We start from the raw sequence: 144,179 nt of genomic DNA, 5'->3' as shown, positions 1-144,179 counted from the left end.
TAAGGGAAACAAGCAATCAGAGATGGGCCCTACATGATAGGTTTTTCAAACCAATTAATGGAATTTATCTACTATAATTTTTCAAACCATTGATCAAATAATTAGGGACATCCAACAAGAGTGAGTTGGGACGGACATATAATCAAAGGTGCGGCCCACACAATGGACTGTCTTGATCAATATGTAGACGTTCTTTATTATAATAAATATGGACCATCAATTTTCCTAATCATTGTGCGGATGGCTAGGATTATCTTATTAAAGTGTGACCTTTAAGAGGGATGGCAATCAAAGATTGACCCACATGATGGATGGCCCAGATCAATGACTAGACTCAGGATAATCTAATCAAAGTACTTTGTGTGGAGATAAAAAAACAAAAGGTGGGCCCTCATGATGAATGGTCCAATCATTATAATGATCATGAACCAACCATTTTCATAGCCATTGATCAAATGGATAAGGTAATCCAATCAATGTGAAATTTAAAAGTGACATGCTGTGAAATGTGGACCCTACATGATGAATAGTCTAGATCATTGATTAGACATTTACCATAATCAATACTAGGTATCTTCTGACCATTCATCTCATGGTTATATAATCCATTTAAAGTCATTTTTTATGAATGACATGCAATCAAATGTGGGCCCTGGATGATGAATGAACTAAATCGCTAATTGGTCCATTTTCCATTAAAACAAATATGCATCATCCATTTTGTATCCATTCATCAAGTGGGATAGGAAGATGGACGGTCTATATTAATGATTAAATACAATACAATATAATAAATATTAACCGTGTATTTTCAATACATTGATTGAATGGTTAAGAACATCCTCTCTGTAGTGTTTTTTTTTTTTTTTTTTTGGAGTGTGAACCAAAAGAGGTGGGTTCCACATGATGGATGGCCTAAATCAACAGATGTAGCTTTTCCAGTATAATCAATATCCACCACTTGTTTTCATAGTCTTGATTGGAACCATGGTCGGTCAAGATCATTTAATCAAAATAACTTGAGAGGGATGAGCAATCAAAGGTGGGCTTACATGGCAGTTTAAAACATTGGCCAAATCTTTTCTATTATAATAATTATTAACCATCCATTTCTATCAATCTATTGGATGGTTGGAATCATCAAATCAATTATAGAATGTGCTTCCAACCATTAGTAGCCTGGTATTCTCGACCATCAATATGATTGAATGTTCTAAGCATTCAAGAAAAATAGACATTCTGAATTGTTATAAAAGACCAAATCATTTATTTGAATTGTCTATCCGTTGGCCCCACATTTGATTGCATTTTCCTCGTAAGTGATAAATTGCATATTTTTATTTAAACATTTCAAACGTTCACAATACCTAAAATTTGATAATTTTTTATTTAAAGTAAGCTAGCAAAATAGTTAATTTAACATTAAAAAGATAAAATTTTATCAATTTGAAAAGATGGTATGCTTCAATTATACAAAATTGTATCGAAAGGTAACTCAGCTATGTCCAGTAAGAACAAAACATATTATTTAATTTTTTTTCAATGACATTGAGGTATCATTCAATGGCATTGAGGTCTCATTCGATGGCATCGAGGGTCGACCATTCGATGGCATCGACAAAGCCGTCATCTGCCCATTTTTTAACCATTAGAACTTGAACTTTTTATAAAGGGCATTTAGTTATTGGACATTAGGATGGGTTTTTGGTGACCTTAGAAGGTCCCTTTGTGGTGAATAGTTAAATCAAAGGATCGAACCTCATCTTTGAGTTTAATTGATAAAACCTAAGGATTTAAACCTCATTTACGGGCTTAATTATAAATTTTAGAATTTCAGCCTCTACAGTAGGCATATAAGAAAATCTGAGGATTCTAGCCTCACATTGTGCTTATTAGTAAATTTGAGAATTAAACCTCACTTGTCTTGGTAATTTAAACTTTAAAGTTGCTAAATTTTAAATATCACATGTTTTTAGCTTAAACTATCATTGGTCATTCTCATTCTTATTGGTATATCTTTTGAATGATCATATTAGCATACTCTATGTTTATAATAATTATCTACACCCTTTAACCCCCGTTAACATGAGCCTCATAATTGGTAAATATATGACTCATGAAGTTGTTTCATATATATTTTTATTGGTATATTTATGGGAACTAACTCCTTGTCAAATATTGACAAAATGGGGAAAAAAGATTAAGTCTCACTAAAACAATGACTCCTGTCTTACAGGGTTTATTTGTTATTACAAGGATTGATGAGATAGGGGTAGCAATACAAATGTTACATGTCTTAGTATATCAAGTTGTAAATCATTTATATTTGACATATTGTAACGCCTTGAAATTCAGGGGTCGAGCATAACTCAGCTCCTGAGTTTCAAAACATCACTTATGCAACATATATAATGATGGATGTATGTTGTCTGTATTAGTACGTAAAACATGAAGTAGATTAAGCCAAAACTGCAAACATAATCCAAGGACAGGTGAAATATGTAAGCGAAAGACTGAAGAAATATACATATATATATAGATAAGTCCCTAAGATATGTATGCTCTGTCAGGTCATAATTGCAAGTGTTTGTTTCAAAATATAAGTATTAAAATGAAGTAAGCCACTGCAACAATAACCCTGAATCCCCGTAGCTCAGGACACGACTCACATGAACCCGCCTGAGAACTGTATAAAGGAGAACGCCTCCTCATCATCCTCATACTCCTGCTCTGCCACGAGGGTCGCATCATCATCTGCATCTAAGACAGAGTCTGGTTGGTGTTTAAACACCGTCCCAGAATGTGGAAGTAAGTGATCAACTCAGTGGAACTATACAGTAAAAGTTAACATGTTATCAATTCAATCGAGCAAGAATGATAAAGCAATATAATCAAACATGTTCTAATTACTCTTATTAATGCAAGGATGTATGTATAAATGATGCATTCCCTCGCCTACACTCCCTCAGCGTCTTCATCTTACGATACGCATGACAACCTCCTGCAGTGCTCCACAACGCCAAGGCACATGCAATGCGGTGCATGAACATGATTACCAAGTTGTTATTAGTCTTTTTTATACAGCAGGATTGGGAAGCTAAGGTACCTTCCCTATATCAATTCCCACATAGTGATCCATTCTAGGGTCGTCAGTCCTAGACAATCTCATATGATATTATGGTTCTAGGTCACTATAGAGGGCTCGTCACCAATCAATGCATGCCTAATCCTACCTTAGTTGCTACATAAGGCTTATCGCCTCAATACAGTATCAAGGTATGCTCGAGGTCACTACAAAGGGCTCGTCACCAATCAATGTAGGCCGACAGCACGAATATAGTGTCTCATACCACCATAATCAGCTCACGAGTCTGGATTGCTCACTGGTCACTATGGGGAGGCGCGTCACCCTAGCATAGGCCGACAACTCGAACACGGTGTCCCATACCACCATGCCCGGCTCATGAGTCTTAGCGGATCAAGGTACCATAGTTAACCGGATTGCACTGGTAAGTTTGGTACCCTAGATTCAAATAGTAGCGTACATACATGGTGAACATCCACCGGGCCAATCGCGTTATTTGACGAGCTCGACTAGCACGAGCCCATGTTGAGTTGAACGATATGAAGTGCGCAAACACTCCGTGTGGCCAAACCACCGCCGAAAACCCTAATACGACTCGAGTTCGTCAAACACGTCCTACGTGATGAATAAATCTCAACCACGATCTCAATGCTGGTTACCGACTGCCTGGACCATAACATGGCCCCATACACATTCAACCATAATAGCAAATATGTTATAAGATGCAAGATAACGAGAATCCATATACATGCATTTCATAAGTAAAGTGGTAAAATTAACAACTTACATGGAGGAAATCATACGCACAGTCAACATGGATAATTAGACTAAGCAATTCATGGAGGAAATAGTACACATAAGTAAGGTAATTGGGATTTCATATCTCAACTGCCTCATAATTTACACCTTGCTAAATAAGAACTCATTCAGACATTTTCACAAATACTTAGACTACACTTGGCAACATACATCACATATGTCGGCCATAGTACATATTAGGGCAAATCCTTTTGACAAGGAGTTGTCGCATAAATAACAATCATAATCCTATGACAATTAATCATGGCAATCACAACGCTAAATTTCAAATGCATACAAACATTTCAACAAACACATGATTCACACTACTTACAACATAGACTATCGATATACATAAAACGAAACAGATATCGCATCTGGCATGTGAAATGGCACCAATGTCAGTAATAAATCATTAACTGACATTGAAAGCTTTGAAAACCATTAACTATACGAATATAGTCCGCACCTTAAACCAGAAAGTGCGCAACAGATCTAATTTAGACGATAAGTCTTCGTCAACGGCGACTAGATAACCTAAGGCATGAAGTAGATTAGTTACATCAACACTTAGACTATTCTAAGCTCCAAAACAGGTTAGGGTTTGATTGACTTATCCAAAAATGAGATTAGATTCACCGAAATAACGACTCAAATACGATGGATTAGGTACACAGAGTAACTGGAAAGAATTCCAAGATGATTCACCAACTTCTCTCTCACTTTCTCTCTCTTTTCCTCTCTCTCTCTCTCTTAGCTAGGGTTTGAAAAATTCGTATGAAATTTGAGAGTGAGAGTTTAAGGTCTTTATATAGGCCTAAAATTGATGGAATTAGCCCCAAGGCCAAGGTATACTTAGGTTATAACCAAATCGGGTCTATTTTGATCCAATGGAGCGTTTCTGGAGGTCCTTTTACTGAATGCGGTCGGACTTAAGCTCACTAATATTGGATCTTAAGCAAGTTAAGTTTTCAGTCCGATCTGGTTTCTAGATCGCTCATGGCGGACCAATTTCAGTTCAACGGTCACCGAAACTCGATCAGGGCCACAAGCACTTTGACATGTGTGGGCCATCTTCCCTAATCCGAGAGTAAATTTGGGTCAGAATCCAACAGTCAGAATGCTTAAAACCAGCGCGCAAGCGACACGACTCAGATTTCTTAAATTTATTTTTAGTTTGTAAATAATTCCATCTTTCTCACACTCTTTACTCCGGACTCAAGCAAATCATCTCAGGACATCATCTGGACTTGATTTTCGAGGTGATTGTTAAGCCCAACAAGGTGATCATAATTATCTAAGCTCATCACTATCGGACTTTCGACGCGCGGTTCAGGTCCGATACAAAGTTTCGAAGTACTCTCGAGAACAACTGGATTTAGCGTTGAATCCTAGATTTCAGGATAACGAAGCGCTAACGATTCTACAGGTTGTGGGTCTTACAGAACGAATTTAAAGTGATTAGTTCTAATTTCACAGGTAATTAAGTTTAGCACTAGTTAATTCACATTTAACTTCTAAAGGATTGAGTCCTACGAGAATCCTGATTGAGGTGGTGCTCAGGTCTTTGCACGAAATTTTCCGGGATGTTACAATCTACCCCCCTTAAAGAAAAAATTTCGTCCTTGAAATTTGTACCTTCTCATACTCCTCGAGGATCCGAGAGTAGTTCTTTCTGACCTCAGCTTCAGTCTCCCAAGTAGCCTTGTCTTCATTGTGATGCGTCCATAGTACTTTCACAAGTGGGATGACCTTCCTACGCAGTACCCGCTCCTTCCTATCTAGGATACATGTCGATCGCAGTACATAGGTGGCATCCTCGCTCAACTGTACCTACCCCCAACTAATAATATGTGAAGGATCAAGAACGTACTTCTTCAACATGGATACATGAAATACGTTATGCACGCCCGCGAGTGGTGTGGGCAAAGCAAGGTGATAAGTTACTGCCCCCATTCGATCTAGTATTTGAAATGGACCAATAAATCTCAGCGTGAGCTTCCCCTTCTTACCAAACCGCAGGACTCCCTTCATGGGGAAAACCTTAAGAAATACATGGTCTCCAACCTCGAACCCAAGCGGTCACCGCCTCGTATCAGCATAACTCTTCTGCCTGCTCTGGGCTATCAGAAGTCAACGTCTAATAATGTTAATTTTCTCTGAAGTCGCCTGAACCAACTCTGGACCAATTAAACTACGCTCGCCAACCTCTACCCAGCAATGCAGTGCTCTACACGGGCGACCATACAATGCCTCGTAGGGAGCCATGCCGATACTCGCATGGAAGCTATTGTTATACGCAAACTTTGCATAAGGGACACAGTCATCCCAACTATCCTTGAAATTCAAAACACAAGCTCGCAACATGTCCTCTAAAATCTAATTCACACGTTCCGTCTGCTCGTCTGTCTGCGGATGAAATGCAGTGTTGAACTTCAATTTCACACCCATCACTTCCTGGATACGAGTCCAGAAGATAGATGTGAATCACGTGTCTCTGTCAGACACGATCTCCAAGGGAACTCCGTTCAGATGTACAATCTCCTTGATGTACAACCTAGCCAACTCGTCTATAGAGTTCGTAACTCTGGTCGGTAAGAAATGAGCCGATTTCGTCAATCGGTCGACGATCACCCAAATGGAGTCATGTCCCTTCCTTGACTTTGGTAGCCCTGAAATAAAATCCATAGAGATAAAATTCCACTTTCATTCAGCTATGAGCATGGGCTGAAGCAGTCTAGGAGGTCGGCGATGCTCTGCCTTGACCTGCTGGCACGTGAGACAATAGGATACGAACTCAGCAATGTGAACCTTCATGTTGTCCCATCAGTAAGATCTCCTCATGTCTTGATACATCTTCGTGCTACCTGGATGCATCGCAAGCTTCGATTTATGGCCTGACTCGAGAACCTCCCGTCTCAAGTTAGGAACGTCTGGGACACATAGGCGGCCACAATAACGTAGGCCCCCATCTGAACCAACACTCCACTCGGAGTCCTCATCTGTATGAACCCGCTCTCTCATCTTCGCCAGTAGCTCATCATCTGCCTGAGCTACAATAATCCTATCATCAATGAGGGGTTGTACTCGAATGTGTGCAATAACCTCATACGGCTCTTTCACCGTGAGTTTCTGCTCAAAGTCTTGCACAAACTCCATTATGTCCCATTCTGCTATCATTAGCGGAGCCACAAACTCTATAGTCTTCTTGTGGCTCAACGCATCTGCCACAAGGTTTGCCTTACCCGGATAGTAGGAGACCTCGAACTTAAAGTCTTTCAAGGTTTCCATCCATCGGCGTTGCCTCATATTCAAGTCACGCTGAGTGAATATATACTTAAGGCTCTTGTGGTCGCAGAAGAGCTCGAACTCCTCTCTGTAGAGGTAATGTCTCCAGAGCTTTAGTGCGAAAATGACAGCTGCCAACTCTAGGTCGTGTGTAGGGTAATTCTCTTCGTGTTTCCTCAACTGTCTCGAGGCATATGCAATCACCCTGTCCTTCTGCATAAGGACACAACCCAGACTAATGCGAGAGGCGTCAGTATATATCGTATACTTAACCCCTCACTCTGACAATACTAACACAGGGGGGGACGTCAACTTGTCCTTCAGCTCCTGAAAGGCTATTTTAGCCTTCTCATTCCAGGCAAACTTCAAGTCTTTCCGTGTCAACTGAGACAACGGTCTGGCTATCTTCGAGAAATCTCATATGAAGAGTCGATAATAACTGTTAGGCCCGAAAGCTTCTCACCTCGATGGGAAAGGGCTTCCATCTGACTGCTACCTTAGCGAGGTCGACTGCTATCCCTTCCTTGGACACCACATGTCCTAGGAACTTCACTTCCTCTTTCCAAAAGTCACAGTTCTTGTACTGCGCAAAAAACTGATTCTTCCTGAGAGCATCCAAGACCGCTCTTAGGTGCTCCTCATGCTCTTCCCGACTCGTAGAGTATATCAAAATATCATTAATAAAAACAATGACGAATCAGAACAAAAACGGCCGAAACACCCTGTTCATCAAATCCATAAACACAGTCGGTGCATTTGTAAGACCGAACGACATCACAAGGAACTCGTAATGGCCGAAGCTAGTTCTGAATGCAGTCTTCTGCACGTCCTCATCCTTGACACGCAACTGATGATACTCGGACTGCAATTCTATCTTCAAAAAGTACCGCGCCCCCTTCAACTGATCAAATAGATCATCGATCCTAGTAAAGGATACTTGTTCTTCACTGTCACCTGATTCAATCTGTGATAATCTATACATAATCGCAAGGAACCATCCTTCTTCTTAGCAAACAGAACAGGTGCTCCCCAAGGGGACACACTAGGTCGAATAAAGCCCAAATTCAACAAGCCATCAATCTGTTTCCTCAATTCCTCCATCTCACTCAGAGGCATACGATAGGTGGGCAATGAAATAGGTGTCGCACCAGGCATGAGATCGATGGTAAAATCAATCTCACGCCGAGGGGGTAATCTAGGAATCGTCTCGAATACATCCTCAAAATCCCGAACTACCAGCGTGTTTTCAAGCGCCGAACCAGCAATACTCTCCAACAGAGAAGTATAACAACCAAATCGAAAAGGGTAACTGACCTGAACAAGGAAAGTAAATGTCTCGCCCGCAGGTCCATGGGCTGTCACCAGTCTAGCCTCACAATCAATCTCTGCTCGCATCTTCGTGAGCCAATCCATGCCCAAAATGACGTCGTAATGATATAGAGGTGCGACAAACAGGTCAACTAGAATCGACCTGCCCCCTAGATATATCAAACAACCCATACAAACCCTAGTAATATCAGAGGAGGTCCCTGTAGCAATAGTGAGTGTCACTCCCTTCATAGTAACAGCACCCAAACTCAGGCGCTTAACTGCCGCATACGATATGATAGAGGTAGTGGACCCTGTGTCCACCAACAAGAAGACGGGAATACCTTGGATGTGAGCTGAAACCTCAAAAGATCTCGGTGCTAAGTCAGCCCCAGGCGCTTCAACTGTAAGCACGTGAACTCGAGCCTGCTGGGGGCGATTCGGCGGTGGTACCATAAGCCGTTGAGGCGGCCTGAAGCGAGGTACGGAAGGCCTGAAAGATGGGTGAGCTGGTGCTGAACGAATGGGTGAAGTTGATATGACCTGAGGCATCAGACGGCTGATCCTCTGTGGCGGCGTAAATCTACTGTCCCGCATTCACGTGAAGCAATTATGATCCGAATGCCCGATTTTTCCACAGTATGAACAGTGCAAGTCTGAACGCATCAACTAAGACGGCAATGCTGCACGTCTCGGAGGAGAATCTGCCTGTGGCCTCTTGCCGAGAAATGGTGTACTCAAAAAGTCAGGTCGCGGTCTGGGAACCATAGGTGCTCGCATACGGGGCAACCTGTCCCCGTCCTGCTCAGCTCGTAGGGACATGTTCACCAACTCAGCATAAGAAGAAATGCTAGCACAACACATCTTCGATCGAATCTCAGGCCTCAGCCCCTCAGAAAAACACCACATCTGCATCGGCTGATCACCCAGAAGTAAAGGAGCATACCTACCCAGCTCAGTAAACTGATTCTCATACTCTGTCATCGACATCCCTCCCTGACGGAGGCGAAGGAACTCACTCTCCTTCTCGTGTCAGTAAGTGACCGAAAAATACTTCTCGTGGAAGCGAGCCTCAAACACCTCCCATGTCTACACAAAACCCTTCACAACTGTATGGAGAACACTGTCCCACCATAAACTGGCCTCCTTCTCAAACATGAATGAGGCAAGCTCGACCTGCTCCGCCTCAGAACAGTGAAGCGGCCTCGGCATCTTAGAGATGCGGTCAATCCAGTACTTGGCCTCCTCGGGTCTATGAGTACCCGCGAATATGGGAGGCCGTAAGTGTTGGAATAACTAAAAATACCGCTAACACTAACGTTCCTAGATGGGTGCATAGGTGAAGTAGGTGGAGTCACCCCCAACGACTGAGCAAAGATACCAGCCATGGAAGACAAAAACTGCTGCTGCATCAACAGCATCATCTGCTCTAGCCTATCAGGAGGCAGAGCGGACGAAGATGCATAAGGCATCGACGCAAATGCACGATTCTACTAAGGAACCGAAGGCGTGACTAGAGGAACCATAAAAGGTGTCACAGGAGTCGGCCCAACAGCGAGGCCAGTAGCTGACTGAGAGTCCGGCTCAACACCAAAATAAGACGGGCCCGACTGTGGATCCGTCTGGCTATCGCCTAGGGGGAAACCCCGTGTGACTCGCCCAAATAGAGACGGGCCGAAGTCCTCGAGCCCTTAAGAGGCATGCCCTACATTCAACAGAGGATGCAACCTGTGAGATTTAACATCCACATAATCCACCCACACAGCATTCACATCACAACTTAAGGAAAACAACATGCATTTCATTTAACAAAATTGTCACAATACAAGAAGTGCAGCATTACATGGATCGCGACAGAGAAAGCATGCGAGCTAATACAACTTAAGCTTCAAACAACAAACAACTTCCAAACTACTACGCCTATAACGGCTACACACAGTAACAAGCAACAAAACAGGGCAAAGGGCAACTACATATGGAACTACTTGTTAGAATCTGGTGATGGAGGAGAGGCACCCTTATCCTGCAGGAAAAACAGGATAGACTTTAGAGTGTGAGACACCTTCTTGAACTTATGTTTCACGAGGCCCCCAAGATCCATAATATCCTATCGTAGGATAGCCTGACCTCCTCAAGTTGAGCTATACGGGCATCCCTGGTGGCCTGATCTGTGCCCTGGTCCAGTGTCGTAGGAGGAGAACTCTCACTCGTGTCCTGAGCCTCCACTTCTTCCTCGTCCTACTCTTCTTCTTCTTCTATTTCAGCTCCACCTTCTTCATTACTCTCTTCCTCTTCGCTCTCAGTCTCATCCTCACTTTCTTCAAGTAGAGCTTGTCATTGTCGTGGCCCGATATCCATCTGATTAAGAGTCGTCTCATTGATGTAGCGGACAGGTACTGGCCTTTCCGCCCCAAGTCTATAGCCAAACTCATGTGCAATCTTACATATGAGTCTGCCAAATGGAAGTGATTCAGTCCTTCTATTCAACCATGCGATAAGGACTATCTGCCACAAGATGTACGTAGGCACACACAACTTCTCTCCTTGCCCCACCTGATACAAGAAATCCACCACCAGGCGCGTGCACTTACTGCGGTTGCTCCACCTAGGATAGACATTGAATGTGCAGATGTGGTAAAGCAAGCAGAAATCATCCGTCATGTTGGTCGCTAAAAGGCTTCTGTTAGGCTGTCATTCAACCAGACGACCACAAAGGAACCGCGTGCGGCGATTCCTTTCACCCGTACTACTCAGATTCTTCTTACTTGCATGAACCTCGCCAAGCGGCACGTTCAGAAGTTGGGATATCAAAGCAACGTTGATTGTGGCCTCTCGATCTCTTTTGCAAGGGATCTTGAACTGCAATGGCTCCAGCGAAGGTTCTCGAATGTAGGCATAGAAAGCTTGGACAGTACCCACATTTGTGCGGTATTCGCCCTCAAATAGCGGACCCCACCTGGCCTCTTCCAGGTTCTCAAATAAGAGATATTCTCCAAATAGCCGCGCATCTACATGAGCTTCAAAAAGAACCCTATGGCCCTCATAAACTCCATGAGATAGCTCCACCAACAAAGTTCTTCCAACGGGAGCTTGGGGATCGAGTTTTCGCTTTGTCTGAAACTCTCGAGTGACAGTTGTACTCGCGGCGGCACCTCTTGACCTCCTTGAACGGGTTGGGCGACTAGGCCCGGCTTCATCAACGAGAGCTCTCTTCTTCCCCATGAAAGAGAGAATGGTGGAAATGGAAAATATGGCCGTAATAAGCTCAAATAGGGCCATGAAAAATGAAAGAAAAGAGGAAAATGGGAGGAATGATGGGGCTTCCACGAATTTAAGACTCAAAGTAGGGATTTGAGTGCTCAAATGGAAAGAAAAGAAAGAGAAATCAGCAATGGAGGTGGGTTTTGAGATGGGTAGATTGAGGGTGCACGAAAATGGAAGAAGAAAGGGTTTGGGGAGGGATTTTTATGGGGTTTTGAGAGAAATTTTAAGAAAAGGGAAGCTTGGAGGGGAGATTTGTAAAGGGAAGACGATTTAGGAAGGGTTTTAAATAACCAACCATGGAGGAGTGGGCCACACTAGGCCCTAGGAGCGTCGGCCCTACCGGCCCAGCCCGTCCGAGCCCACTGGGCGGCGAAGGCCTCGCCGGTCTCTAGACTGTTTGGTGAGGGCTCGCCGTTTGGGCGAGGTCCTCGTGCCCCTTGGTCAGAAAATGATATGGGTCCCACCCTCGATCCCCCTGGAAATGCCCCGATTGGGCCCCTAGACCGTTTCGACTCATTTCGGGTCACTTTGAATAGAACCTGATACAGATTTAAGTTTACCAGATTTTTAATGGCTGGGATGGGATGATACATGGTCTAAACCCGTCGATGGATGGTCTAGAAGAGATTTGGGGTCGCTGTGTGTGATCAAGAGTGTGCATGGACTCGATCTCGGCGATCGTTTTTAGTAAACTTTTGCCGATAGGTGCAACTAGAAATCTTACACTGTTTCTAGATTTATCTCGCACCCTCCTACGCTAAGGTGGCGTCAACGTGCGTTGTGTGACCATAACCCAAGTCCGGTTTAATCCAAATCATGCTCTGATACCAACTTGTAACGCCCTGAAATTCAGGGGTCGAGCATAACTCATCTCCTGAGTTTCAAAACATCACTTATGCAACATATATAATGATGGATGTATGTTGTCTATATTAGTGCATAAAACATGAAGTAGATTAAGCCAAAACTGCAAACATAATCCGAGGACGGGTGAAATATGCAAGCAGAAGATTGAAGAAATATACATATATATAGATAAGTCCCTGAGATATGTATCCTCTGACAGGTCATAATTACAAGTGTTTGTTTCAAAATATAAGTATCAAAATGAAGTAAGCCACTGCAACAATAACCCTGAATCCCCGTAGCTCAGGACACGGCTCACATGAACCCGCCTGAGAACTGCATAAAGGAGAACGCCTCCTCATCATCCTCATACTCCTGCTCTGCCTCGAGGGTCGCATCATCATCTACATCTAAGACAGAGTCTGGTTGGTGTTTAAATACCATCCCAGAATGTGGGAGTGAGTGATCAACTCAGTGGAACTATACAGTAAAAGTTAACATGTTATCAATTCAATCAAGCAAGAATGATAAAGCAATATAATCAAACATGTCCTAATTACTCTTGTTAATGCAAGGATGTATGTAGAAATGATGCATGCCCTCGCCTGCACTCCCTCAGCATCTTCATCTTACGGTACGCATGACAACCTCCCGCAGTGCTCCACAATGCCAAGGCACATGCAATGCGGTGCATGAACATGATTACCAAGTTGTTATTAGTCCTTTTCATACAGTAAGATTGGGAAGCTAAGGTACCTTCCCTATATCAATTCCCACACAGTGATCCATTCTGGGGTCGTCAGTCGTAGACAATCTCATACGATATTATGGTTCTAGGTCGCTACAAAGGGCTCGTTACCAATCAATGCATGCCTAATCATACTTTAGTTGCTACACTAAGGCTCATCGCCTCAATGCAGTATCAAGGTATGCTCGAGGTCACTACAAAGGGCTCATCACCAATCAATATAGGCGATAGCACGAATATAGTGTCCCATACCACCATAATCGGCTCACGAGTCTGGATTGCTCATTGGTCACTACGGGGAGGCTCGTCACCCCAGCGTAGGCAGACATCTCGACCACAGTGTCCCATACCACCATGCCCGGCTCATGAGTCTTAGCGGATCGAGGTACCATGGTTAACGGGATTGCACTGGTAAGTTTGGTACCCTAGATTCAAACAGTAACGTACATACATGGTGAACATCCACCAGGCCAATCGGGTTATTTGACGAGCTCGACTAGCACGAGCGCACGTTGAGTTGAACGACATGAAGTGCGCAAACACTCCGTGTGGCCAAACCACTGCCGACAACCCTAATACGACTCGGGTTCATCAAACACGTCCTACGTGATGAATAAATCTCAACCATGATCTCAATGCCGGTTACCGACTGCCTGAACCATAACATGGCCCCATACACATATAACCATAATAGCAAACATGTTATAAGATGAAAGATAACGAGAATCCATACACATGCATTTCATAAGTAAAGCGGTAAAATTAACAACTTGCATGGAGGAAATCATACGCATAGTCAACATGGATAATTAGACTAAGCAATTCATGGAGGAAATAGTACACATAAGTAAGGTAATTGGGATTTCATATCTCAACTGCCTCATAATTCACACCTTACTAAATACGAACTCATTCAGACATTTTCACAAACACTTAGACTACACTTGGCAACATACATCACATATGTCGGCCATAGTACATATTAGGGCAAATCCTTTTGATAAGGAGTTGTCGCATAAATAACAATCATAATCCTATGACAATTAATCATGGCAATCACAATGCCAAATTTTAAATGCATACAAACATTTTAACAAACACATGATTCACACTACTTACAACATAGACTATCGATATACGTAAAACGAAACAGATATCGCATTTGGCATGTGAAATGGCACCCACGTTAGTAATAAATCATTAACTGACATTGAAAGCTTTGAAAACCATAACCTATACAAATATAGTCCGCACCTTAAACTAGAAAGTGCGCCACAGATCTAATTTAGACGATAAGTCTTCGTCAACGGCGACTAGATAACCTAAGGCATGAAGTAGATTAGCTACATCAACACTTAGACTATTCTAAGCTCCAAAACAGGTTAGGGTTTGATTGACTTATCCAAAAATGAGATTAGAATCGCCGGAATAACAACTCAAATGCGATGGATTAGATACACAGAGTAACTGGAAAGAATTCCAAGATGATTTACCAACTTCTCTCTCACTTTCTCTCTCTTTTCCTCTCTCTCTCTCTCTTAGCTAGGGTTTGGAAAATTCGTATGGAATTTAAGAGTGAGGGTTTAAGGTCTTTATATAGGCCTAAAATTGATGGAATTAGCCCCAGGGCTAAGGTATACTTAGGTTATAACCAAATCAGGTATATTTCGATCCAATGGAGCGTTTCTGGAGGTCCTTTTACTGAATGCGGTCGGCCTTAAGCTCACTAATATTGGATCTTAAGCAAGTTAAGTTTTCAGTCCGATCGAGTTTCCAGATCGCTCATGGTGGACCAATTTCAGTTCAACGGTCACCGAAACTCAATCAGGGCCACAAGCACTTTGACATGTGTGGGCCATCTTCCCTGATCCGAGGGTAAATTTGGATCAGAATCCAACGGTCAGAATGCTTAAAATCGGCGCGCAAGCGACATGACTCAGATTTCTTAAATTTATTTTTAGTTTCTAAATAATTTCATCTTTCTCACACTTTTTACTCCGGACTCAAGTAAATCGTCTCAAGACATCATCTGGACTTGATTTTCGAAGTAATTGTCAAGCCCAACAAGGTGATCAGAATTGTTTAAGCTCATCACTATCGGACTTTCAACGCGCTGTCCAAGTCCGATACAAAGTTTCGAAGTACTCCCGAGAACAACTGGATTTAGCGTTGAATCCTAGATTTTAGGGTAATGTAGCGCTAACGATTCTACAGGTTTTGGGTCTTACAGAATGAATTTAAAGTGATTTGTTCTAATTTCACAGGTAATCGAGTTTAGCGCTAGTTAATTCACATTTAACTTCTAAAGGATTTAGTCCTAAGAGAATCCTGATTGAGGTAGTGCTCGGGTCTTTGCACGAAATTTTCCGGGATGTTACACATGTAATATTTTAAGTTGTTTTGGTATGTCATGGTCTAGGTTAGGTTTTTGTCACGTAATTGATAAATGGGGAGATTGTTAGTGCATTGATTTGTGTATCATGTTTGTCAATTACGTGAGTCCTTGTATTATGTAGTTGGTTGAGACTTTGTAAGCTAAAAACTGAAGACACAAGAGGACAAGAACATCAAGGAGCAAAAAACATGCAAAAGAGGTGCTTTAGTGACCCTAATCATTTACTTAAAATAACCATTGAACCTCTATATGATCTTGACTTAATATGTAAATATTGTTGATCATTCCTTAGCTTTAGAAATCTAATCGTAACATGATAAGTATGGATAGAAGAGGTGCGAAGCTTCTGTGAAAATATATGCCCAAAACAATATATTTCGAGTGGTGCTCGATTTCATTGAGCAGGCCTCGAGGGGTCTTTGATGACATCGAAGATCCCCTCGATGGTAATGAACATGAAATCAGATATGTCCAGCAAGAATTGATCATTTTATATAATTTTTATGATGGCATCGAGGTCTTCTTAGAAGGCATCGAAGGTTCACTTCGATCGAATCAAAAACCTCTCGATGGCATCGAAAAGTAACTCAGATGTGTTCAACAAGAATAAAACATATTACTTGATTTTCTCGATAGTATCGAGATACCTTCGATGGCATTGATAGAGCTGTTATCTGCTCGTTTTTTGACCGTTAGAACTTGGACTTTTTATAAGAGGCATTCGATTTTTGGGCATTAGGATGAGTTTTCGGTGCAATAGAATACTATGTGATTTCATAATCATATCCCTTATCCCAAGACTTTAACCTAATGAATTATAAGTCATCTTCCTTAATATTAATACTCTAATAAGGATTCCAACCTTTACCTTGAAGATGTGCTTGAACTCCTCCATTTTATAGAGATTAGACTTAACCTCTGTAGGCATACCATTGTCTAAACCTTTAGAAGACTCATCTAGGTGAATTCTCTAAAAAATGCAACTTTCCATTAGTTGTAAGAGATTCAACCAACCTCCCATCACCTTGGTCATCTTAATGAGCACTACATATAAGGTATTTGATCTTGGAGTTGGAGTCTTAGTAAATCATCGGCATCATGATATGGGAGCAAATGGGAGCTAATTGAAACATGGGAAAGCATCGATCAAACAACCCGAGATGATGCTACGAAATGGACTCAATCTGATAAGTAAGTTATCAAGTGAAGAGTCTGTATACTCTCTTTCCTTGTATATGATTGATAATAAGAGTTTATGACCCAAACTTGACTAAATTATTACGTAGGACCTAAATCTAGGTTCTTGTGTAGGACCTTGGCACTTGTGTAGGGCTTAAATCAATGTTCTTATGTAGGACCTTGCCTCTTGTGTAGGGCCTAAATCAATGTTCTTATGTAGGACCTTGGCTCTTGTATAGGGCATAAATTTAGGACATTTGCTCTTATGTAAGGCTTAAATCAAGTCCTTGTGTAGGTCATTAGACACGGGTGTGTACGTGTTAGTCTCTATGGGGACTTCCAGCGAGAGTAAATGTAGGTCCTTGTACTAGGACCGTGGTTATTGGTTAGCCTATGGAAAATTAACTAAAATCTCTTGTGGGAGCATCCAACGGAAGCATACATCAGTAGGTTCTTGTGTATGACCGATGTTTGTGGCGAGCCAATAAAAAACCACACAAAGTCTCTTGCGGGAGCCCTTCGTTGTGTATGATTATAAAGGTTAGAGATTAACCTGATTTAAAACCTCCGATAGTGAAATCCGATACACTTATTGATTGAATGCGTTCGCCGAAGTGGAGTAAGGAAATCGAACCACTATACATGCTTGTGTTTGAGATTATCTTTATACACTTATTTAATTATGCTTATATGATTGAATGTTTAATTATATGTACGCATGATTAGATGAATTATAGTAATTGATAGTTAGCACATCCTACACACATATGTACACTATCATACCTATAGACTAGTTGTTTAATTGGCATATCATTTTTAATCCATGATTGGACCCTCTATTGGCTTAGAAGCCTTAAAGTTAATTGTCTTGCTTAGCTTAAATTGCATATTAGTCTAAGTAGACAATTGTAGTTTAAAAAATAGAATTTTTAATTGGTCCTAATCACCCCCATCTAGGATATAGACTTCATTCCTTAGCTCTATCAAGTTTCCATACGCGTAGCTATGGTAATCCTATTATATCAAAGGTAAATTTTCAATGTGTATGATTCCAGCCATGTTCATCCGTAGATGTGGGCACAAGCCCTTGAGTGCCATTGGTGTGAAATTGTAAGGTCATGATCCTCTATATAAACTATAGATCAAACTGCAACACGCATGCCCATCAATCTGATCATCTGATTAATGGGCCATCTCTTAGATATACAATGCCCAAAAGTCATAGCCACAAAATAGCTTGGCCACAAGACTTTTTTTGATGCATTATCTACTTACAATGCTTCTTGAGTGTGGAAAAAAGAGACTATTAATTGGATAGTTACAATAATTGATGTACGGATTTTAGGTCATGTCAATTGGATGATTTAGATCAATGAAATTTGCATTAATCATAACTAATAGTAGCGGATATACAAAACCATGGGAAGAAATCTAACTCAAGAACACTCTCGTGCATGATTTTTTGAAGAGAATTGATAGGGTGATTTATGGAGAAGTGATTGAGGATGTATTTAGGCAAAAATATGTTAATAATGCACGTATGTGAAACATCTAAGCCACTCTTATATTGGTGGCAATGCGAGCAAGTGCTGGCCCAAAACTCAGCCAGCCAACTCATTGGACTGGTCACACTTACAAAAAGATGGTCATAATAAATATAACCATGGCATGGATTGAGTACTGCCTCCAACATAACTTAGCTAGAGACGAATAGTTCTGTCAAGGGATCTATGGGAACCACCATGATGTATTTGTTTTATTTATGTTGTCCATCCATTTTCACAAATTATTTTAAACCACGAGCCCAAAAATGAGGCAGATTGAAAGCTCAAGTGGACCACACCATAAGAAGCGGTGGGGATTGAATTCCTACCATTGAAAACTTCTTAAGGCCTACCGTGATGTTTATTTGCCATCCAACCTATTCATAAGGTCACATAGGCTTATATGAAGGGGAAAATATACATTATCTTTATCCAAAACTTTTGCAACCCCCTAAGAAGTTTTGGGCGGGAAGGTTTCAATCCCCATAAGTTCCTATGGTGTGATCCACTTGAGCCTTCAATTTGCCTCATTTTTGGGCTCATGCCCTAAAACGATCTGTCAAAATGGATGGACAACGTAGATAAAACATACATATCAAGATGAGCCTCACAAAGCCTCTGATAGGCTCGTCCGTCTCTAACTAGGTCCTAGTGGGGGTAATACATAATGGCCTACATCCAAATTCTAGCCTACTCATAATGCCCACTTGATAAGTGGTCAAAATTGATTTTTGGGCCATAGTACATTCCCATTGGAATCCACCCTGACCTTCATGGATCTCACAAATGCCCCGCATGTAGATTGAATTTTCTTCTTCTTTTTAAGATGCTTAGGGTTTATAAATCATAAATGTTTGGGAGATTGCATTACCCAAAACATTTAATGTAGGTATAAAAATGTTTGGCCAAGATCTAGTATTAATTGTTATTAATAAGCAATTACCAAAAATCATTTTGCCTGTAATCGACTTAACTAACATTTTCAAAAGTCAATTCTCATAGTAAAGAAGTGGATTGTCACTCATGTTGCGCGCAGTGAACCGAGATCCAATCTCCAGTCTCGCCCATAAACGATAAACAGAAAGAAATATAATTTTTTTTAAAAAAAGAATCAAAGCATTCCAAACAAACCACAAGACAAGATATATGTAGAAAATCCCCAACAAGGGTAAAAAACCACGGATGCAAACTTCCACTATGAAGAAAAACGAAGATTACAAGGCAATATACTAACCTCTCCCTTGAAAGTATAAAGAAAACCATTTTCCCACACCTTAGAATTATTTCTCATACACTGGAAAAGCTCGAAGGACATATATTTATAGTTTATACAACTCTCCTTTCGCACCTCTGTGAAAACTGACTCAAATTTCCACAGTCCGTATCAAATTCGGACTCAAATTTGCGTAAGCTCGATTGGTCGTACAAAGTCTTCAACCGGTCAAGCGGCACCCTCGACCGATCGAGCACATCCAACGACTGGTCGAGCACCTCAGAAATTCAAAATCCCAACTCGCTAGAAAACGAGTTAAGCCAATCCACGACTGGTCGAGTGGGCCACTCGACCGGTCAAGCAAGTCACTCGACTGGTCGAGCGGCCGTCCAGATGTGGTTCCACATCTCAACAATCTCTCACTTGGAGACACATAGCCATAAACACTTGTCTTCTTCATCCGGAATGCACCACCTCTCCGTCTTCAAGCCTGAAGACCAATCAAAGTTGAACAAAGCTTCAGCTTCTCCCGTGTGACCGCCTTGGTCAGCATATCCATAAAATTCTCACTTGTATGAATCTTCTCCATAGCAATCGATCCATCTTCCAGTAACGAATGTATGAAGTGATATATGATGGCAGTATACTTGGTCTTTAAATGAAAGACTGAATTCTTAACCAAGTGTATTGCACTCTGACTATCACTTTACAGCTTGCAATCTGCTTGCTTCTTACCCAACTCTTTCATGAAACCTTACATCCACACCATCTCCTTGCACGCTTCTGTAGCTGCAATATATTCTGTTTTCGTTGTACTGATAGATACTATCTTCTGTAACTGAGAGACCCAACTGACTGCAGCACTACCCAGAGAAAAAACATAAACCTGTAATGCTACTGTCGATATCTCCTGCAAAATCTGAATCCACATAGCTTTGTAGCTTGATTTTCGATCATCCATAACACAGCCCTACATCCTTAATACCTACCAGGTATCTAAGGATCTACTTCACAACTTTCCAATGTTCCTTCCCAGGGTTGTTCATGAATCTGCTAACAACTCTCACTGCTTAAGCAATGTTTAGCCTCGTTCTTACCATAGCATACATGAGACTCTCAATAGCTGACGCGTATGGGACTTTAGTCATGTAATGTCGTTCCCCCTGCGTTTTTGCACCTTGCTCCTTTGATAGCTTGAAGCGGTTGGCTAATAGTGTGCTAACCGACTTAGTACCTTCCATATTGAATCGATCAAGTATCTTAGCTATGTATTCTGCCTGTAACAAAACTGGTTTCTTGTTTTCCCTGTCACGCTTTATCCTCATGCTTAGGATTTATTTTGCAGCTCTTAAATCCTTCATGAAAAATTCTCTAGACAGTTATCTCTTAAGATCTGAGATGTCCTTCATGCTTGAACCGGTCACAAGCATATCATCAACGTATAGAAAAAGGATGATGTACGACGTATCAAACTTCTTTAAATAGCAACAATGGTTTCATTGACATCTCCTAAAACTGTTTCCTGACATGAAACTGTCGAGCTTCTTGTACCACTGCCTCGAGGCCTTCTTCAAGCCATATAGACTCTTCTTCAATCTGCATACCTTGTTCTCCTTTCCTGGTGTCATGTATCATGTCGGTTGATGCATATATTTCTCTTCTTCAAGGTCCCAATGAAGAAAGGTTGTCTTAACATCTAGCTGTTTTAGATATAAGTCCTCTATAGCCACTATACTCAAGATCATACGAATCGTAAACATTTTCACTACCGATGAAAATATTTTAGTGAAATTGATACCTGCCTTTTATTAAAACTCTTTCACAACCAGTCTAGCCTTATACTATTTCGAACCATCGTGTTCTTCTTTCAGTTTATAAACTCACTTGTTATAAAGAGTTTTCTTACCCTTGGGTGGAGTGACTAGCTCCCATGTACAATTAGACTCAAGAGAGTTCATCTCATCATCTATGGTCTGCTCCCACTTAACCCATGTATCCGACTGTAATGCCTCTTCAAAACACTCTGGTTCACCATTATCTGGTTCATCGTGGGTCTCCTCTCCCGAGTAGACCTCCTCACAACCGGTGTATGCGGCTCTGCCTCATAATGCTCCTGTGCATGATCATCCTATGGCGCTGTAACACCCGTGTCCGGTAACTCTTTCAACTCTATGAATTCTTTCTCCTCGGCCTTATTTTCCTGCACACTGTCCTTATGCATCACTTTTTTATTGAAGACTATGCCCTTGCTTCTGATGATTTTCTTATTTTCTGCATCCCAAAACCTATAACCAAAATCATGCTGCCCGTAGCCTATAAACGTGCACCTCTTGGACTTCGCATCCAGCTTATTTCTGTACTCTGCATCAATGTGAACATATGAAGTGCAACCGAACACTCTGAGATATGCAAAGTTTACTTCTTACCCAGTCCACGTTTCTTCTAGTAGCCCACCATCCAATGGTGTTGAGGGACTTCTATTGATGAGATATGTGGTAGTATTCACAACATCTGCCCAAAAGGTCTTGAGCAACCCTGCATGTAACCTCATGCTCCTAACGTGCTCAGGGATGGTCATGTTAATGTGCTAAGCCACACCATTCTGCTGCGGTGTCCCTAGAATCGTTTTCTGATATTTGATTCCATTTGTTGCACAATACTCCTCAAATTTCTTATCACAGTACTCTCCCCCATTATCAGATATGAGACATTTTACTATTTTACCTGTCTTATTTTTTATTATAACTTTTCATTTCTTAAATACATCAAATACATCAGATTTATGCTTTAAGAAATAGACCCACAGTTTTCTACTATCATCATCAATAAACGAAACAAAATAACGTGAACCACCAAGAGATGATACATGTGTCAGTCTGTCGGTCCCCACACATCAATGTGTACAAGCTCCAACAGATGCGTCTTTGAAGCGCGTCTTGTCTTCTTGAGACTTACTCTCTTCTACTTGTCATACAAGCAGTCCTCGCAGAATTCCAAGTCAATAGACTTTAGCCCTGGTAGTTTTCCTTTTGACAATAGCACTTTCATCCCCTTCTCACTCATATGTCCCAACCTCTGATGTCATAACCGCCCATTTACTCCAGTTAATGCGACTGTGAGTAAACTATACGATCCTAAAGTCACGTACAAAGTACATTCCTTCTTACCTCGAGATATCACCAAGGCACCTTTTGTGATCTTCCAAGAATCACTGGTGAATGTCGTCACATAACCGGTATCGGCCAACTGCCCCACTGAGATCAAGTTCCGCTTCAAACTCGGTACATGTCTGACATCCTTTAATTCCAAAGTCGTTCCGTCTTTCTGATTTATATGAACATCTCATTTTCCAACGATACTGCACAGCTCATCATCACCCAAGTAGACTCTCCCGAAGTCACCTGATATATAATTACACAGAACTTCCTTACATGAAGTGGCATGAAACGAAGCACCCGAGTCTATGACCCAAGACTCATTCCTCGTATCAAGAGACAAGATCAACGCCTCTGTGTCACTCTCCTCAGATAGATTCACTGAATCCTTCCCACCTTGAGAGCTTCCTTCTTATTTCTTAAGCACCTTACAAGCACGTTTGATGTACCCCTTCTTGCCACAATGGCAACACCCATCTTTGTCTTTCGGTCCCTTGAACTTCTTCATCGACTTAAAACGTCCGTGTTTATTGCCTCATTTATTCAGCGATCTTCCTCTTCCTTCAACGTTTAGAGCATTCTCTGAATCCCCTGAAACTCCTGAGGTCTTTCTTCTAGATTCTTCGCTGAGAATTAGACCGGTCACATCATCAAATTTTAGCTTTGTCAACCCTAAAGAATTGCTCACAGCAATCACCAAACTATCTCAACTGTCTGGCAAACTGGATAAGATCAATAACACCTTGACCTCATCCTCAAAAATAATGCCAACGGATTCCAACTGGCTTGTAACTGTATTGAACTCGTTTAAATGTTCAGCCACACTCCCACCATCTGACATCTTCATGTTGAATAACTATTTCATAAGATGAACATTGTTGGACGCCGGGGGCTTTTCAGATATGGTGGCTAGGGCTTCCATTAATTTTTTTTGTAATTTTCATCTTAAATATATTGAAGGCGACACTCTTAGACAAAGAGAGTCAGATAGTTCTTAAAGCCTTCCGATCCAATAAAAATCATTCATCATCTGTCATCTTTTCTGGTTTCTTCTTTTTTCCTCTTAGAGGAATATAGGGGTCCTTCTGATACAGATAATCATCCATCTCCATCTTCCAGAAGGCAAAGTTTGAACTATCAAACTTCTCAATTCTAATTTTTCCTTCTTTCGTCATTGCTCCCAATAGAACTAAAACCAATAGCTTTAATACCAGTTGTCGCACAGCACGCCAACAACGCAGTGAACTGAGATCCAATCTCCGGTCTCACCCACAAATGATAAACAAGAAGAAATATAGACTAGAAATAGAATCAAAGCATTCAAAACAAACCATAAGACAAGATATACATAGAAAAACCCCAACAAGGGTAAAAAACTACAGATGTAAACTTCTACTATGAAGAAAAACGAAGATTACAAGGTAACATACTAACCTTTCCCTTGGAAGTACAAAGAAAACCCTTTGTCCACACCTTAGAATTATTTCACATACACTAGAAAAGCCCTAGGGACACCTGTTTTTAGTTTAGGTAACTCCCCTTTCGCACCTCTGCGAAAACCGACTCAAATTTTTATAGTCCGTATCAAATCCGGACTTAAATCTACGTAAGCTCGATTGGTCATGCGGAGTCTTCGATCGGTCGAGCGGCACCTTCGACCGGTCGAGCATATCCCACGACTGGTCGAGCACCTCGAAAATTCAAAATCCCAACTCGCTGGAAAACGAATCGAGTCAGTCCACGACTAGTCGAGCGGGCCACTCAACCGGTCGAGCGGTCATCCAGATGTGGCTCCACATCTCAACAACTCAAGGAAGCGAACATGTATTGTATTTTTTTGCATACAACCCATGTATTAGACATCCTACCCATTGATTAGGTAGGTGCATTTTGAATATGCCATGTATGAAAAATGGGGTTATCAAATGGATCATGTGTGTCTCAAACCTATACCATCAAACTTCCTTGAGACCGTCCATTTTTCTTATTGCAATTCCATCGAGTGATCAATGGTCATGGTAGGCAGGTCACAACTGCAAAATTAAATTACTTGAACAATCCTATGCTGTAAAATATGACAATTTATTTTTCATTTTAACTATGAAATAAATGTTCACCAATCGCTTAGTTCATAACAATTCTAAACTACCACATGTAATTTCGGTACTTTAATTTTAAGTCATCTATTTATTTTTAAAATAGTGGTCCACCTGTATATTTGTGACTCAATGCATTCACACACTTATTCCATTGATCCTTATTATTTGAAAGGTTGCATCCCGCCCTGCTTGGATGGAATCGATGCAAGTGGAGGCTTTTTGGGAACTACTGTGATATATGAGTTTTATCCATGCAGTTTATTCTTCTTCTTTTTTAATCATTTTAGAGTATGAGATTAAAAAAAAAAAATTTAATGCAAATACAAGGCTTAAGTGGACCACACAATAATGATTGAATACGCACCATTAAAAACTTTTGTAAAGTCCACATAAGTTTTTAATCAAGGTATATTTAACCTTATGAGCAAGTTGGATGGCAAATAAATATCATGGTCAGCCTTGTGAGGCCGTAGTCATTATATCGTTGTTACTTCTTGTGGTGTGGTTTACTTGAGCCTTAGGTCTGCCTCTCTCGAGACCGTACTCTAAAAAGATCCGGAAAAAATGATGAAAGGTGTGGATAAAACCCATACATCATCACTGGCCCCACAGAGCCCACGCATGGACCGATTTCCATCTATGTGGGCTTCTTCTATCATTTATGTTTACCTAATATGTTTAGTTTTAGTAAATAATTTAAATTTAAAAAATATATTATTTATTAATTATATACATCTTTGATGGGGCAGCTACAATGCAGATGGTGATAGTGAGCACCGAGAGTCCATGCTCACATTATCTCGAGCCATTAGATGCAAGTTGATGGGAATTTATCTAGCATTGAAAATTCAAAATATGAATTTTCAAATGCTTATTTTGAAATGTGCGCTTAGATTCCCGCTGGGCATCATTTGACGGTTGAAGATATGTGCGTACCGAGTGTGAAGAAATTGGATGAGCATCATGCGCGCACAGCCTTTCCCTTCCTTTGGCTCAAGTACCTTTCAAAAATCACATCTAAAGCTCTACAAAAAGACGCAAAAAATATGGGAAAATCATGAAAGTAGAGATTCCACACCCTTCCGAAGTTTTATTTACAACGGTATGTTAATTCCGCATGCGTGTGGAAGCCTGGCCCTCTCGCATGATGGCAGCCTATGTAGAACATCTGTGATTGATCATATCTTTCTATCGGGTGGTCCATGATATTTGGATCTTCTGGCATAATAATCAAGATATTTACCAAATTAGGTGGGCCACAGCAGATGAAATAAGTGGACGGCTAGAAAATGTTTCAACCATTGGTCCACTTTGTACATTGTGTAAACTGCCTGATTTTGAAGTAGAAGAGTGCGTTATTTCCAACAAGAGTGAAAGATGCAATTTCACACACTTTTCCTTATTGACACGTGTGTTTGCGTGAGAATAAGCAGGGCTTGCACATGCGCGCGTGGAATTAGGAAACATTTTTTCCATTAATTTAAAGAAGAAGGTAAAATGCTCTTATGGTCTCTTAGCATCAGCTGCATGGGAATATGAAGACTATTCAATCCATTTATCTACACCGTTCATTAGGTCCATCACATATTCAATGGACTACCAAGAAAATATCTCATCCATCTGAAGAATATTAACCATTTACTCAATGATCTTTAATATGGACGGTCAAGATCGACTACACAAAATAGATCCAAGCAAAATTTTGATCCGTATATTTTTTGGGGCCCACTATGGATGGCTCATAGTTCCAGAGAATTATTTTTCTTAGACAATTGCAACCATCTCATTTATGGCTTGGATGGCCACGGAAAATAATGCCAAATCAAGGATGGATTGGATCATTGGATCATCTTAGTTTTTAAGTAATATCCTATTAAACGTTTCCTAGAATTGATGAACGGTTCAGATCGATTTTTTGGACTGTCCTAGTGGACCAATGCAACTAGGAGCACCATAACTTATAGCACTTGAGAGTACTGAAGCATATACCCGAATAAAATAATCACTGAAAGAAAACGTTTCAAGGTACTCATGTACTTTGACTGGCTTTCATTCTAAGCATGTGAAAGTGCTGAGCTGGCAACCAAACACGTGATTCCACACACGCTTGCGAAACATCATCTATTCGCTCATGCTTTTATTTTTTTATTTTAAATCATCTCATGAGGGTACGGTAACCCTCTATACCACCCCAAGTTGTGATCACCAACCATCTGATTTCAAAGAATGGACCATCCCACCCGTGGGTCCCACCGTTGATGGACCAAGGTGCCAAAGCCATGCTGATCACACGATCTTTACCAGCTGACAGGTTTTTTTTTTTTTTTAAATGGGCTCGTTTTCGTTCAAATGATTTATACGTGGAATTGGACATCGGGTTGAGTTGTACGGCGTTAAGGTTCACCGATTCACAAATCTCATTAACTATATAATTTAGAGTTAGACGAGTTAGGGCTAACTTGACTCAACTTGATTTCAAAATATATCCAACCTAAACTCAACTAACGTAGTACTGAGTCCAAGATGCCTGACGTGATCCGAGTCGGGTCTAACTTGGACTAATCTAAATTGACTACGACCGAGTTACAAATATCAAATCAAGTCTAGCGCACCAGGTATCCTTGGGCAAAAATCACAGCCTAAATGTAAGACTCGTATCTTAGCCCACAAGGACATGGTTGCCTTATCTGGTATGAAATCTCTCTCTCTCTCTCTCTCTCTCTCTCTCTCTCTCTCTCTCTCTCTCTCTCTCTCTCTCTCTCTTATATATATATTCTCTATCTATATATATATATATAGAGAGAGAGAGATGCACGCCCAACTAGTTGATATATATATATATAGAGAGAGAGAGAGAGAGAGAATCACACAACTAGTTGGACAGTGAGTTTTGGTCCAATTAGGGCATTTAATGTTAATAAATATTTAGAAAATTATTTTTAAAAAGAATATAACTTACCCACTTTGATCGGCCCCACCATGGTGTTAATGGGAAATCCACCCTAATCATCACATGATTCACCTCACACTAGACCCATGGTCTGAAAATAAGCTCCATCCATGGTTAAGGTGGACCACACGACTGAAAATAGAATACGGGAAGAGCTTATCCTCCAAATCGTTTTCCTTGGCATGTCCTAGTTAAATTATGTATAGGCATGATTTCTTGGACATCAAGCCTAACTTTTTCTATGGCATATAATGGTTGGAGTGGATTTCCAAGGCCTAACTGGGTGGGCCTTGTAAAAATCAAGGGTCAACGCCTTTCTCAATTGTTTCCATTTGGTATGGCCCACTTCATGCACGAATTAGCCTAGAGTTTTTTCTGTGGGCCCAACATGAGATTAAACATATAATTATCGGAGTGGATTCCACACATATATCACAGTGGCCCCATTAAAAGATGAAAGGTTAAAGTCAGTGAGGCACTTGTTGGTTCGGAAAAAATTGGTACATTACCGAGAATGGGCGGGAGTAGATCAGGTGTTACTCAGGTAACATACCAATAAGTGCTTCCTTAACTGTGGGACCCACTTTGATATATTTGTTGTATATCCACGCCGTCCATCAGTTTTTACAAATCATTTTAATGGATGGTCCCAAAAATTAAACAGATCCACCTATCAAGTGAGCCCCACCACAGGAAATAGTGAACATTGAACGCCCATCATTAAAACCTTCCTATGGCCCACCGTAATATTTATTTTCCATCCAACATCCAACTTATTCATAATCCAACTTATTCATAAGGCCACGCAGACCTGGATTAGGAAAAAAAATATCAACGTGATCCAGAACTTCCGTCACCCTAACAAGTTTTCAATGGTGGGGTTTAATCCTCACTGTTTTCTATGGCGTGGTCTACTTTAGCTTTGGATCTCCCTAAGTTTTGGTCTCATGCCCTAAGAATGTCATGATAGAATAGATGGATGGTGTGGATATAACATATACACCATGGTGAGGACCATGTTGCTTTGCCACATTAACACATTTGGCTGTGTGTTCCCCGCCTTGCCATCCGAGTCTTTCTCGCACACCTTTCATCTTTTGATGTGGCCCACTATGATGTTTACATGAGATCCACTCCTTTCATTATATGTATAATTTCATATTAGACCTAGAGCCAAGAAATCACGCTGATCTATAATTCAAGTGGACTATGGGAAGGGAAACAATTTGGAGGATAAGCATTTCCAGGGCACTATTTTATCCCGTGTGGTCCACTTTATTTATAGATGCATTTGATTTTTTGCCCCTATAATTATGGGACGACTCATCTGATGGTTGGTGTTGATTTCGTCTTAACTCCATCGTGGGTCCCACCCAAGCCATCAAGTCCTTTTCCTCTAGAAAACAACTTTCCCCAAAACAAATTTATTAGCATTCCAATCTCAAGGGACATTCATCACTACATTCAGATATATATATATATATATATATATATATATGTGTGTGTGTGTGTGTGTGTGTGTGTGTGTGTGTGTGTGTGTGTGTGTGGGGAAATGTACTATGCGCTCGACCTCACGACTTCGTCCCATGAGGTCGAACTGTGTGGGCCCCACCGTGATGCGTTTCGAACATCTACCCCATCAGTCAGATGCACCATTCCATCGTGGGCCTAGGTCTCAAAAATCAAGTCAATCCGTGACTTCTGTAGGCCACACCACATAAAGAAGTGGGGAGGGGCCGTGCACCATTAAAATATTCATAATCATTTTTTGGGCCCACCGAGATGTGGTTTGCAAATCTAGCCCATCCATTATGTGTGTCCCACTTGCATGAGGGTTTAGACCAAGTTTTAACAGCATTAAAACTCAGGTGGGCCCCATCAAGTGCTTTTATATGTTTTAACGATGTCTGCATATGATTTTAAATGGTATAGCCCACTTGAGTTCCGTATACAGCTGATTTTTGGGATATCCCATAATTTAGAAGGGACCGATCAAATGCACAGTGTTAATGGTCAACACGTATCACCTGGGGCCCACATAGCTCGACCTTATGGGAGTTTATCGTGATGTCGAGCGCAAAATACTTTTTCCTACATCACCGCGCGCGCGGAAATGCTCACCTGCGAACCAGTTTGTACGTACTACATACGAACTTTTTTGAGAACCCATCATACGTGATGTGGATCCAAAATCTAAACCGTTCATGTGAAGAAACACCTCATGAAACCCCCAAGGACCAAGTTTTACTTTGATCTAAAACTTTGATGGGCCATGAAAAATGAAACAGTTTCCTCCCTTGATTTGCATTTCTCTTTGCTATGACCCACCAGAATTTTAGATCAATGTGAAAATTTGTCACATGAGGTTTCATGGGATTCCGCATCACATAGAAAACAACTTTCCCCAAAACAAATTTATTAGCATTAATTACGCAACTGGTTGGACGGTCCAACTAGTTGTGTTTGAGTGTTACTCATATATATATATATAAAGTTTTGTCAGTTGGATTTTGGCTGGAGTCAAGTGAAGTTATCAGATGGCCCAAACTCGACTTGATTTGAATTTCGATTGAAAGTAGTCTAATCATTTCACATCGATTCAAGTATGAATCAACTGAGTCCGAATTTGTCGAGCCGAGCCATCCCATGCCCAACTCTATTTGTACATAGTCTGTGGACCCAACGGTTAGGATTTGTCCGTGGGCGAATCTTTTACAGTATCATCGGCTAAAACGTTTTGATTATGTGGGGCCATCACGTTGAAAATGATTTGAAGTGGACGAGTACGGATCCCGTCTACATGCAAGCACGTGCTACAAGGTGGAACACGTGTAAGAGATTGGAGCCGCCTTTTAAAGGAAGCGGATTGCTGAGCGAGTAACTCAGTAAACTCTATAGGTTCACGGTGATTTGTATATTTTATCCATTCCTTCCGTCCATTTTACCGGATAATTTTGGAGCTTTAACACAAAAATAAAGCATATACAAAACTCAAATGGAACAGGAAAAAGTGTAAATTAGACTTCTACAGTTGAAAATTTCTCAAAGGCTATTAAAGTTTTGAATCAAGCCTGTATTTGTGTTTCCCCTTCATCTATGTTTTTCTTTATCTTATTAAGAGTTTGGATGGCAAATAAACTTCAACGTGGGGCCTAGCAAGGTTTCAATATGCAGAAATCATTATTACCACTGTTTACTCTGGTATGGTTCAAGTTAAGCTTTGTATATGCTTCAAATTTGGTTTCAACCACTTACATGAGCTGGAAAAATGGATGGACGGTGTGGATTAACCACGTACATTCACGGCAGGCCCAACGAAGTATACAGATAAAAGCATACTGAGTACATTCACGGCGGGACCCACAAACAAATGGGATGCGTCCCATCTCAATATTTTCTCTCGTGTGGACCACATGAGTGTTGGAACATTGTTATTTTCGCGTTTCGTAGTGAAAATGAGGCTGTGTGGCTGATTAACGGGGCGGATCTTAATATTTCAAAGTACACTTGGATATGACAATTGGGGCCCACGGCTCAGCAATCAGCACCGTTATTCTGTTATGTCCAATACCATGGATGAACTCCCAGCAAAAGTCTCCCAGGTTACCGATATTGGGACTCTTTTCACTCGGATGCAGATGGTTGTCATCTATTTTCTAAGCAGAAATTTGGACGGTTTGGATTGCCCTATTTGGGAGATTTTTGGAGTATGGTCCATCAACAGTGGGACACATCAGACCAGTGGTCTAGATTACCTAACCGTTGGTCCTGTTTACGTAATGGAAAACCGAGCATACACGTGCCTAGGATCGAGGGTCGTGTGGTTCCTTAAATGACCAATGGCGGGAATTTGTATTAGTAAGATTGAGAAAATATAGACCGCACATCCTTTTCACAAAGGGGACCACTCCCGCACACTTCGCGATCACCATTCACATGGCTCGTGGAGGTAGGGACATTTGCTGTCGCACCAATTTAAGCTGCACCCGCACTTCACCTTTCCTTTTCAGTTTATAATATTTTTTCAACGTAAATGTCACCTTTTACCCACCGGCTTTTCTAAACCATGCAACCTTTACTTTCCAAGGCTAAACCCACACTGTACGGGTTTACAAAAATATCCATCCATTTCATGGTGGCAGTGTGATATCCACGATGCCACCGTGGAACTTTATATTGTCCATGGTGGCACCGTCAATTTTATTTTATTTTTTAAATATATAAATTGTCAAGATGACATTGTGGGACTCTGTCTTGTCATGGTGCCACTGTGTAATTGTCATTATTTTGCCAAAATTTCTCATAGTGGCACCGTGATATCCATGGTGCCACCGTAAATATTATTTTTTCTTGAATCATATTCATTATAGGTAAAAATGGACTAACCAGATGTATGAAACACATGAGTTGAACAACCGCCGACACTAAAAATACACTTACAATATATTCAGATAACACCTCCTAAGATTCTCGTTGAAGATTTTGGAGCAATAAGGGCAGCGTAAAGTAAAATAATTTAATGAACTAAAGAATAAGTAAAGTTAATAGAACTAAAGAATAAGTAGGGCGTTAAAAATTTCAAGTATACAACTAGACCTTAGATGGATATGAATTAATAAAATTTTAGTGGATGATATATTGTATTAGATCTATGAACTTTCAAATAAGCAAGGAGGGTGACCTTTAAATAGGAGATCCAATGTATATCAAAACAATTGAATAATACTCGTAAATGTAGGAGATGCCAAAGAAAAGGTAAATAATCCCATGTTGCATTTGGGTTCAATGACATGAAATTAACCAAGCTTCACATGAAAATGACCGATCCTAATACGAAATTGACCAAGCTTCACATGAAAATGACCGAGCTTCACATGAAATTCACCGAGCTTTACATGAAAATGACCAGGCTTCACATGAAATTGACTGAGCCTAACATGAAATTCACCGAGTTTCACATGAAATTCATCGAGCCTAACATTAAATTGACCGAGCTTTACATGAAAATGACCGAGCTTAACATGAAATTGACCGATCCTCACATGAAAATGACTAAGCTTCGCGTAAAATTCACCGAGCTTCACATGAAATTAACCGAGCCTATATATGAAATTGACCGAGCTTGACATAAAATTAACCGAGCCTAACATGAAATTGACCGAGCTTGACATAAAATTAACCGACCCTAACATGAAATTGACCAAGCTTAACATGAAATTAACGAAGTTTACATGAAATTGACCGAGCCTAACATAAAATTGATCGAGCTTCACATGAAAATGATCGAGTTTCACATGAAATTCATTGAGCTTCACATGAAATTGACCAAGCTTCACATGAAATTGACCAAGCTTTATATAAAATTGACCGAGCCTACTATGAAATTGACCGAGCAATACATGAAATTGAACGAGCTTCACATGAAATTGATCGAGCTTTACATGAAATTAACTGAGCACTACATGAAATTGAACGAGTACTTGGTCAATTGTCATCGACTTCTCGATGTATTTCAACAAGTTCTAAGTAAATTTTCGTGAGTTATTCATCAATTTCAAGTGAGTACTCTCATTGAATTACTAGCTGAATTTGCACATGTAGTCGGTAAATTGTTCATTGCAAAAATAAAAATAAAAATTCATGAGACTTTTCTCACTGTAAACTTGACCTTTAATCCACTAGCTTTTTTAAACATCCTGTAACATCTTGGATTTCCAAAAATCCTTGAATTTTTTTATTAATTAACTTATAATATCACTTAATGACTATTAGCTCTTAATGTTAGTTTATACAAGGGTGGTACCAGTAAAGAACCGCACCAGTCCGATTAATCAACCGTAGGAAGCCAATGAATCCGCCCGATCACTTAAACATCAGGTGTAGCCCCATGATTTACTCACATAGGACCCAAATCTGACCGACCCATCACTAATTAATCAAGACAATCATGACTAAATTAAAGATCTAACCGGGGCCGAGTCAGATAAGGCCCAGATCTTGAATAATAGACCAAATCAACCCATTTACTCTGTTAGTATAAAACCAACAGTTTAGAGTAATCATGATCAAATCTCCACTTTCACTAATTATAAATATGTCACACTATGAACATAGTTAATCCAAACCCTAATCATTGCCCATGAGAAATCTCAACACTTAATTCATTCTAAAAATACCCTGATTTCTCTAACAAGCTCTAGACCGCTCATTGGTAGGCCATTAGTTCCAAAACTATAAAATAATATCCGTCTTACTGGGCTTGACGTCCACCGCGGGAGTCGGACCTGGGTACTGTCTAGAACCACTCAATTTGAGCCAAAGGACGAGTGCATGAGAAGTGCAAATATCTTAAGGGAAGAAGTTGAAACTTAAGTGAATTGGGTCGTCCACTCTTATGCAAAGTTGTGGATTTCGGACAGTTGGTTTACGACCAAACTTCACACATAGAGTAAGGATATTTCTTTGCTCATATCCATATAGTCATGGCCCCGATCGACCATCGGTGACCGTTGAACATACTTCTAATCACATCTGTCGATCGGTGCATCCAAATGGTGGGCCGAACATGTCCATATGTAGATCATCATTAGGGCTAACTATTCTACGGTGTATATCAATATGTACACCCTGTAGTGGGCCCTAGAGGTAAGAAAGACCCTCCCATAGAGTTAGTATAGTAAAAACCCAACCACTGAGGCCATTTACACCAAATCTGGCATTATAAAAAGGCTACTTTTGGGTACTCCTCTCCCCATACGAATTTACCCTAAAGAAAGGAAAGATAGAAGAGAAAAAATGGAGAAAGAAGAAAGGAAGAAGGGAGGGAGAGAGAGTGAAGAAGGGAGAAAGTGGGCCATAGTTGAAGGTGGGGCCCAAGAGAAGTCGATCCTTGCAACTCTTTCCTTCTTCCTCAAGAGATCCCACATCTACCACTCTAAATTCGAATTCCAACCGATTGGAGAGGTAAGCACTCATCTTCTTAAGATCCTTTGTGTTGAGTTAGATGTTACATGTAATCCTAACATGAAAAGTTCCTTTAACTCAGAATCTCTACAAATCCACCGCAAGTTTGGCAACCCTAGATCGTTTTCTAAAGCTCTCAATGATTCATAGGTGTGGACAATTGTTCTTATGTGGCCTGGCACCAATTTTAATATGAATCTAATTATTTTGCTTGTTGGGTGATGTATTTAGAATATCTAGAAAAACCTAGACAAGCCATTACACTTTAGATCCTCCCCCAAATCAATATGGAATGATGATGGAATGTTTGATGTTTCTCAACATGATTGGGTATGAAATTGATGATTGCTTGTATAATCCTTGCTCAATTCTTGTATGATGATTCCCCATAACATGTTTGATGTACTAACCCTTGTGTATATTTTTGGTATTAGGAAATATATGAAATGCTTGGTTTCCTCACTAACCCACACATCACATATGCACCTTTATTTCACAAAATGTTAGCATTTGCGTCGTAGAAAAATCTGAATTTTATGTTGGGAAATATGAATGCATGATATTGCTTATGTTAGTTGATAACCCTGATTGTTGAAGTGTTATGGATTACCATCAAAACCCTTGGGTTGGTCAGGAATCTGAGGAGAGAGACGGTGGTCCCGTTGGTAGGACTACCCTGAGGCTAAACCCGTGAATTTGGGCGGGTGCGTATGGGCGACAGTAGTTAGACTACATGAGTCGCTTGTACCCGATGTCGTCCGTCACGTACTCGCCTGAACTTGTGCGGTATAGTATACTTACTGACCAACCATGTTTGTTAATCATGTCTACTCACACATGAATGGAACCTGGGACACCCTTCGCCCACTGAAGTCAGTTGATAACCGTTGGAAACTGATCCACTGTTTCGACCCTCCGTAGAACCCTATTCTCGGTTCCTAGCACCCATTCGCCAAGTTCCGATCCTAGGATACTACGAGGAGGACATCAGTTTAATTCGTAATAAGCATAACCAAAGACATAACCCACAAACAACAACCAAAAACTCCATCACATTTCCACTATGATAAAAAACTTTAAAAGTACAATGAGCATAAAGGGAAATACAATGATAATAAATAAAAAGCTCCAAGATGATCTGCAAAGCGCTCCTGCCTCAGCGCTGCTGCACTCCAACGTCACCTGCACGCAACGGTCGTGCATAAGCTTATGGAAAGCTTAGAGAGTGGTGTAAGTATGTGCGTAAGATAGTATTACAATTATGCAGTATCAGAATAATGCAGAATATGCTGATGAATTCATGAATGTCGTTAGCCGTATCAAGGCTATGCGATGCAAGGCATGAATGATGTCGGCCATAACAAGGCCATGCGGTGCGAAATACAACTCAAGCATCCGAATCCTTATATAAGTCCACATATCAATACAGCTCAACTCTGAAATATTACTGGGGTCTAGTACACTCCAACCAGATTGCCGCCCCATCGCGCGCAATAAGGTGAGTGGAAGATACCTCACTATCCGCCTGCCAATATCGGGCTCGGCTCATCAATAGCGGACCCATTCCTCAAGCTGGTTAGACTCAGCCTAGCTTTGCCCCCTTCTCTAGGGCTGGTAAGGCCGCACCCCCTTCCAACCGACCAAAACACAGTGGGAAGCGCGACCGTATAGTAATCGGCACTCGGCGCTCATGCACTCACTCGGTCTAGACGTTGGAGCAACCTCTTGGTACCATAAGGGTTTAGGGACTTTCACCCAGGGATATCTATAGCACCCCATATAGAACAAGATTTCGATATCTAATCCTGCCAACCACGATATGCCTGTGAAGACTACGACCCTGATGTCGCTAGGGTATACAGTAACCATATCACCCAATGCAAAATGCATGAATCACGCAATCCAGTCATACAGTAGTCATGTGCGTACCGCACGCTCATGTGGGTATCTCCCTCCACCAGGGAGTCCCATAACAATCTGCCCGAAGGCGTATGCTATGATCAGTCATTTCCCATATCAAGCATACATATGATGCATATGATCATGAATCATGAAACTATACTAAACCTGTTAGACGACCTACAAGTATAGGCCTAACAATGGGCCCAGGGACAATTTTAACGCGGCCATTTAACCAACATTATTCTTACAATGTGGACGTCAAACAACATTGCTCCTAAGGACGACCGTCATCAACATCATTACACAAACCATGGTAGAGTCACACATTGTAATGGACTTGCGTACATCCAATTGGGCCTCGACCCATGGACCTCCGGTACATCAAATGGGCCTCATAACATGGGCCTCAGCAATTGGCTACAAATGCATCAAAATGGGCCTCCTCAAATGGGCCTTATAAAATCAAGGTGTGCCTCAACAACAGGTCTTGTATATGTCAAAGTGGGCCTCAACAATAGGCTGCAAATGCATCAAAATATATAATTTTTATATAAATGAATCATCTCAAAAGATCAACTGGATCGCACTCCAAGTACCAGTGGTTACGATGATCTCCACCGTTAAAATCCTATAGGGCCCACCGTTATATATATATATATCGATTCGACCTATTCATAGGTTAACATGGAGATAAATGGAGTGAGAGCAAAAACATTAGCTCGATCGGAACTACTGTGGCCCTTAAGAAGTTTTGAACGGTGAATGTCACTGTCCCCACTATTTTTCAGCGATGGGGATCCACTTGAACCATGGATCCGGCTCATTCTTTAGATCATACCATGAAATGAGCTTTCAAAATAGTTGAACAGTTTGGATGCAACACATGCACCATGGTGGGTCCCATATAAATGGACGACATGGAGAGAACACATGCATCATTGGGGTCCCACCGTCCAGCACTGGACAGTGCGTGGAAAACACAAACGCCGTGGTGGTTTCCACCATCCACAGCCGTGGACGGTGTGAGTGAAACACATGCATCAATGGTGGGTTCCACATGAGGCCCACCATAATGTTTGTTTGCAATCCAACCTGTTGATCAGGTCACACGGTTCCTGAATGCAGAGGGAAAAATAAATTTTATAATGATCCAAAGCTTCTGTGACCCAGAAAAGGGTTTCAATGGGAGACGTTCATCATCACCGTTTCCTGTGATGTGGGCCACCTGAGTGCTGGACGTGGCTGAACTTTGGAGGGGGCCCACTTCAAGAAGTGGCCCACCTAATGAACGGCGTGGATGGTAAACACGCATCTTGGTTTTGAGTATGCGTTAGGTCAATCAAGCGTCAAATATGGGCTTTCACTTGGTCAGCCCACTTGATTGGATTGACTAGATCGCCCTTGCTAGTTTAACACATGAGAGCTGTTCTGGCTTAGCAAATCTCATTCAGTTGTTATATATATATATATATATATATATATATATATATATATATATATATATATATATATATATATATAAAAAAATTCAAGGTTTTTCATATGTGGGGCCCACTCCAAGTGAATCCATTCCAGCCATTGGATTCTACAGCTAATAACAGATCCAACGAGCCCAATATTGAGTATTTTTCAGTATATAGAAATATCAGGGAAGATTTCAACGGTGAAAACCACCATTTGCCATGGTATGGCCCGCCAGAACCTCGGATTGACTCTGTTTTTCGGTTCAATGCCTAAAATGAGGTCGGGAAAGGAATGGACGGCGTGGATTGAACACATACATCAAGGTGGGGCCTATATGAGTGGGCCACCCCATAAGCTTGAAAATAAGCTGGTATTTGTGTCTTCCCTTTTGTCCAGCGTCCAGAGACGCTGGACGGTTTGGCCTTTCACAAGCATTGAGGTGGGCCTTGCTTAAGTGGGCCACCAAATGATGGATGGTGTGGGTACAACACATTTAAAGTGGGCCCCACTTATAAATGGCTTGAAAAGAATACCTTCCTCATGGGGGGTCCATCCTGATGGGCCACATGACCATATTAACACAAGGAAAGAAAATTGAAAAAGAGAGGGAGAGAGATAGAAAGAGAGAGTGGGACACGCGTCATGGAGGGACCCCGACACTATGGGCCCTCCGTTGCAATCAATCATACATCAAGTGGGTCTCATTATATGTGGGCCCATTAATTCAAAAAAAGAAATCCAATGGTGGAGATCCCTTCTCCATAAAAATAAATGGTCTAGATGACCCATATATAAGCTAGGAAGGTAGACATCATGATGGGATCCATGAAGAATGGCCCCATCATGGAATGGTATGAGGATCAAGGTGGGCCATCAGCCACACCTAGGGTCCAAAGTGAGATCCATACCATCAATCGGTAGGCCTCACTTGGCCTATCTTAAAAACATGAAAATCTAAGCCTATGAAGCACCCACAGTTCGATCTTCTTGCTCCCTTGGCTTCCTTTGCTCCTTAGCTTTGATCCCAACGGAGGAGATGAGGTTTGGATGGTTGAGATGGGAGATGAAAGGGTAGGAAGTGGGCCACACAAAATCCTCTCATGGAGGTTGGAAAATGCTTGGACGTGAGGCTCTTGGTTGCTTGGAATGACTTTGAGAAATGAGAGAGAGTTGTAAGTAAAGAGAGGGATGGGTGATGGATGTGGTGGTGATGGATGTGTAAGAAACTTTTTGACTTTTGTGGTAAATGGTGTAAGAGAAGTATGGGTGTGTAAGAACCTTTTTGACTTTGGGGGTTGCTTGGGGAAGGGTGAGAGGTGATGTGTACTTGACATGATGGGATTGATTGATTGATTGATTGAGGTGACATCTCGTAGAGATTCTCTCGGGATTCGCACACGCGGCGTTTCTTTACACCGAGCGCTGGCCCGCATCTCCTGGCCAGAGTATCGGATCGGCGCACGAGACGCGACATCAAAACCGTGGTGATGGCGCGGTCGCCAGGGTACAAGTCTCAGGTTGAGTCAAGCCGACTTAGATCTATGGGCTACAACTTAGGGTTGCGTGCAAATGCCGATTACAGGTCGAGGGTTGTCGAAATTCGACCGAGAGGACCGCGGAAGCCTATAGAATGGTACGAAATAGGATATGGGTCTTACAACTCTCCCCACTTAATAAAAATTTCATCCTTGAAATTTTCACAAACATCGCAACTAGACATAACTCATAAAGAAGAGGAAACATAGCATCATCATATAAAATCAGAGACAGCATACAAGATACAATATATAATCAATCATCAAAGAGATGGGGATAGCGCTCTCAAATCTCGATCTCGCGCTCCCAAGATGCCTCATCAACAAAATGGTGACCCCACTAAACCTTCACCAAGGGAATAACCTTGGTCCAGAGGACCTGCTCCTTCCGATCAAGGATACAAACTGGCTGTTCAATGTAAGAAGCGTCCTCACGAACCTCCAACGGCTGCCAATCAATAACAGGAACTATGTCTAACCCAAACTTTCTCAGCATTAAGACATGAAAAACGTTGTGGACTACAGACAACTGAGATGGCAAGGTAAGCCGATAGGCCATGACACCAACGCGCCCGGTGATCTCGAAAGGTCCTATGAATCTCGGGGCAAGCTTCCCCTTCGCTCCAAATCGCACTACGCCCTTCATGGGTGATACCTTGAGATACACATATTCCCCTACATCAAACTCCAAGGGACGACGCCGGCGATCAGCAAAACTCTTCTGCCGGCTTTGAACTGTGCGCATCCTCTGTCTGATGATATCGATAGCCTCTGACGTCTATTGCACAAGCTCGGGACCTAGGAGACGCCGTTATCCGACCTCGGTCCAACAACTTGGAGATCTACATGGTCTGCCATATAATACCTCAAAAGGAGTCATGCTAATGGTCGCTTGATAACTGTTGTTATATGCGAACTCAGCCAATCGTAGATGCTCATCCTAACTACCCGGGAAATCAATCGCGCAGACCTCAAGGATCTGGTTGACCCTCTCAGTCTAGCCATTGGTCTATGGATGATACGCGGTGTTGAGCTGAAAATCAGTGCCCATCGCTCTCTAGAAGCTCACCCAAAACTAAGACATGAACCTCTAGTCTTGGTCAAAAACGATTGAGAATGGAATGCCATGCAGTCTCATAATATCCTCAATGAATAATCTCGCAAGCCGGTCCAAAGGCCAGGTCGCACGAATTGTAATAAAATGTGCCGACTTCGTCAGACGATCCACAACAACCCAGATGACGTCATGACCGCACTGAGTTCCTGGCAAGCCCATAATGAAATCTGTCAATACGTGCTCCCACTTCCACATCGGGACACTCAACGGCTGTAATAGACCAGGGGGCCTCTGATGATCGGCCTTGACATGCTAGCACGTGTCACACTCAACCACAAAACTGGCGATCTGGCGCTTCATTCCCGCCCAAAAATACTGTCGCCTCATGTCACGGTACATCTTCGTCGAGCCAGGATGGATAAAAAATCGCGATTGATGTGCCTCAGTCATAAGATCTTTGCGTAACTCGGGAATATCTGGGACACATAATCGACATCTGAAGCGAAGTCCACCGTCAGAACCAATCTGCTAATCTGCCTAACTCTCAGATGCTGCCTCTGCTCGATAATCCTGTAACGACTCGTCTGCCTGCTGAGCCTCAATCACCCTTACAACAAGAGAGGGTTGAATCGACAGGCTCGATAACTGCACAATAGAAGACTACAAGCCAAACTCAAAGTCGTACTCTACTATATCCTCGAGCATCCTCCACTCCTGAATCATAATATGCGCCATCAGGCCTCGTGGCTGATGGCTGAGGGCATTCGCCACCATGTTCACCTTACCTGGGTGGTACTGGAGATTGAAATCATAGTCCTTTCAGGAGCTCCATCCAGCGTCTCTGCCTTATGTTTAACTCAGACTGCGAGAAGAGGTACTTTAAGCTCTTGTGGTCAGAAAAGAGCTCAAACCTAACCCCGTAGAGATAGTGTCTCCACACCTTCAGTGCGAAGACAACTGCAGCTAACTCTAAATCATGTGTGGCGTAGTTCAACTCATGGACTTTAAGTTGACGAGACGGGAAGGCCACTGGTCTCCCGTGCTACATCAGAACAGCACCCAAACCAATATGCGAGGCATCGATGAATATAATAAATCCATCACTCCCAGAGGGAAGAGTGAGGACAGGAGCGGACGTGAGGCGGTCCTTCAACTCCATAAATGCTCACTCGCAGGCGTCGCTCCAAATAAACTCCGCGCCCTTTCGAGTCAACCTGGTCAGTGGGGCTGCAATACGAGAGAAGCCCTCAATAAAACGCCTGTAGTAGCCAGCCAAACCAAGGAAACTGTGGATCTCGGACGCGTTCGTGGGCTGGCCCCACTGACGCACTACCTCAACCTTCGAGGGGTCCACTGCGACACCCTCCCTCGTCACCACGTGAACGAGGAACTTCACCTCCTCCTGTCAAAACGTACACTTCTCCAGCTTTGCATACAGGTAGTGTGCGCGGAGGGTCTGCAACGTAGCCTCCAAATGCTACTCGTGCTCCTCACGGGTTCTCGAATAGATCAGAATGTCATCAATGAAGACTACAACAAACTGATCGAGATAAGGGCGGAAGACCTCGTTCATCAACTGCATGAACACTACGGGCGCATTAGTCAGTTCGAATGACATGACCTGAAACTCGAAATGACTATAACGCATCCTGAATGCTGTCTTCGGAATGTCCTCTTCTCGGACCGAATCGATGATAACCTAACGCAGTCAATCTTCGAAAAGAACTGTGCACCCTTCAGCTAATCAAATAAATCATCAATCCTCGAGAATGGATACTTGTTCTTAATCGTGTCTTTGTTGAGCTTGCGGTAATCCACACAGAGCCTCAATAAGCCATCCTTTTTCTTCACGAAGAGTACTAGTGCTCCCCACGGTGAACTGCTCAGACGGATAAAGCCTAACTTGCGCAACTCGTCCAACTGCTTCTGCAGTTCTCGCAACTCTAACGGTGTCATACGATACGGGGCCTTCAAAATAAGCGTGGTACCGGGCACAAGATCAATCTAAAACTCATTGTGTCTGCGATGCGGTAATCCCAGAATCTCTTGGAACACATCGAGAAAATCGCAAACCACAAGCAGTTGTTCGATGCTCACTGCTATGGGCTTCTCTATGGCTTACAACATCAAACAAGACAAAGGTTCTCATCTGGGCTTGGCAATGAACTGGAATTACGGCAAGCCGGGTATACAGAACGTGACTGTCCTCGCGGAGCAATCCAATATGGCGTGGTACTAGGCAAGCCAATCCATGCCCAAGATGACATCGACATCGGCGGCACGTACAAGTCGGCGGGCAGGAAAATCTCTCCTACTAATACGGGGCAAGACGAACAAATCGGCCCAACATCTGTAGTCTTCCTCAAGGGCGTCGATACGTCAACCCCTCTCTAGCAGACTCTGTCAATCCAATCGAACGACAGAATCCCTCGGATATAAACGAGTGCGATGCACCGAATTAAACAAAACTCGAGCAATACATGCAGAGATTGAAAGTATACCCTCAACAACTCCTCTAGATGATCGAGGATCTGCTGGCCGCATAGAATCTAGCTGACGCGCCTGTGCCACACCAGGAGCATCCTGACCGTTAATGGTCAGTTTCCGGGGCCAAGGATCGTAGCCAGGGAAGGTGATCGGGTCGTTGTTGAGGTGGCCTCGGTGGTGGGGGGCTGCTGTCGCTGCTGGTGTTGCTCTGTTGTGGTGGAGGCTGGTGTGGACCTCTCTGCTGCTGCTCGGGGGCGAGGACACTCTTACATATGGTGCCCGTCGCACCGCACCTAAAACAAGACGGTGAACGCCTCGAGATGGTGCCGGAGGTGCTCTGGGCGCTCGAAAGGCGGGCGACATGTACACTCTGCTATGGTCGACTCGCTGGGAATCACTGGAAGGAACCTGCCTCTTCCGGTCTCTCCTCCGATCGCGATCGCACTGCGAACTGGCCCACTCAGCCTCAAAAATCTGGGCCTTCCGTACCACTCTCTCGAAAGTCGGGAGTTCATGCCTAATAACACAGCCTCAAAAACTGTAGCGCAAGCGGTCCTCAAATCGGCGGGCTCTCCGTTCCTCATCATCCATCAAGTACGGTGCAAATCTAGAAAGTGCTACAAAACGAGCTGCGTACTGAGCCACTGTCAATCACCCTACACTAAGGCCTCGAACTCCAATGCTCGCTGTTGTCGGATGTGATCAGGAAAATACTGTTGGTCAAACCGATCTACAAAATCCTCTCAAGTCCATACAAAATCAGCGCTTGCTGCTTGGGAGACTGATGTCCAATAGTGCTCTGCCTCACCATGGAGAAGAAATACGGTTAATCGGACTCGCCACTCAGTCGTACATCCTATCATATTGAATATCTTCTCCACATCAGCGCCCCATCTCTCAGCTACCGTCGGGTCTGGCTCACCCTGGAAATGCGGGAGATCGAGCCGTTAAAACTCTTGAAGGAGAGCACTCGCGCGCTCCTGCTTGGCCTGGGCCGGTGAAACAACAGGGTGTCTGCTTTGCCCCTGAAGTGTGGCCGTCACAGCCTGCAACATCTACTGTAACTAGGAGGCACTCACAGATAGAGTCGGATCCGCACCGGTCTCTGGTGGAGGAGCTGTATCCATAGGATGGGTAGTAGGAATCTCTGGTGGTGGAGCGGGGATCATAGGTGGTAGTGTGGGAGTCGCAGGTGGTGGAGTGGGAGTCTCAGGTGGTAGTGCAGGAGTCGATTCCTCCTCTAATAGTACTTCTTCTACTAAAGACGATTCAACTTCAGGTGATTCAAAAGACGAAGGAGCGCCGGACGTAGGAGAGGCAGAACAAGTAAAGGTCGATATTGGCTAAGAAAATAAAGGAGAGGAATATATTGGCGATGAGCATCATGATGTCACGCCCCAAACTCAGAAACCGGGCTCACAAAATTCCCGATCGCCGAATCCGGCGCCGACAGCCTCCGTAGAACCCCATTCTCGGCTCCCAGCGCCCATTCGCCAAGTTCCGATCCTGGGATGCTACGAGGAGGATTTTCAACACTAGTTTGATTCGTAATAAGCATAAGCAAAGGCATAACCCACAAACAACAACCAAAAACTTCATCACATTTCCACTATGATAAAAAACTTTACAAGTATAATGAGCATAAAGGGGCAATACAATGATAATAAATAAAAAGCTCCAAGATGATCTGCAAAGCGCTCCTGCCTCAGCGTTGCTGCGCTCCAATGCCACCTGCACGTAACGGTCGTGTATAAGCTTATGGAAAGCTTAGAAGGCGGTGAAAGTGTGTGCGCAAGGTAGTATTACAATTATGCGATTAGAGTAATGTGAAATATCGATGAATCCATGAATCTTGTTAGTCATACCAAGGCTATGCAATGCAAGGCATGAATGATGTCGGCATAACAAGGCCATGTGGTGCGAAATGCAACTCAAGAATGCGAATCATCATCTAAGTCCACATATCAATACAAATCAACTCGGAATATCACTTGGGTCTAGTACACTCCAACGAGTGTCACCCCATCGCATGCAATAAGGTGAGTGGAAGAGACCTCACTATCCGCGCCAATATCGGTTCGGCTCGTCATAGCGGACCCATTCCTCGAGCCGGTCGACTCAACCTAGCTTTACTCCCTCCTCTCGGGCGGTAAGGCCGCACCCCCTTCCAACCGACCACGACACGATGAGAAAAGTGCGACTGTCTGGTAATCGGCACTCGGCGCTCATGCACCCACTCGGTCTAGACGTGGAGTAACCTCCTGGTACCATAAGGGTTTATGGACTTTCACCAGGGATATCTATAACATCCCATATAGAACAAGATTTTCAGTACCAATCCCGCCAACCACGATACGCCTGTGGAGGCCACGGCCCGATGTCGCTAGGGCATACAGTACCATATCACACAATGCGAATGCGTGAATTACACTATCCAATCATGTAGCAATCCTGCGTGTATCGTGCGCTCATGTAAGGCAACATCCCCTATCCGGGAGCCCCTAAACAATCTATCCGAAGGCGTATGCTATGATAAGTCATTTCCCATATCAAGAATATATATGATGCGTATGATCATGAATCATGGAACTATACTAAACCTGTTAGATGACCTACAAGTATGGGCTTAACAATGGGCCCTAGGGAGAATTTTAATGTGGACATTTAACCAACATTATTCTTACAATGTGGACGTCAAACCAATATTGCTCCGAAGGCACGGTCGTTATAAACATTATTACATAAACCATGGTAGAGTCACACATTGTAATGGACTTATCTACATCCCATTGGGCCTCAACCCATGGACCTCCGGTACATCAAATGGGCCTCCTAACAATGGGTCGGCCATAAATGCATCAAGATGGGCCTCCTCAATGGGCCTTATAAAATCAAGGTGGGCCTCAACAACGGGTCTTGTATATGTCAAAGTGGGCCTCAACAATAGGCCGCAATGCATCAAAATATATAATTTTTATATAAATGAATCACCTCAAAAGATTAACTGGATCGCACCCCAAGTACCAGTGGTAACGATGATCTCCACTGTTAAAATCCTATAGGGCCCACCGTTATGTATTTCTTTGGGATCTGACCTATTCATGGGTTAACATGGAGATAGATGGAGTGAGAGCAAAAACATTAGCTCGATCGGGACTACCGTGGCCCTTAAGAAGTTTTGAACGGTGAATATCACTGTCCCCACTATTTTTCAACGGTGGGGATCCACTTGAACCATGGATCTAGCTCATTCTCTAGCTCATACCATGAAATGAGCTTACGAAATAGTTGAACGGTTTGGATGCAACACATACACCATGGTGGGTCCCATATAAATGGACGGTCATGGAGACAACACATGCATCGTTGGGGTCCCACCGTCCAGCACTGGACGGTGCGGTGAAAACACAAACACGGTGGTGGTTTCAACCATCCACAGCCGTGGACGGTGTGAGTGAAACACATACATCAATGGTGGGTTCCACATAAGGCCCACCATAATGTCTGCTTGCAATCCAACCCGTTGATCAGGTCACACGGTCCCTGAATGCATGGGGAAAGATAATTTTATAATGATCCAAAGCTTCTGTGACCCAGAAAAGGGTTTCAATGGTAGACGTTCATCATCACTGTTTCCTGTGATGTGGGCCACCTAAGCGTTGGACGTGGCTGAACTTTGGAGGGGGCCTACTTCAGGAAGTGGCCCACGGCTAGGACCGTGGGTCCCTGGCTCGTCCGCCCGCAGCGCAGGACGCCCGTGCGTCCTTTTTGTGTCAGCAGCAGTAACAACGCTGCTGTTGTTATATATTTCTTTTTTTTGAAAACCAAAAATTCAAGGTTTTTCATATGTGGGGCCCACTCCAAGTGAATCCATTCCAGCCATTGGATTCTACAACTAATAACAGATCCAACGAGCCCAATATTGAGTATTTTTCAGTATATAGAAATGTCAAGGAAGATTTCAACGGTGAAAACCACCATTTGCCATGGTATGGCCCGCCAGAACCTCCGATTGACTCCGTTTTTCGGTTCAACACCTAAAATGAGGTCGGGAAAGGAATGGACGGCGTGGATTGAACACATACATCAAGGTGGGGCCTATATGAGTGGGCCACCCCATAAGCTTGAAAACAAGCTGGTATTTGTGTCTTCCCTTTTGTCCAGCGTCCAAAGACGCTGCACGGTTTGGCCTTGCACAAGCATTGAGGTGGGCCACCAAATGATGGATGGTGTGGGTACAACACATTTAAAGTGGGCCCCACTTATAAATGGCTTGAAAAAAATACCTGCCTCATGGTGGGGTCTATCCTGATGGACCACATGACCATATTAACACAAGGAAAGAAAAATGAAAAAGAAAGGGAGAGAGAAAGAAAGAGAGAGTGGGACACGCATCATGGAGGGACCCCGACACTATGGGCCCTCCGTTGCAATCAATCATACATTAAGTGGGTCCCATTATATGTGGGCCCATTAATTCCAAAAAAGAAATCCAATGGTGGAGGTCCCTTCTCCACAAAAATAAATGGTCTAGATGACCCATATACAAGCTACGAAGGTAGACATCATGATGGGGTCCATGGAGAATGGCCCCATCATGGAATGATATGAGGATCAAGGTGGGCCATCGGCCATACCTAGGGTCCAAAGTGAGATCCATACCATCAATCAGTAGGCCTCACTAGGCCCGTCATCAAAGAAAAGAAATAAATTCAAAATCACCAACTGCCTTCTTCTTGCTCCCTTGGCTTCCTTTGCTCCTTAACTTTAATCCCAACGGAAGAGATGGAGTTTGGATGGTTGAGATGGGAGATGAAAGGGTAGGAAGTGGGCCACACAAAATCCTCTCATGGAGGTTGGAAAATGCTTGGACGTGACGCTCTTGGTTGCTTGGAATGACTTTGAGAAATGAGAGAGAGTTGTAAGTAAAGAGAGGGATGGGTGATGGATGTGGTGGTGATAGATGTGTAAGAGACTTTTTGACTTTTGTGGTAAATGGTGTAAGAGAAGTATGGGTGTGTAAGAACCTTTTTGACTTTGGGGTTTACTTGGGAAAGGGTGGGAGGTGATGTGTACTTGACATGTACTTGACATGATGGGATTGATTGAGGTGACTTCTCGTAGAGATTCTCTCGGGATTCGCACGCACGGTGTTTCTTCGCACCGAACGCTGGCCTGCATCTCCTGGCCAGAGTATCGGATCGGCGCGCGAGACGCGGTATCGGAACCCCGGTGACGGCGTGGTCGCAAGGGTACAAGTCTCGGTTTAAGTCGATTCAGGTTGACGGTGTGTGACGAAGGGTCGCACGCAAATACCGGTTAAGGGTCGAAGGTTGCCGAAATTCGACCAGGAAAATAACTATGTCTGCTCACACATAAATGGAACATGAGACACCCTTCGCCCATTGAAGCCCATTGATAACCGTTAGAAACTGATCCAATGTCTCGAGAGCTGGGCATGGTGGAATGGGACACTGTGTCCGAGCTGTTGGCCCATGCTGGGGTGACGAGCCTCCCTATGGTGACCGCGAGCAATCCCTTTACCAGCACTCCCCATGTGCTTGAAATCGGAGATGGAGAATCCGATGGAATAAAGGATCGCAGGGTCTTGGCCTCACATATTGAGGGGTCTCAGTCTCACAACTAGTTAAGGGCATTGATATCATGGGGTGTACCTGATTCCCCAATCTACTAGATAAATGGAATTAATTAAATACTCGGTTAACATTATTCATGCATTGCATTAGCTAGGATTTGATGACTTAGCAGTTGAGGTCGCAATGAGGGAGTGCTGGTCATGTGCAATCGTTAGACGGAGTTGCTCAAGGGAGTGTTGTAGCGAAGTCATGTATCATATCATTTATCATACATATGCATTAATAAGATTAGTTAAGGATTTATGGATGTTTGCTTTTCATTAAATTCATAAGATAATTGATGCCTGATGTAACTTAAGATTAATAGCACCCACCGAGTTGATCACCCACTCCCACTCTGGGACAGTATTTTAAAACACCAATTAGACTCTCCCGTAGTTACAGGTGATGCAGAGTACGAGGAGCCTGGCTGCGCGAGTCTTAATGAGGAGGACGAGTTGTCCTACTTCCAGCTAATGGGCGGTTCTCCATCGGCCTAGTAGACGGAGCTTGGATCGTTGGGTGTTGGACTTAGCTCACCATTCTTTTATACACATTTTGTGATTTTAGTTGGGCAATACCTTGGGCGACCCATTTACATTATTTTGAACTTGTAAACATTTAACCTCTTTCATTTCAGTAGACTAATTGTGGTTGTACTTTATGTTTCCAGTAATTCCATACTGCGCATTTAAACCTAATTAAATGTAAATTAACAAAAATCGATTATAAGTGATACTCGGGAACTTGGGAGTCGAGTGTATGCACGACCCCCAATTTTCAGGGCATTATGTATCCTTACCTCATACAGTCACCATACTAGTGAAAGCCAAGTTGAAGAAGTAGAAGAAGGGTGCTTTAAAGTGGAACAAGATTTATAACATTTTAAAAGATTGTATAAATCACTTATGTAGATAACCCAAAATACTTGAAGTATATAAATGCAACCGGTTTGAATGAATGAACGTAACCCTAAGCAATATATCAATAGACAAATGTAGAATGATAATATATGAAAACTCAATGGAGACTTTAGGAAAAAAATGATAAAAAGAAGTAGATATATTTATTCGTTTTGGTTTATAAGGGGGTGAAATAAATATACCTCGCGGAGTAAGCGTATTTTTGCCTACAAATAGTGTGTCCATAAATAATTGGTTTAGGGTTGGAAAGTAAAGCTTGGTTGCATTCAAAATAACCACTGGGTAAACGGTGAGATTTATTGTCCGAGAATACCCTATATACAATGAACGGGAAGTTATTTAATACTACTGCTAAGTATGACGGTTGATATGCATGCATTCAGAAATCATGGATGGGTGTACAACAACTCAAGTGGACGGACAGAAATATTGACCTACCCTCGCTAAGTTAAAATCCAAAAATGGTTGGGCAATGCCAGCCTCTGATTATCATGGCCACTTGTTTGTTGACCGTTGGGTATTTACATTTTTCAGTTTAATTTGAATGACTTGCATGCTACGTATGCAAATTTTAAATGCCCACGTATCATCACATTCTGTCGGAGTATCAAAAATTTCCTCTCCGGTAATATAAAGTCCTGATGGACCATGACGTGAACAATGTCCTCATGCACCGCAGCACGTACAAATGAGGCTTATGATCGGATCATCGAGACCGTTGATATTGTGGGCACTGATTCGAATGAGCGGTTCGTCAAAATTATTGCTGATAAGAGGTTTTAAAACCTTTGATCAATGTCCTAAATATAAAATGTACGGAGAAAAATACAGCTACCGTCCAAGAAACATCAAAGATGTGATGGATAGATTCTTCCACGTGAGAATGTTGTCTGACTCACATGAAATGGCCAGATAAGATCAATGCACCGTGGCTGAGTGCACGGGATACTATTCACTCATGATGGACGTAAGCTGTAATTCCTCGGTTGATGAGGAGATCCATGATACTCTGGCGGACATGAAGCTTGGTACACGTGCCCTTAGGAATTGTGCACGTGACTATTAACTCAAGTTAAATCGATGAAATTGTGGGACCCACTTTGACTAGTTCACAGTCTCAAAATCAGAGTTCTTCAATGGTCGTAGCTTCTGATTGGTAGACACTTGTTCATGGAAATGGGACCATTCGGGTTTTTTATTTTTCATTTTGTACCGTCCAATAAATGTCCACCAATCAAATAAGCAAATTTCTTTTTTTTTTGGTTCATGATATATCTAATCCGTCACTTATAAGTACGATTTTTTGTTTTTTGTTTTCCATGCGTGCAATTTCCAGTAATTTTGAAGTGCCTGCGTATCATTTATCACACTAGGCCAGAGTATAATGGTTTTCTCAATATATAGGCTACGGTGTGAGTTGGCAACACCCTGCCAAATAAGGGAGAGGATTCGGTGCGGCCACTCCCTCACCCGAGACGGTGCGGCCCTTACCGTGGGGCCTACCTTGATTTATGTATTCTATATCCACGCCGTCCATCTGTTTTTCAAGGCTATTTTAAATTATGAGGAAAAAATGAAATAGATCGAAATCTCAAGTGGACCACACTATAGGAAACAGTGGTGATTGACCATTGATGCGCCACATAAGTTTTGGATCAGGTTGATATTTGTTTTCTTTCTCTATTTGTTTTTTTTCCCTTCGTGTAGGTTTATGTGACCTTATTAACATATTAGATGGAAAATAAAAATTACATGGGTCATCAAAAGTTTTTAATGGCAGGAAGTTGAATCACTACTGTTTCATGTAATATGGTTCACCTGCTATTTGGATCTTCTTAATTTTTAGGCTCATTCCCTAAAATGATATGAAAAAACGGTTGGACGGCCTGGATATAGAATGCATACGTTGTGGATCCCACAATAAGAGTCGCACGTCTTGGGTGAGGCCGGCTCCCGTCGAATAATGGCAACTCGTTCTCTAAAAATCATCCAGTCCATCCAAATCTTGGATCTGAATTTGGATTAACAATCTTACTCATCGGATTATGGTTTTGAAATATGGACGACTGGTTGGTTTCTTTCCAACCATCCGTTTGATTGCTCCCAAACGAATGGACAGAATTCGATGGATCTGGCTCCAGGACCAATCTCCATCGACAATGGGCCCACACGGTCTGGATTGACGCACATGTGCGTACCATAGATGAGCTGCCCCTGTATATTACATTTTCCAGGCTACAATCGGCGTCCGTACCACTCCCCCATGTAAGGTGAATTTCCAGTCATTCATACGGTGGACCTAGCTAGAGATGGACTGTCCTGTTAGGTATTCATGGGACCCACCATGATGTACATGGTTTATGGATGCCGTCCATTTATTTTGGAAGGTCATTTCATGGCACTAGCCCCAAAAGAAAAAAGATTGAATGATCAAGTGGACCACACCACATGGAATGAGAATTAAATTCCTATCATTGAAAACTTTCCAAAGGCCTACTCACTGGGGAGTTTTCAACTGTAAGCTTTACATCCTTATTGCTTCCCACGGTGTTGTACACCCAATCATTAGAGGTGAACATAAACAACTCAGTTAGCTCGCTTGACTCAATTCGGAAAAGCCCAATTTGATTGGGTTAGAGGTTGAGTTCGAGCTAAGTTGAGCTGATTTTTTAAGCTTGAAAATGAGTTCGAGTTGGTCCCAATTCAACTCAAACCTAGCTTGATTCAAACTCAAATTAAACTATTTTAGTGACTCAATTACTTTAATATTGATATTGCTCACCAAGTGTTTAATAAAATGACTCAACAAGGTATGGCTTGTAACAAAGAAGGTATGCATATGAAATATATATATATGATTTTTTTATGTTGTTTAGAAGATGTTTGATAAAATATTTAAAAAACCTTTACTACTATTTTGCATAAAATATTTGTGAAAATGCTGCGCTGGTGAACTCGATTTGATCTTGGCTTGAATTGGTTGGAGTTGCTGACCGAATTGAGCCGAGCCAAGTTTGAGCAGAGGTCAGCTGGTGGCCGAGCTGAGCCGAGTTGAGGCCAACTTGACTCAATTCGGCTGGATGTACACCCCTGCCTACCCTTTAGTCTAATTCTTTTTGGGCTCATGACTACAATGATCTTTCAAAATGGATGGAAGGCACGGATATAGTATACACATCATGGTGGGCCCATGGAGCCCCTGACATGACACTCAATCTCTAACTAGGTATCAGTGTGCCAACCATGCCTGTCAACGAATCAATTTTTTTGGAAAATATATGGTTTATCATCCAACCAACGGTCAGTATTTGATGTACACACATAGCTAGATTTACATCAGACAGCACAATTATCGTACAAGAACATACATGATCGATCTGTCCCACGCGATTATCAGACCGGATCTCTCAAGCATGTGCCGTACTGGCGCACATGCCGAGAGCAGGTTTGGAGTTTCTATTCTGCGAGTATCCATACACCGCAGCAAGGTCCCAGTAAAAGAGAAAAAATGTCTGCTACAGTACATCTCGATGTATCGCGTATACGCATCTGTTACATTTGGAGTCATTTTGTAATGATCTAAACCGTTTAAATGATGGGACTCACAAACAATGTTGGACTTATCAATAAAAGAAAAGACTTCAAAATCAAAATATCAGGACTCTTCTTCATTAAGAACTTTTTCTTTGAATATTGATCATTTTATAAAATATTAGTTTTATAGGACTTTAATTACTCAATTTAACGGATAATCCAAATGACTCCCATCATGTAAACGGTTCAGATCGTTGGAAGACAATACAAGATCTAAAGGATAAATTCACGATGTAAAAACACGGCAATACGTCGAGATGTATATTACCAAACGTGAAAAAAAAGAAGAGCTCTATAGCGCCAGGCATGGCTGCTGAGCTGTCCTCCAGCAACGTTTCGGGCAGCCCGGGCAGGCCTGTATATAATAAACAACCCTCCTCTCGTATCGGATCGCCGCCTCCCGATATTACCCTCGCGTTTGGAACTCCGAAACCGATAAAAGAGAAAATATCGAAAATTGAAAAATCCTCTCTCTCTCTCTCTCTCCAAAAACCCTAGGGTTTCTAGGGTTTCAAAGAGAAGCTAGATTTCTAGGGTTTGAGAGAAGCTGGATTATCTCTCCTTCGTCCGTCTAATCTCGATGCGCCGCTGGTTCAGCGGTTTCGTCGATTAGCTTCGATTTCTCTGCGTTTCTCACACTCTCTCACAATTTGTAATTTGGTGGATTTTTTGATGGCATTGGGAGATCTGATGGCGTCGAGATTCTCTCAATCTACGGTTTCCGTCTCGAACCATCTTGATGAGTGCTCGGGCACTGGTGCAGACGATGGGGATTTTGGGAGTGGCTCCAGGAGGGAATCGGACGGTGCGAGCAGTAGCAGTAATGTGACAGCGGTGACGACGATGACGTGCATGGCGTATTTGCCGCAGACGGTGGTGTTTTGTGAGCTGCGTCATGAAGGGTTTGAGGATAGCTTGCCGTCCGGGCCTTCAGAGAGCGGGCCGGTCTCGAAATGGCGGCCAAAGGACCGGGTAACATTTGATTCTTTGTTTGCGTTGTTTTGGGTTTCTGTTATTCAGGAATTGGAATCTGCATCGGCACTGATTGATAAGTGTACCCTTAGCTTTTTCTACTTTTGGTGATGCAATGGTGCATCTTTGTACTGTTTTATTACCAAAAGTAGAAAGGGTGGTTGCATCTATCAAAGGGGGCGGGTGTTCTTGTGATTTTAGCACGCTGGTAAGGATTTCCGAATATATGTTGTCTTGTTAGGTAAGAGGGAAACGATAGGAAAGATGATTTCTCGTTGAGAAATTAGGGCAATGTAGAATAGAATAAGAAATACTGATGGAAAGCTCGGATTTGGTAGAGGAGCCATGTTGTTCTTGAGATGTGAATTGCTTTAGAACATCTTACAAGGTCGATGATCTTGTAGTTCACCTTGATTATTTCTAGATTTGGAAAGGACACATTATGATGTTTTCCGAATTGGGATTTGGGTGGATCAATAAGCTTTTACTTCCAATATGAAGAATGGGCTGTTTGGGCATCACACATTTTCTTTCTTTCTTACAATTTGCAAAGAAGGTAATTTTCTGAATCTAATTTTGAGTAGGACTTGAAATTACTCTCTTGATTTGGGTGGGAAATTTCTGTTGCTTGAATGCCCAAATACATTGTAAATGAGTACTCAGTACTCTTTTCAACAGCCACTAATTGGTGAGATTGGAGATGTTGAATGCACCTAGTACCCTGCCATAGAGGTGCTGCTTATCACCTAAGGAATTGGCTATGCTAGGGAAGTCTGTAAGGGAACAACTGATAATGCTTGGTCATAGGCGTTGCTGTCAAAATTACTATTGATTACTTGTGTATGAATGGCCTGAACTAATGCCCTTCCCATCGTAACCATACATTGATAGTTGAAATAGTGAGATAGATTCTGTTGGAATATGAAGCAGAATGCCTCTCTATGCTACTTCCATCATTGCCTTTATGATTATTTATTGGCAGCAACAAATATTCTATCACTGTATTATGATCGACAATAAAACGTATGTATCCAATTCCTTACTCTAGGCGATTCTTTTTTTGAATATATAAATTGCTAAGAAGAAAGGGACGTAGTGGACGGGGGATATAAAGCAAAGAGTTCATCCAATCCAACAAGAAGCAACATTGCTTCCGTGTTAGACATGCTAGAAAATGATTGCACCAAACACAACCCATTTCTGGCAACACTTCTCTCTACTCTATTTCACATCCATTTATTTTGGAACATACAACCCCATCCCATGGTTTTAAATATCATCTGATAGGACTCGGTATTGTCAGATTTGTATCATTTTTTGTTTGAAACCGAACATGTCACCATACCGATACGTGACCAAACCGACCAATACAGGGTGAGTTGTACCATTTTCAGTCCCCTGGTGAGTCGCATTTCGAAACCACTGCTTAAGCTATTTCCACAATGGAATCTCGTTGAGATCCCCAGAGTGCCTCTTCTTTAGATCCTTGACTATGCAGAGCCAGATGAGACAATAAAGCAATCATAGTTGTCATGGACTCCTTTCCCCCCTCTTTTTTTTTATGAATGAGAAATTTATTGAGAGACTTTTCAAGCATGAGCCACCCTCTCGCTATTCCATCTGTAAGTAAAAAACAGCAATATCATCATTGTACTCTCTTAGAGAATGATTAAAATATGCATACAAAAGGAAAGAGAAGTTGTGGATTTCATCAAGAAGAAATGAGAATCTCCAGCCTTTCTTATCAAGGAAAGAAGTCCACTCAATTTGTTAGTCGAATTGACTTCCACAAGAACTATCAGTGTACTAGATGAAGATGAGCCAATTTGATGGTATTTGGGTGCATTTACTGGCATGGATAAATAAGTATGTAATCTTGTAAGGAAGTTATATCGCTAAAAAATTCTAGCTTCAATTTGTTAGTCGAATTGACTTCCACAATCGAACTATTAGTGTACTAGACGAAGATGAGCCAATTTGATGGTATTTGGGTGCATTTACTAGCATGGAGAAATAAGTATGTAATCTTGTAAGGAAGTTATATCACTAAAAAATTCTAGCTTTTCAATGAAGTTGTACATATTAAATATAGTTATGAGTTTCAAATACTGGAGCGAGTACATTAAAATCTCTAAATCCATGTTCTCGGGTATGACAAGGAGTGGCTAAAATAAGTATGGTCATGTACAATGTTTCCCAAGGGGGCTGTTGGGTTGCTGGGAATTCATTCCCCTATTTTTATGTTCCTTATAAAAGTTACTATTGGTTTAGTGTTTTGTCTAAATTCTATTTGGTTAGCACATTGGAGTTCTTTTATTTATTTATTTATTTATATTTTCTATGGGTGGTTGGCAGATTGGATTTCCATACAGAATCTTGGGGATGTATAAATTTTCTTTGGTTTGCATTGTGAGGTTTTCTTGCAAAAAGTCTGTAGTTTGGTTTGTGAGAACATTTCCATCATGTTGGGCCTACCTGAATTGCCACAATGCCGTCCACTCTCAACAATCAATTTAAATGGACAAGTTGCCTTTGAGCAATAGCAAAAAAAGTCGGTCCTGATTGATCATATAAGAAAATGTCTGATCATTGGTATCGACAATCCACTATGAGTTCTACCTTTATTTCTGACTAAAAAATCAATTCGGCCTGATGATTCTAACCATTGGTTTAGTGGCTAGGAAAATGGATGGCATCTTTTAATTACGATATGATTGTCCGATTGGCCCACCTTTTTTTATCTCTTCCTGCTCAATACTCACTTTGATGGGATGATACGAACCATCTGATCAATGTTTATAAAAAAAAACTAGACGCTCCATATTATGCTAGAAAAGGTCCGGTCATTGATTTGGACTACCAAGACTTGGGCCCCAACTTTGATTGCCAATCTCTCAAAAAATCACTATGATTGATGATTCTAACCATCTAATCAGTGTCTATGAAATGGACAATCCACATTTATTTTACCGGAAAAGTTCCATCACTTTCATCAGATCGAATGATCCTACGACGTGGTGTCCTTGCCCCTTTAAGGCGAGACTATTCCTCGCGGATGCACACAATCACTTGCTAACCACGTGCATCAAGTAATCCATGGGGAGGGGTCTCGAACTCGTGTCTGTGGGGAGCAAACCCATGATCGAAGCCGTTCGCCCAAACCGTGACGGGTCCTAGCCATCTAATGAATGGATAGGAAATTGATCATCCATACCTATTATTGCGAAAATGGTCTAATAATGTTCTATCATGTTGGGCCTACCTTTGCTTGTCTATCCCTCTTAAAATTACTTTGATAAGATGATGCTAATGAAGCAATGGCTTGGAAAATGGATGGGCCATGTTAATTATACTAGATAGGGTCAGTGATTGGACCTTAAATCATGTGGGTCCGCATTTGATAGCCCATCCATCTCAAAAATCACTTCGATCAAACCAATTGTTGTTTCTATTAGATCTGTGAAATGCTATGCCGAGAAAAGTAACCCTAGCATGGCTACCATATAACAATTTACAATTTGGGTTTTTAGCCCAAATAGTATTTACTATAAGGGGCTGTTTGATTTTCTAATTGCGGTGGTAATTCAAGGTAAATGGGTAATAATTACTTACCTTTATGTTTCCGGCTGGATTTTCAAGGTGACGTTGACAACTCCCTTCATTTATAGCACTCCTCATGTAACCTGAGGAGAAAAAGTTTAATCCGTGGGGCCCACTATAATGTATGTGCCTTATCCATACCATCCATCCCCTCAGCCAGCTCATTTTAGGAAATGAGAGGAAAAACGAGGCAGATCCAAAGCTCAAGTGGACCACACCACAGGAAACAATGGGAATTGAACTCCTATTGAAAGCTTCTCGAGGGCCCCAAAAGTTTTGGATCAAGCTGATATTTTTGTTTTCCCTTTATCCATGACTATGTGACCTTATGAATGGGTTGGATGACAAATAAACATCAATGTGGGCCCTAGGGAGAAAACATCTTTCAACGGTTGACATCTTTAAGATCATTGTTTTTTAAGCTGTGGTCCACTTGCGCTTTGAATCTGCCTCATTTTTGGACTCATGCCCTAAAATGTGCTGTTAAAAAGGATGGATGGTGTGGATAAGTCATATACATCATGATGGGGCCCATAAATTTAAATCAGTAATAACATAGTTTTTGTGGACTGATTTTCGAGACATAATTCCAAGCTGATTTCAAACAGGTAAAGTCATAATTACTTATTTCCAGGTATTTACTCAGGTAAATTAAAAATCAAACAACACCTAAGTTTATGTTTTAGAATATAGTATTTGTGATGAATCTGTTCAACTTCAAGAACAAAAGATAAGCAAATGCAGCAGTGGAATGTGGATTTTTTTTTTTTTTTTGACAAGTGTGGTGGAATGCGGATGTAGCTGAAGGATAAGAAGTCTATGGAAAATTTCAATTTGATCAGTCTTTTGGTCCATTTGGAAGAATGCAACAATAGGACCTCATACAAAGCAGCTTTGATTGGATATGGTCTTTCAGAAAACCAGAGGGAGGTTCATCTCTTGGGTGTTGGGGAACATGCATTTTAATTGTTGGTGCTATGCAATATATTTTGGATATGTTTGGGAATTCTGTTCCTCTTGTATAGGAGGATATGGGATAATCTCTTGTTATTACTCACCCTCCCTCTTTTTTTTTTTTTTTTTTCCCTTTTTGCTTTTTAATAAAACCATCAATTACTAGTGGAAAAACTCTCCTATCCTAATATAGATGGTTTATAATATAAGTGTATTTCTTCCAGTAAAGCTGATTGGTTGGAGAGGGATCTCGGGGAACACCAAATCTAGATGATATTCAAGATGGGGCCAAGGCTTGGGGACCTTTTATCAGAGATGTTGTAGCATGATCAAGGAGGATCTTGTGAGGTTATGAAAGAGTTTTGTGATTTGGCAAGCTTCTGTAAAAGGCATCACCTTCTTCCCTAAGAAAGGGATCATATGATCTGAAGAAATTTTGGCAGAAAACTTCAATGACTAATTAGTAGTCTTTATGAGATTATTGCTAAAATGTTGGCAAATAGGTGTTGAAGGTCTTTGTATGAGCTTATTTCCCTGTTTCAGGGGTGTTTAACTGTTTATACATGAGCAGCAAATTCTAGATAGGGCTCTTATTGGAAAAGAACATGTCCATATAAAAGAAAGATGGAAATAGTTGGGAAATGGGAATTCCTTTAAAATCGATATGGGAAAAGCATATGACCATGCCAATTTGGATGTTGTTGCCTATTTGTTGTGTTGTCTGGGTTCGAAAGAAAGGTGGAGCTGCTGGATACTGGAATGCTTGTCAACATTGTAGTTCTGTGTTGATCAATGGTAGTCTGGTTGGTTTCTTCAGTATGGGAGCTTCAGCAAGGCGATCCACTATCACTGTTTTTATTCATGACTGTGGCAGGGGCTCTTAGTAGGATGTTCTGCATAGGTGAGCTGTGCAGTTAACTTATAGCAATTGAGGTTGGCAATCCTCCTATGGCATCTCAGATCTCCAATTCCTAGATGACTCTTTATTATGCAAGTTAGATTCAAAAGAACTAGTTCCAGAAAGTTAACATCCGCATGCCAGATTGTAGAGTCAGAAATCACCCAGAGCAATCTGAGCACAGTAACATGTACAAAAGATGGATAGTTTCTCCCTTAAGTCTGCTACCATTAAAGATGATTCTTCTCTGCAGTTTTTCTTTTCAAAATGACCATTCCAATCACTTGTTTATGGGCTAATTCCCACATATAAATCTGAGCGTAAGGCTTTCCTTTTTGGTTCAAAATCTATACTAAATACCACACAATCTGTACTTTCCAATAAATGACAACCAAAGAAGGATGCCACTTCAAAAAATAATAAGCAATCTTAAAAGAATTCTTGATACTGCTTGATTTCTAAAAATAGGGAACCTCTTCCTAAAGAGACTCCCTTTACATGTTTACTAAAAGAAAGTACAAGCATGCAGTTTATAGGGTTGTGTACATGGCCATACGGTTGTTTATACCTTAGTTGCAGGATCCTTTTAACTAGGCGTTGCTACCGCTTCAAATCATGCTTCCAACTCTCCTCCCTGCTCATGCTTCCTACGTATCTCTACTTGTTTACGTTTTGGAACAGACACTACCCCGCTTCCATACCCGAATTTGTATCTGCTTCACTTCACACTTAATGTGACTATAGCTTATACAGCTGTATACAATTGTATGGTTCTGCATTTTGCCATTTGCATGAATCTTTATCTCATCTACGACGCATGCACACACATGCACATCCATATGCATGCTTCTTTTAGCATCCAATATGAAAAGCTATATGGTCTGAATGGTTATTGGGTTGCAAAGTTAACCTCAACAAAATGCTTATCAAGGTTGGGTATTGATTCGATCCTTGAGGTGCCTCTCACTACTATCCTTGGGTGCATGGGTTTAAATATCGGTTTTGGTGTGCTACTCACTTGGGGATGGAAGCTAGTACGACTCACCCCGTATTGGTCCATCTCAGTCTATTTCAATTGGTTTCGGTCTTCTTTTGTGCTGGTGACTCGTATCAATTCAGATTGAAACTACTTGGATTGAACCGAGTTGTGTCAGATGATTTTGTAAACCCTGCTGTAGGGTTAGTCAGTGTGGCCTTTCATGTTTTTGGTTCTCTCTCGTGGTGTTAAGCCCCATGTCCCGGCATTTTGGACTCTATAGTGGAAAATTTCAAAAGAAGTTTGTGTCGTTGAAACATTGATTCTTGCCCTTTAGGGGATGGATTACGCTGACTTTATCTTTGTTGACTGACCTTCCAGCCTATTACCTTCTCTCTTAAAAATCCCATCTTCAGTGGTGAAAGGATTGGAAAGAATTCAAAGGGACTCTTCATGGCAAGCAAGGGGAAGAGAACACAATATAGCTTGGTTCAATGGAGTCTAGTCCAAATATCGTAATTTGTAAATGGAGGGCCGTTTTGGTTATAGGAAGCATTGAATAAAGAAATTGGGCTCCCTCTCAAAATGGCAGAGGTGCTTTGAAGTTGAAGAGGTTTTGTGGAGGAAGCTTATCCAAACCAAAGTAAATACAGGGTCAAGGAAATGGATTGGTTACCCAGTTATAGGGATGGGTTTTTGCTGGAGATGGTTTGTGTGGAAGAACACTGCCAAGTCCAGTGGGGAATCATGTGCAAAGAAACTGCTGAAACCCTCCAATGGAAGGTTTCAGTCTCTGAACTACATGTATCACGTGCAAAGAAGTGGAGGAATCTGCTGAAACCCTCCTATGGATTGTTTTTGGACAATGCCAATCTTTTTGTATTTCATTGCCAGATTTAGAGGCCTAATCCTCTGTGTGGGTCATTTGCTGTAAACCAATCCTTCCTAAGGTTGCCTCTTTCTGTTGTACAACACTCGTCAAATGTATCCTCACATTGGATTCTCTTCATCACAGGAACTTTCCGAATATATGTACCATGCACCAAGAAATGGAGGAATCTGTTGTTCAACTTCTCGTGGGTCGTAATGCGTCTGTTGAAATTTGGGGTTCTCTTTTTACCTTTTTTGAGGTGTGTTGGATTCTTCAAAAGAAAGTGGCATAGATTTTTGAAGGATGGCATGGAGGTCTGTTCAGAGAAAGAGATAACTTATTGTGGCAATTGCTCCCAGCTGCCATCTTGTGGGGCATTTGGTAATAGTGAATAGACGGATATGGTTGAAGATAAAGTGTGGTTGGTGCATAAGGTAATAAGTAATAGCAGAAATTTAGAAGCTACTTGATAGGATGGGCCCTTGAGTGAGAGAAATTTAAAGTAAGTGGCGGCATCAGTTTCTTCCAAGTGGAAAGAAGCCCTGATTACACTTCCTCCATCCAAAGAAATCTTAAGCAGCTCATTTTGCTCTCAGGTTGTTGGAAGCTAAAGTTGAGTGTCGAGGGATTCTTGTCTGCCTTGGAGGGAGGTCTAGGGATTGGCTGATGATCAGGATGGCCAACATAGTGTGATTTGGGGCTTCTTCAGGTGGAAGTATGCATCAACATAGTGGAAGCAAATGTGATGCGTGAAGGCCTTAGAATTATTTCCAACTTACTACAAGATCTGGTAGTGGTGCAATGCAAACCTCTTCTTATGAGATGTTGGACTGGATTGCGGAAATATCAATTGAGCCTGGCATCTAGGCTTATTTTAGATGAAATCAAAGATGTCATGGCTCGGCAAAACATCCCATTTTTGTAGCCTTGTATGATCCCTTGCAGGCCACCCTAAAGGGTGCAGACTGCAGAGTCATGTAAGTTGCATCGTTCTTAGTTTTCTTTAAAGCAAGCTTCATTGTCCATAAAAAGAAGCATAAATCTAAATAATTGACGGGTTTAGACTTCAAAACACCTATAGGTCTAGAGTTCAAATCTTAGGGAAGGGAATATCTCTGCTTAACATTATTCCATTACCTGGGTATCAGGCTCGTTTATGCAGTTTTTAGAAGGATCCTATTATCAAGTCTTTTGAAGGTGACAGCAGAGTGCGTAATCCATTTTTGAGATCCATAGGCAGTAACATTGCAGTGTTTTATTCTACCATGGCCAAGACAAGACATACACAGTAAGGCTAGCTGAATCAGTCAAGATTTGTTTGAGTCATGCCTTGTTGAGTTGTACCATTTATGTACTTTAGTTGAGGAAAAAACCCACAAAACATCATTGTGTAATTGATTTAGGCAAAAGGAAAGTAGAAATCATACAGACTTGATATTGTTGTAACGGACTTGATACTTACCAATCAATAAAAAATGTTATTGTTGCCGACAGGCTTGATACCTAATCAAAAATACTGTTTTACCGACCTGTTAGTTGTTATCCATATCCATATGAACTAGACTAAACCATTTTTACCAGACCAAGAGAAGGAAACGGGAAATGGTTCGCGAGGCACATGCATGAAACATTTCATTTTATAATTGTTTTTATAATTGTTATCGCGTTTAGCCAGAAGCATGAAGCAAATGCGGAAAATGGGAAGTGAGCCTGTTGGTATTTGCGAGGGGAAATGAGTTTCCTAGTAGCTAATCCTAGACCTTCTATTCTAACTAAATAAAAGGAAATTTCCTCTAGAAGTGACTATGCATTGCCTAAACGCAATTTACTGACTTAAAACTCCCTTAAACAAGCAAATCGAGGCATTAACGGGTTTTGGGCTGACCATTGCCAAATCTCTTATTTGCAATTATCTTCTTTTAGTTAATCTAATGTTGTTCTCTATTTTTTATTCTTACTTCTTAGGTTGTTCGAGTGATCTATGACACAAAAATTATGTTTGATGCTTTTGATTTGTGAGTTTGATGTTTCAACCCCTGTTAGTTTGACCCTAATATTTTTTGCAGATGAAGACTAGTTGTGTGGCTCTTGTTTTATGTTTAAATATAAGTGTTGATCCACCAGATGTAATCAAAATATCTCCCTGTGCCAGGATGGAGTGCTGGATAGGTAAGATGGATCATGCACTACTGTTTCTTTCATTATGCGTTTTTGTTTGTGTACCACATGTTTTTGAATCATGCAACTGGTTCTTCTGTTTCTTTTTTGTTTTTGTTTTTGTTTTGTTGAGAAATGATGATTTTATTGACAAAAGGAACAGCAAAAACAGTAAACATCCACTTTGATGTGACCCTCTTGTATTGTTACTCAGTGACCATAGCAAAACAAGAGAACAAAAACATAAGCAGGGAGCTCTCGGGTGCCCAACCCAACACCACAAAGTACAAGCAAATTTAGAGCCCACCCCAATCCCTCGAGAGGTTTTGCCAAGGAACAACCTCTAAACCTCTACCTTGGCAATGCCAAATTAGAAATCATTGGAGTAATCCTTCTGATTGACTCCATTGATGGACATTTACATTTGGAGATCCTGTTATTCCTCTCTTTATAGAACCCATGATATTTCGAAAAAAAAAAAACCCATCTTCTATAAGATCCATTAGGCCTTTAAAAGGACCACCCTGCCATTCTGGTAGTGGCTCACCAATGGAATCATTGGAGACCCAAACGACCCCTATGTGAGATGGGAGAGCAACCCTAGCTAGGGCTGCAAATTGGTTTGGGTCAACCTGCACCTGACTGACCCAAACTGAGTTTGGGTCGGGTTGTGAAAGTCCTTGGGTTGGGTTTGGGTTGAATGATGCCAGCCCAATTTGAATCTAGGTTGGGTTCAGGTTGAGCAAATTCAGGTCAGCTTAGGTCGGGTTGGGAACAAGGTATTCCCAAACGGTTGCATAACGGCCGTTACCTAATGGGCACAGTGGTAACTATTACACGTTAAGGGGTTGTAACGGCCGCTGTTACGGAAAAAATGACCCATAATGACTTGTAATAGTTAGTGTTCGAGTTGTTGGTATTGCTACAGGTTTCGTTGGCCAAAGACAAAGATATAATATCGTTATCACCGATAATATCGTCGATAACTGGAAATGTGGGAGAAACAACGGGAAACATGGAAAATTTGTGGAATTTTTCAATGAAACTTTAGAAGATGTCTGAATACACATATTTGCGCATTTAGGAATAACAAAATTGCAAAAAGAATACATACATAATAAGTTTTCGTATAATGGAGGCCTAAAAGCATGCAATGCCATAAGATATTACTCCAGTAGTAACCAAAATCCTACATCCATACAACAATCCATCCACTTGTCACATCCCATCTCATCCCATCCCATCCATCTATCCAACCATCCCACCATCCATCCATCCATCCATCCATCCAACCATCCCATGCATGCATGCATTTGAAACTTTTATGGCTCCAAAAAAGTTTTTAATGATGGGCATTCAATGACTGTTATTTCTTGTGGCATGGTCCACTTGAGACATCAGATTGGTGGGTATTCATATAATTGTCCTAGCTGATGAGAATGGCCTCTCATTTGACATAAGGCATCTACATAGTGGGTCCAATATTGTGAGTGGCTTAGATCTCATAGAAATATTTGAGGATTTCATATGTAAAAGCCAATATTTAATTATTTATAAAAATGTATATAGTCATTTGTTTATTAAGAATTTTGGATATGGAGTTGTGAGTTGTGACCAATTCATTTAATCTCCAAAAAGAAGCATGGATTGGATCGTCAAAATATTTTTGCATATGGGCCCAGTCCAGCGATGTATGATGATAATCCTATTCCCAAAATAGGCAATATGAACTTGTTATCCAAAAAATCCAGCTTGACTAGGTTGTGACCCGAAACCTGGATATGAACATCGTGAGATCTTAACCATAAGGTCCATTTAGGGCCATGCTGCCCTTCTGTTTTGCAATCCTATTTTAAGGCATGGTGCAAAAAAACTACGTAGATACAAATTTCAGGCGGACCACACCTAACACCATATGAAAGAGTGGCCATTGAATGGCCACCTTTAAAAACCTTTTTTGGGCCAGAAAAGTTTTTCATCAAGCTGATATTTGTTTTTTTGTCTTTCATCCAGGTTTATGTGACCTTATCAACATATTGGATGTTCAATAAATATTATGGTTGACCCTACGAAGTTTTTAATGGTGGGCGTTTGATGAACACTGTTTTCTGTAGTGTGGTCCAGCTGAAATTTTTATCTACTTAATTTTTTGGAATATGCTCTATAATAATCTAGCAATACAGATGGACGGTGTAGATATGCAATTCATATATTGAGGTGGGCCCTACGGTCAGGGTCCTACCCACTTCAATGATTCCAGGTTCATCGAATTAGTGTTCCTCAAAATAAGATGCAGATGGCTTGCCAAAGCCTTTCGCAACGACTTCCTACGACGGGAATGTAAGTAAGGCCTATGGTAATTTTTGTGAGATTAAGTTAGGAAATGGGCCCAAAAACGAGGCAAATCCAAAACTCAAGTGTGCCGTAGCACAAGAAATTCTGAGAATTGAACCTCCATCGTTGAAACATTCGTAGGTTCACATAAGTTTTGGATCAGGTTAATATTTTTGTGTTTTCAGTTTATGCCAGTAGGGATGACCTTGTGAACGACATGGATGGCATATTAACATCACGGTGGACCTCAAGGAGGTTTCAACGGTAAGCATTTCTCTACCAGATGTTTCTTGTCATGCGGTCCACTTGAGTTTTGGATCTGCTTCATTTTTTGTCCCATGTCCCAACATGATCTGGAAAAATGGATGGACAAAGTGGATTTCTCACAAACATCTCATGTCCCTGTCTCAAGAAGTTCTTGAGAAAGCCTTTCACAGGCAATTCATGTCCTGAAAATCTGGATGGAGTTGCACACCCAATCCAATGAAGTTCGTGCGACCCTGACCATGGCCCACCTAGATGCATGGCATTGTATATTTGTGCCGTTCATTAATTTTGGCAGATCATTTAGGCCACGAGCCCAAAAACTAGGCAGATCTAAATCTCAGGTCGACCACACCACATGAACACATTGGTCATTGAATGGCCCCCATTAAAAACTTCTTGGGAGCCACGAAATTTTAATCAAGCTGATATTTATGTTTTCCCTTCATCCAGTTTGTGTTACCTAATCGAGCGGTTGGATGTCAAATAAACATTACAGTGGACCCTAAGAAGTTTTTTATGGTAAGCATTCTATCACCAATGTTTCCTTTGGTGTGGTTCACCTGATATGTGGATCTGACTCATTTTTTTGCTCAAACCCCAAAATGACCTTCCAAAATAAATGGATGGAGTGGATAAAACTGATTAACATCAATAGGGCGCACAGAGCACTGAAGGAAGCACATTTCACGATTCGCAACTTGCACCAACATTGTCCCCGTAAAAATCGAAAGCGGAAGCTATTTGGGGGAAACGGGGTTTGAACCCACCATTTCAAAACCTTACATTTCTACCCAAATCTCTACCAAAAATCCAAAAAAAAAAAAAAAACCTTGAAGATTTGCCGAAATTCCTAATGTGTTTGAAATGTCATCTAATCGAAGGAAAAAAAAAAAGAAAAATTGGAGATTTTTTCGTTCCTACAAAATACCGGTCCACAGTTGTCAATCGGTTCATGACTGGTCCACCAAATATGGTTTCTGATCTACCAGTTCTGTTCTACAGGTACCGGAAATCACTCTCATTCTCTCTTGAATCTTAAATAAATCGAAGTGAAAAATTTTCCTTTTTATATATGTATATATATAGGTATATATATTTCGATTTTTTACATAAATACGTCGTCGCGACACCCCATTTTATTGTGAAAATGAAAAAATCGCCGAAATTTCGGCGACTTTTGGCAGAGAAACGATATTAGTGGGTTTCGGAATCACTGTGGTGGCGAGACACCGAAATTATCAGCGAAATTATCAATTTCTCGTTGACAATTTAAACACTGATAACAGTCCTGTATGTCCGTTATGGGCCAAAATAGTTTTTTTTTTTTCTCTTTTAATTTTTAAGGAGCCATATTGTAACAATAATGGCACCGGCCATTCCAGCTACTGTTACTGTTATGGAATTGGGAATGGTCACATGTATTTGGGTCAGTTGGGTGGGTTGTGTCAAGTCAGAGGATTTAGGGTTGTGTTCAGGCTGCAAAACCGACCGGGTCAGGTTGGTCCTCTTTAGGTTTGGCACTGACCCTCAACCTGACCCAGTCCGCTGAAGTTGTACCCCTAAAACTAACCTCTCTTGCCACCAAACAATGTATATCCAGTTGGTTTACGATTTCTCCCTCTTTCATGTTTCATGTATGCGTAAGATTGTGCTGGATATTACTTGTATCGATTACGTAACAAAAGCAAAAGAAAACTAATATGTTGCTCATACTTGTTTAATTATACCCTTTGTGTTGTTCAAATAGGCATTTTACACTTCTTATTCACATTCTTAACTCTCAGAAATTGTACGAGTAGATAATAGTATTGGATTAATAGATCATAAATGTCATCATTTGTGTGCTGAGCACTTAATTTATGATGGATGGATATTTTTTCTATCCCTATTGAATGAAGGGAAGATACCCTGAGCTTTCTTGCTGTAACTAACGGACGCATTTTGTTAAGCAGAAAAAAACAAAAGGCTGCTGGAAGGAAACAAAAGAAAGCATAAACCAGCAGAATGACATCCCAGTGGGGAGAAGGGCTTCAATCCCGTATTACCTAAGCAATGGATTACATTCCCTAGGCCCGTGTTTTTGGGCATGTTGGAGCTCTTCTGGTCATCTCCCTGTGGGTTTTCTGTGGGAAAGTTTTCGCCCTTGGCTTGTTCTTTGAGTAGGATGGCTACTCATCAACCCTTCCCTTCATGTAGTTTTGCTTCTTTTCTGTTTCAGTCTTAGTTGCAGGATCCTTCTAACTAGGTGCCGTTTCCGCTTCAAATCCCTGGTTTGGGATCCCGCTCCCGCTTCCACTTCCTAACTATATATACTTGTTTACATCTTGAAAGAGATCGTTCACTGCATCCATGCCCGAAGTTCTTGCAGCTTTGCTTCACGCTTCGTGCAACTATAGCTTCAAGAAGATTTATGTTGCTTCTTCAAAAAATAAAAAGTTAAGCTTCTTTTGGAGCTCGATTATCATTAAAGAAATTAAAGATTTCTATTTAACAAATTCTTTGCTACTAATAATAACAATCTTAAGTAGATCAATGGTGGATCAATTGGTTCTCACCCATAAAATCAAGGTCCAAATCTCTATAAGTGCATTTTGGGTGCGAGCCAGATGAATGGTAGACAGTGCATGTTTCAACATTGAGGTCTTGGGTTAGAAGCTTTGAACCCAGCTTACCATTCAAAAGGAGGGCAGAAAAAAGGAGAAACTGCACTGATGGTTGGCCTATTCTATAGCATTCTTATAGTCATCTCTTATTATCCTTGATGTAATTGTCATCTGGTGCAATCAATCTTAATTAATTAGCAGCTCTCAACTTTACTAGGTTACCAATATATGGGAAGGATATGCCAGGTGGATTTGGTATACATCTTGTGTGTATTTTGCACATAAAATTGTAAGTCTTTGACATGAGTGACGTTTTATGGATGGTTACCTATTTTAAAGTATACAAGTTATTATAGATATATTTCACTTAGGAATAGTGGGTCAGAGCGAGTGATGCTAGCTAGCACTACATTGTTGAGGATGGGCTTGCCAGTACAGAGAGATTTGAATTAAGGATTGAAAACTGTTGGAGGCAACTAATCTTTTTTTTCGTTTTCTTTTTCTTTTTTCAAGATATAGAGTCAAGATAATGAAGTTCTTGCAGCTTTGCTTCACGCTTTGTGCAACTATAGCTTCAATAAGATTTATGTTGCTTCTTCTTCTTCTTCTTCAAAAAAAGTTCAGCTTCTTTATAGGGATCATGTATGAAACCCAATTAGGAGCTCAATTATCTTTAAAGAACTTAAATATTTCTATTTAACAAATTCATTGCTTCTAATAATAACAATCTTAAGTAGATCAATGGTGGATCAATTGGTTCTCACCCATAAAATCAAGGTTCAAATATCTACAAGTGCATTTTGGGTGTGAGCCAGATGAATGGTAGGCCGTTCATGTTTCAACATTGAGGTCTTGGGTTACAAGCTTTGAGCCCAGCTTATCATTCAAAAGGGGGGCAGAAAAAAATAAGAAACTGCATTGATGGTTGGCCTATTCTATGGCATTCTTTATAGTCATCTCTTATTATCCTTGATGTAATTGTCATTTGGTGCGATCAATCTTAATTAATTAGCAGCTCTCTACTTTACTAGGTTACCAATATATGGGAAGGATATGCCAGGTGGATTTGGTATACATCTTGTGTGTATTTTGCCCATAAAATTGAAGTCTTTGACATGAGTGACGTTATATGGATGGTTACCTATTTTAAAGTATATAAGTTATCATAGATATGTTTCACTTAGGAAGAGTGGGTCAGAGTGAGTGATGCTAGCTACCAGCCTACCACTACATTGTCGAGGATGGGCTTGCCAGTACAGAGAGGCTTGAATTAAGGATTGAAAACTGTTGGAGGCTAATCTTTTTTCGTTTTCTTTTTCCTTTTTCAAGATAAAGAGTCGAGATAATGAAGGAACCAACAAGTAGTACATCTGTACAAGTAGCAACACACCCATGATGTGAGAGGCCAAGTAAAGTTAAGCTTATCCTTTCGTTTCCCTTCTTTTTTTTTTTTAATTATTATTATTATTATTATTAAATTTTTTTTTTTCTTGCTTCCTTATTTTATATTTGAAGATTTTTTTACTAGAAAGCACATTGACTTGAGCGGGTTGTGCTATTCTTGGTTTTGACATTGCTGTAGCTGGGGGTTTTTTTTTCTTTTTCTTTTTCTGCGTGAATTGTGACACCATGTTTCTTTTAGTTGAATCAAGTGTTACCTCCTCAACATTGATTTCCTATAAATTCTCCTACTTGTATTAAATTGTTTAGGTTACTTAGGCTTCAATTTCCAGCAGTAAGCTGCTTCTAAAGACTGAACTAATAATTTCTGGTTATGTATTGCATATTTGCATTGAATTGTAATAGTTATTTTCCTTACATCTATGTTTTCTTTAAGGTAACTTCTGCTTGGAATGGTTTGTTACATATTGTTTTATTATGCATCTGTTTCGCTTCTCTCTGATTCTGTGCCTAAAAGACAATCCGTTATGCTTTTCTTTCTTTGGTAGATCCATTCTCCATGGCAGCTCCAAAGGCACTAGAAACAATCGGAAAAGCCTTGCATTCACAATATGAACGGTGGCAACCTCGGGTAAGGCTGTTGTTGAAATGTAACTATGAGAGATTTGTGTGCACTGAACCTTTCTGTGAGGCTAAGACTTTTGAAATGTACACAGGCTCGGTATAAGCTTCAACTTGATCCTACAGTGGATGAAGTGAAGAAGCTTTGTAATACCTGCCGCAAATCTGCTAGGTCAGAGAGAGTGCTCTTTCATTACAATGGGCATGGAGTACCAAAACCAACTGCTAATGGTGAAATTTGGCTTTTCAATAAGGTTCTCTACTACTATAACGTTAATCTTGTGCTGTTATATTCTTAGAGTTTCCCAGGCATGGTTTTTCTGGTACTAATTACTTGATGTCAAGTACAGAGTTATACACAATACATTCCACTGCCAGTTAGTGATCTTGATTCCTGGCTGAAGACACCCTCGATATATGTATTTGACTGCTCCGCTGCAGGGATGATTGTCAGTGCGTTCACAGAGGTTTGTAGCACTATTTTGGAACCATTGACAGATTGACTGCATGAAGTTGGTTGTGGACTGGCATAATGCAGACTACATGGTCTAGTTGGCTATCACAAATCTCTGTTTATACTATTTCTTTTCTTATTTTCAGCGTCAAGATTGGAATTCTTCGGGTTCATCTTCGTCTTCAATGAAGGACTGCATTCTGCTTGCTGCCTGTGAAGCACATGAGACTCTTCCTCAGAGTGCTGAGTTCCCTGCTGATGTTTTCACAGCCTGTCTCACTACGCCTATAAAAATGGCATTGCAATGGTAGGCCTCATTATCTAGATAGGAGCTATTGATTTATTCTGGGCATTCCTCTTTGTTCAGTTTTATCCTCCCAGAAACATATTAACTGGTACAACTCATTCTGCTAGCCAGTTATCATGCAATAGCCACAAAGTTTCGTATGGTGTATACTGTATACATCATGGTAGAATTAGTTGCATGTGTTCTTTATTTCTCGCTGCCAATTTCTTTGGGTATTGGATTTTTCTTTTTATGATCAATAGTTGGTTGTAACCAGTTTCTACTATCAAAATATTTTCAGTCTTGTGCTTTGTATTGCTCACTAATGTTAATGGAAGGAAATGGACATGTTCACCTTGCTATTTAGTAAGATTCAAATAACTATAGTTCCTTCAAATTGTGTTTGCATGTTGTCTGAGTATAGTGCTGATGAGGACATCAGACCATCATATAGGGTCTACCAAAGGAGGAGGGGGTCCCAGATGGCAGCCTCAGTTTCGTTATGGATGGACGACATCTATATGGGGCCCAACGGGCCACTTTGAAGACCCCACATGCATGGATCGTGCATCTGTAAGACCTTATATTGGGAAGATGCATATGGGTGGCTATTATGGGAGCATTTGACCGTTGGCCCATCTGACTGTCGGATCGTATCATCTGCCGGCCATTGGACCGTTGGTTCACTCAGATTTGGGACCATATGGGTCCCTAACTGTAGGCGTTTTTATTTTTACTTTATGTTGGACATGATTGACGGTTTGGATGGAGATTTGATGATTTAGATTCATTATTCTTGAGTTTACACATTTTTTTAGTTCTAAGGGTAATATTGTAAAATTTACTTTTTGATACTATAAATAAAAATAAAAAATAAAAAAAGGAAGGGGGGGGGGGGGGATGTCCGAAGAATATTGAAGCCTCGAGGGTGATTCTCATTTATCCATTCTTCTTCAAAGGTAAGTCCGAATCTCTCTCTCTCTCTTTTCATTCTCATCCTATTCAAACCCTAAACCCTATCTATTTTCTCTATTTATTCATCCTTTCTTCTCCTCAATCCTCCAAACACCAAACCCATCCAAAACCCTAAGCGGTGCACTCGTTCCCATGGCCGTATGCACGTGCGCATGCATGGCATACAAGGCTGTCCACAGCCACTTCTCTTTTGTTTTTGCTTTGTTTCTCCCATAAAACCCTAACTCTAACACCCTATTCCACTTCCCTCTTTGAAACCCTAACCCTAATCTTCCCCTAAACCCTAACCCTATGTTTTTTTAAAAAAAAAAAAAAAAAAAACCCTTAGCCCCAAATTATGTCCAAGACTTGAAATCATCAATTTATTTGAGTGTTAGGACTATCCTATGCTAGAACGGGATTCCGACATCTCTCAAGGGCCAATCTTTTATAGTTTTATATTGTTTATGCATGGTGGATGATAACTTTGGTTGGAACCTAGCTAGTTAAATCTGATTTTTCTGATTTGTGGTGGAGTACATGTTTTTTAATACTTGATTTAATTGTAGTAATCTGGAAATTGATCTCATTTATCACTTTAGCTTAGACAACCTTCATCTTGCATCAAGTACCTTACAGATGTGTGAATGTTGTGCTGCCATATTAGTTCCCTCTACTACATATCTGCACTGAATGTTTGGCTGGTTGAAGCCGTTCTTATTTTCATTTTGACAAGATGTATGGTGCTAGTGACTGCTGACAGCCATTCATAGCCATTGGTTAGCGAAGGATGCATATCTTGTCTTTCGTTATTCTTCATTTCCTGCTTTCTGATCTCAATCCATTGCCATCTATTTCTCAGGTTTTGCACTCGCTCATTGCTGCGTGATTCCCTCAAACCTGGTGATATAGACAAAATACCTGGGCGCCAAAATGACCGGAAAACACTCCGGGGGGAGCTAAATTGGATTTTCACAGCAGTGACTGACACAATTGCCTGGAATGTCCTCCCACACGGTAGATAACTGATTTAACCCTTCTCTTTTGCAATTCTTTTAGAAGTGACCACCCACCAATAAAATCTCATTGAACCGGCATTTACTCTTAGGGCCCGTTTGGCCGGGCGGATTGGAAGGGATTGGATGGTATTGGAAGGGATTGGAAGTTAAATCCCGGGATTGGCTGGGCGTGCCAAACAGACTGGGTGATCTGATCCCGGGATATAGCAATCCCATGGATCTTCAGACAATCCATTGACAACACCATCATTACCTTTAAATCCCATCCAATCCACCCTAATCCGTTCAAATTTGCTTGGGACGTGTTTGGTTCGAGGGATTGGAAGGGAACGGAAGTTTTAATCCCGGGATTGGCTGGGGTGCCAAACAGACTCGATATAGCAGTCATGGGATATAGCAATCCCATGGATCTTAAGACGATCCACTGATGACACCATCATTGCCTTGAAATCCATGCCATCCACCCTAATACCATTCAATCCCTTCCAATCCACCCGCCCAAACGGGCCCTTAGGTTTAGCTTTCTGAACTGATACCGAACTGTCTTCCTGCAGATCTTTTTCAGAGGTTGTTCAGGCAGGATCTGTTAGTTGCTAGTCTGTTCCGGAATTTCTTACTTGCTGAGCGAATTATGCGAGCTGCAAATTGTTCCCCGGTTTCATTTCCAGTGTTGCCTTCGACTCATCAACACCATATGTGGTAGCTACCTGAAATATTTGTTCCATGGTACTGTTGCCTTGCTACAACTTTGTGTCATTCTCATTTATAGCATTTCTTTTTGTAGGGATGCGTGGGACATGGCTGCTGAAATCTGTCTTTCTCAGCTAAAATCATTGATTGATGAACCAAATGCGGACTTCCAGGTCTTCTGTTTCACTAAGTTTATACCATAATGAAAAATTCTATATTCAATTGATAATGCTGCACTGACTGGTTCAGAGAAGTAACTAAAAAAAGAAGAATCCATGAAATGGTTTTCAGATTTTGCTCTCATGCATTTCATTTCCCTGCCATAATGTTTCATGTCTTTGCTTTTGAAATTCAGCCAAGCCCTTTCTTCACGGAGCAGCTGACAGCATTTGAAGTATGGCTTGATCATGGATCTGAACATAAAAAACCACCAGAGCAGTTGCCTATCGTTCTTCAGGTGAGGCATTTATTTGATCTTGCATTTATTTATTTATTTATTTATTTTTTTTTGGGGGGGGGGGGGGGGGTGTCATGAGGGCATGTTGTGGGATATTTTTCTGCCTTAAAGGGTGTTGTTGTTTGTCCTTCAAAATTGCACCATATGTTATTTTTATTGTGTTTTGACTATTTCCTCTTTTGGATTGGGAACCAGTCTAGAAATGTTACCATCATATGGAGACAGTCTTCTGCTCATTGAGATTGTCGTGGATACCTAATGGCAGGACTCTCCTACCAAGGTTTCTGCTCCTACAGTACCATGAAATGCTCCCCCTTTGAAATCCTCCCCCCTCTTTCGTGCCCCCTGCCATTCCGCCACTGGCTATTAATATCGAAAGCCCTTCAGATGCACCTTTAATGCTTCTGATCTACTTTTACTTGTACGCTTTTATTGATTCCTGATTGGTACTGTGAGTTCTAACAATATCTTTCTATGGAGGTGCCTAAAGTCCTCCAAGGTGGCAGTGATATGTTTGGTAACCCTTGATGCTCAATCTTTACATGTTCTCTGGATGCTTGAACATGATTCAATCAAATTGGCTAGGATTTAATAGGGACACCATTGGGCTTGCTGCTCGTGCTTTCAGAGCGAGGTGGACAGGCATGAATTGTCTGAATACTGTGCTTTCCTGGAATTTGCGAGGGTCAGGTTTTTGTTTTAGGAGATATCATTCTCTTCTTCCTCAGAAGAACTCTGGTTTGGCGATTGATGTTTCAAGGGTGTTTATGTTCAAAGAAGTGGAAGGAGTTCACAAAGTGGTGGTGGGAATGAAATGTCCCTGACAGTTAACTCGAACTGAGTTGATAATAGAAAAACTGATAAACATCATCATGTTTCATTGTGTAATCTTGCTGGGATATGGTTTGCTGTATGGAAAGGATTTCTTGTGCGTGACACATGTATTATTCAATTCAGTTTATGTACTTTTCCCCCTATTCTAAGTCCATTGCATCTTTGTTCTCCTATTTCTTAAGAAATTATATTAGTTAATTATGTTTTGGTCTTTATCAATTTTGTCAGGCTTGTCTTCAGCATTATTTTCTTTTGGTTTTAGCCTCTCGAGTTGTGTATTGTGCATAACTTGTACTTTAATGAGATTTTTTCGCCCATTTCAATTAACCTTTTTTTTAAAATTTATTTTATTTTATTTTATTCCATATTGTTGGTGTCACATTTTTTCATTTTATTTTTCATCCCTAATTCTTAATTGTCAATATTTTAGGTTTTGCTTAGTCAGTCTCATCGATTTCGTGCGCTGGTACTTCTTGGGAGGTTCCTGGATATGGGACCTTGGGCTGTAGATCTGGTATTTTTTTTTCCCCTCAGCCGTTCTTTGTTTTTTTTTGCTACTATGCATTCATAGCTTCTCTATGTTACAACTTAGACTTTCCAATTTACTCTTCTTCTTCTTCATCTTCTTCTTCTTCTTTTTGGGTCTTTTAGGCCTTGTCAGTTGGAATCTTTCCCTACGTGCTTAAATTGCTGCAAACAACAGCAACAGAATTGCGCCAAATTCTTGTATTTATTTGGACAAAGATCCTTGCACTTGATAAGGTATTCACGTTTTACTCCGGATTACCCTGATGCTTTCTTATTTTCTCTTTTGCCCATTAGCCTTAAAAGCTATAAATAAACTCCTTGTAGCAAATTACAGTTATCAGTAATTATAAATTTATGGCCTTTAGTTCTTTCATTTAAGATCATTTTCTCTGGATCGAGTAAGCTTGCTCATTCTGCTACTAGTCAGGTTTTATTGGAAAAATGTTCATGTTCTTTTCTTGTTGAAAATTAGTCTTGTCAGGTTGATCTGGTAAAGGATGGTGGGCACATATATTTTATTAAGTTCCTTGACAGCATGGATGCTTATCCAGAGCAGCGTGCAATGGCTGCTTTTGTTTTGGCGGTTATTGTGGATGGAAACCGGCGGGGACAGGAGGCCTGTATTCAGGCGAATTTGATACATGTATGCTTGAGGCATCTGCAACTTGCAAATCCACATGATACACAGACTGAGCCTCTACTTCTCCAGTGGCTTTGTCTCTGTCTTGGAAAGCTGTGGGAGGATTTCCCAGAAGCACAGACAATTGGTTTACAGGCAGATGCACCAGCAATATTTGCGCCTCTGCTCTCAGAACCTCAACCTGAGGTATGTTTTGTTCTGAGGTCTGTAATTCCACTGAAACCCAATCAATTAGTGCATGCAATTTTAAGCAGTAAAAGTTTCCTCGTTTCAGGTCAGAGCTTCCACTGTTTTTGCTTTGGGTACCCTTCTTGACGTTGGATCGGACACTTTTAGAGATGGGGTTGGAAGTGATGGAGACTGTGATGATGATGAAAAGAATAAAACTGAGTTAAATATTGTCAAAAGCCTCTTGAAAGTTGTTTCAGATGGAAGCCCTCTGGTTAGGGCAGAGGTTGCTGTAGGTATGTGAAGTGATCCCCCATGCACACCCAAAACACACACACACACACACCTTTTCAAATGTAAAAAAAAAATGTATAAGTGTTGGATGTGAGAATTTTATCTATTTTCTTACCATCTGGTTAACTGATGGAAATGCAGAATCAATGATTGATTTGCTTTTGCCTACACATTTGTGTGCATTTCTATAATTTATAATTCGACTACTATCCTTCTATCTAGACCACCCTTTGCTTCTGTGTAGTTTATGTTTGCTGTTCTGCGAGGGAGGCAGTTCTCTTGCTTCGGTGTGCCTCAACTCTAAATTGTGAATGAGATGGGTGTATTTGTTTGACAGCTCTTGCACGATTTGCCTTTGGCCACAATAAGCACCTGAAGTCAATTGCTGCTGCATACTGGAAGCCGCAATCTAATTCTCTGCTGAATTCATTGCCATCTTTGGCTACTATTAGGAGTCCAAGTAGTGGCTATACTAACACAAGCCAGTACTTGCAGCCAGCTAGTGCCATTCCTTCCCAAATTGGTCCTGTACTGAGAGTTGGCAGTGACAACACGGCTGTAGGCCGAGATGGAAGGGTCTCTACAAGCAGCCCACTTGCATCTTCTGGGATAATGCATGGGTCCCCATTGTCGGATGATTCTTCTCATCATTCAGATTCCGGTATATTATCAAGAGATGGTGCAAGTAATGGGGTCATTAACTTTTCAAGGCCAAGATCCCTAGATACCACAATGTATTCTGAATGTGTACTAGCAATGTACACGCTAGCCAAAGATCCGTCTCCTCACATTGCTAGTCTGGGCCGACGGGTACTCTCTATAATTGGTATTGAACAAGTAGTCACAAAGGCATTGAGGTACAGTGGTGGTAGTAGTGTTCGGCAGGGAGAGACCACTGGTGCATCTCCTACTCCTAGCCTTTCTGGATTAGGGCGATCATCTTCATGGCTTGACATGAATGCAGGTAATTTCTCATCTATGCTCATGATTTCATTATTTCCTTAATTTATTGATTTTACTTCTTCATCATGAGCTTTATGTATCGATATTATCCTAAAACCTATGCAACAGAGGCCCTACTTTCTAATAGTTTTCCATGTTACTCATATCAACACATCTACTATATGCATGTGTTGATTTTTCAGGTTTTCTAATGTCCCACATTGAGAATGTAAGATATTTGTGCCCGTATATGTTGCATTCTAAAGCCTTTTGATTCTTATGTTTTAGTCTGATTTTGTGTAGCTGATTTGTACTGAACATTTGCATCATTTTCTGCTTGTATCTTAGAACTTATATTTTGATGGCTCTTCTCCAGGTCATTTGACATTTAGAACTCCTCCTGTGAGCCCTCCTCGACCGAATTACCTGACGGGTATGCGTCGAGTTTGCTCTGGTGGATCTTTAGAGTTCAGGCCGCACCACTTGAATTCACCTGATGGATTGGCTGTCCCACTGTTGGGTTCTGGTGGAGCTTCCGGGACTTCAGAGCGCAGTTTGCTTCCACAATCAACCATCTACCATTGGAGTTGTGGCCACTTTTCAAGGCCCCTCCTTACTACAGCAGATGATAATGACGAAATATTGGTAAGAAGGGAAGACAGGGAGAAATTTGCGCTGGATCGCATAGCTAAATGCCAGCACTCTTGTAAGTGTATTTTCAATGATTATACTCATTTCGATCTTTTCTTGTTGAAAGTTTCTTGCAATAGGGTGAATATTGTGATTCTTCTTATATTTTTGTAAGTTGCAGCTGTAAGCAAGCTTAACAATCAAATTGCTATTTGGGATACGAAGTTTGAAATGGGTACAAAAGCAGCTTTGTTGCAGCCATTCTCTCCGGTCGTGATTGCTGCAGATAATTTTGAACGGATCAGGTAATATGAACTAGTGCCTTGTTTCTTCCATTTTTTTTTTTTTTTCTTGACCATTCATTGGATTTGGATTTAGTTTAGCAGTCATCATTATAAATTTTTTTATTTTTTATTTTCATTCACTGATGTGCTTGTGCTGATGATTAAACTAATGCCATTGACGAGTGAGTAGCTTGTTTCATTTGTGAGACAGTAAATTTCTAAAGATGGTTACTGAATAGGGCCTTATTTGTCTAGTGTACATGTCTAAAACAGTGTTGTCAAAATCCTATGATTTGCGATTTGAGTTGATCTCAAGCAAAAAGATTTGAATTCGGCCTTCGAATCCCTTGTTATATAGATCCTACGATTTTATGATATGAATCTTACAATTTACGATTCAAACTATACTTGTTTTCTTCTATTTTAACCTTTGCTCGGCTTCCATTTTATGTTTTTAAATTGGTTGAGGCTTTAAGAATCATTTAGGAAAAAAAAACCTTTCAAAAGAAGAAGAAGAATTGTTTAGAAAAGGTAAAGTATTTTATTTTGTTCTTTATAAGAGATTAAATGATATATATTTTCTTCAATGTTAAATCGTAGAGGTTTTGTTTTAATAATTTCTTACTTCCTAACCCATCGAAACACCAAATTGATGTATGGCTTATGTAGCATGTTTTTATGGATGGTTACGATCATGTTGATTTGTATGTATTAGAAATCAAATTATCTTTTTTTGTTAGTCTACGAAATCAAATTCCACTTTTCCAATGCGATTCTATATCCAAGAAATGTAACAAGAACATAAATTATTAAAAGATCCTTCTATGTTTTTCAAGGAAATTTTCTTGAAAGACAAGAAAGGAAAGGTGAGAATCATTTAATTTTTAGGTAATACCCAATGTTTGAAGTATCAATATCGCTACAAGTTTCGCTGGCCAGGGATACAAAAACAATGTCGATATCACTGATAATATTGTTGATAACTGGAAATCCAGGGGCAAACATAGGAAAAACGGTGGAATCTTCAGCGAAACTTTGGGAGATGTTAAAGTGTACATATTTGCATATTTAGAAATTAAAAAATTGCAAAAGGAATGCATACATAACAAGTTTCCATTTAATGGGGCCTTGAAAGCATGTGTTGTTGTGAGAAATCAATCCAACCATCCCCTTCAGCCTATTTAACCATCCAACCTTCCATCCGAACATCCATCAATATTGTAAAATATCAACAACACATGATATTTAACACTTGGAAAGGAAACGAAAGATTGTGGTCTCAATATGTCACATGTTGCGAGTTGAACACTATGTACAACCATGTGGCCATGAAAAAAACTTTGGAATATTTTTTATTTTGTTTTTTGTAATAAACAAAAATTTGATGATATCAATACGTTGGCGACATTATCGAAATATCGTCCATATACTTATGATACAAGCATTACCTAGAATTTACATATTTGAAAATATTGGTGATATTGATGCATTGGCAATACAAGCGACACCTATAATTTACATATTTGAAAATATTGATGATTACATTAACGATATTGATACATTGGCGATACTTAGCGATACATTGCTAATACCTTGAATTTCTGATACTAGTAGCGTTATTGGTATCGCTACTAGTGTTGTTGGTATCGCTGAGCTAGAGATAAAGATAATATTGGAGATATTTCGATAATATCGATAATTCGAACACCGGTAATACCATGGCATGATAGTGTTAAAGTTTTTAATTTTTTCTGATTTATTTATATTTTTCATATTTTAAAACAATAAAAAAGCTTATGATTTACGATACGACACGATTCAACCCCTATTAGGATTTGCGATACGATAAGATTTTGATAACATTGGTCTAAATAACTATTCAATATTGTTCAGTTCTCATACTTGTAGTGGTCGTTTAAATGTAGTTAGTTTTATCAAGTTTGTGTGCTACCTTGCCTCCTTGACGTAAAATGCGTGGAAATCTAGGAGAATATGTTTGGCAAAAGAAATTTGCTATAGACCGAGTCGAACTAGTCTTGTTGTGGGGTAAAAGAATAAAGTAGTTAGAAATAGCTTGTCTCCTCTAGGGCCCCTATGGATTGAGGGACAACATAGAAAAGGAAATAAAATAAAACACTTTTCCCATGATGGGAGATTTCGCTATGTTTGGATGGTAAAATTAGCAGTTGATTTTGCGTAGCAATCATTACACTTTTTTCCTAGTCAATTTTACATGCGCAGGATATGAGGTGATCATTGTCTCACAAAAATGAGATTCCCACTTGTTATCCAAACAAGATCCCCAAGAATGGAATCCATTGTTCAATAGTGCCATGGAGTCATTGGGAATCGATCATTGGATAAGGTGTTGACAGTTGATAATCTTCAGAAGAGATCCATGATCCTCCCAAATATCCGCATCATGTGTATGGGTGATGTAGTCGATTGACCATCTCTTCATCCATTACACCTTCACTCTCAAGATTTGGGACTATTTCCTAAATGTCTTTAATATGGCGTGGGCAATGCCAAAGTCGGTGGATGGTCTGCTTTGGGCTTGGCATGGATGGTCCCTAGGAAGGATGAAAAGGCGCTATGACAATTTTTTATTGTTGTCGTTAGGGGTGTACATCGAGCTGGACCGAGTCGAGCTGGCCTCGGCTTGGCCATTGGCTGACCTCAGCTCGAACTTGGCTCGGAGTCCTCGAGCCTGACTGGCCAGCTCGGCTCGGTTTGGTTAGCAGCTCGGGCCGAGTTCGCCATTGAGGCATTTCCACAAACACCAAGACTGCACCTTCAAAATCCCTCTGTTGTTGGCTCCTGTATTCTAAGTGTTTGTCGTTGCTTTGTTTTGTTTTGTTTTGTTTTTCTGTTGGCTTTTGCCCCGCTTTTTAATAATATTCATCATTGATGCAGTACATGAAAATAAATATGATATGCAAGATTTCAGGCTTAGATCACACCAATTCAGAAACAATCACACAAATTCCACATCCCACATGAAAATCCAAACATTCAATTAAAGGGGAATCTATGCGGGTCCAAGCCGACACAGGCTAGGACTGGACCAATAAAATTATAAACCAAACAATGTCAAAGGGAAATAAAATCAACTACTCATGCATAAAAATCAGTCCCTAATCCAAGGGATTCCCTAATTTCAATTCAAGGAACCCTAAGGTGATAAAAAGGGGCAAATCAATTAGGGATCATGTAATATAGGGTTAGGATTCATGAAAAAATGGCTATGAGAGGATAAAAGAGGATAAAAACCTGAACCAAAAGATAATCCCGCGTGTGGACAGCAACAATGGCCCAGACGGACGTGCGTGTGATCCCGGCCGCACGTGTGTGGGGCCCACTATTCAGAAAAAGGCCACCTTGGCCCTGGTCGGCCAGGGATGGACTCCAAAACCTCCAAATTTCAGCTCGATCCGATGTACGGTTTGTGCGTGGTGCTCCGCCGAAGTTTCAGCTCGCCTGCGGGCCGAAATCTGGAAACCTGCTGTAATGAAGAAATTTGATGTAATAAAAGGACGAATTCGAATAATGATGGTAGAAGATGAGATATATGGATGGGAGATGGTAGGGACAGATGGGGATTGATGTGGCTTCGCACCACGGTAGTTAGCCCTTCGAAAAGGGAGGGCTTCGCACCCACTTTTGAATTCTTCCACAACTCACGAAGAGAGCAGAAAAATAAAGCAAGAATTTTTTTATTAACTTCAATGAATGAAAAGAACTATAAGGGGTGCCTATTTATAGGGAGAACCCTATACCCAAAAACTCGCACCATGTGCGACACCTATTACTTGGCGATTAAGTAAACTAAAATAAAAATCAAACGAGGAAATCTAAAGCGTTCACGATGTTCTAAATAATAACAATAAGCAAAACCTAAAATATAAAACCAATCCGATGAGTGGGCCACGATCATGAGATCCCATGGTGGGCTTTTCTTGACTATCGGGCCACTTTTCTGAACCAAAACTTGTCTTCTAGCTAGGAGGCCCTCTCTGGACGTCGTCATCGAGCCAGATCGATGGTGGGGTCCTCCTTCTGCGTACGTACGTGCGTAGGGGGGGCGACGTGAGTGCGCGTATGCGCATGATGTCCCCATCACACTTTGTGAGCAACATCAATGGCAAAGTAACCGAGTAACTGAACTGGTTCGATTCGAGCTGGATTTGATCCGAGTCGAGTCGAGCAGGGGTTGCTTGAACTCAGCTCGAACTCATTTTCAAGCTAAAAAAATCAGCTTGACTCGGCTCGAACTCAGCTTCGAACCAAGTTGAATCGAGCTTTTTCGAGTCGAGTCGAGTGAGCTAACTGAGCTAGCTAGGTTCGTGTACACCCCCGGTTGTCGTCTTGTGGTTAGAGCTGGGCATTGAGTCGAGTCGGACCAAGTTAGGGCTAACCCGACTTGATCTGGTTTTGAAATAGGCCTGACCTGAAATTGACTCAACTCGGTACCGAGTCCAGCATGCCTGGACTGATTTGAATCCAGGTGTGGCCTGGACTAATCCGGACCGAGTCCGAATCGGTAAAAAGTACCGAGTCGGTTCGAGTTGGCACCGATTCGGATTGAGAGATGAATGAGGGAGGGAGGGAGGGAGGGAGTGGAGAGGAGGGTGGTGATGGTGGCGGGTGGCTGCCGGACTTGGAAGAGGAGGGTGGGAGGGAGTGGGGAGGAGAGAGAGAGGAGGGTAGTAATTGTGGTGGCTGGTTGCCGGGCTTGGAAGAGGATGAAGAGGGAGGAAGAGAGAGTTTGGTATCGGGTCAGGTCAGGGTCGCGTGTGGCGTATAGGGTCAGATATAAAAATTAGGATTTTATATATATATATATACACACACCCGAATCCGAGTCGAGTTAGGTCGAGTTACTGGGTAACTCGAACTCGACTCGGTTTGAGTTCGGATTGGGCGAAGCCTACTTGGTTTGGACCGACCCGCCCATTCGGTCGAGTCGGTTCCAAATGAGTCGGACGAGTTGAGTCAAGCGAGACGAGTCGTCCTGTGCCTAGCTCTACTTCTGCGGTATTTGGGCATAAAGGAACGGACGGTGTTTTCAAAATATAAGCTTGTTAGTGGAGGAGGTTGTTAGGAAGGTCAAGTATAATGTTGGAAGTTGGGCCTCCAATGTGGAGGAGGCAAGATCTGCCTCCCTTCTTTCCTTTTTGGTTTAGTTGTTCTTGGGTTGTATTCTTTCCCTACCTTGTTTTTGGCTTTGGTGGGTTGGCTAATAAAGTTCGTTTCATCTCCAAAAAATAAATGCATAGTCGATTGGTTACCTTTTTCTTTGTTGTCCGTTCGCTCAAAAAGTTTGGGAGCATTTTTTGTGTTTGCTTTGTTCCGACTGAGGGATGCTGAAGACTGTGTTTGACTTTATGCGAGTGTGGCATGGGGGTGGAATAGGTAAAGCTAGTAATGTTAAGAGGAGGCTGATTTTCATGGCCATGATTTGGGCAATTTGGGGAGATAGGAATGGGTGTTGTTTTTGGAATGAGTGGGTGGTTGTTGAGAAGGTTATTAGGAAAGGTAAGTATTTTGTTTCGAGTTGGGCTGTGTATTAAAAGCAAATTTGGCTGCTAATCTTTTTGCTTGGGCTGGTTTATTTGGGTTGTATTCCAATTTTGAGTTCTTGTTTGGTTAGCAAGTGGAAATCTCATGTCCCTCTCACATATTCACCTTGTTTCTTGTGCCAAGAATTCAAGTTATGGAAAAGCACAATGATTGCTAGGTGGAATCCAACCTTTTCTTTGCTATCCAAATAAAACAAATTGTCACATCATAGGTAACCCTTTTTCCTTTTCAATTGTTTAGAATAGAATCCATGGCTCCCAAACACAGCCCAAGGGTAGAGTTGGAAAGGAAAACTTCACATCAGATAAAATCCGTGGAAATAAAGTGCATAAATTGAAAAATGCAAGAACAAAGCTTTAAGTTGAAAAGGGATCTCTATGGTCTAAAGCAAGTACCAATAGCTTGCTAAAGTCGTATGGACTTCTATTTTGAGAAAACTGGTTTTCGAAAATGTCCCTTCGATCTCATATACTATATGTGAAGAATGGTGGAGATTGAAAGTTAATGATAGTGTGCTTGTATCTAGATGATGTAATCTATGTTGATAATGACTCTACCATCTTTCTTGAGTTTGAAAGGTTCATAAAAAATGAATTTGATATGAGAAATTAGGTTTGATGCGCTATTTTCTCGGTATAGAAGTGGTGTAATCCAATAGAGTCATGTTTATATATTAAAAGAATTATGTAGTGGACATTTTAAAGAGGGTTGGCATAAAAGTAGCAAGCCTTCTGCACTCTAGTAGAAGCAGTTTTGAAATTGAAGAAAAAATGATGCTCAAGCAAATTGTAAGAAGGTCGATGGATATGATGGGTACACTTTCTAATATTATGCATGCAGTGAGCTTGATTTGTTGGTATTTTGCAAATTCTTTGGAAGCACGTCTTGAAGAGGCGAAGTGGATTTTGTGGTATATGAAATGGACAGTGGATCTGGGCATGTTCTATGTGAACGAAGTCTGATTTGATTGAGTTCACCATTAGCAGTTCTGGTGGTGATCTTGATGATGAAAAAAGTGTATCACCCAACATGCTTTCATGGTCTTTGAAGAAGCAATCGGTTGTGACATTGTCTACAACCAAAGAGGAATATATAGCGGCTGCATCATGTGCTTGCCATGCGGTTTGGCTGCGAAAGTTACTTGAAGAGTTGATTTTTTGGTAAATGGGAGCCTACATGCTATATTGTTATCCAAAAATCCAATTCTAAATGGGCAAAGCAAGTACATCAACATATGGTATCCTTTTGTACGTGATTTCATAAAGAGCGAAGATTTTGATCTTATGCTTGTGCAGGAGCTTAGAACAAATTGCATATGAATAACAAAGACCTTAAAAGTTGGATGTGTTCACGAAGCTTCGGGAGCTATCGGGATGTGTGTACGTTTGATCATCCAATTTATAAGGGAGGGTGTTAGAATTAATGTAAATGGATTCTCAAAGTCCATAGTCCTCGTCTCCACGCATGGTTCCTTGAACCCGTGTCCAATAACCATGTATTTTGGTGCACATCTTCTTCGACATTACATGTTAAAAGAAGATATGCATGAAGAGTATTTTCTTTAGTAGTGTAATTTTCATTCCTTGGACTATATTGTAAACGGACTTAAAGTCCATAGTCCTTGCATCTTTAGACTCAAGTCATTGCAATGTGTCATTGTGGGATTGGTATTTAGTAATAGTGATGAGGACAGCACTTCACGTACACCTTTGCGTACATATCAAAGGATGAGGCGGGCCGCACCGATTTCCCTGTAACTAGGTGAGTACCCGTGATCGTGTTGAAGATCCTATGTGCTTGTGCGAGCATATGGAAGACCCCAAATTGGGAAGATGCACATTGGCTGCCATATGGAGTGATCTAGACCGTTAGATTGGAGGGTGACAATCGGGCTGTTGAATTGCATGGATCACATGATTAGGCCATTGATCATGGATCGTCCATATCAGTATTTTAGACTTTATCATCTTTTATGATTTAGTTTGATTATTTTATGTTTGGACACTTTTATGAATGATTTTAGTAGATTCTCTTTAAACTATGGCCATTTTTATTAAAATTTCATAAGACGGAATGTTTTTTGAAATTTCGAAAGAAAAAGAGGCTTTTGCTCTTTTTTTTTTTCTTATTCTTCTATCTTCATGAGATTTGAAAATACTTCCATGTGATTTGGAAAGGAGATTGGCGTGAGGCTAATCTTCATTAATGGATGTGCGAGGTCTTCATCTATCCCCACATCATCATCCATTTATTATCCATCAACGTTCTTTGATTTTCCCATCTCAGATCTTCATCTTCTTCTAAACTTAACTTTCTCATACCCATCAACAATTCAAATCTTAAAAGACTTAAACCCATCCAACCTAGCCACACGTGTGACCGTACACGTGTGAACCCTGCGGTTGGTCGTCCAGCCACACCTTGGCCCCTTTGGTTTCCCATCGCACTAGAATTAAAACCATCTTCTTTATTGTCCCATACCCTACCCTAATCCTAGAAATCCCTAACTTTCCTATTTTCCCAAACTACCAAACCCTAACTAAACCCATTCTTCAATTCACACAAAATCCTTACACCCCTTCTACCCAAAACCCTAATTCCCATATCCTAACATCTAAACCCTTTAATCACTTCATCCAATTTGATCCCATAAACCCTAAATCCTAGATTTCCCTAATTTCCCTAACCCTAATTTTACCCTAGGAAGTATTAGGTCTTTTACTTTGAAATAGGCTTTACACTATGCTAATTGGATGTCCCTACATCCATTAGATCCTAGTTTCCCATATTTAATGATCTTGTGCTACGATGTTGGTAAACTAGGCTAGGATTATGCATGATATTTTTATGGTTTACTTGGTATCAGTGACGATAATGGCAGGTTTTATGTTCTTTTGTTAATTACCTTAATTTTGCTACCTGATCTCACATAATACTTGGTTCATGACTGGTCCTGCATCAAAAAGTCTATACTTTTAAGGGTTGTGTGCTTTTATCTCACACAAGTTAGTTTAGTTGTTCGTAGCTGTCTTGATATAATTCATACGGTTGAACAGTAGCTTTGTTTTTTCATATGGTTCTACACACATAGTAATATTGAAATTGTGAGTTATTCTTCTCTCCTTGTTTTGTATAATTTGAGTACTGTTGTTTTGATAGTTGCTGCATTTTTCTTACCTAGAACATGAGACTGTATTAGAAGTTCATTGCATATAGTATTAGTAGGCGTTTTATTGGGTTCAACGTGTTGGAAAGTACATTATAGAAGAGAGGATTCCAAAGACAGTGGGACCTTGTTTAATTTTTTATTTATAGATATAAGAAAGCCTTAAAGACTTCATATTCATAATCTGGAGTGGAGGTCCTTACAAGATTTTAGCAAAGATGCTAGTGGAATGATTAAGAAAGGTCTATGGACAAGTAATTTTGACATTGCTGGGGGCTTGCATTCATGAAAGATCTTGACGGGGCTCTAGTTGCACAAGAGTGTATAGGCTCACAATAGATGGAGGGGGACGTCTAATCATAAATAAATTGGATATGAAAAAAAGCGTATGATCATGTCGACCGGAAAATTTTAGATTATATCATGGGGAGGTTGGGCTCTTTGGGGTGTGATAGAAGAAACAGATGGAATGTTTGGTTTGTGCACTTCTCCATCTGGGTCAATGTGTTGCCTCAGGGTTTCTTCAAGGGGATGTGAGGTTTGCATCTGGGCAGAACTTAAGTCTTCAAAGGTGAATGGGTGCAGTTGGAGGCAAGCGCTGGCATAGTGGGTTCAAGAGAGACAAACTTGGTGTGACAAATGGAAGTAGATTTTTTGAGAAGTCAAGGAAGTTCTGCTTGAAGTTGTTTGGGGAAACATAGGAGGAAAATGGTTCCCACTGCACACCCTTTGATCATATTTCAGGGTCCTCCAAGGGTCACATTGCATCCAGTTGGCGTGTTGGGCAGGATGAGGATTTTATGACAAACCATCTTAGTATTCTGTATTGTATGCATCTTTGTCTTTGGAATGCGAAATTGGTTGAGAAATTGTTTGTGTTTTGTTAGTTCTCATCCTTAAGAAAAAAGAATTGTTATTTCTCGTTGAACCCTTTTGGCTTGTTTGGGTGATGCCAGGCTTGATAGAGGCGCTTTTTGAAGTGTGGAATGGGGGTTCCCGTCACGTAGAGGGAAGAGGGCTTTGTGGAAATTAGTGTAACTAGCTGGCCCGTGGGAAATATGGAGCGTAGGTAAAGCTGAGCTGCCAAAAGATGTTTTTCTTCATGCTCACAGGAATTAATTGCATGGGCAAAAGTTATTAGGATCCTGGTTGGATGTACCAAAGAGGACATCTAGGAACTTAGAATTGAAGATTGATCCTTGACGGTTGATGATCTGTCATCATCTTTCTTTTTGTTGTTGAGCCTTTTTCATAAAATTTCATTTATGTTCAAGGAAATTTAAAAAATAAAAAACAAAAACAAACTCCTGTCTAATGATCTCAGTGCCTTGTTGATTAAATGCGTAAAAAGTTAGATTTAATAGATATATAAAAATGCAAATATTTTTGGAGTTTTTCTCCTCGAACAATGAGTGTGGTCTCGTAGAGCCCTTCATGTAGAAGCTAAAGATTACAGTAAAATGAGGTCATCTTTGGCAGCACCTTTATTTTTTCTTACATAGGTTGGTGCTGATAAATGCATGAGTGTTTTATGGTGTGTGAGAGGTGTCCCAGCCGCAGATACTGGCTTACCTCGTTGGCTGTGCCAGGCTATGTCCTAAGAGAGGCTCAAGGCCACATTCACTCAACTAATTTATCCCAACCTTATATGCTTATATTCACCTTTTCTTTGCATTCCCTATTTGGGTGGCTGCTGCCCCAACTTTCTCCAGCCTTGGTAAGCACAAAATGTATTCCTCATTCTCTCTCTAACATTATAAATTTCTACCACAACTGAGTTTGCTGGTAGTGCTCGGCCAACTTTTATTTGCGTGAACAATGAGAAATAATAGAAAGAAAGAAAAGAAATCTGAGGATGTAGTCTCTCTCTCTCTCTCTCTCTCTCTCTCTCTCTCTCTCCAGTAGTATAATTCTCTACCAGCACTGAGTTAGTTTGCTGTACTGCTCTACCAGCTTTTATTTGTGTGAACATTCAAAGAAAAAAAAGAATGAAGGAAATACAAGGATGCTACATAAAATGAACCGAGATAGATTTCTTGCATGCATTAAATGAACTGAATTCCATTAAATGAAAAACTTTGAAAAGTGCAAAGGATTCATATTCCAGCAAATTGAAGAGCAGATTGTAATGGTAAATTTCTGAATCTTTTGTTTTTTGGTTGCTAGGATATGGAACTACGACGATGCTAAACTACTAAACAGTTTTGACAACCATGATTTTCCCGATAAAGGAATTTCAAAGCTTTGCCTTGTGAATGAGCTAGATGGCAGCTTGCTTCTTGTTGCTTCAAGTAAGATCCATAGCTTGTATGTTTCATGACTAGCTGTGTCAGTTGCTCTGAGCAACTTCTGGATTGGATATTTTTTATTTTTGCAATTGAATATATACTGATGCTCGAATTTTATTTAGGTGATGCAAATGTTCGTATATGGAAAGATTACACCTCAAAGGGTAAACAGAAGCTTGTTACAGCATTCTCATCGATTCAGGGCCATAGACCTAGTGTCCGTAGTGTGAATGCTGTTGTTGACTGGCAGCAGCAGTCTGGATATTTGGTAAAAGTCACTCTCAGATTGAATAATTGCATTGGATACTCTACCAATGTAAATCCTTCTATGTTCTTATAAAGTTATATTTTACTTTCAATGTTACTTAATAACAGTATGCTTCTGGGGAGATATCATCAATCATGCTTTGGGATCTAGATAAAGAGCAGCTTGTTAGTTCCATTTCTTCATCGTCAGAAAGCAGCATCTCAGCATTGGTATGACTATTTGTTTGGCTTTGTATGTGCTAATTCTTAGATTTCTAAGTTATAGCACTGTACCAACGAGACTGGATTTGATAAATCCACGAACTTAATAATTTTGTGGATTTGCATTGGATTTGGATTTACAAAAAATCCTGAAGTCCACAGTTTGGGAATGAAGCTTCAGATCCTTGGATTTGGGAGCTTTTATGGCAATGTCAGAGCATACCGCAATGGAAAAAAACTTTTATTGCCTTTTAGCAAGCCTCTCAGTTTGTGGATTTGCCCCAATGCATGGATTTAGGGGAGTGTGGATTTGGGAAAATCCATGAATTTGACAAATCCTCAGCAAAAAACAAACGGGAGATTTTGGAATCCATGGATTTCACAAGTCTCTGCACCAAGTTCTTCACCCCAAACTTCAGTTATCTTTTTGATATTTTAGATTTTTAGGAAGTAAGAAAACAATACAATTTTTGACTGGTACAAATACTGTATCCTTGTTTTCTATGCAGTTGCAGAATACTCGTCTGAAAATTTTACTTGTGCATGTCATTTTGTAGTCTGCTTCGCAAGTTCATGGGGGTCAGTTTGCAGCTGGGTATGCTGATGGTTCTGTCAGGCTATTTGACATCCGTGCTGCTGACATGTACGCGGTTCTTCTCGATATTGAAGTTTTGTGTTTCAAGCATGCAATTATTTCTACAAGACTTTTAACCATATTCTCTGAATTTGCACGACTAGAACAATCATTAATATCTTCGATGCATTTTTAAGAACTGCTCCATTTTATCGGTTGACTTTTATTTTTCTTTCCCCTTTTCAAATCCTGTAGGCCCGTTTGTACAACAAGGCCACATACTCGAGTAGAAAGAGTTGCAGGCATTGGTTTTCAACCTGGATTAGATCCATCAAAGGTAATAAAATGTTCAGATACGAAAGATGCTAGCTAAATTGAGTTCATATCATTGGATTTTGTTTTTAGCATGAATATTTTCAGCTTTTGCTTCCAAAATGGGTTTAGCCCGTAGTTTAAAAACATGAAAACTCAACTCAATGTCTAGCTGGGCTGTGTCGACTCGAACCCAAACTCGATATTTACTAATTAAATCATATAACTATTTTAAATAGTTATATATTTGATAAGAATAGAAGTAATGGAAGGATAGGCAAACAATGATATGCTTGGTTTGTGGGTCGGAGAGTTACTAGTCTTGTTCCTCCTTGAGGTCTTCGGTTCGAGTCATGTTGGGTCAGATGACCGAGTCAGCGAGTTGACTCAACAAGTCACGTGGACTCGAGGCTGAGTCAGGCTCACAGCCGAGTTCCATGATGACTTGGTTCGAAATCTTGCCAAGTTGAGGTAGACTCAGCCGATGTTTGGGTTGAGTCACCAAGTTTTAGAACTATGGTTAGTGTTGCCTCAATTAATATGATAGCTGATTCCACAACTCTTCTCGACTTGGGTGGTTTGGTACTTCACATTTTCTGATCCAGACTGTTAATCTATTGGACCCCACATAGGCTGGAACCAGTGTTTTGAATAGCGCTTGTAGCGTAACCAAATAGCGCAAGTCCCGTGTTTTGTACGCTATTTGTATCATATGGTATACTGTGCGTAGCGTACAGAACACTTAAAGCTCCAAATTTTAATATTTTTGCTCTGTACATTTGCATAAGTTGAGCACCAATTGGAAGATGGTGGTGACTCATCCTCCTTGCATGTAGCAGTAGAGTACAGGTATCCGGACCATTCAAACTGTGAGTCCTATTATGGATAGTGATTTCTAGAATCACACTATCAGGCAACTGTAACTATCTTTAAAAGTGTGGTCAGTATACAGCTGAAGAGTCACAAACGTATTTAAATGGTGTAAAACAAACACAAAAGCCTAGCTTCTATAAAAGAAAAGACTTCCTATTGTCAAGCCCTTTCCCTTCAACTTCAAGCCCCAAGCTCTCTACTGCACTTCAATAGGCCTCTTAATATTTATTTTTCATTTTGGATGAAGATTTATGGTTTCTCTTGGGTTTTTTTTCAATTTTTTTTTTTCTTTTTACGAGGAAGGTTCCCATACAATATTTTAGGATAAGATTGTTCCACAACATTTTCTGTGACCTGCTGTGGTGTGTGTATGGTGTGGCATGTGACCATCCAACCATCATGAGGGCCACCATGCTTCAGTGGAGTTTTGGGTGGCTGTGCATTCTTTTCTGTTGTGTGGTCTACGTGATTGTTGGATAGTCTTGATTTTTTTAGGTGGCTCACAGTTGGCCATTGTTTTCTACGGTGTAGACCACCACCCAGTCCAGCGGGGTGGATCCAGCTAGGGGTGCACACGGTTCGGATCTGGTTTCAAAAGGGATGAGAACTAAAGGTGGCCCCCTTCACATGAATGGTCCATATCAACGGCTGGCAGTGACCAATTCATCTATCTCCTTAACTATTCGGTTCCAGTTTCGAAACCGGAACCAAACCGTGTGCACCCCTAGATCCAGCCATCATGTTGGCCAACCACATGCTATAGCGGGGGATTTTGGGGTGGGTGTACATTGATATCTGTGGTGTGACCCACCTGATGATTGGATAGGGCTGATTTTTGGTGCATCCCATCATCAGAATGAATGCTTTTTGCTGTTTTTTTTTTTTAAAAAAAAAAAAAAAAACTTTTTTGTACTATTTTTATGTTGTTATGTTGTTTTAATTAAAAAAATAGAAGTATCGTGTAGCTTACTAAGCATGCGACATAGCTTACATGACAGGCTATAGTGGGATGAATGCTATGCTATACCCTACAGGCTATTAAAAGCACCATGGAACATGTGGAAGTAAAATCTCATTGATCAGGGAAATTCCGTCCCAGACAGGTGTATTAGAAATGTGGACAGTCGTTTCTACTCATTCTTTGTATGGGCGGGGAAGATCTATGATTGATGGGATTCTTTCCACACAACAACCCATGGTGGGGAGTGACTAGTTGAATGGCCTGGGTTCATCATGTAGATAAAGCAAAAGAGGTTTGTGATGCTAGCAAACCTCATCATGTTGTTGATGTTGCGTTTCTTTGACCCCTTCCACGCAGATTGTGAGTGCATCTCAAGCTGGGGACATCCAGTTTCTGGATATCAGAAATCCCAGCAACGCCTACCTCACAATTGACGCTCACAGAGGCTCCCTTACGGCATTGGCTGTCCACCGCCATGCCCCGATCATTGCAAGTGGCTCAGCCAAGCAAATCATCAAGGTCTTCAACCTAGAAGGCGAACAGCTTAGCATCATCCGCTACCACCCCACTTTCATGGCCCAAAAGATTGGGGCCGTCAGCTGCCTGACCTTCCACCCCTACAGAGTGCTACTTGCGGCCGGTGCCACTGATGCGTGTGTCTCCATCTATGCTGAAGACGGTTACCAGACAAGATGAACATATCCTCTTATCGATTTCTCTTGAGGGGATGACGCTGCGACTATGCACATCTCATCAATCCAGCAGATGCGCGGCTATGTGAATGCCTGCACCTCCAGGCTGGCCCTTCTTCCTAGCTCTCACCACGTCTCATATAAGCAGGGGGGAAACGCGTCGGGGCCTTGTGTGAAATGTGTATGTTATATATTCATTAGCCTCCGCATCAGAAGGTCGTCGTGTGCATTTCCCTTTGGAGGCTCCCACAAATAATCCAACATATAGCTAAAGATGTAAATATCTCCTTTTCTTCCCCCCCTTTTTTTTCTCGTTTTTATTTGTTCAATTTGTAAAAGTGGCATACTGGTTATTATAAATTATCCCAGACAGTGGAACCGGTGGCGTGGATGTTGGGGCCCTGTAAACCAGAGGGTTCTGAAGGCACCCACCCTCAGCTTGTATTGTGTTGATTGGCCCCCCTTGCCCCCATTGATCATGTTGTAATAGGATTTTCAAATCATTTGAGATTGGGTTTGGACGTTGGGCCAATTGACATTCTGAAAGACCGTTTATCTATTCACTCGGCAAAAAACTGCATTAGATTCCACATATGCAACGTCCCCCCCTTTGTTTTTTTTTTTGAAAATTCAGATTATCAGTTTGATGGGCCACACTGGATGTCCCAATAGTCTTCGAGATTGTGAGATTCCATCTCTTTAATAACTAAGAATATAATAAAGCAATACCTCACATTCCAATCTGGGAGGATCTAATGGGCACGCCTTGTGTGTCCCACCAGATGGACAGTCTGCATTTTCCAAGCCTGGGAACATCACCAAGGGAATCCTTCGCAGCAAAATCAGCATTTCCCTTTCAATGGCATTTTGTGTTATGAAAGGACTCAAAACATTTGAGTTCGGCATTGGTATATGGAGATATTATATAAACGAGGAATGCCCGAGTTTTTGCATTTTCCCACTATAGCTTGAATTTTGCTGCGCAAGGAATAGGTTAAAGTTGTAGGTTATATACATGAACAAGTCAAGCCCAGTTCCTGCTGTTCTTGTATGCAGCTCTCCCTCCAATCCTTAATTAGAGGGTGGGCTTTGCTGCTTCCCTGGTTGATCTGCTCATCAGGTGGACCAGGCTGCCATTGGGATAAAATGGACAGTCAATGGTCAGATTCTATGAAGAGGCGACAGTGCCTGCCAACTCACTTGACCAATCTGATTTTCAAGGGTGATCATCATGGCGGGGAATGCTGTTTTCATGGTGTGGATGTCCGACAAAATGCTGCTGCATGTTACAACAGATACTGTTTGCTCCTCCTACCTTAGAAATGAAAGAAGAAGAAGAAGAAGAAAGATGGTTGTCTCCTCATTGCAGGGAAAAAAGTAGGGTAAATCAGTAAAAGAATAAAGAAAATGTACTGGTTACTATAGTGATTTTAACTCGGGAAGATCAACATTGGAGGGTCTTGATCTTCTTCAAAGTCCATGGCCCTTCATAAGAATGAATGGTTATGGATCTTAGCTCCATAAGCTGAATTCATTGTCTTGTAGGGTAGGATTGCTGAAGTGGGCCACACCATAGCCAAACGCCTGATTTAGAGACGTTCACTGTTGAAATCTTCCTGGAGCCATTATGAAGTTTATGCGACATCCAGCCAAGAGTACATGGAGGATGAATGTAAAAACCAAATATTTGCTTTTTCCAAGGCTTTGGTGGGTCCCAAGAAATTTTCAATGGATTGGGCAAACTTCACTGTGGGCCCAATAGGTAGTATTTGTGCTGCACTTGCTGCCCCGTCTGGAGCAGAGTAGAGACGGATGGGCAGGAATTGTATGGTGACCTGATGAGATTTGATTGGGCTACACGTCGCTGTTAGAGATGAACTAGTCAAGTAATACTCAAAAACTTTCCAACTGCTTTGTGTGGTCATCTATGATAGTAGCACATGGTCTAATTAAATCCCGCAGCCGTGACATCCTGTCTTGGGTGACTGTTCATTGTTTTCTGTCGTGGCTCACTTAATCACTGGATAGGCCTGATTTTTCACTCATCGCATCATCGTCAGAGGACCCAATGAATGTAGATTGGATGGCATATATACAACAAGGTGGACCCCACACAAGCAAGCGTTAAAATGAAGGTGAATAAGTAGATGAGTACAGATGTATAACTATTACCAAGCAGATCAATAACTTGTAGGATGGATATGTGACTATACCATATTCCTACTCTTATCTTCTCCCCTTAACAAATAAAAATGAGATCCGTAGATCCAACCATTCATCGTTCATTATTGCCAGATCTGACAGTTGATCTTCTTTCATCACTACGTCTGACCGGTGAACAAGTCCTTACCCCAAATTTAAATTATTGTGGATAACGCTCCTTAGAGAATTGACTTGTTGTTGGAATAAGTAATTTATTTCTCCCAAAGATATGATTTATTTTGGGAATTGTTTGCACCCATCTCAATTTATAAATACATCCAGCTATGCTACTTTCGGTAAATACATCAATACAAATTCCATGGTTAAAGGACTCGGTGATTGGACCCACTCGTTCAGTCCTGAGTCGGGTCGATCAAGTCCCCCAAGAAAGAACCGCTGGTCCGAGTCCATTCATCTGAGTCAAATGACTTGGACGATTCTTAAAACCATGATAAACACAACACGGTTGCCTAACATGAGTAGTAAAGAAAGGGTGTGGATATCATCAATCAAGGTAGGTGATGATATCTCTTTGATGAGACCCACAATTCACATCCTACCTGATTGATGGATACACGCCCATTTTGGAATTTAAACAGTACCTTCTTACGTGACCAGCTCTAGATTTTCACGTCACCCTGCCACTTGTACTCAGAGAGATGGCTCTACCGTATTTCGGTTCTTCCGGGTTCACCGTATCAAAGATTATAACTATAGTAAGTATGAAAGGTGATCTGGTGGTCTTGGAGCAGTCTTAATTGTATTGTGCAACTAATTGCACGGGGGCACGTGAACAATCCAATTGATCATCTGGACTGCCCGCTAGGTCCAATCCATGCCTGATGAGGCATGTTATGGGGTAAAAATGGATTGACCAAAGAGAAGAGATCAGCTCGAACATCTCTGCGGGACACGAGGTCGGTCAGCGTAGGTCATGATCGATGAGCTCCTCACTGGTCAAGGAAGATCTACTTTTATTTCATCCAAATTCTCCTAAGGAGGTCGGTCACCTACTAAATAGGGAGATCTCCTCCGCTGAAGAAAGACCACCTCAAACTTTTAAGACAAGTCGGCAGGTCGGTCATTTACTAAATTTTAAAGGGAGGCTCAAAGCTCATTTGAGCATCTAGGTCAGACTCTTGAGCTTGACTCCTCACAACATATGTCATCCGAATTTTATTAAAGAAATGAGCTTGACCTCACTGCCCTAACATAAAGTATGAGGGCAGGTCGCCAGGTCGGCAATCCACACGACATTAAGAGAAGAGTCAAGGCTCGCCAGATAAACCAGGTCAGTGTACTATCCCCAAGTAAGGTCGGCTTCGGCCTCCTACTGTGCGCCGCCACGAGTTCCTATTAATCAAGTCTTATGCAAAAGACCAGCCCGAGATCTTCCTCAAAGATATTGGGGACAACTATGACACGCTCGTAATACGAACCTCCCCAAATGTTCACCGAGGATCTCAAGAGGTCATCCCGACATATCGGGGACTCGATTCCCTCTACAATAGGAAGATCTCCTCTACGTCGCCACCTCTCGTCAACTATAAATACGAGCATCTCTAATATTGAAAGGCATCCAAAATCTCACTCAAAACCCCTCGATATTACCAAAGCTATATTCCTAGCCTGACTTTGACATTAGAGGGTCCCCTACTTTAGCCAGGGTCTCATTTGTCTTCTTCTTATGTCATGCCCCAAACCTAGGGATTGGGCTTACAAAATTCCCGATCGTCGAATCCGGTGCCGACAGCCTCTGTAGTACCCCATTTTCAACTTCTAGTGCCCATACTCCAGATTCTGATCTTGGGATCCTACAAGGAGGCTCGACCACTTGCCGACCCCGGCTTGAACTCGGCTTGGCTCGGGCCTCGAGCCTAAGCGGCCAGCTCGGCTCGGTTTGATCAACGGCTCGGGCTAGTTTGAGCCGAGTTCGAGCCAAGATCGAGCCGAGTTCACTGTGTAACATTTTCACAAATACATATCTGCACCTTCAAAATCTCACTATACTATATGTAAAACAACAGTAGTTTTACAAATATTTCATCAAACACCTTCTAAGCAACATAAAAATCAAGAAAAAAAGATATTTGTTTCATGAGTCGGGATGCTCTGTTATCTAGTCAACAGGATTCCTGTTACCCTAATGGTTCGGCGTCCGACGCATTTTTGGTTTTTTTTTATTTTTTAGTGAGTGGTGACGTGGACCAATGAGGATTAGGGTAGTAGGAAATCTCTGTTGACCGGATAACAGAGGATCCGTACTCCCACACTATTCATTTATTGCCACCACCACACTTCATTGAGTCATTTTATCAAACACTTGGTGAGCAACATCAATATCAAAGTAATCGAGTCACCGAATTGGTTCGATCCGAGTTCAATTCGAGCCGGGTTTGATCTAAGTCGAATCAAGCTGGGGCCAACTCGAACTCGGCTCGAACATTTTTGTCCACAAAAATCAGGTGGGTCCACTCATCATGTGGACCACACTGCAGAAACAACGTAGAACCACCGATCTACAGATTAGAGGATTGACCTAATTTTCCTATAGGCCATCTTCATGGTGGGGCCAACCTTTTAGATGGGCTGGATGTCGTACACACACGACACATTGTTAACTATACACTAGTCGGACGTAACTTGGTGGTCCAACTAGTTGCACATGAAACATCAAAGTTCATGCAATTACTTGCATGTGGGGCCCACCGTGGTGTACGTACGGCATCAAACCCGTTCTGCAGCATTGCCCGACCATATACAGGCCCATCCATCCATCAGGCGGGACCCACGCGAATCTGGAGTTCGTGGATGGCTGTCCATTGTTACCTGGTCATACACATACCACGGTGGGGCCCACACTCAAAACTAGTTCTCGACCGTGCGTGATGGGTCCCTAGATGCTGACGTGGCGACAGAGATGGACGGCCCACCGAGGAGATGGGAATATGGGAGGTGATCTCCTATTCAACGTACAGAGATCCCATGCACTTCAACTGAAGACACGCAGCTGGACGTGTTCTTTCCCGCCAATTTCCACCAACATGCATTTGATTTCCACGTAACGGGCTGCTACTCCAGTGAGATTGCATCATTGCTGAGGTACTATACCATACATCCCCTTGATCCACCACCTCCGTGACACGTTCCTCAGATCCGGGCCATTCATTAAGTGGGAACAACGTTGAACATGCCTCAGCCCATAAATTGGGCCAATCCAACCATGGAGTGGGCCAAATTTGTATTAGGAAAAATGGATGTTTAGATAAATAAAAAGCAAATCACAAACGGCACGGATGGTTTCATAGTCGTCTGTACATGAGATGGACAGGATATCATGTTTGAAGGGTACCACATCAGATGATCATGATGAACGGTCCATATTTGGTTGCCAACAATTAGGACCTTAGGCTAAGTCTAGATTCTAACTGTTGATATGTGTAGCTGAATTCGGACTGCTGAAAATAAAATTTTCAATGGTTTGGATTCAACTCAGCTCAAAGGCATATATATATATATATATATATATATATATATATATATATATCTTCTTAATGAGTAAAAACTAAGATAAGCTACTCACTTGTGGAATGAGTAACTTATCTTAAGCAACTTATTATCCAAAACACCCCCTTCATGCCTGGTAGCTTGCTCTCATATTACTCTTCTTTTGTATAACAGTGGTTACTTGATGGTGCTCTATAGGCCCTACCATGATATATGTGTTTTACCATGCTGTTCATCTATTTTTCCAAATCATTTTATCACATGAGTAAAAAATTAAATAGATGCTATGTGACCAGACCACAGAAATAGTAGTAATTGAATGCCTATCATTAAAAACTTCTTGGGGCACAAAAGTTTTGGATGAAGATGATATTTGTGCTTTCCCACCGTCCAAGTCTGTGTCCTAAACCATATGTTGGAAGGCAAATACACATTACAGTGGGGATTAGGATGTTTTTAATGGTGGGTGTTCAATCACCACTATTTTCTTGTGGTGTGTTTCACTTGAGATTTAAATGTCTCATTTTTTGGCTCGTGCCTTAGAATGATGTGAAAAAATAGATGGACAATATGGATAAAACCTATATATAGTAGTGGGTCCACCAAGCACCTGAGATGACTTTGGACATCCACACTATACATTTTTGCATGGGCTGGTATTGGGGTATCATTTCAAAAAAGGTAAATTTAAAATTCTCTCTCTCTCTCTCTCTCTCTCTCTCTCTCTCTCTCTCTTCCTTTCTTTCTTTCTTTGTGTGTAGCCTTATTCTTTCTCTTTCTGTCTCCCACTCTTTGAATGGGCGTATGTTATGCAAATAAGATTTTTTTTTTTTTTTTTAAACACACACACACCCCACACACAAACGCTTACACACGCGCACACACCCCACATGCATGCCATGGGATTTCACCACTGGTGGGTACTCGAACCCTTGACCCGGTGTTGAAACTCCTGGGAGTCTACCACCCGGGTAAGAGTAAGGACCCAATAGAAAATATTTCACTAGCTAATACCATGCCTATATAGGTCAATTACAAATATACAATGGCTAGCATTTTCAATGAAAAGGAGAAGTTTGTGATTAGGGTTCATCGTTACATGGATCATACTTTTATTGTTGCGCTAATCATAATCTTCCACAAGACCGATCTTTTATAGTTCTTGTTAGCATCATTTTTCTTGTTCTTGTTAGTATCAATCATGATTTTAATGTAAGTTGTCCACTTATGCTTGTACCTTAGAATCCTTGTGTCAAAACAAATAACAAAATCTACAATATTTTTATATTATGGTTGCGTTTGGACAAAATTTTATTAAATAATGTTTGAGTTTTAAATAGTATTTAACAATTTTGCAATTGAAAGAGATCTTGAATTTGTGTATTTTTTTTTTTTTTTTTGGTCCTGAGAGGGACTCAAATGTATGATATATGGGCCATTCACAAAGACGGTCACCCTGTGAATATGTTATTCAATATATATTTTTCTAACAAAATTGTAGTCGGTTCGATAGGATATAATAGATGGCCGGTTAGGATCTCATACATGTGTGTCACTCATGATGGTTTGTTTATACTAAAATCTGATTCAATAGAGCACCTATGGATACATTTTTTTTTTTTTTTTTAAAATGTGACACAAATGTGGCTTGTCTGATAAGATCTAATAAATGAACAGTCAAGATCTTATACATGTGTGCCGTATATAATGAAGGCGGTCAAATCTATAAATTGATCTGAATTTGATTCAAATCCAATATAGCAGGAATGTCCAATGCGATAGATGAATGGCCAAGAATTTTTACACATCATACAAATTAATTAAGATGGTCAATTAATTATATAGATCGATCCCAAATCTTATTTAAATTCAATATAAAATTGATAAGAGATACAAGAAATGTATCAATTCTTTCTATTGATTTCTTTTAATAACAGATCTAATTGCAACTTCAAATATAAATATGAAGAGAAAAAATCTGAAATGATGTTGTGAATCATCTAACTATAATAAAATATATAATCAACCAACATACACGAAGATTGAGTTTTTAATGACTTTAGTGGCATTTATATATTAGATTCTGTCTTAGCTAAGAAATTACATAATACATTATATACATCTTAGGACGGTAGACATGGTTTTTAATTATTATAAATGGGGAGCATTGAAATTCACTTAAGGCATATAGAGTCAAAATTGCTTGGCCCGATGAATCCATGAGCTTATTAAATTCATGAATCTTCATTGGATTTAGGAGCATTTATATGTGAAAGTGTTTATTGAAAGTTAATAACTTTTATTTTATTGCTTTTAAATAAATCTTTTATTTTATGGATTTGTAATTTTTTTTAAATTTTTTTATGGGATTTAGATTTGCCTCAATCCAATAGATTTATGGAGGTGAAGAAATCAAAAATTCATGAACGGAGCAAAATCTGTTGCAAAAAATATTGATTTTTAATGAAATATATTTTAATAATAAAATAATGTATAATATATAAAAAGTTGTTTGGAAAAATACTGTTTTGTGGGTTTTTGGGAATAGTCCCACATTGGAAAAAGAGGAGAAGAAAAAATGGTTTATATGAGAATGGTAGAGTATTATAATATTTACCCACATGGTCCAAAAGAGAATGGACTTGCGTGTTCCAGTGCGTACCGCACGCGCTCTCGCTCAGGCACTGGCTTGGGCTCAGTCTCGGTCTCGGGCACAAGCTTGGTGCGAGAGCATGGGCATGTGAGGTGGTGTGGCTGTAGAGGCGCTAATGGCGCACTTTGCACTTCGCACGACCTTGAGAGAACCGGAGCGAGACGTGTGCAACTAAGTGGCTAAGATAGATGGACTAAAAAGAGCTGTTGCAGCGGAAACTGTAACAGCTGTGCCATTAGTGCAGAGACTAGTTGTAACTGCTGCATGGCTAGCCCAACAGCTAGAAAACGGCTAGTTTTCCAACAGCCAGAAATGACTTAATGGAATTTATGACTCTGGACCATAACCCCCTAGCCACCATAGCCTATAAAAGGAGGGTCTGGATGGGTTTCCAAACCATCTCTCAACCCACTCCAGCAGACCCATACGAATTGAGACAGTCATCACTCCTCTCCTATACTCTAATGATTCCAGCAAGACAGCAAGAGTTGAACCTTTGCTTGAAGAACAGACCAAAGGTGTGATCTAGAACGGTTCAACTGAACCAGTGGCTGAAGAACTTACTAGTGCAGCGATCTTCTAAAATCACATATTCTCTTCTCTTTTCTTTTTAGGGATTTTTTCTATATTGTAATTCTGCCAGATAGTGTGTACAAGAGTTCCATTTGGTGGGTCTTCGTGTTTGCTGAACGCAGACCCACACTAGGCTCGTCGTATCCTAGAAACGATTTGCCTATAACCTATCAGCATACTCAATCTATTTGATTAGGAGCAAATAATGCTTTAAGGACAACGTTTCAGACGTGCTTTAGCCTGTCCTTATTCAAGCTAATTTTATTTTTTGGTTTCCATATTATACAGAAATTATATTAATTTGTATAATTTTCAACAATCTTAAAGCGTTATTTGATGGAAGCCGACAGTGTTTCATCCATCAAGTTGATGAATCAAGACTTGATACGTCTTGATCGGTTCGATGGAACCAATTTTACAAGATGGCAAGACAAGCTGAAATTTCTCTTGACGGCGCTGAAGATCTATTACATATTAGATCTAAATCTACAAGCGCTACCTGAAGCATCCGACACATATACACCTGAACAGGTGGCTGCCCACACCAAACAAGCCGAAGATGAACTCTTGTGTCGAGGACACGTTCTGAACGCGCTCTCCAACCGCCTATACGATCTGTACCAACAGACGTCTTCAGCAAAGGAGATCTGGCCGCTTTGGAGTTCAAATACAAGGCTGAAGAAGAAGATACCAACAAGTTTCTCATCGCTAGGTATTTTGACTTCAGCATGGTAGATAATAAATCGCTGCTACCCCAAATCCAAGAACTGTAGCTAATAGTAAACAAAATCAAAGCGATAAAGATTGATCTTCCCGAATCATTCCAAGTCGGGGCTATAATCGCTAAATTGCCACTGATGTGGAAAGACTATAGAAAGAAGTTACTATATAAAACCGAGGACTACACACTGGAACAAATTCAGAAACACCTCAGGATTGAGGAAGAATCCCATAACCGCGATAGAAAGAATGATAACGGGAATCCTTCATCCAAAGTACATGCAGTAGAGAACACTAATAACAAACATCCCGAGAAGGACGATTCCCTGAAACCCAATAAAGGAAAATTTAAGAAAAACACCCAAAAGAAGAACAGAAAGTTCAAAGGTCCATGCCATGTCTGTGGAAAAATCGGGCACTATGCTCGAGTATGCCGCTATCGCAAATCTAAAAAAGAGGCAAGTGCAGTAGAAGAAGGCGATATCGTGGCTATGATCACTGAGGTGAATACCATCCAACGCAAAGTTCCAGGTTAGTGGTATGATACTGCCGCTACAATACATGTGTACTACGACAAATCAGCCTTCAAAACCTATGAGGAATTAATCGATAGTCAAGAAGTCCAAATGGGTAATGAAGTCCGATCGAATGTCGTCGGCAAAAGGATTGTCGAACTGATATTCACTTCTGGAAAGAAAGTGATTCTGACTAATGTACTGCACGTCCCAGACATGAGGCGAAACTTAGTTTCTGGGGATCTTCTAGGTAAACTAGGCATCCAAAGAATAAGAATTTTGTCGGAAAAGGGATATGCTTGTAATGGAATGGTTAAGTTTTCTCTGAATGAAAGTAGCACTTCTGTGTATATGGTCGAATCCGCTGGATTGTGGCATGATAGAGTATCCTATATAGGGTATAGTACCTTGAAGTTCATGGCTAAGAATAGTTTAATCTCATACACAGATAATGAAACCGAAAAATGTGAAGTGTGCATACGATCCAAAATGACGAAGAAACCTTTTCCAAGTGTTGAAAGATCGTCTCAAGTATTGGATCTTGTGCACAGTGATATCTGTGAGTTAAACGGCATTCTTACTCGTGGAGGTAAACGGTACTTCATAACCTTTATAGATGATTGCTCTAGGTATGTGTATGTGTACCTATTAAAGAGCAAATATGAAGTATTGAATATGTTTAAAATATATAAAGCAGAAGTAGAGAATCAACTAAATAAGAAGATAAAAATTCTCCGTAGCGATAGAGGAGGAGAATACTTCTCCAATGAATTCGATAACTTCTGTGAAGAACATGGACTGATACATCAATGTACAACGCCATACACACCTCAACAAAACGGAATAACTGAAAGAAAGAATAGAACATTCTTAGAAATGGTCAACTCAATGCTGATAAGAACAAAGTTGTCACTAAATCTATGGGGTGAGGCACTGCTTGCAGTATGCCATATACTAAACAGAATTTCGTCTAAAAAATATAAAATATCTCCATATGAAACATGGAGAGGTAGAAAACCTAACCTAGGATATCTAAAAGTGTGGGGGTGTCTTGCATATTGCAGAACCCCTGATCCAAAAAGAACTAAATCAGGACCAAGAGCTATTAAGTGCACCTTCGTAGGGTATGCACAAAATAGTAAAGCTTATAGACTTCTAGACATAGAGTCTAATACAGTAATAGAATCAAGAGACGTTGAGTTCTTTAAGAACTCACTATCCTTGAAGTCAAAGGATAATGAAATCAAAACTCCTAATAGAGAACCAAATAGCACAGCTCTACAGATAGTGGAAGCTCCTGTTGAATCTCGTAGGAGTCAAATGACAAAAATAGAGAAGAGTCTAGGAGATGACTACATAGACTCACAACGCATTATTTTCCATATTGTAGAAGGAGATAGAAAATGTTATAAGAAAAAAAACCTATAGTGATGACTATAAAAGATGATCCTAAAACATATAAAAAGGTTGTATCCCTAGAAACTCAGCTTTCTGGAAAGAAGCTATAAACGATGAAATGGAATCCATACTGTCAAATCAAATATGGAAACTAGTAAACTTACCTCCAGGTTCTAGACTCATAAGTTGTAAGTGGGTATTTAGGAAGAAATATCACACTGATGAGACTATCCAAACCTTTAAAGCTCGACTAGTAGCTAAGGGTTTTAGACAAAAAGAATGGATAGATTACTTTGACACATACTCTCCTATAGCTAGGATAACATCCATTAGGATATTATTTGCGCTAGCTTCCATACATCATCTTCACATCCACCAAATGGATGTAAAGACCGCATTCCTGAATGGTGACCTCAATGAGGAGGTATACATGGAACAACCTGAAGGTTTCGTTCTACCAGGAAATGAAAACAAAGTATGTAGATTAGTCAAATCTTTGTATGGATTAAAACAAGCACCAAAACAATGGCATGAGAAGTTTGATTCCAAAATACTATCTCATGGTTTCATGCATAATGTAGCTGACAAATGCATATATTCAAAAGTAGATGATAGTTGTATCATTATTATTTGTCTGTATGTTGATGACATGTTAATAATAAGTAATAAAATGGAAGGTGTGACTGAAACAAAGAAGTTTCTATCTTCCGTATTCAAAATGAAGGATCTTGGACAAGTTGATACCATCCTAGGTATCAAAGTTAAAAAACATTGTGGGGGTTATGCTTTGTATCAATCTCATTATATTGAGAAGATACTAGACACTTTTAACCATCTAAATATAAAAGAAGCAAAGAACCCATTTGATCCAAGTATCAAGCTAAAAGAAAATACTAGAAGAACAGTTGCATAAGTAGAATATGCAAGTGCGATAGGAAGTCTTATGTATGTTATACAATGCACTAGACCTGATATCACATATGCTGTAAATAAACTTAGTGGGTTTACTAGTAACCCCAGTACTGAACACTGGAATACAATCAGTAGAGTCCTTAGTTACTTAAGAGCAACCAAAGACTTAGGACTATTTTATTCAGAGTTTCCTGCCGTATTGAAAGGAATATCGATGCGAGCTGGATATCGAGTGCAGGGGACAACAAGTCTACTACAGGGTGGATATTCACCCTAGGAGGTGCAGCTGTATCTTGGGGATCCAAGAAACAGACTTGCATAACGCACTCGACTATGGAGTCTGAATTCATAGCCTTGGCTGCAACAGGCAAAGAGGCTGAGTGGCTAAGGGATCTTCTATTAGAAATCTCTTTCTGTGTAAAGCCTATATCGGCTGTGTCACTACATTGTGATAGTGAAGCCACATTAGCTAGAGCCTATAGCGACACTTATAATGGTAAGTCTAGACATATCAGTCTTCGACATGATTATGTCAGACAATTGATTCGAGATGGAATCATTACTATTTTCTATGTGAAATCAAGCAACAACCTGACAAATCCTTTCACTAAACCTCTACCGAGAGAGGTAGTAAATGCTACATCTAGAGGGATGGGGTTGAAACTCTTCAACCAAAGTTCCACCAGTGATGGTAACCCAACCTAAAGTCAGAAAATCTCTAATTTTGAGTTTAATGGGTAAGAACAAGTCACTGATATGTGGAAAGTTTTCAGCACTAAATTTTATAACCTCATCCATAATAGATAAGTGCTGAGCGTTACGATAGAGGGTTGAGTCTTAGAACTCTTAATGAAATCCAGTCTAAAGGACAAGTGTCTTATAGTAACGGAGACACTGGAAGGATTTCACTTATATGAATATAGAGATGATGTCGTCTCTCATGAGAGTTAGGAGTTTTCTCTCAGGATCGTTCACGAATTAGGATAAGCACATGGCCATTAAATGTGTTGAGCAAGATTGTTGGAACTTTAACAAACACATAACGAATATGTGTGTGGTTTCTCCGACTCTTTTATCTAGGAATAACTTGTTCAACGCTGCGACTACTAGTCATTTCGATAGAGTTTTAAGATACTTACACTAAGGAAAGATAAAAATCGAAAGATATCTTTCTGTATGCATATAAGCTGATTATTCTGGTAGAAATGTTTAATCGAGAAAATATATTTTTAAAAATCAAGTGGGGGATTGTTGCAAAAAATATTGATTTTTAATAAAATATATTTTAATAATAAAATAATATATAATATATAAAAAGTTGTTTGGAAAAACACCGTTTTGTGGGTTTTTGGGAATAGTCCCACATTGGAAAAAGAGGAGAAGAAAAAATGGTTTATATGAGAATGGTAGAGTATTATAATATTTACCCACATGGTCCAAAGGAGAATGGACTTGCGTGTTCCAGTGCGTAGCACTGGAACACCTGCGCCCGCGCTAAAGCTTGCACTCGGGCACGAGCTGCTCAGTCTCGGTCACGGTCACGGGCTCAGTGCGAGGGCGTGGGCATGTGAGGCAGTGTGGCTATAGAGGTGCTAATGGCATACTTTGCACTTTGCACGTGCCATCGTGTCACAGAGGGTTGCTCCCTTCATGAACTAGAACGAGACGTATGCGACGGGTGGGTGGTTGGCAGAGAGACTAGAGGATCGAGAGAGAGATCTCTAAGTATATATAGAGAGGCTGGAAATGACTATTGCAGAAGATGTGTAACAGCTATGCAATTCATTGCAGAGCCATGCTGTAACTGCTGCATGGCTAGCCCAACAGCTAGAAAATGGCTAGCTGCTGTCTCACAACAGTCAGCATGCAGCAGATTAATGGCCATGCACAACAGTAAAAAACGGCCATAAAACGGCTAGTTTTCCAACAGCCAGAAATGGCTTAATGGAATTTATGTCTCTGGACCATAACCCCCTAGCCACCATAGCCTATAAAAGGAGGGTCTGGATGGGTTTCCAAACCATCTCTCAACCCACTCCAGCAGACCCATACGAATTGAGACAGTCATCACTCCTCTCCTATACTCTAGTGATTCCAGCAAGACAGTAAGGGTTGAACCTTTGCTTGAAGAACAGACCAACGGTGTGGTCTAGAACGGTTCAACTGAACCAGTGGCTGAAGAACTGACCAGTGCAGCGATCTTCTAAAATCACATATTCTCTTCTCTTTTCTTTTTTGGGATTTTTTCTATATTGTAATTCTGTCAAATAGTGTGCACAAGAGTTCCATTTGGTGGGCCTTCATGTTTGTTGAACACAGACCCACACTAGGCTCGTCGTATCCTAGAAGCGATTTGCCTGTAACCCTATCAGCATACTCAATCCATTTGAGTAGGGGCAAATAACGCTTTAAGGACAGCGTTTCAGACGTGCTTCAGCCTGTCCTTATTCAAGCTAATTTTATTTTTCGATTTCCATATTATACAGAAATTATATTAATTTGTATAATTTTTAATAAAACACAAATAAGAAATATTGGATATGAATGAATCTCATAAATCCTTGTCACAGATCCCTTGATCCGAATGCCAAAATAGCAGTGTTAGAGTAGATTAATATAATCTGGGTCTCTCCTCATGGCTCAGTGGTAGACTCACAAGTAGAGCTGGGCATCAAGCTGAGTCAAACCGAGTTAGGGCTGACCTAACTCGATCCGACTCGGTACCGAGTCCACTATGCCTAACCTGATCGGAGTTCGGGTCCGGCTTGGACTGATCCGGACCGAGTCCTACCCGGTCAGAAGTACTGAGTCAGATCGAGTTGGCACCGAGTTAGATCGAGAGATGGAGGGAGGGAGTGGAGAGGAGAGAGAGAGGAGGAGGGTGGTGGTGGTGAGTGGCTGACGGGCTTGGAAGATGAGGAGGATGATGAGGGAAGGAGAGAGAGAGAGTTTGGGATTGGGTCAGGGTCAAGTGCGGCGGGTAGGGTTAGAGATAGTTAGAAATTAGGTTTTATATATATACACATACACACATAGTCAAACCCGAGAAGAGTTGGGTTTCGGATCAAGTTGAGTCGAACTATTTCAAATTTCGGGATGAGTCAGGTCGAGTTAATGGTAACTCGGGCTCGGCTCGATTTGAGTTCAGCTTGGGTGAAGCCTACTCAGCTCGGACCAACTCACCCATTCAATTCAAGTCGAGTTGATGTTTAAATGAGTTGGACGAGTCAAGTCAGCCGACTTGAGCCGTCCCGTGCATGCAGTGGCCCCTGTCATGTATGAATTACGGTTTCAAAATTCAAGCGTATTACCAATATCTCCCATTAAAAATTTGACCATTAATTCTTTTCGTTTTCCACCGAAGATTTAAGGGCCATTCCATATCGCTAGCATAATCTATATCATATATATTTTTCAATCCTTTGTCATCAGGAGTAGGTGTAATCAAATGGACGGTTCGGATTTGTAAATCACCTTGCCACGTGTACTCTAGAAGGATAGGATTTACCACATTCCAGTCCTTCCTGAGTTACCATATCATCTCCCTTCCTCATAATCTAACAAGCACTTGGATTCCATGCCACGGACGGTTAGGACCGTCCAATCGTCCTTACTTTGCACGGCAGCCCATCTGAGGTGGGCCCCACCTCGTGTGCGTCCCAGTCACCTCCACTATGTAGTCGTGTAAGACGGAATCTGCATGTTAGCAAATGACCGAAAAACCTTCGCAAACGCATTACTTCATGCAGCCACTAGCAACTGTTCGATGAAATGCTCCAAAGAAAGCAGTTTTCATGGGCTAAGAAAATATCAGCATATGTAAACGAAGGACAATGCCAGAAAGGTCTGACTCTCATCCATTACCTTCAAAAATCTGGCGCAGAAATAACAGAATTCCATCTTTCAGCTGTTCTCAAGGCCTGTGGAAGGCTACAAGCCATTGATGAAGGAAAGGTGGCCCACGCCATGATATTGAAACGTGGGTACCATGGAGATGTGGTCCTCATGACATCTCTTGTGGACATGTACTCCAAGTGTTCCACCATTGACAGCGCCCGTCGTGTATATTACGACACACCCAAAAGAGATGTGATCGCGACGAATGCAATGATCACTGGATTATGCCTATGTGGCCAAACAACAGAAGCCATCCAGTTGTTCGATGGGATGCCGAGCCGGGTTGTGGGGTCATGGAATTCATTGATCTCAGGCCTAGCGCGGAATTCGCACGGCGGGGAAGCGATGCAATTCTTCAAAAAAATGCGATCAGTGGGTGAAAAGGAAGATTTCACAACACTGGTTAGTGTTCTTTCTGTTTGTGCAGACTTGGCCCAATTGATCAACGGTAGACAAGTCCATGGTTTGGTAATTAAGCATGGATTTGAGTTTTATGTTCCGGTCGGTAACGCGCTCGTCGACGTGTATGCTAAGAGCGGATGCATGGATGATGCTTGCCGATGTTTCGACAACATGCCATCCAAGAACATAGTTTCATGGACTACTCTAATAATGGGGTATGGCAAACATGGCCTTGGATCAGAGGCTCTGAGAGCCTTTGATCAGATGAAGTTGATGGGCTTTGTCCCAAACAAGATAACATTGTTGGGCACCCTTTATGCATGCACCCATGCTGGCCTAATGCAAGAAGGATGGGATATTTTCAACTCCATGGTCCATACATACTCCATCACACCCATGATGGAGCATTACACATGCATGGTGGACCTCCTCTCAAGGGCGGGCCGCCTCGAGGAGACCTGTTGGTTCATCGAGAGGATGCCGGTCGAGCCAGACGTGAGGCTGTGGACAGCGTTCCTCAGCTCATGCTGCTTCCACAAGAATGTGGATCTAGCAAGGAGTGTTGGGGAGAAGTTGATGGAATTGAGGCCACAAGAAAGCGGGCCATACGTGTTGTTGTCTAATTTCTACGGTCTGATTGGAGACTGGGAAGGTGTGGCCCAGGTCAGGAGGCTGATGTTGGATAGAGGTGTAAGGAAAGAGAAGGCATGTACCTGGATTGAGATCAACGGAGTGGTCCATGCATTTGAGTCAGGAGATAGATCTCACCCTTCATATAAAGAGATCTATAACTACTTGGAAGATCTGATAAAGAGAATGAAATCTATTGGGTATGTGGCTAAAACTGGTTTAGTGGTCCAAAATGTGGAAGAACATGTGAAGGAAGAGATTCTACTCGGCCACAGTGAGAAGCTTGCAATCGGGCTCGGGCTCATCAGCACACCGCCAGGGACTAAAATCGTCATCATCAAGAACCTTCGAGTCTGCATGGACTGCCACGATGCGACCAGGTTTATATCGGAGATTGAAGGGAGGGAAATTGTCGCCAGAGACGCCAGCCGGTTCCATCAATTCAAAGGCGGGGAGTGTTCCTGTGGAAATCATTGGTGAGAGCTGCAATGGCAACGATGGTGGGACATAGCTGAAAAGGAAATGGTGAGCCATGGCCCAAGAAGCTGACCATGGATTTTGGTGATTGAAATGGATCTGGTGCATGTCCAATTCCATTCAAAGAGCCAAACGGTGCAACATGATTGTTTATATATATATATATATATATATGAAACGCATGTTTGGAATCAACAAGAAATGGAAAACTGTCCATTCCAGTCTAGTCCATAAAGAGGTTGTTTGGGTAAAGGGATTTAGGGTAGGGGTTAGTGAAAAAGCCACCAACTTGTTTTTTTTTTTTTTTTGTTAGAGATTTGTCAATCCGTGGATTTTTCAAATCCACACCCTATATATCCATGGATTTGATGCAAATTCAAATCTCCGAAAGCTTTTACAAATCCACAAAATGAGAGACTTTCTTAAAGCAATAAACATTACCTGTTTGATGTCACAAGCCGCTCCCTAGTCACGCCAGACTTGTGCGAGTTGGGGCCAATAAACCCTCTAACTCGGGAAAGTTGCAACACGATTCAAGACAAAACAAGTCGAACCTCTAACTCGGGAAAGTTGCAACACGATTCAAGACAAACAAGTCGATTCAAGTAACTGAAGTATTAAAACCATTGCCACAGAAATCATACGAGTTTCAAAGGAATGGCAAAAGGCAAACACACCCTTGAAACTTTTATTGACCACCTAAAAATGAATGATAAATAGAATGCTATGAACATTCAACCTATGCTATTATTGAATTATGGCTCACCCAAGAGATGGTCCACCGATCGGATGATCTAGGAGGTCATAGGCATACAACACAAATGCACAACCAATGGTCCAGTATTGATACCAACTAGTAAATTGTAGTAAAACTCAATTAGTTCCAAACAATGGCGATATCATTTATTCGCATGAATTCATTTTTCCCATCATTAGCATGTGTTTGCATGACCATACGTGTATGAGCGTATTTACAATGTTGTACTGCAGACAATATGCTCCAAATACATTGAAATTTTAAATAAAGTTACTGAATATACAACACATTCACATATATATCTCATAAAAACCAGTTTGGCAGAAATCTCACATAGGAATGTAGCAGTGCAAGATATGTATCCTACAATCCATGAACTTCACTTCCTCCCTCCCACCATGCTTTGTCCTGGTGATCCGGACAGGCTACTACCAGTTTGGGAGGCCCCATTCGTCTTAACTCCTCCATCCGCATTCCTCAAATCAATCAGATCTTCGAATAATCTGTATGAAGGAATGAATGGCTTATTTCCCATCGTGGGTCCCACATGCCTCACTGTGGGGCTCCCCAGAGTTTCTCTGAGTGGAGAAGCTGAATTGATATTCCCTCTTGACCCAAATGAATTATACTGACGCAAGGGTCTGGCGGCGTGCATAGGCATGTAGGAACCACCAGCAGGGTTGGGTTGAGCCATTTGATATGAGTAAGGACTCGAAGACGGCGGTGGGCTATAGTGGTTATTGGTGCCGGAGGCCCATGGTGGGGGCGGGTAGCTGGATGAGTTTTGGGGCAGCTGAGATTGTGGTTGGAATTGAGGTTGAGGTTGAGCCCATGGGACAACGTAGCTGTAGGGTACCTGCCCTTGGCCTGCAGGATATGGCTGTGGGCCATAGGGATACCCTTGTGCGTTGGGGGCCACTGGTACCTGATGTGCAGATTGATTATAGGCGGAAGGAGGTGTCTGTGGAATATTGGAGGCGCCGGGAGGTGTCTGTGGAATATTGGAGGCGCTGGGAGGTGTTAGAGGGGTATGGGGAGACGATGGGTTTGTGGAGAGAGTAATGCTCAGGAGGTCGATCATGTCTTGTTCCTTCGTGGTCCGCACCGGAGTTGGTGGGTTGGGCAAGGCCAATGCATTGCTCAGTGTGGAGGTTGCAGCTGCTGGTGTGCCCGTGGCTATGGTTGCATCAGATGCGCCCTCAGAAGGCATGGGGCTGGTTCTCGAACGTCTGCATGCATAAAATGAGTACTTAGATGCATGAAAATGATAATTCAGATCTGTATGATGCCGGCATTTTTTTCATCCAATATAGCAAACTTACAGGTGGTGCCCCATCTATTGGTAATAAAAGGAGTTGATCAGGTGGGCCACGCACATGGGATTGGGCTTGCCATAATCTCCACTATCAGATGATCCTAGCAATCCGATAAAATGGTTTATAAATTCCACACTTAACAATGGGGGTGGAAACGGACACTTAGGATCATCCAATTGGGGGGATTCTCTTCAGGTACCCTCACATTCACCATGGGGTCCACTGCATGAACAACATAGATCACTGAAAGGTGGGCACTGCATGTACAGTTGGTCTGGTTGAGATCAAACATTGTATGTTTCCTCAAATAATAACAAGCAAATCATGTGAAACCTGCGAGCTAGCTGGGCAAAGTCATCATCCTCTTCTTCCTCTTCTTCGAACCGATCACCTACAACCACTGCAGGCGTCCCAGGTGCATTTGTTCCAGAGCTAGAGTGAACTGCTTCAGTTGGCGGAGGATCGGCTCCAGCCGCAGCAGGGGCATTTGGTCTGGGGCTGGGGCTGGAGCTGGTAGCTTCAGCTGGCAGAGGAGAACCAGAGGCTATCGCGTCATGTTTTGCAAGCAAGATTTGTAGGTTGTCATTTAATGCAAGACCTTGCCCCAGAAGCTCCTCATCACTGCCCTCGTAACAAAAGGTATGCAACATTATCAAAACTAGCAATAATAGATGCTTCGTAACAGCACCAAAAGAAGAATGGAAATCTGTGGAAATGAAATCAATTTGTGCAGATGTGACATTTTTCCCTGTTTGCAAAAATCACAATTAGGTGCGAAAATCATTTCAAAACTGTTAACCCTAGATTTCCACTGCTACATGGGGCCTCATGCTTTTTTACCATTGACGTTTAACCCTTTCCATGGAAATCATGTGCACTAAAACAAACATGTTACTGTGGATTCTTTTCCACACATTTCCCTATACTTTGATGTGACAATTGGTTTTCCACATCCATGTTTTGGTTTCCACCAATCCAAGAAGGCTCTCATTATGACCTCAGATGTTCTGACTTCTATGTCAGGATTCAAATTTACTCGGGTCAAGAACGAACAAACGAACAAACACACACACACACACACACGCAGGCAAAAAAAATCTAGACAGTTTGGGTTGAGACATTTGTATGTGATGCGCCAATCTGGACAGTTTGGGTCGAGGCACTTGTATGTGATGCATACAGCAGCCGTGTGACAGAGTATCATATCAAATAATTCCATTTTTATCAATCTTCAGGTCTAGTTTGGATCCTGCATTAGTATGGGACTGAGGGACTTGAATCGAGTCAAGAACACGTGCAGTTCCTTCTTCTTTTTTTGGCCTTCATGTCTTCATTTCTATTTTTATCAGCTTTCATGTCTAGTATTCCATTTTTATCATCCTTCATGTCTAGTGTGGATCCTGCATTAATATTGGATTGAGGGACTTGAATCAGGTCAAGAACAGATTCCATTTTTATCGGCCTTCATGTCTACTTTGGATACAGCATTAATACAGGATTGAGGGTCATGATTCGGGTCAAGAACCCATACACACGCACGCACACATACAAATTCCATATTTATTGGCTTTCATGCCTAGTTTGGATCCTGCATTAATATGGGATGACGGACTTGAATCGGGTCAAGCAAACACACGTATGGTTAATTGGTTATGGATTTGTACTTCAAATTCAAAGAACTATTAATAGTTTGAGGCATTGACCTGAGAATCCTTTAGTGTGCATGCAAAGTTCTCCCTTCATGTTATGAAGGGATAGCCATTAGCATTCCTCTTTCATGCAAATGTGGAAAACATCAGATGATCCTAATCCTGGGTCCAAGGCTAACATGGTAGGGGCCACCCATTGAACAACTTGGATCTTGCACAAACTTTGTGCAACTGCTGAATCTCTTTCTGCATGAACATTCATGCATCATGTGTTACATTATTAGCATTACGTCAAAATTGCAACATAATTTTTGAGGTTTCAAAAGATTTGACACAAACTGCCTTCTGTACATCATTGTTAGTATTTGGCAATTAAATTTTCATAATATCTTATAAACTGAAACCCCATTGAAGTTCAAAAACCACAGATTCCACATGGTGCAGGGAAGTGCTTTCAAAATTGACCATGTTAGATTTGTTTTTTTTTGCCCCCTGGAGAAAAATAACAGTTTTATTAAGAGGTGCCAAACAGCTTAAAAAACAAAAACTGCATCAATTCAAAAGAAAACAAGCATCTGATACATATGGCAGGTTGAATAACGACCCATTGTAAATTGGATATTATAAATTAGATACGTTTATCTTTTCAAAGCCAAGCCGCCACCACCACTTCTTTTTTTTTTTGGTTGAAAGGTGACAAAATTCATTAACAAATAATAGAAACCAAACAGCATCCACATCAAGAAGTTAAACATGGAAACATATGGAAAGGTAAGTCTAGTTAAGAGAACTGAAAACTGGAACCCCTCCACCTACACCGCAACTGTGAAGACATGGAAGGGCTGCTGGACCATGCATTCACAAGCTCAAATCACTCCCACATCTTGACTGCCTTGGGAGCCGCCTAAATATACCATAATCATTTCTACCAGTTGGATGGACGCACTAGAAAGCATCTAATAACAATAATAAATGGATAAGAAACGGATCATATTTACAAATAACTCACCCAGTTGAATTTACCATCTGCATTAGCTTTTTCTGGTTGGAGCGGCATTGACCGACCAGATCCACTATCACTTCATCCTTAACAGCCTAAAAAGTGCAAAGGGGGGTATGAAGATTAACTGACACCTTCAACAATTAGGCATGTGAGAGATTAGTAATAAAGCAGCATTCCATATTAAAGAAGCAGGTAGGGGACCTGGCGCTCTCAGGGCCTGGGCCCATAAACTTGGCCAATGGGCCAGGGCCATTGATGAATGGCCTGGCCTAGCCCAAACTGTTGGTCCTAAAGTAGTTTATGCCTATTTGGTGTAGAACATCCTAGCAGTGGAAAATGTGGATCACAACATAAAAATAACATGGTGTGAAAATAAGGATCTAACTCACTGTCAACAGTATATGGGCTTTTCATCTAGATTTTGGTTTTTCAGGCATCCATTTGGAGTTTTGTTCTGAATATTGCTCGTGCCATTTTGATGTCTTTGTTGTAAATTCTTATTTCTAGTTTCCAATAAAATTCCTTGATATGCAGAAATAAAATTAAAAATAAAACTTGATCTCATGACATGATAATCCAAAGTCTAAAAAATGTGCAAATCACATACTCAAAAGTATCGTGCATACCTCTCGGTCATTTGGGTTCACAGCTTGCAGCATGTCTGTTAGAAGTTCCATAACACTCCGCATGGAATCAAGGTTTGATAAACTGAGAAGGTAATAAGACATAATAAACAAAAGATGGAGTTATTGGCAGCAGAAAAGCACAGAAAAAGACGTAACAAAATCTCCGAAATAACCGAAATAAAAAGCAAAATGTGGAGCACCATCACAAGAAGACAGCCTGTTCAGAAAGCCAGAAGCCCAAGCAGAACTCTTACCTTAAACTTGCCATCTCAGATGCCATTGCTTCATCCAGTCTTCTAGTGGTATCGCTGGGCATTCCATACCCTGCTTGAGAATGTCTTGCCCCTGGATGTGTGGCTGGAGGAGTAAATATTGGAGCTGCATCTAAAGATCGCTTTGGGAATTCTACTCCAGATCGCTGCAGTTCATACATTTCCACATGTATCAGACCAGAGTCCTTTTTGGGCCAATTCATTAGTTTTTTTTTTTTTAATGGGAAAAAAAATATTATTAGGCAGATAGAGGCCAACAACCCAAAAAATATAGCAAACAAAAAGGGCAAAAACAGAAACGAAAACAGCCGAAACATTACAAAGAAAGCCAAACCCAAACTAACTCAAAAGCAATCTACCCAGTGCGCATGCTCTTAGTATGGACCGTCACGCAGATCCAAAACAGCAAAGCCCCCTTGCCAGCCTATCTTTAGCTAACTGATCTTCTATCTCATTTGCTTCTCTTGGAATGTGCACCAATGAAATCTGCTGATTACCACACAGATCAATAGCCTTCCTTAAGTCAGCAATCCTCCGAGGCAAAAGGCTACCTTTCGCCCAAGAGAGCATTTTTTTAGTCACCTTTGAACATCGCTGGAAAGAGGCGAAATTCCACCACAATCTCAACCACTTTGAGTATGGCAACGGCTTCATAGAGATTAGAATAGGCAATTCCTAAAGGAACGGAGATGCTGAACATAGCCCTCCTGCTGCTGTTTCACACAATTCCACCCACCCCAGCAAGACCAGGGCCCAATGCCCATACCAGTAACCAGTAACCAGTAACCCAATTAAGATAGACCGTTAGGAGTTCAAATGGGAGTAACTACTACACCTTTCAATAAATGGCATTTAACAAGATAATCTTTTGTTTGTTCACAATCAGATCAAGCATTATTTGCATACGAGCACACTGAGATCAGGCACAAACATCTCAATCAGTTAGGTGCACAAACCATTTTGACATGAGTACAGGAGCAAAAAATAGGTACACAAATAAGCATGATTGGGGCGTGCACACACGCACGCACACAAACACATGCTATGATAATCATGCTGATTTTTATTTCAATTCCCCTATGGCATCTCAATCGGTTAGGTGCAAAAACCATTTTGACATGAGTACAGGAGCAAAAAATAGGTACACAAATAAGCATGATTGGGGCGTGCACACACGCATGCACACACACGCATGCTATGATAATCATGCTGATTTTTCTTTCAATTCCCCTATGGCCTTTTCTGCTCTCGACACCTTCACTATAATATGTATGTGTGTGTATTTGAAAGGTGTAGCTGATAATGAAATTCCACTGTATAATTATCTACTTAAGTTTTTTTTAATGGTTTATACAAATTTCTTAGGGAAGAAAGAGAAACATAAAGATACTGTCCCCAGAGAATTATATTAAAGGGATGAGAGTTCCTATGAACAAGTTCTGAAAGCCTTACCCCAGCCCTGGCAAGTGCAGTCACTTTCTGCTCAACACTGGGTGAGGGGAAAACAAGATGTTTAACATGTCCCTACTTACATCAGCCACAGTTTTGCCAGGGTGATCCAAACTTACAACAATGAATTGCGCCTACGCACTTCCTTGAGAGTTGTGGTCTCCTTCGAAAACATCTTCAGCATCAAACTGGACTGGAAAAGCTCTCTTCACGTATTTGGGTGTGTATGTACATGATATTATTTGATAGTGGTAGATTGTAGAGAATATTTATTAGTAGTACTCATGATTGATACATATCAAAAAATATTTAACTTTCAAAGGGAATTTGAGATCCCATCATGGTGTGTTGTAACGGCCGTTATGGGGCCACATCGGCTGTTACATAATCGTAGCGGTGCCAATTGTTACGCGTTACGGGGCCATAACAGCCGTTACAGAAAAAATTACCCATATTGGCTCCATAATGGCTGTTACAGCCTGTTATGCCCCATAACGGAGCTGATATTGGGTTTTTTCAGTTTTTTTTTTTTTTTCAAAAAAAAAAGAAAGACCATAGCAGCCATTACGGCTATAAAAATTTAAAAATAATAATAATAATATTATTATTATTAAAAAAACCGTAGCAGCCATTACGGCCCATGTTTGTAAGGGTAACAGTGGTGGTTGTTACAGCCACCATTACCGTTACAGCACACCTTAGATTCCACCATTATAATTGTTGACTTCATGCATGAAAGTGTATCAGTTATTAAGTAGACTGCTACAAGTAATCACAGAAAGAAACAAGAAAAAAAAAAAAACTTTTTATGATCAAATTATCTTTTAGGGGTGGAAATATCACTTATGATCCCTTGTTTTGCCTAACATATGTCTTATGTGTATGCAAGATGGGGAATCGATCGATCATCTTTTCATTGACTACCCATTTGTGAAGAAGATTTAGGATCATTTTCTCGATAAAAAATAAATTTTTTTATAATCAAATTATCTTTTAGGGGTGGAAATATCACTTATGATCCCTTGTTTTGCCTAACATATGCCTTATGTGTATGCAAGATGGGGAATCGATCGATCATCTTTTCATTGACTACCCATTTGTGAAGAAGATTTAGGATCATTTTCTCGATATTTTTTGCATTAGTTGGGTTATGCCGAAAGCAGTGGAGGATCTTCTTTTGGTGTTGGCATGGAGGAATGACAGGAAATTTGGTCAAGGCTAGGTGGAGACTTCTAATCATGGCCATTATGTGGGTTGTTTGGGGAGCGAGAAATGCTAGCTGTTTTCATAATGTAGCTATGTCCATTGAATAAGTTATTTCTAGAATCAATTATCTTCTTTTGGGTAAGGTAGATTATGTAAAAGCAGCCTAATCTAGCTCTTGAGCCTAATCTAGCTCTTGGGCCCCTCTTTTTTTGTCTTTCTTCCTTTTTTGGCCTTGTATTCTTTCCTTGCCTTTTGGCGCAGGCGTGTGTGTGTGTGTGTGTGTGTTATGAAGGGTGCTAATAACACTCCACTCTCCCTTCCAAGTCCTCATGATTCTAAACCGATTTTAAGGTGAGCTTCACAATCCTCATTGGTTAATGATAATGAGATCGCTACATCAGGACAATATGGAAACCTAGTTAGAAATAGAATTGTAATGGTTCAAGCATTCAAAAGAAAATGTACGGGTTATCCATAGTATGAATTAGTAGTTAAAAATGCTTTCACAAAACGAAGTATGCCAAACAGAATGTATGGAATACTAAGTATATGACCCAGATTTCATTTTATAAAAATAAAAAATAAAAAATAAAAAATTCTCCAGACATCCAGGGAGAGCAGGACTCCAACAAGGTGGAAGATTTGGCTGAACGAAGGTTTTCATCTAGCTTCTGATTATTCCAGAAGGCCTGTGGTTGAAGAAACCTCTAGAAATGTTATCTCGCGGCGACAAAACTAAATTGAGGTTGTATTTTGTTGTTTTATGAGATTTATGTGTCGACCACAAGGGTAACATTCCATAAGCTAATATAGCAGATTCTCCTGCTACAAGATCAACTCTGGTTGGGGATTTATACCATTTGCCTGAATGCAGCCTTTAGCTTCGTCTTTTTTTTCAATTTAAATTTTACCACTGAATAAAAACAGGAAACCATAAGATATCTGAATAGGAGCTCTCAACTGTTTTGTCGAGTCAATTGGAAACTAGAAGAGAAACCATCAACTGCCAATAGCATATCATGATTAAACCTCTTGCTTGGACACCTCATCATGTTAAATTAAATGCCAGTATCTTATCACTGGTTAATCTCGTACTTGTAAAACCAGGGACAAGGTCACATGAAAACATGCTATCGTTACAACCAGTGTATTAAATAGCGTGGTAGCGTAGCGTGTAGCGTACAAAAAACGCTACGTAGCGTATAAAATAGCGTAAATACACAGTAGCGTACGCTACAAGGGTTGTAGTGTGTGCTAAGCGTGTAGCGTATATCGCATACGCCTCAGGACTACCATAAGAATTTTAAAATAAAAGTCATTTTAGTTAAAAACTTGTTTTTAAATGGTGGTGACTGGGCATCTTTCCTTTTGAGTAGGTGGTGGGAGACTCCTATTATAAGTCTTTTTTTTTTTTTTTTTTTATAACTTAAAACAATCGCAATAGGGCTTTCGAACAGCCCTATTGCAATGCCGCAGCAGCTGCAGGTTCCCCATTTTAGAAGCTTTGATTCCAAGATTTCGAAGAGCCCTTTCTCAAATCCAATTTTTGGAGTTCAATCGGAATTACAAGAGCATCATCTTGCTGGAATTTTAGGAGCATTGAAGCCCAAACAAGGGAGAAATTGCGTATCCCTCTTTTCGCAGCCGCATGGACAAGTAGCTCCCAAAAATCAATTTTCAGTTGATTAAATCTCTATTTAAGGTATGTTTTGGCCCTTTAATCATTGTTAATGTGTTTTATTTTTATTTATGCTGAAATGTTGTGTTATTTTTTCATTTTTTCAAATTTTTTTTCTTTTTATGGGGGCTATGGTGTGTATAGCATGGATTTGACCCATCCAACCATCACGTGGGACACATGCATGGGGTCCACTGTGGTGTTCTATGCCACAGCCCACATGTGTGGGGTCCTCTGCGGTGTTTTATGCCATGGCCCACATGCGCAGTCATGGCCCACATGCGTGGGGTCCACTGTGGTGTGTGTATGACATGGCCCACATGCGTGGGGTCCATTGTGGTGTGTATGGCATGGCCCACATGCGTGGGGTCCACTCTTGTGTGTGTATGGCATGGCCCACCCACACGCGTGGGGTTCACCATGGTGTGTGTATGGCATGGCCCACATGCGTAGGGTCCACTGTGATGTATGTTTTTTTTGAAGAATGTGACATTTATATATTTTGCTTTTTTCTTACTATTTAATATATATATATATATATAAATAGAAGTATTGTGTAGCTTATGCTAGACGCTACGCTATTTCGCTTCACGTTACGGAGGGTTAAACGCTACGCAACACGCTACCGCTATTTAAAACACTGGTTACAACTGCCTGGGCTGTAATAACTAAAACAATCCTTATTTTCTTTTTTGCTTGCTTTCTTTCTTTCTTTCTTTTTTTTTTTTTTTTTTGGTACAAGTATAATGGCTAATGAAAATCATCATCACCATCTAAGCCTTATCCCAACTAATTGGGGTTGGCAACATGAGTCTCATTCTGACATTCCATTCTATCAAAGGACCATAACTTCAGTTAGACCAAGGTCATCAAGTCTTTTCTTACCACCTCCACCCACGTCATTTTGGGCCTGCCTTCCCCTTGTCCCTTTAGAGCCTTCAAATGGCACCAGCTCCTTCAAAACGAGGCAGTTCTTGGTCTCCTTTGCACTTGACCAAGCCATTTAAATCTACTTTCCCTCGTCTTTTTACCCATTGGTGCTACTCCTAAGTTCCCTCGAATGCATTCATTTTTAATTCTCTTGTAACTGCCCAACAATTCTGTCTCATAAAGCATGGCCAGTCTTATAGCTATCCTATAAAATCTCCTTTTGGTTTGAGTGGTACACGACAATCACATACAACTCCAGAGGCAAATCTCCATTTCTTCCATCCAGCCTGAATTCTATGGCAAGATTCTTCTCAATGTCTCGACTCATGAATTATCAATCCAAGATATTGAAAGTGGTCATTTTGGGAAACTTCTTGGTTAGCAATCTTAACTAATTCCTCGTTTCCACTACTATTGTTACTAAAACTGCACTCATCTCTTGTTCTAGTCTGACTAATTTTAAATCATTTAGATTCTAAAGATAAATATAGTTTTGTGCTTATGCCCACCATAAATGACTATGAAAATAGAAGGAAATTTAGCAAGAGTTTCCTCAAGACATATATGCTTACCCGCAATTCATCATATGCCCAGTAGTATTGAGGAAACTTTCCTCCAGGCCCTCCAAATGCTTCTTGCCAAGAGTCTAGCAGCACTAGAATCTTATCCCTCACGTGCATATCAGTCTGCAAAAGTTCAATAAAGAAACTTTCATAAATTCATCAACGGGGAAAATGTTAACATGAAAATTGTGATATGAAGGTGAAGAGCTAGTAATAGGTGAGCATATGGGTTGATACTTGCACAAAGGTGAATTTCAACGTTGGGCCCATTTATGTGACCTTGATAGAAAAAGAACGGTGTCTCTCATTTTCCTATGTGACATTTTGTTGGAAAAGAAAGGTCTTTTCAAGTTTGATCAGTGTGATTTTAAGGCTATGGTCCATACACAATAGAAGCCGGTATTTGGCAGGTAGGCATTGTTCTTCATTCACGCCACAATTTGTTGTTTGTTGTCTTTGGCCACTTGTTTTAGGTGTCATACACCATATTTCATTCTTAAACCCGACTGTGCGTGTGCTGGGTCGGGACAGTCGAGACCAACCCAATAACAATTAAATGGGTTGAGTAGGAGGATCAGCTTGCACTCGATGAATTTCAAGTGGGTGGGTCCATCCATGGGACAATGGGTTGTGGATTGGGCTCAGGCCAGAATTATTGCCCCGTGGGGTAAACGGTTGGGCTTAGGCGTGGGCCGACGTGAACCCATTACCACCCATATCAACCATGGTCTCACTATACATATAGAAGAGCAAGTAATCAGAGCTATATCAAGTCTTTTTAAGTGGGTGGTGAGGTTTAGCCCTGTTAATTCCAGTGTTTCATTATCATTCAAAATATCTATGCTAGTTTCAGAACTTGGACGCATGGACTGTCCTATTTTAAATGACACCATTGATGTTTTCCTTCCCAAAACAAGTTGGTAAAAGGCCTTCTTTCTTTAAAAGTCAGAAAGGTTTTCAAAATTGGCCCCCTTAATGGCCTCAATATATGGTACCCAGATGCCAATACAGACACGTATACTCGTTCATGGACACCAAAACATGCATACAACTCCATTGCCCAAAAACCAAGGTTCAAATATGGATAGATCCGCGCTAGCCTAACAACACAGTCCTACAAGGACGTGCCTACAACTAACTGAGCACCCATTGGGGAAGAACGTACATGAGATCCACACCATCCATCAGGTGTGCTGCCTCATGTTCACCTTGGAATCCAAAAATTGGGTTGGTCCAAAAGTTGGATAGGCCGCACCACAGGAAGAGTGGGACACCCACCAATAGTTGTGTACGGGGCCCACCATCATTACATATGCCATCCAATCCATTCATATGATTCTTCTCATCAAGATGAAGGCACTCTTCAAAAATCATGCTATTCTGAAACTCAGGTGGACCATGTGAATTTATAGGTTTTAGGCAGATTTTACATAGATGTTCAGGATCAAGGGCTAACATGGGGTGGCACACGATGGATGGGATGGATCCCATCTACATAAGTGGTCCATCCACATCAGTGAATGGTCACACCCCCTGCACATGTAAGCGCTTTGGATAAGATCCATTGAAGTGGGAAGCCTTACCCATATGTGCAATAACAAGAAAGCCCAAAGGCTGTTCCCATCCCTGTCAGGGGAGATGCCAACCATCTCATTTTGGGTAAGATCCAAGTGAGTGCTTTCGATATGGATATGGATCCAAACATCCCATTTGTAACGCAAGATTTTCACTTAGGGTACCACCAATCATGACATGAGGAGCGAGAAGCTAATGATGATTTTGAGATATTGATTTTCTATTGATTAAGAACAGTTTGTTATTGGCCACTTTGACATGTTCTTTATATAGCTTCATGGTCTGAGAAAATAGATTCTCGAGTCTTGAGTTCTCCACTCATAAAACAAACAACAAACAATTTACTCTTTTAATGTTCAGTTCTCCCTTGTTGGCGTATGGGCCCTTTTTGAAAAAAATTCTACGTTGACAGCAAAATGAAAAAGAAGATTGATTGGTGTTTTAAATACCCTGCAAGTATAGCCTATCTGGTGATCAGTAACTAGCATTTTATTTTATTTTATTTTTAAAATTTGAAAGATAACTAGAATTCATTAAAATTAGAGAAGGGGAAAGGAGCTCCCAAGTCTCAGTACTTAAAAAGGGAGCAGTGTCCCAGTGGGATGCAAGATCACAGCCAAAGAGCTTAGGCTACCTGCCAGTGGGTTAAAGAGATATTTAGCCCCCCAGCAAGGGTTGTAATCTCCTGAAAAAGAAAAGCCAAAGACCAAGGAATACAAACCTCCCTTTTTACTCAGGAAAGAACATTAGAATGAACACTTCCAATCAAAATTTACTGCTGTGGAACTGGTAACTAGATGCTATATGGGTTGTCAAAGGTTTTTTAGTAATTTCGTCTTCTTTTTTTAGACATTATCACTAACTTCTAATATTTAGTTTGTTTGCTTCATACTTCATGGATAGCCATCTGGCATATGTGTACAGCTTCCTACTTGAGGTAGGATAAGTGGAAAAAAAAAACCTTTTTGGGAGGCATTAGACTTGACCACCTATGGCTTAACTGAAGTTATGGCCCTTGATAGAGTGGATTGGCGGAATAGGATTCGTGCAACCGAGCCCAATTAGTTGGGATAAGGCTTAGATGATGATGCTAGTGATGGAGTTTTGGGAGGCATGGGGTGATCTAATACAAGGGTTTTCAAATGTGGGAAAGGCATTTACAGGTAAACAAGCATGTAGGTTGTGAGAGGGGAAATGGGAGACATGGGGTTAGGAAGAAAGAATCCAGAGAAGCAATCCCTGAATTTGCATTGGTGTTTGGCTTTCTTATAAGCAGAAGTAGACAAAATAACATACTGATAACAAATGCTTGTTTTAAAAGAAAGGGATGCAGTTTGTAACCTTTAAATTTGGGATATACTCGTCACAATTTAACTTTTCCCACATAGAAGAACAGAGTGCTCAACATGCAAGGACTATAAAGTTACACCATGTGAAACTGTGCAACATAGAGTAGCATTTGTAGATGTACCAACATAGGGGTTTCTGGACCTGGAAGGCCATTTTCAGAATAGTCAATACTTTGAGCAAGAAGTGGCATATGAGGCTGGAAATGGATCCAAGGTTCGATTCTACGAGGATGTTTTGTGTGAATAGAGGCTGCTATCTTGCATGTTTCAGAGGTTGGTGCAAGTTTCTTCAGATAGGGGATTCTCATTTTGCATTGCTTTTTGCTCTCCCGTGGTCAAATAGTCTGGGTCCCCCATTGCCACAAAAATTTGACTATCAGATCCTCTGTTCAATCTTTCTATTCAGTGATTTGATCCTCTCATGATAAAGATCCTCCACCACAGACAAGATACATATGATCATATAAGGCCTGTGGTTATGGCTTTCTATTGGTTGGTAGAGGAGTAGGGTTCTCACCATCGACAACCTTCAGAAAAGGAATATGTTCATTCCAAATGCTCGCACTATTTATCTTCAAGGTGCAAAGACAACACATCACTTGTTCATGCCGAAACACAGAGAAAGAGAGAGAGAGACTTTTCTCGCTTGGTGCGCTCTCTACACAAGTTTTTTTTTTTTTTTACTCTAATACTCTTGTGGTGCCCCCCAATTATAGAGTTAATAAGATCTTGATACCCGAATCACAAAGAAATGAACACTTATGCACTAATAAGAAATATCTGAGTAGAGGGGGAAATAACTTTATTGATATTCAAAATTCTTCTCTTACAATACTTAAGAAAACTCACAACTAAAAAAATTGAAATGCCCAACTCCTACAACACCCCACCTTTTACAGACAGCAAATACAATCCCTATGAATCTTTAATGAAGTAAAAAGCCCCAACTATTAAATTGATGACAAATCAATCTATAATTTATTTACAATGATAAAATCCCAACAACAAAGATTTAGCCTAAAATAGCTAAATCAAATCCACTAAATACCACCAAAATCTTAAACCATATCTTCTGCATCAGCCTCCCTATCCTATCTTAAAATGGCTAATGTGATCTAACATTTAGACCCCAAATTCTGCAACAAACAGCCCATAACCAGCACATGCTGGGGGCCCTAAGGTGGGCTGTGGGCCTACATCATCTTGGGTGATGCTAGCTTTGGTTGGGAGGGGAGATGGAGTAAAAGGAAAGTGTTGTGGCACCTATTCTTAATGGCAGGTCTTCGGTCAATTTGGACAGCGTAATGTTGGATGCTTTTGTAACCACCATCGACTTCCAGATGGGGTCTTTAGGAAGGCCTAGATGGATCTGATTGTGTGGGCATCACTACTTAAGTAGTTTGTGGCATTGTAGGTGCTTTTTTGCTTCTTTTGATTCTTTAGCTTTCTTTTGTGTAATCTCAAGGTGTGGATTTCTCATCTATATTAATTTCTTTAAGAGTTTTGCTAAGCATGTGCATGCGCAATTAAGCTCAAGTACACACCACACATGCTAGCATGGCACATAAGTGTGGGATCCAATCCATCCATCAGGCTGGTCCAATCTTGAACATGTTTTCCCAAAAATAAAACTGGTCTATTCAGCAACTGAGCCCCAATACTAGAAACAGGTGGATAGGTTAGAAACTCCAGCCAAGTTTTTTGTCATACATTTACTTTGCAAACGGTGAAGCACCTGACAAGTGGATTAAACTGACTATTGGGCTAAAGCAACATTATAGTTGTGCCATTATGATAAGTGAATCAGATCTCAAACCTACCGTGCCATGCTGGTACATGAGCTGCATGGCACGCCTGTGAGGACGCAGATTTCCTGCAAAAGCCTTTCACAGGAAGTTCCTGCGGTGGAAACTTGGTGGGCCCCACCATGATGTTTGTGAGGAATCCACTCTGTCCATCCGTTTATTTTAGGAGATTAGACCAAAAGTGAGCAGGATCCAAGACTCAAGTGGGCCGTACTAAAGGAAAAAGGTAGTTAGGGAAATTCTTACCATTGAAACCTCCCTGGGTTCGACAGTGATGTTTACATGCCATCCATACCGTTAATAACATCATTCCTACTGGGATGAACTGAAAACACAAATATTAGCATGATTCAAAACTTTTGTGGCCCCACGAATATTTCAACTGTGGATGTTCAATTATCACTTTTTCGGCCCACTTGAGCATTGAATATGGTTCATTTTTGGCCTCGTGCCATAAAATGAACTCACAAAACGGATGGACAGGGAGGATTTCTCACAAACATCACAGTGGGCCCCACCAGGGTTCCCAGCGCAGGAACTTCCTGTGAAAGGCTTTTGCAGGAAATCCGCGCCCCGCCTGTGAGCTTAGTAAGGCACTTTCTTTCATATAATTTATTGTTTTAAAAAAAACGTGTGTGTGTGTGTGTGTGTGTGTGTGTGAGAGAGAGAGAGAGAGAGAGAGAGAGAGTTGGAAATGAGTATAATGGTGAAACTCAAGGTTTCATTTAGTAACAACGATAGAAGAAGGCAAATGGCATCTTAAAGCAAAGGAGGGGGGAGATATAAACAAAGATGATTGACTGTACAAAAAGAATGAAGAGAGAAGTGTGTAGGTTTCAAGGCAAAAAACATACCCAAAAAAAAAAAAACATTGCAGTGAGGGATGAAATACAAAGGGCGATTAGAAAAAAGACAGACGCGGAAAAGCTCGAAACATATAAACAATATTAAAAAAAAAAAAAGTAGTAAGCCCAAGTATAAAGTGTGTAACGAAATGTACACGATGGTCAAGCACTAGCGAGTAGAGAGGGAAAGAAGATATCTAGCGGAAGTAAATATATAAACCATATTATATACAACAAGGGCATGGTTTAGAGGGTCTAGGTGAAAGATAGAGAGCATGAGAGATGTACAGACTACTTTTAGAGGTTGTTGAATGGATATGAAGCACATGGATAGACCTAGGAGGAGCCTTAAAGGCCAAGAATTTGGGAGTGCATATGCATTATCGTGGAACTTAAATAAGGGAGTAACAGCAGCCTTAACAAAGATGGAGGATTAAAAAAGGAAAGATTGTAGGGATATATGATATACCCCTAAACGTGTGGAAGATACCAGGCAATATCCAATTAGTTTTTGTAAAGAGTATTTTCAACAGAATTTTGTCGGCTTCTTTTTTCTTCTTTTGTGAAGGACAATTGAAATTTTGAAACGAAAGAGGAAAAGAGATGCAAAAAGATGATGAGAGATCCTCCAGCTAATACAACGAAGAGTCGAATCTGATAGGAGAACAATGATTAAGTTTGGAGGCCTGAAAAAATAATGAGAGGAAGACCTAAAAGGATTTAGACCAAGGTGGTGAGAATGAAAATGAATGTTTGTTAACTATCCTTAGGTAAGGCCTTAAATAGGAATGATTGGTGAAAAGGATTCACAAAGCCAACCCAAAATAACTAGGACAAAACTACGATGGTGATGATTATTATGATGTATTATTTACTAATTATTGTTTTTTCTAATTTCCTATTTTCCAATAATTACTCACACAATTATCAAGGCTCCACATCTGCCTGACTTGAGTTCACGCCTCAGTTCACAGGGCCTACCATCTTGACTTTCTCATTTTTATTTTAAACTCATATGCCAAATATTGATAAAAGGGCTAGATGACTGATGACTTGTCCTTCCCAATACTGTAGCTATAAAGCCAAATACTCTGACAAAAGGTTATGACACTCCTGCTAGAACAACATCACCAATCTCAACATGGTGGCCTGAGTACAACTGAGTCCTTCGTTAAGAAGTATACAATATTCTCCAGTCACTAGCCATTTTCTTTGAACATTCTGGATCCTGAGATAGGAGCCCCAGTAGTGTAGAAGTCCTTTCAGGATGAAGTCAAGTCAAGAAGACAAGTATATCTACCAAAGCAAAGAGACAAGGTAAAGATGCAATGATCTCGACCAACTTTGAAGGGGACACTCCTCCAAGTTCTGGAACTTGTGGCCAGTCCATTTAAAGGCATTGCTCATTCACCCCCATCATCTGGACCAAACTTGCTAGCTTATTGATCTGAAGAGTTTGACCCACGACAATATATTAGCTACTATAAACAAACCTTCACCACATGTGGCGTCAGAAATGTAGATCACCATCTCCTTTGGCTGCCTAAGAGGAACGAGACAATAGAGTGAAAAGAAAATTAGAAAGGGAAATGAATCTGGAGAGCTAGCAACCGTCTTCTCATAGAACAATGAAAAGCAAAATCAGTTGGGAAGGAAGGAGCCCTGGGTTGGAGAATTCAGAGCTTGTACTTTAATTTTCAGCTCCTCTCGGGGATTTGAAGCTGTGGTTTTTGGTGCATCAAGTGGTTTCATGTTTACCTTACGGTTGTTCTCCGATACTGATTTAGGCTCTTTATAACCACACATTGGGCCTTTGGTCGGTTTATGACATTTACGGCTGTGCATTTTTCCTTCTTGTAATATATGTGGGTTCGATTGAGCAAAAGTATATTTGCATCATTAGGAAGTGAAATGAAGCATCAACAACAAATACCAAATGAAGATAGATAGGAAAAGCTTTTCCTAAAACTCTAGCAAATTGTGCCATGAACACAAAGCCACTGTTCTTCTATGAAAGATTTTTTAAGTTATACTGAATGAAAAGTACTAGATAAAAAAATACATCAAACTCACCTTCTTCTTAACAATTTTGATCATTTCTGCTAATATATTCCGTTCAGCAACTTGATGATGTACATAATCACCGCAGTTTTTTATCATTGTCTCCAAAAGCTGCAAAGAACGCCGAGAATTATAAAGAGAAAATCTGAAGCAACTACAGTAGTAATATTAATCCTACATTCACAATCCATAATATAATAATTCTGACCATGGACTGCAACTACCTTCAAGGAACACTAGAAATAACCAATGACTGTTTAAAATAACATGAAACTTCTACACCATACCATTCCTCTCCTTTGCCAGGGTGGTCTATAAGGTTTCTTAAACTCTTAAGTCAAAGGTTCAAGGAATTGATGCCATCATCATCAAAAACTTCTAGACCATTCATTGCCTATCCCTATGGTTTTGGGTGATTTTAGAAGTTCACTGGACATGAATTGCACTTTGCAATAGCTCAATTCATACAGAGGAAACAACTAATTAGCACTCACTGTGAAAGACTAGCCCCAAAAATTACCACTATGATCATTTTGAGTCAGTCATTAGGGTTTAGGGATGTCAAATGAATTGAAATGTGTCAACCTGCTTTTCATCATTTCCTCTTTACTATTTCAGTTCAATTATTCACTCGGAATTGGGCTAATTCAAAGTGGAGATTGTGTGCATGATCCGCATCATTATGTTTTTGCATACATAGTGACAAATCTCGTTCTCGGCAATTTCTCAGCCAGGAAATTTACTGGAAATCTTCAGATTTTTGTGTTTTTTCAGGATATTATAAAGAAAATATTGCTGTAAATAAAATACAAAAATTATTTAATATCAATTAATAAATAATTTATATGAATAACGAATTGTTTAAAGCTTTTAGTATTTTTCGGGATGAAATCAGGATTTAAAATCTTGCAATAATATTACTTTTCTTGTTTCTCTTTTTTTTTTCCCTCCTTTTCAAGGATAGTTATGATTTTTTATTTTTTTACAACATCATGATTTTTTTTAAGGACAACTATGATAATATCGTTTTCTATATTTTTCATGAAATTATTGCGAGATTTTCAAAATCTCGGCAATATTTATCACTTGTCATGCTTAACTGTGTAATTATGACTTTGCAAGTAGTCCACAAATATGCATGTAGTCATACATGTATGATCTGTCAATTGGAATGAAAAAATCGAAAACTCTTGATGCATACCGTTAGAGCAAGTAGTTGAACCTTGGGATTTTTATGCTGCAAACGCTTCTTCACAGCTTTGACCACCTCCTTTGCTTGCCTGATGCAATCCAACAACAACCAAGCTCAACAAACCACCCTTAACGCTTTTCCACAAGAAACCAAGGGTGTATTTCGACTTACCATCTTTAGTGGATGAATGGATGCAGTCCACCCCAAATCTCAATTGGGTAAAAAGTGGTCCTCCTCTTTGCCCAATTGAGACCCTAGGGCAAAAAAGGGAAGGAAAGAAAAGCCTGCTTACTGAGGTTTCTAGCTTCCACACTGCTCGCAACTTGTGGCACTTTTTCCTTTTCTTTTTATGAAGGATCCCAATGTGGTGGAACATCCAAACAGGCCACAACAAATTATAAACAGCCCTGTTTTTAAAAAGGCTTCTTAAGAAAAAACAATAAAGGATCTTCACTCCATCCAAATAACGTCAGCCCAATAAAAATCCAGAAACAAGAATCAAATGACACAACCCGAGAATTAAACAAAATACTCTTCTTCAGAATGAATCTTCTTTACTCCGGGTAAGTACAACCGATGACTTTTATCAGGTTTCCTCTCAATCATGAATTATATGACCCTGCACCCCCCTAGTCCTGAACATATGCATAGTTTACTCAAAAAATTTCAGATTTTTCTAGCAGGGCCCATGGTTCAATGAACTAAAAAGTTGAAATGGTTCACCCCAAGAGTAGACCATGCCCCAAGAAGTTTCCAGATTTGAAGACTGCAGCGCTCCATGCCTCTAATTTTCCCTTGAGAGTGAACCGTCACTGCATTATTCTTCCTAACCATCTATTTGACGTCCATCAATCTAAGGGCTATGATCATCCAATCAAGAGTATTATCAGGGAAGCCCATCACCCCACCAAATCAACAGTCTAAATCATTGGACCGTGCCCATCAACTGTACCAAGGTTACCTAGATCGTGGGTCGCTTTGGTACATGGTAAGGGAATGGGTCATAGTACACTACTTCCTCAAATACGTTGTACACTAGAGGCAGGATTGAGTACATCACTCCAATACATTCACTGTCCATGCAATATAGTTTTATGTATGAACTCAAATTGCAATTTATATATGAAATGATGAAATGTTATTGATATAGACCCTGCATAGTGAGTGTTACATTATACCTAAATAAATAAAGTATAAATCTCCATACTGTAAATATAAATTTGTATTAACTTAATCAATAGTAAGAATAAAGAGCACTTAGGTAGCTACAAATAGCGATTTGGATTGAAATGAACCACAATCCGGAACGTACAGCGCAGGGGGAACCGAAGGGGGGTTGATGGTGTTGCGTTTTAGGTGACATTGGATTGTAGGCCCCATCAGACCCCACCATGGATAGAGTAGACCATCCCTCAAAAAATTTTGAGATTGGAAGACTGTAGCTCTCCATGCCTCAACTTTCTTTTCAGTCATGTGGACCATCACTGTATTACTCCTCCTAACCATCTGTTTGAAGGCCACCAATCCAAGGGCTACGATTATTCAATTAAGAAGATCTTCAAGGGATAGCCTGTCCACGGTAGGCCCCGCCAAACCAACAATCTGGATCACTGAACCATGCCAATCAATTGTAGGGCCCACCTATGGTGTTGCGTTTTAGGTAACATTAGATTGTGGGTCCCATCAGACCCCTCCATGGATAAACCGTGCCTCAAAAATTCCAAGATTGGAGTTAGTAGCTCTCCATGCCACAACCTTGTTTTCAGTCGAGTGTGGACCATCACTGCATTTCTCCTCCTAACCAACTGTTTGAAGCCCACCAATCTAAGGGCTATGATTATTCTATTAAAGAGATCTTCAGAGGATAGCCTGTCCACATTAGGCCCTGCCAAACCAACGATCTGGATTACTGGACCATGCCATTTGATTGTCGGCCCCACCAGACTCACCATGGATGGACCATGCCTCAAAAGATAAGTCATTGATTGGAAGACTGCAGCTCTCCAGCCCTCAACTTTTTTCCGTTGAGTGTGGACCATCACTGTATTTCTCTTCCTAACCGTATATTTGAATGCCACCAATCTGAGGGCTATGATCATCGAACGAAGGAGATCTTCAGGGGATAGCCCATCCACAGTAGGCCTCACTAGACCAACAGTCCTGATCACTGAACCATGCCCATAGACTGTAGGCCCCACTGGACCACACCATGGATCCCACCGTGGATATACCATGCCTCCTAAAAAATAAAAATAAAATCCAGATTGGAAGACTGCAGCCATCGATGCCCTGACCTTTCATTCAGTTGAGCATGGAACGTAACTGTATTTCTCTTCCTAACGTCTATTTGAAGATCACCAACCTAACAGCTACAATCATCCAATGAAAGAGATTTTGAAGGGATAGCCCATCCATGGTAGGCCCCACCAGGCCAGCAGTCTGGATCACTAAACCATGCGTATTGACTATAAGCCCCACCAGACCCCACCATGGATAAACCAAACCTGAAAAAAAAAATCCCAAAGTAGAAGACTGCAGCCCTCCATGCCTTACCCTTTCATTCAGTTGAGCGTCTACGGTCACTATATCTCTCTTATTAACCGTCTATTTTACGGTCACCAATCTACGGCCTATGATTATCCAATGAAGGAGATATTCAGGGGATAGCCCATCCACGGTCAGCACCACCAAACCAACCGTCTGGATCACTGAATCAAGGGCCCCACTTTCATGATAAAGTCACACAAAACCTTGTCAAAAATTAAAAATAATAATAATAATAACAAAAATACAAAATTTAAATTACGCGGAACCCCTGCCCGGGGGCAGGATTCCAAACTTTAAAAAAAAAAAAAAAAATCAATAGAATTCAAGGAAAAAAATCCGAACGCTCGTATTCTATTTCTTAACATGAATTCCAAAGAAAAATCAATGAGCCGTAATTACCAATGATCGGAATTGATGGAATCGCAGATGTCGATGTTCATGGTCCAATCCGGACCGATCAAAAGATCGCTCGTCGCCTTCTCTACTCTAATCGTTGCCGACGACATCTCTTCCTCTCTGTTTCTCCTGTTTCTTCCCTTACGTTTCTTACTCTCTCTCTCTCTCTCTCTCTCTCTCTCTCTCTCTCTCTCTCTCTTCTCTTAAACTTACAGAAAAGGCCAAAAACAGAAAACCGAATTTGCTGCAGAGAGAGAAATTCAAGGGATTGTTTTGATGAGGAGGAAGACTCCAAGACCTTTCTCTCTTTCCGCCATTACTGCGAGGAAGAGAGAGAGAGAAGGGCAAAAGGGGAAGAAAAGAAGAACGAATAAAAAAAACCCTAGAAAGGTCTTCCGTTTCAAGGGGGTGTCTGTTCTTTTGCAATGTCCCCTCTGTTTTCGGGTTTTTCTTGTTTTCTCTTGGTTTTTCCTTTTCGTTTGATTCTCTCTAGAATCGGTTTGGTATCTCGTGGTACCACCTGAATTGGTATGTTTTCTGTTGTCGTAGCCCACATCACCATCGTGGTGTTGAGCGGAGTCATGACGCGGGCGAGTCAGGGGAATCAGTGAAACTCAACCGGGTCAGGGAGCGGCTTTGGTGAGACCCCGGATCCACTAAGCCGGGTGGGACCCTGACTGTGCGGCTCACTTGAGACTACATCCACACCATCCATATGTATTGAAAGATCTTTTTAGAGCATGATCCAAAAAATGACTGTAGTTCCAAATCCCAGAGGGACCATATATAGGAAACAATGGTGATTAACCGTTAAAAACTTTTCGTGGGTCACAAAAGATTTCGATCAAGATGATATTTGTGTGGTCTCTTCATGTAGGTGTTTTTGACCTTATCAATAGGTTGGATGGCAAATAAATATTCTAGTGGAATTTGTTGATGTAAAAATCTGGTTCACCCTCACCGAGCTTTGTACAAGAGAAGAATAAATGAGACCCTAACTAGAGCAGGAAACCCTCCGATGCTAAAGTTAGGCTTACAATCTGAGTTTAATAATGTAAAGGGGTTTTGGGTTAGAGATTTTGCGCCAACATTTTGGTGCCGTATGTGATATCATATTTTCTCATAACATAATCCATTAAGTTTTTAATGATGGAGATTCTACTACAACTTTTTCCTATGTTGTATACCACATAAGATTTGAGTCAACTTTACTTTGGGGATCATTTCCTAAAATGAGCTTTCAAAATGATTGGACGGTGTGAATTTAAGGCACATACATTATTGTAAGCCCCACGGTTAGGATAACTCATCATATCAAATCAGTTACAACATGAGACTCAACCAAGTCAATCCAATCTTGAGCTGAGTCGCATCTCTAGCGAGTCAGGTTCACCATGTGACTCACCTGAGTCAACGGCTGTGTTAAAACCATAAGAACATCCATCCTTACATGTGCAATGGTTAAATTCAATAATCAATTTATCGAGGCAATTGACTTGTTTGGTTTTCCAATTTTCAATTTCTTCTTAAAAAAATAATAATAATAGTAATCTCCAAATCTCATGAAATCTTTAAAATAGGGTAATAAACATTTCTATGCTAAACCCATTACACTTAAGCATGGGTGTTTACTATTATATCCCACGGTTTTAAGGATCCGTTTGGTTTTCCAATTTCTAATCAAACGCATACCATTATTATCATTTTAGGTATTTGTTTAAACTTGAATTATAACTCGTAAATCAAAAGTCTGGCGTGCTTATAAAGTATATAAAGTAAATTGTAATCATTACACTTTCATGTTAAAAAATTATTAATTTTATAATAAGTTACAGTGAAATTGTAATTGGAAAGCCAAACAAGCTAAAGAGAAAAATGAGTCAGAAGATGAAAAGGTTGAAATATTCTAGTTTAGAAGTACTTATTTTATGACTATTCTTCAAGAAAATCACCATCATTTGAACTTTTATTAGGTTATTGATGACGACAATGTGCTCTTTAAATGGTTAGACCTTAAATAAATGCCAATGTGAATGCAACGGAAGAAATAGCTTTCAATGGTAGATGTTTTAAGACCATTGTTTTCCATGGAGCAAGTTACTTAAGCTTTGAATCTGTCTCATTTTTTAGCTACTGTTCTAAAATGTTATGGTAAAGTGAACGTGGATTTGTCATCTACATCCTGATAGAGTCTACAATTTTAAGTTAATCATTTTAAAACTACTTTTCCATATTGAAATACACCATTACTTTCTTCCAAGCAAGATAAGGAATAATAATAAACTATCTATACACATTTACTTTATAAATGAAAAAGCAAATAGCTCCAAAAGATAATGACAAATTCAAAGACCAACATCCCAATGTATATCATTTTGCAATCTTGAATGCATTCTAGAATAACAATATTCAAAGAATTAGTCAAGTTCCCTCATTAGGTGGGACAACTTACAATTCAAGTGCACCCATGCAATTTTCTCAAATATTAAATTATAATAGGTGAATAGGACGGTTCTTAGGCGTTGTCCGTAGCGTCACGCGCTAATTCCAATGGTCGACATGCATCAATTCCATCCATACGTCTAATCTTGTTTACAAGAGTAGTAGAATATCCCTTCTCGAGGGAAGGCGGCCCGCAGCCTAGTGATAGCTTATTAATAAAATCAATCTAATATACCACCACTACATTGGGTCATATCATCCGCGGTCCACTGATTTTGTCGTCTCTTACTTGATAAGTGGATTGGATTAATTTTCATTGAAGGTGTGGACCACCTTTTTCGCAGTTCGGATATTTTACGCATATGAGAGGTTGGTAAAAAATGAGTGTTATGTACAGTTATTTCTCTTTGAAATTTTAATTTCTAAAGAAATAGTGACGATAAAAATTCCAAAGACATGAAAATTTAGTTAAAACCAACAACAGATTGAAGGTGATGGATTATCTATTTATTGCATGCATGCATTGTGAAAATGTTATCATAATATTTTTAAAATCTTGGTAATTTTTAAATTTTTACCATTTAATGGGAAAATTATTAAAAAGTGAAAATAATTCAAAATTATACTTATGATTGTAAAGAATTTAAATTATTTAGTAATCTATAATATTTTCGTTTTCAAGGAGATTCTCCCAGTAACAACGTAAGAAAAACATCAAAATCCTGGACATTTCCAAGAAAATCCAATGTGGAAGAATCGTTGAGAAGGAGATTTGTCACCATGCATGGAGGCATCATCTGTTCTATTTGCATACTGACGGGTCAGGTCAGCATGATGGGTTATTTGCGGTGTTTCAAACAAGGGGGCGGATAGTTCCCCCACCAGGACCTAGATAGAGATGGACAGTTCTGTTAAGAAATTTGTGCGGCCCATCGTAATGTATGTGTTTTATCCATGCCGTTTATTCATTTTGAAAAATCATTTTAGACAGACCCAAAAAAAGGCAGATGAAATAATCAAGCAGACCACACCATAGGAAACAATGGTGATTGAACCCCTATTGTTGAAAACCTCCTCGGGGCAGAAGTTTTGGATTAAGCTAATATTTATGTTTTTCCTTCATCCAAAAATACATGACCTTACGAACAGATTGTATGGTAGATAAACATCATGGTGGGGTCCTAGGAGGGTTTTAATGATGGAGTCTTTGTCACCACTGCTTCCAATGGTGTGGTCCATTGAACGTTCTATCTACCTCCTTTTTGGATCATGTCCTAAAATAATTTATAAAAATTAATGGACGGCTTAGATATAACATATATATCACAGTTGGGGTAGTACCCAATCAAAATATAGATGGTTTTAGATATGAATTTGGACGGTTGGGATGAGTTAGAAACCAAAATTTCACAATTATTATTAGATGTAGCATATTTCCACATTTTAAGCCGAACATGGTGGGACCCAACCCACCACAATGGATTCACTTTATCGACCCTGTGTCTTACACGCGTACACCACACTAAAGGATGTGGGTCTGAGTCCCCATACACACATGTCACATCCCCACTTGTAATGGCTTAAAATGGTCCAACTGGTGGGGCCCACCTTTTGATGAGACAAAAACAAATAGCAGAAAATTCATGACCTTATCCAATCAATTTCCTCCAAAGAGAAGGCTGCTCCAACTATGGATTCTAGTGGGCCAAAAAATGCATTGATCAGGCAACTACAAATCCTCAGCCACTCAAGTATATAGCCTGAAATGGATAATTAAAACAAGAATGACCAAACAATTCGGTGGGCCCAGGTCTATTGATTGATGTTTGGGTGGCCCACCACGGTGGCTACGTCTTCAATGGTTACTATCATGTGCATGGCCATTCTGTGAGGGAGAGGAGGATTTCTAGTCATATCCACATTTTCAATTTTGATTAGTGGGTCCCATGATTGTGTAATCCAGACCATTGATATGCAGCATCCCATGGTGGATGGACAGGTCCCTAAAAAAAAAAACGTCAATAAGATGATCGAAGCCTTTCTATTTGTTGCTTGTATCCAACGGTTAAGAAGAGAATTAATCCTACTAAGATATTATAATTCAAATATTTATTTAAGACACAATCTATCTAAGATGCGACAGAACAAACCAATGGTCTGGATTATCAAACCATGGGCCCTAATCGTCACAAACTCGTCAATGGAGAGTTACAAGATACACCATTCTGTAGTCCCGCAATACACCATTCCTTTTTTTAAGTACAGCGGGGGTGTACCAAACTGCAGTCCGACAGCACCTCCTAACATGAGCAAAAGAACTCCACACACCCATGTCCAATTGGGAAAATATGGGTCCCACCAGTTCAGAAGCTGGCCCACTATTTCCACCAATGAGAGCGTTGAGGAGTATCTAATTCGGTGGTACTACGAGGTACCATACGTTTTCATCAAAAGGAAAACGGACAAAGTGGAAGAAATTTCAGGGTGGAAGGGACCGTAGAAATCATTTAAAAGCCCACTTTTAGACGGGTTTCCACAAGCAATGGAAATACCCTTCAAAAGCATAAAAACTACGAAAATGCCCCTGAATTATGAGCTGTCAGACCTAATGCTTTTTTTAAGACAAGAACAATGATTTGTTGCTGGTTTCACGCTTATCTTGCCTTGTTACAAGAGAAAAACTTCTATACTCTGGTAGAGTGGATAGATGATACGCGGGCACTCAGAACTTGCACAACTGGAATTCGATTAGTCAGATTAAACATTCTATATTATGGAACCAGTCTAGATGTATCTCGAACAAAATAATAATTTTTTTTGATGATTCTATGACTATAGGATTGGTGGATATTTATTGGACGGTTAAAATGAAAAATATCCCATGCTCCTCTTTCTTTCAAACAAGCGTCGAATCAGAGGTTAGGATTTGTTCGACCAATCCGATCGTGGGGTTGGGACGTTGTGACAGTGGGCTGAACATTCTAGTCAGTTTTTATTTTGAGTTATTTATGCCACGTGTCAAAATTCTGAGTGCATGCGTATCAAGGGTCACGCAACCTGAGTATCGTATAACTTCTGCGACGTACTGAGTAACTAGGTACGCTACTATATGGGGGCCAACGTGATGCATGTGTCTTATCCACGCCGTCCATCCATTTTATCATATCATTTTAGAAGACGATCCCAACATTGAAACAAAGGGCCCACATTGATATTTATTTGTCATCTAAACGCAGATATGGATGAAGCTAAAACACAAATTTCAGCTTGATGCAAAATTCCTGTGTCACTTAAGAAGTTTTCAACGGCAGGTATTTAATTCCCAATGTTTCCTGTGGCGTGGTCCACTTGAGCTTTGGATGTGATTTAATTTTGGTATAATTTCATAGTATTATCTTAAAGAGTGAATGGACGGAGTGGTTAATATAAATAATCATGGTGGGCCCCACATAGCTTACGAAGTACGCTACAGCGTAATGCGTTTATCTACCTGCGGAGATGTTTGCGTACCCCGCACGCGTCTAGGGCCGTACGCATCCGCGCTGTTACGCGTGCTAATGTGAAACACGAGTGTCAGATCTGAGCTTTCCATAAGGTTGGAAATGACGCTTAGATCTTTTTCCTGAAAAGAATAACAATACACGAGGTAAATTGACGGTTGAATTTTCTTTTTCTTCCAGCCGTTCATATATTTTGATACGATGTGGCCCACCTGAGAAGTGAAATGTCCTGATTTTCATGGGGGAATATCTAAATGGTGTATCGCAACTGATGGAAAGCTCGAATCTAACATGCGTATCATATTGTGATACATGCACCCGTGTGGATGTGTACGGATCCCACGAGCGTGTGAGTTAGCGAACCTCCACCAACCATAGTCAAAGTCACGTTGGACAGCACGTGATCAATCGAAGCGGATTTAGTCCTGCCCCAACCTACTCGATAATCCGTCCACGCAGGATCACTGTGTGGTCCACCGTGATCTACGGGATTAATCCACGCCGTCCATCCAATTTTCAAGATCATTTTAGATACAGTCCAAAAAAACAAGGTAGATCTAATGCTAAAATGAACCACACCATATGAAGCAGTGGTGATAATGACACCCACCGTTGAAACCTTCCAAAGGGTCACCCTACTGTTTATTTTCCATCTAACCTGTTAATAAAGTGATATATAAATAGATGAAAGGGAAAAAAATAATATTAGCTTGATCCAAAACTTCTGCAGCTCCTAACCTTTATTTTAAATGGTAGTTGTTCAATCCCCACCGTGTTACCCACTTGAAGATTAAAACTGACTCATTTTAGGCATCAAATACTAAAATAAACCTAGAAAATGAATAGACGGCGTGGATTAAATACATACATCACAGTGGCCCATAGAATCCTTCCTATTATCGCCTGGATGGGACCTGGAATGGGACACGGATTGCGTCCTACCCCCGACCGTCTCTAGCCCGGAACGGGCAGTTATGTGTGTGGGCCCACCATTATGTATCCGTACATCCAATGCGTCCGTTCCTACTCTCAAGTCACTTCAAAGCATGAGCAGATACAGCGCTCAAGTGGGCAACACGTTGACTGTTGCATTAAACGTAACTGGCATTCTATTTTCAACACTTTTCATGCTATTTCTAGCCTCGTACGGGCAGTTAAGTGGGCAGGCTTACCTGATGAATCTGTACATCCAAGTCGTCGTCTCTTTTCTCATCTCATTTTAATGCATGAACCCATAAATAAGATAGATCCAACGCTTAAGTTGACCGCATCAAATATTCTTATTTGATGCGGTCAACTTTAGCGTTGGATCTGACTTATTTATGTGTTCATGCATTAAAATGAGATGAGAAAAGAGACGACGACTTGGATGTGCAGATTCATCACGTAAGCCCGCCCACCTAACTGCCCGTACGAGGCTAGAAATAGCATGAAAAGTGTTGAAAATAGAAAAACAAACACTTCGACACTGCCGTACAATGGAGGTGGACTGCGTCCTACCCCTGCCCTATGTGGGGCCACCATGATGTAAGTATTTTATCCATGGAGTTCATCATTTTACTCGTGTCATTTTAAGATAGATCAAAAAATGAGGCAGTTGCAAGGCTTAAGTGGACCACAAAGTGGGAATTAAACGTACACTATTAAAAACTTATTGAGACCTTGTGAAGTTTCGGATTAAGATTATATTTGTTTTTTAACTCATCAACATCTACATGACCATATGAATAGGCTGGATGGTAAAAAAACATCGCGGTGGCCCTTAGAAAGATTTCAATAGTGGGTGTTATTATTTATGCAGTTTCCTTAATCTATTCTCAAAAAGTTTTTAATGGCAAGTGTTTAATTCCCATTACTTTCTATGGCAGGGTTCACTTAATCTTTGGATCCGCCTCATATTTTAGCTAATGTTCTAAAATAATATTTCTAAATGGATGGATGGTGTGTATACATCAGATACTTCATTGTGTAGCCCACAGAAATTGGTGGTGTCACCACAGTATCAAATTTGGCTAGTGTCACTGTCAGTAGCTAATCCTCGTAAACGTAATCCACTTCAACTGGGAAATTACGCGGCACACAATTTATTTTAACTATGAAATGAATGATATTGGGGCACTCGGAAATTGCATACTTGGACACTCGGAAATTGCGTTAGTGGCACTCAGAAATTAAACATGGACGTGGAGTGTAATGAATGATAACTTAGGCATCTAAATTGCATGTGTAAGTGGTGCACAATTAATTTATATTAAACTTTTTAAATAATGGAAATTAGTTTACATATCTCAAGCAACAAAAATTATGACTTAGTGGTAGATTCATGAGTGTTACTAAAGAGGTCATGAGTTCGAGTACCCATTATGGTGTAGGTGTCTGTGAGTGTGTTAAATTTTTTTGTTTTAATGGTTATTTCATTATGATCCTTAACAATGTAAAATTTCCATGATCTTATTTCAATAAAATCTTATTTAAAATCCATCCTCACCACCATGTGCATCACTTTGTATTAAGCGAAGGGACAAAATATAACTTCTTCCATGATTAAGGTGGACCACATGATTGAAAATAGTATATAGGCAACAATCACCCTCCTAATTGTTTCCCTTGGTATGCCCCACCTTAATTATGAATGGACCTGAATTTCAGGCTCCATGCCTAAAGTTTTGTACGACATCATTGGAGTGGGATTTCATATAATTATCATGTTGGACTCTATGAGAATCAAGGGTGGACGTCTATCTCACAATTGTTTTCTTTAGTGTGTCCCACCTAAGTCACAAAGCAGCCTAATCTTTGGGCTTGAGGTGTAAGTTGGTGAGCCTCGTCAAAACTTAAGTTGTGGCATTCCCTCTCCATATGTACAAAGAGTATCTAAAAGACAAAGAAATTGTATGGAAGTTGTTTTTTATTTTGATGGGCCTATTATAATATTTATGTAAGATTTA

At 40.7% G+C, this 144,179-nt stretch overlaps 3 protein-coding genes and 1 non-coding gene across 8 annotated transcripts; 2 read left to right on the top strand and 2 right to left on the bottom strand.

The window, feature by feature from the left end:
- Window positions 1-53,837: 53,837 nt before the first annotated feature.
- On the top strand, window positions 53,838-94,776 carry LOC131253528 (regulatory-associated protein of TOR 1). Of its 5 annotated transcripts, none has more exons than XM_058254557.1 (23): window positions 53,838-54,405; window positions 63,771-63,873; window positions 71,015-71,097; window positions 71,183-71,341; window positions 71,438-71,554; window positions 71,688-71,848; window positions 73,644-73,798; window positions 74,355-74,499; window positions 74,585-74,663; window positions 74,846-74,947; window positions 76,212-76,295; window positions 76,433-76,543; window positions 77,019-77,135; window positions 77,224-77,413; window positions 77,749-78,375; window positions 78,730-79,059; window positions 79,159-79,288; window positions 90,183-90,307; window positions 90,427-90,572; window positions 90,680-90,781; window positions 91,330-91,415; window positions 91,602-91,683; window positions 93,850-94,776. In XM_058254557.1, the coding sequence occupies exons 1-23, from the start codon at window positions 54,106-54,108 to the stop codon at window positions 94,186-94,188; spliced, it is 3,873 nt and encodes a 1,290-aa protein (XP_058110540.1). In that variant the 5' UTR covers window positions 53,838-54,105; the 3' UTR covers window positions 94,189-94,776. The 5 variants fall into 5 exon arrangements, with proteins under 5 accessions (XP_058110540.1, XP_058110538.1, XP_058110539.1 ...); XM_058254555.1 differs by having other exon boundaries at window positions 76,782-77,135; XM_058254556.1 differs by having other exon boundaries at window positions 53,840-54,405; window positions 76,782-77,135; window positions 79,165-79,288.
- A 15,297-nt stretch (window positions 94,777-110,073) lies between these two features.
- On the top strand, window positions 110,074-112,445 carry LOC131253531 (pentatricopeptide repeat-containing protein At1g25360-like). The gene has a single exon (XM_058254561.1). It carries the CDS (start codon window positions 110,436-110,438, stop codon window positions 112,071-112,073), a length of 1,638 nt encoding a protein of 545 aa, XP_058110544.1. The 5' UTR covers window positions 110,074-110,435; the 3' UTR covers window positions 112,074-112,445.
- Window positions 112,446-113,055: 610 nt separating this feature from the next.
- On the bottom strand, window positions 113,056-135,728 carry LOC131253530 (TOM1-like protein 6). Its single transcript, XM_058254560.1, has 9 exons — window positions 135,293-135,728; window positions 132,356-132,434; window positions 131,167-131,265; window positions 123,529-123,642; window positions 117,676-117,839; window positions 117,422-117,503; window positions 116,802-116,887; window positions 114,477-114,764; window positions 113,056-114,056 (listed from the first exon to the last, which is right to left on the bottom strand). The coding sequence occupies exons 1-9, from the start codon at window positions 135,397-135,399 to the stop codon at window positions 113,207-113,209; spliced, it is 1,869 nt and encodes a 622-aa protein (XP_058110543.1). The 5' UTR covers window positions 135,400-135,728; the 3' UTR covers window positions 113,056-113,206.
- LOC131254648 (U6atac minor spliceosomal RNA) lies at window positions 125,062-125,185 on the bottom strand. Its single transcript, XR_009175771.1, has one exon. It is a non-coding gene; the product is annotated as a U6atac minor spliceosomal RNA (small nuclear RNA).
- Window positions 135,729-144,179: the final 8,451 nt, after the last annotated feature.

This window comes from Magnolia sinica, chromosome 8, assembly GCF_029962835.1.
Source record: "Magnolia sinica isolate HGM2019 chromosome 8, MsV1, whole genome shotgun sequence".
Lineage (NCBI taxonomy): Eukaryota > Viridiplantae > Streptophyta > Magnoliopsida > Magnoliales > Magnoliaceae > Magnolia > Magnolia sinica.
The sequence above is the reverse complement of the archived record's forward strand: the minus strand, read 5'-3'. Positions and strand labels throughout refer to the sequence as shown.

What these genes read in the sequence shown, in the direction of transcription:
- LOC131253528 (XM_058254555.1), top strand. Translation starts at nt 54,106, where the DNA reads ATGGCATTGGGAGATCTGATGGCGTCGAGATTCTCTCAATCTACGGTT. An exon ending in ACTCATCAACACCATATGTG is followed by an intron (nt 74,500 to 74,584) that starts GTAGCTACCTGA and finishes TTCTTTTTGTAG; the next exon opens with GGATGCGTGGGACATGGCTG. An exon ending in AGATCCTTGCACTTGATAAG is followed by an intron (nt 76,544 to 76,781) that starts GTATTCACGTTT and finishes GTTGAAAATTAG; the next exon opens with TCTTGTCAGGTTGATCTGGT.
- LOC131253531 (XM_058254561.1), top strand. Translation starts at nt 110,436, where the DNA reads ATGCTCCAAAGAAAGCAGTTTTCATGGGCTAAGAAAATATCAGCATAT.
- LOC131253530 (XM_058254560.1), bottom strand. Translation starts at nt 135,399, where the DNA reads ATGTCGTCGGCAACGATTAGAGTAGAGAAGGCGACGAGCGATCTTTTG. An exon ending in TCTGAGATGGCAAGTTTAAG is followed by an intron (nt 117,504 to 117,675) that starts GTAAGAGTTCTG and finishes TTACCTTCTCAG; the next exon opens with TTTATCAAACCTTGATTCCA. An exon ending in TGAACCCAAATGACCGAGAG is followed by an intron (nt 116,888 to 117,421) that starts GTATGCACGATA and finishes TGCACTTTTTAG; the next exon opens with GCTGTTAAGGATGAAGTGAT.